General features: G+C 41.3%; 3 protein-coding genes across 4 annotated transcripts; 2 read left to right on the top strand and 1 right to left on the bottom strand.

Annotated features, from left to right (window-relative positions):
* Nucleotides 1-2667: 2667 nt before the first annotated feature.
* SLN (sarcolipin) lies at nucleotides 2668-3180 on the top strand (the record flags this gene model as incomplete). Its single annotated transcript, XM_079549273.1, has 1 exon — nucleotides 2668-3180. One exon carries the CDS (start codon nucleotides 2668-2670, stop codon nucleotides 2761-2763), a length of 96 nt encoding a protein of 31 aa, XP_079405399.1. The 3' UTR covers nucleotides 2764-3180.
* Nucleotides 3181-22014: 18834 nt separating this feature from the next.
* On the bottom strand, nucleotides 22015-46424 carry ELMOD1 (ELMO domain containing 1; the record flags this gene model as incomplete). Of its 2 annotated transcripts, XM_079549614.1 has the most annotated exons (11): nucleotides 22015-22187; nucleotides 24706-24839; nucleotides 26063-26113; nucleotides 28490-28513; nucleotides 28809-28877; nucleotides 30101-30234; nucleotides 33126-33255; nucleotides 36260-36357; nucleotides 37837-37865; nucleotides 38019-38164; nucleotides 46408-46424. In XM_079549614.1, the coding sequence occupies 11 exons, from the start codon at nucleotides 46422-46424 to the stop codon at nucleotides 22015-22017; spliced, it is 1005 nt and encodes a 334-aa protein (XP_079405740.1). The 2 variants fall into 2 exon arrangements, with proteins under 2 accessions (XP_079405740.1, XP_079405741.1); XM_079549615.1 differs by lacking the exon at nucleotides 28490-28513.
* Nucleotides 46425-74880: 28456 nt separating this feature from the next.
* Nucleotides 74881-123200, top strand: ALKBH8 (alkB homolog 8, tRNA methyltransferase; the record flags this gene model as incomplete). The annotated part of the gene is given in 13 exon segments (XM_079548605.1): nucleotides 74881-74998; nucleotides 75001-75206; nucleotides 78850-78993; nucleotides 81623-81863; nucleotides 82879-83010; nucleotides 83827-83922; nucleotides 85072-85176; nucleotides 87580-87650; nucleotides 107748-107854; nucleotides 112735-112889; nucleotides 113642-113907; nucleotides 121067-121216; nucleotides 122603-123200. Coding segments are annotated over 13 exon segments (2361 nt in total). The 3' UTR covers nucleotides 123173-123200.
* Between the last annotated feature and the right edge of the window lie 20979 nt (nucleotides 123201-144179).

The following is a 144179-nucleotide window of genomic DNA, read 5'->3' as shown; positions in this document are numbered from 1 at the left end:
TCAGAATCAGCAGATAACCTCCATCCTGCTTGCTAGATGATGGCACTGAGGGTGGGGAACTGATGTGCAGTCAGCTTTGCACACTTTGGCATGACCAGGACACTCCTGCTCGGCAGCATCAGACATTGGCCCCTCTATGGAGATACTTGAGCAAAAGCTCCAAGTGCTCATCCAAGTGGCAGCACAAAGTCAGCTCCCAGCTCAGCGTAGCTCACCCCGCTGAGATGTACTGGTTTAAAGGAAACAGATGGCCATTTACTGCTATTTCCTTTCATTCATGTCTATAACAGATTCTAGTTGCACTGTGGGCAAAGTTAAGGTAAAGGGTTAAGCTACCTAGGTTGCAGAGCAGAGTGCTTTCTGGGAGAAGACACTACAGGGCTGCAAAAACACTTCTGTGCATGTGGTGGCTAATGGGAGCACTGATAGCAACATGGAAAATCGCTGAGGGAAGAGCGTGCAAGTAGAATCACAGAATCATACAACAGTCTCAGTTGAAAAGGACCACAATGATCATTGAGTTTCAACCCCGTTATGTGCAGGGTCGCCAATCACCAGGCCAGTCTGCCCAGAGCCACATCCAGCCTGGCCTTGAACGCCTCCAGGGATGGGGCATCCACAACCTCCTTGGGCAGACTGGGACTCTTCAATGCAAAGGGTGATGCTTTCCAAACCTCCTTGTCTCAGAGTTTTCTACCCAGAAAATGCTCCTGGATTTTATGAGGCTGTGTTTAAACACAAAAAATATTTTGTTCCTTTTCACTTTCTTTTAAACACAGATGAACATGAGACCATAAGGATGGCATAGAGCTGTAAGCAGGAGACCAACAGCTGTGCTGTACTGAAGAAGTGAACTTGCAGCAGCTAGAAACAATCTTCAGAGCTGCTGAAATCAGCACACAAGCTTCTGCACATGGCTCTTCCTTGCCTTTTCTCCCCATGCTGGGTGAGAAGCCCCCCAGGGGCCACAAGAAATGTCCTGTAACATCCCATTGCCTCCCAAGGGCAGCCTGCTGTCCTGCTCCCAGCACAGCATGCTGTGAGGAGAGCTGAACTGAGTAAACCAGATCATAGACCCCACAGCTTAAACAGCCTTAACCAAGCCTTGCAGCCCAGCTTAGCCCTTCTAAAATATTTTGGGGGTGATGTCAGCACTGAGCTGCCAACACACTTGTTGCTCTCCTCCCTCAGACTACTTCAGTTCCCACAGCGGGACGGGGCACCAGACTGAGTGGGAGATAGGCAGAAGCCGAGAGAGAAATTGTATCTACAGTGTCTCAGAGCCCCCAAAGGAGAACCACTGGGCTCCATTCACCTTCATAAGGTAAAAAAACCCAACTCGGCTTACTTATTAGGTCAGATTTTCTCTTGCCCAGGGATATGGGAGGCTGGCAGAACAGCTTGGGAATGGAGGAATTTGTTAACTGCATGCAGTAGGCTTTTAATATTTAATCTGCAAACTCAAGCAGTTTCTATTTAAACCCTCTGCCTTCATTCTGGTACAGTACCAAGGCTTCTCCTGTTTGCACCATAGGTACAACAGTCCAATCTATCTTCTCTTCTCTTTGAAGATTTTGGTTGTGTGCTGAAATTCTTTGTTTGTCCAGAGCTTATGCCTCATTTGTCTAAAGGGTTTATTTTATTTACACGGCATGCAAATGGGATTGGTGCGTGGCATTCCTGATAAAGCATTCTCATTTCTCTGTATGAACTTATGAACATGAAAAATTCAAAACTTGCTGTGATAAAGTAAATAAAAGTGATAACCAACGGAAGAGCTTTTGAATATAACTTGAGTGGAATTGCTATAGACCTGTAGAAGTTTGAAAGTGCAGGGAAGTCAGAAGTTGCTTGTGAAAATCCCATTTCATCCACGGGATTACCTCACAGAATTTATGAAGTTCTTCAGAAAGGAAAATGCTAAACCTTAAGTTCTCCTTGCACTTGAAGTGGTACCATCAATAATTATCTCTTTTCCCTCTAACTTTTAGAGGAGAAGCTGAAATTCAATTTTTTCCAGCTGTAGTATTTCTGTGCAAAATTTTACTTGCATCAAGACTATTTAAGGAATGCTGGATAGGTATCTGGGATAAAAATGCAACACATTTATTAGCTTTATTAGCTTTAACAAATCCTAGGGATGTATTAGCTTTTTTTAACAGGAGAATGCTTTAAAACTCTTTTCTTTAAAATATGAGATATGCAAACAAACAGAGTCTAGAGGATGCTGAACAGAAGTATATTTATAGTTTACATCAACTTGAAGTAACCCATGGGATTGGGATTTATTTATTTGAAATGCTGACACAAAGCAGAGCAAAATTCCAGGGACTGCTCCCCCTTGGGACAACTGTTTTGGGGTGAGGCTGAGATTGTTTCTTGTCAAATGCTGGCAATCCAAGAAGGCGATAAGCTGCTGGAGATGGCCGCTGCTTTGTAGCACCCGCAGTGCAGACTAACTCCTAGGCACAAAACCCAGCATTTATTCATGCTGATGCAGATAGCTCTGCCGGACTTGCCTTTCTGTATCTGTTCCTCACTTATTTTCCTTTTCCCTTACAAGAGCCTGTGACCTGAAGGCTGAGCTCAAGGAAGCTCCCTGCTAAGCCCCTGCCGGCTTCCCCTTGCTCTGCCCGCTGACCTCTGCTCGCCCGAACATCCCCTAAAATGGAGCGATCCACACAAGAACTTTTCCTCAACTTCATGATTGTCCTCATCACTGTGCTGCTCATGTGGCTTCTGGTGAAGTCCTATCAGGAGTAAAGGACGGTCAGAAACTCTCAGAGCTGCTCTGGGTCTCTGTGGGCAGACACCAGTAACACCACCGCACATCTCTGTTATGAGCTTTCGGTCGATTCGGAATGCCGTGATCTTTTTTACTCTCTAGTCTCTGTTGCCTGTGTTCATGTTTGTAATGGGTCTGTGATGGTGTAATTATTTTATTCTGCACTGATCCAGCTGTAAAATGCAAGAACCTTAGGAAATGTTCAATGTGGCTGTAAGTGCTGTGCCCCTCTGCCCATGCGCCCGCTTCTTTGGTGTCAGGGCAGGGTATAATCCCTGCAGCATGCAGTGGGTCTGTCTGTTAGACAGCTTAAAAGGTACAGACTTGCTTAGCAGAAAGAAATGTGAAACCCCTGCTTTTGCTTGATCTTGTTTCACCTCAATAAAGAACATGTAAAATTGTTTTTTGTAGCTTTTCTGACTGCTGTTCACTGGAAGATCCACTGATAGCTGCAGCATGGTGCATCACACAGCTCTGGTGGTTTGGTTGTCTCTCTCCCCTGGAATTTTATTTGCACTTTATAAAAAATTGCTGTATAGTGACAATTGTGATCCTGCAGGTTAGCTGATGCTCAGCCACACAGGATGAGCTGATTCCAGCAACTTTTATGTCCAGTGTGATTTACCCCACCTGTGCTGTGGAGGTGGACTTCAAAGAGAACCTCTATCTCATAGATAATTACATTTTCTGAAGCTGGATTTTGAATGAGGATTCCCACAGTCCTATTTAGGACTGAGCTGTGCTTGTTGGAGCTGTGCCTGTGGAGAGGAGCTGATGCTGTGCTGCAAAGGAGTGAAACTAGATGATGTTTAAGGTCCCTTCCAACTCAGGCCACTCTGTGATTCTGTGATTTGAATCTTTTCTATCTGGACTACTCTACTCTACTCTACTCTACTCTACTCTACTTTGTGCTATTCTTTCTAGAAAGCACAGCCTTCCACAAGAACGTACCAGTAGGGGTGCCTACTACAGGGGTGCCTACAGCAGCCATGCTGCTGACACAGATCTCTTTGCTCTTTGCAGGATCCTGTATGAGGTGGAAAAAACTATGGGGCTGTGTTTAGAGCTACTGAAGTCTGCATCCTGGAGTTTTTAGGTGGAGCTGTAACTGCTGGGACAGCCTTAAGGACAGAGAGAACATGGTGTGTGACAGCACTGTTACATGTGTCTGGTGCTTAGAGACTGCTGGGAACTGCCCTATTGTCCTGGGTTATTTCGTCTATCCTGGTGTCTTCCCACCCCTCCAAGAAACCCTTGTGCTGTTGCAATGAGAAATTTCAACCGTTTTTTTCTCAAGGTTATGGCTAAGGGTGAGGTAACCTCCTCTCAGGAAATATTGAGAAAACTGAAACATAGAAATGAATTTGCAGTCTGTCTCTGCAACCCACCTCACACAAGTGCTGCAGTAATTTAACTAATTTACACAGTCTGTTTGTGTTCATAAGCTGTGGCACGCAGGAGTGGCTGGCAAAGGACACGGAAAGATCTATTTTTAAATATGGTGAATACTTGATAATTCATCATGAAAGACTCTCATCTTTCATAAGCTGTGACTCCTTACCCCTGCTGAATACTGAGTCTCCAGCCGGCATTGTCAGACCTTCCTTGTGAATTAAAAATAGACCTTTGGGTTCTCCCACGCATCACAGCTATCACCAGGGACATCGCTGCCACGTGGGAGGGCTGAGGCTTTTAAGCCGGTGCCAGAACATGAGAGCATTTCCCAAAGAGAGTGATGTTGTGAGCAAATCAGTGCACATTTGGTCTCGACACAAGCTAGCAGGGAAAAAATGGAGGTGTGGGTTTCTCAGCTGAGACAGAAATGGTTCGGGCAGCCACAACTCAGGGTGGCCCTGGGAGTTTTCAGATGGGAAGAAAGTATTTGAGAGTTTGGGGCACCCAAAACCTTTAGCCGTCAGCCTTTTCTGGAGTATTCATGCATCTGTCTTCAGCATGAGTAAGGGTAAACACCTTGCACTCAATGTTAGTGAGAATGAGAATACTGTCTAAGTCATTTTCTTTTCAGACATGGGTAATTTTTAGTAGATTTCAAATAAAAGGTTGGGATATTTGCCTATATTGAATTATATCACTGTCCTAAAACTGACAGAAAAAGTTAATTCAGCTAACAGAACTAGGTGTCCTGATGTGACTGCATTGGTCTGTAGGTACATGAGCGGCAAAGAACATCATCTGAGTTATAGAATCATTAAGGTTGGAAAAGACCACTAAGATCATCTGGTCTTACTTTTCACCCCTCACCGTTATGTCCACTAAATCACATCCTTAAGGACCACATCTGCATAGTTCTTTAACGCCCCCATGGATGGTGACTGCACCACTTCCATGGGCAGCCTCTGCCAATGCCTCACCACTCTTTCGGAAAAGTTTTTCCTGATATCCAACCTACGCCTCCTCTGGCACTATTTGAGGCCACTCCCTCTTGTCCTAGAAATTCACACATACAGGCAAATTCCCCTGTTTGAGGGACCCAAATATAGATGTTGGGTATGACACTGGAGTCTCAAACCTTCTCTGGTATCTTTCTGTTTGCCAAAGACACCCTGGAGGAGTGGTGGCTCTCTGTGTTGACTGGTTTTTGTCACCAGCCCTTTGAAGTATAAGAGAGGTTGAGAACATCAGAGCAATTCTGCACTAATGGTGATTTGCCCTTACTTTATTGGAATCATTCTTTTATGCAAAACATACATTTAAGTTGTTCTTAAAAGTTGCACTCTGAGCAGTCTATTCCAGTGCTCATCCACCCCAACTGTTAAAAGGTGTTCCATTATGCTCAGATGAAACAGCAGAGGGGCAACCTGACAGAATGATGGCTGACATAGAAATGTGCATGAAGCAAAGGTGCGACACTGAATTCCTCCATGTATAATTGGCACCAGCTGCCATTATTACAGGGAAGTGATTGTCCCTCTCTACTCGGCTCTTGTGAGGCCCCATCTGGAGTACTGTGTCCAGGTGTGGAGCCCTCAGTACAAGAAAGACATGGAGATTTTGGAAAGGGTCCAGAGGAGGGCGACTAAGATGATCAGGGGGCTAGAGCACCTCCCCTATGAGGACAGGCTGAGGGAGTTGGGCTTGTTCAGCCTGGAGAAGAGAAGGCTGCGGGGCGACCTCATTGCAGCCTATCAATACCTGAAGGGAACCTACACCCAGGAGGGGAGTAAACTCTTCATAAGGGCTGACAATAGCAGGACTAGGGGAAATGGATCCAAGTTGAAGGAGGGAAGATTTAGGTTGGATGTTAGGGGGAAGTTCTTTACGAGGAGAGTGGTTAGGCCCTGGAACGGGCTGCCCAGGGAGGTTGTGGATGCCCCGTCCTTGGACGTGTTCAAGGCCAGGTTGGACGGGGTCCTGGGCAACCTGATCTAAATGTGTATGTTTGGTGGCCCTGCTAGGCAGGGGGGTTGGAACTACATGATCCTTGAGGTCCCTTCCAACCCGGGTGATTCTGTGATTCTGTGATTCTGTGATTATCAAGCAGTGTTATTGTGCTTTTTGTATTTGTTGTAGTTTCCATTGAAGTAAATAGTAGGCACTACTTTTGGAGCAAACTACATAGACACTGATAGGAAACTCCTGAGCTTTCTCATCTCCAGCTTGAGTTGTCCCAGCTCTGTCAGCCTTCTTTTGCAGCAGCTACTCCAAGCCCTGATCACCTTCATGGTCCTTTCTGCTGCACTCTCTCCAGGATGGAGTACTTGTACTGAGAAGCACAGCACTTGGAATAGCACACTGCAGGTGCAAGGGCTCACTGCTTGCTCATGGTCAACGTGGTGTCCATCAGCAGACCCAGGGCATTCTCCACAGAGCTGCTTTCCAGCTGGGCGGCCCCAACTTGTCCTCATGCATGGGGTTACTCCTCCACAGGACTTGGCATTTTCCTGTATTGAGCTTCATGTGGCTTCTGCCAGCCCATTTCTCCAACTGGTCCAAATCCCTATGAATGACAGCACACCCATCTGGTGTGTCAGCCACTCCTGCCAGTTTTGTGTGATTACTTCACATCTTTTTGTACATAAATTATTTACATACATCTATATACTATAAATTATAACTATTTTTAGCTGAAGACTTCCTTCTCTTGTTTATGGCCTCTCACAATTTAGAATTATGCACCATGAAAAGTATTTATTATGCAAGTTCTCATTTATATGTGCAAGCATTTGGGCAGTATATATAACATATATACACAGATAGAAGGATTTGACCTGCTCTAAGATTTACATAGCGTGCATAGCCATGAACTCAGCACAGTACTTCTTCCTGGAGAGCTCTCAGAAAGTGTCACTGTACTGACACTGTTTTCCCTCCTACCCCATGTCACGGAGTTGACCAGATCAATCTATGTCCGTGACAGGGGCGACAGGCCTCTGCCCTCCCCCCCTCACCCCAGTCCCACAAAAATGGGAAGGAAGGAAGGGAGGAAAAGAGCAGCGGCAACAATCTATGGAGGAAAACTTATTTTACTATAATATTGGAATACAAGATAACACAATATATACAATTTAATTGAAATTGAGATTAATAAATCAGACAAGATGAGAGAGAGAGAGAGTTCCCGGGATCGAGTCAAACCTGAAAAGCTTGGAACGGCTAGGAAAGCACCTCCAGCACCCACTGCAAGGCAGCAAGAGAGCGCCCCCCCCCACCCGGAAGGGCCAGATCCCGTGACTGCTGTAATGTACAGGGGTAGGTACCTGGGACTGGGGCAGTGACACTTTAATGCCCCGTACACTACATGATGTTTTGATGTGGAATACTGAAACCCAAAAACAAAAAACAAAAACAAAAAAACATAGAACCATGACACCCCACCTTTGTTAGAAGGCACTGCAGGAACTACCAAATTCAAGCAAAACTGCCTGTGCTTGAACCTGAACAAGGTACCTTATTATTCTGGTATCTAAACACAGATTAATTAACCTCATCCAGACCCAGAGGTTCGGTAGTGGCCTTTCCATTCACTTTCTGGTCTTGGGACCAGACCTTAGCTATCTAATTTTAGATGTTCAGACTGCAGAAATTTGGCTATGGTCCTGGTAATTCAGAATTGCTAAGCACTCAGCACTTCACTCTGCAGAAATCAAATACATGGAATGTGCAATGTACTCTTGGGAAAAATCAGACTGCTAGTTTGGGTGCCTGGATAACAACCTAAGAACCAATTATTAGGCACCAAGTTTCACAATTTTGCCCAGATATTTAAAGACTGTTCAATGGGATTTATAAAAATGCTTTTATAAAAAATGACTTCAGTCAAAATAATTTTCTGTGTTGTTGCTTTTTTTTCTTTTCTCTTTTGTTTTCAAGAATAGTGTTTTTATCAAGGAAAATTAAAATTCCAGAAAAAAAAATTAAAAGTTTGGCAGTTGTTCTCTGTCAGTGAAACCAGTTGGCCTTTCTATGATTCTGAAACCACTCCGTGACTCTGGAGTACATCACACTCTATTACCCTTGCTGTACAAGTTATAAAGAGGAATTTCATTGCCCAGATCATAAGACTTACCTCCATCCTAGTTGTAAAGACGGCTAGTTTCAAGCAATGCCATACTTGAAAACCAGTGGTGTTCATTTTGCTTCTGGATTATGCCGTGGCTGCCCACTTTCCTCTCTGTTCCCCAGACTCCAAGTCAGGGAATGTCTGTCCTGGGAGAGATAACCAGCAATTCTAACAGAGCATCCACCACAGGTGTTGCATGTCCAAGTGGATTGACTGCAAATCATTGTTTTCTTGCTGATACTTTTAGTTTGCACTTTCACTCAAAATTCAGTTGTCCATGGAAAAATTTTCACACTGTGTTTGTGTGTGTGTATGTGTGTAGAGTGCTCAGTAGACGACAGAAAACAAGGGATGGAGAAGGAAGGGCAAAAAGAAGATCCTCAGCTACGTGAAGACACCATTCCTTTGCATACATAGAATTTTTCTCTGGACCAAACCAAGAAAATATTACGCATAAATAACTTCCTTGCTACATAGCAAGTCCAGCACTGTTCTATTTATACAACTGCTTTTGGCAGTGTCCCAAAGGCAATAGGCGCCTTTGCAATTCAAGAACTTTGCACAGTAATTATCTGTATTTTACTGGTGCAGCGAGCTAGGAAGGATCAAGACACTGACAGCTGATCACAGTTTGGGATTCCATCACTAGGGCTTCTAAATCATTCTTCACCTACACAGCTGAACTAGCCTCCCTCTTGTGCGTAGGCTTGCATCTCATGGGGCAGAGCTGGAAAAGCCTTTGGCATCCTTCCCAGGGCTGTATACAGATGCTGCTCGAGCCAATCAACTCTGACCTCTTAGCTTAACAGTTCAGCTGTCAGCTTCTAAAGAGAGATGACAGTATTTTCAAGCAGGCTCCATTGTGCTTATCAGCTAATGCTAATCTCTGCTTGCACTTGGCTGTTTGGTGAGGGAGTGTAAGAAAGCATATACTTAGAATGAGCGTTGACAGTCAGTTTGTGTTGATGTGCTTTCTGTATTGCACCAATATTCTGACAGATCTTTACTGCAGTGGTTGGGTGACGGTGATGAGTAATAATTATTTGGCTTTGGCAGCCATTGTTAGCTAAATCACAGAATTGTAGAATCACCACGATTGGAAAAGATCTTCAAGATCACCCATTCCAGCCATCCACTCATCACCGTTATTTTCCCACTAAACCATGTCCCTCAGTACAACATCTAAATGTTTCTTGAACAGCTCCAGGAGGGATGGTGACTCCACCACACCCTTGGGCAGCCAGTTCCAGTGCCTGATCACTCTTTTGGAGAATAAATTTTTCCTAACATCCAACCTGAACCTCCTCTGGTGCAAGTTGAGGCCATTCCCTCCAGTCCTATTACTAGATACACCTGTATGAATTTACATCCTGCTCCTTGGACCACACTGTCCTGAAGGACCTAAAGGGCAGAGATGTGACTTTTTGGAAAATGCCTCTAAGATCATCAAGAACAGCCATCACCGAACACTGCAAATCAACAACTAAACTACGTCCCTTAGTGCCACATCCACACATCACTTAAATACCTCCAGGGATGGTGACACCACCACCTCCCTGGCAGCCAGTCCTATTGCCTGGATATGCTTTCGATGAAGAAATTCTTCCTAATATCCAACCTAAATCTTTCCCAGTGCAACCTGAGACTGTTCATCCATTGATTTTGCATACATGCCCCTTTGTGTCCCCAGGAGAGCAGAAAGCTCTGTGTCTCTCCTCCAAATGACTGTTTTTCTCATCTCTAAAGTACTTCTCTCTGCCCAGAATCCAGGCAGTGGCTTTTATCTTTGAGCCTCATGGCAGTGGCACACACTTTTGGCACATTGCTGTGACTAGGTGCATGCTACAAGGTATCTAGTGGGAATGACATAATTTTTTCAGTCAGAACTGAGGAACAGGCTGAGCAATAAATAATCTAGGATGGATTTTGCATGTACCTCTTTTCCCTGCAGTATTTGGCAATTTTACTATTCAACTTCTTGCCCATAGAAATCTGCTAGCATATCTGAAAGCAGAGGACATAATTTTTAAAATATTTGCAGCATAGCTTTGCTGCTGACTACCAGTTAGAGCAGGATTAGCCCAAGTCTGTCAAGTAGGATATGTAAGGTCAGCTCCCTCCCGCTGCTGTCCATTTTTCTGGTAGATTTTTGTGGAGCTGAGCCTGGTTACATCAGATGACCTAGGAGATATTCAAGATCAAGCTGGACCAGACTCTGGACAGCCTGATTGATCTGTAGGTGTCCCTGTTCACTGCAGGGGGGTTGGACTAGATGGCCTTTGGCAGTCCCTTCCAACTCAAGTGAGTCTGTGATTCTAACTTCAAATGTAGTCCAATATTATCTCTGAATGTGTTTTTGTTTTTTAATGGTTTAAAACTAAGTGAAATCAGAAGCTGACAAGCACTGAAAACTCTAAGCCTTAGGTTTTTCTGCCTAGGATTCTTCCCTACTTAATTGTATGTCTGTGTATATCAGCTGCACCTGTGGACCAGTATAAAGATTAAATTGAAACTATTCAATAAGATATAGTGAACTTTATGTCATGATGAGGCTAAATAAATTTTCCCATGAGAACATAAAGCAGGAACCTGTTGCATAACAGTCACACTCCCTTTACAGTCTTTCTGAGTTGAGGCTGTACTCAGCTGAGCACAGAAAATACTGAAGACTCCCCTACAGGCTTGGAGAAAACTTGTTGGCATAAAAAGCAAGACACAAAGCTATGCTGCTCATCTTCTAGATGCAAAGTCATGGAAAGTTTTTGTTACTGATCCCCACACAGAGTAGAGAAATGTCATGCTGGGCTCTAATTTATGCTCTATTTTTTTTAAACAACAGAAGTTATTTCTTGGGCAGTCAGACTTCACAATTATGGACAGCACACAAGACCAGGATAAAAATTCTACTTTTGAAAAATGGCAATGTGATAATGACCACAGTCCATGAGTGAAATGTTCTTATGGGAGTGGAAAGGCTAGAAGAATTAGCAAAATCTGAAATAAAAAAATAAAAATCAGGAAATAATTGCTAGTAAGGTACCACTGTTCAAAACACAGAAATTACATCCAGATTGGAAAACAATTAAAAAGAAATCAGAGAAATTAAATACTGAATCATGAGGAGGGCAAGGAAAAGATGTTGAGTAACAACAGGGAGAGACAGCAGAAACAGAAAAGCTGCCACAGAGACTGCAGGGTCTGCAAACAACAGATACAGAACAGGAATGCTCAGGGAATACAGGTTTACTACAGGAAAGGTATATTAATTATCTGCAGCAGTGCTCACTGTGGAAAGGCTTAAGAGGGTTTCCACACTAGAACTTATCTGCAGATGATGAGTTGGAGAACTGGTCTCAGATGAAGAGCCAGACGTCAACAGAATGAACCGTCATATATCACAAAGAGCAGATGATGTTCAGCCAGTGATTTTTGAGGAACTCAGATATGAAATTGCCTGTCTAGTTTATTTGGAGTGTAATTTATTGCTCATGAGACTGGTACCAGAGGAATAGAAGGTGACATATGCAATATCAGTTTTTAAGAGGACTGCAAAAGAGAGCTGGGGATTTACAGACCTGGAAGTTTCATTTCCATATTGGCCAACCAACCAAAAAAGCAAAAAAAGAAAAAAAAAACCAAAAAGAAAACCCTCACCCACAGAGTGTATAGAATTCATAGGTATATGAGTGAAAAAGAAAATGAGCAAGGCTTCCCCAGAGGGAAACTGTACTTTCTGTATCTATTACAACTTTGAAAGAGTCAGTGAACGTGTCAGTAGGAGTGAACTGATCACTACGCTTAAGAAAACCTAAACTTTCCTGAGGTAGAAGGAAAAGTTCTCCCTTTAACTGATTGAAAGGCAGAAAGAAAGTGGGAATGAACCATGAAATTGCCAAGCAGAGAGAGGTCCAGAAGAGACTGAAATGTTTAGCATATTTACAGGAATAGGAGATAAACACGAAGATTGCAATATTTGCTGGTGGCACAAATTTCACATTAAAGAGTTATAGTGTTGTTTCAATGCCAAATGATAAGTAAAAAAATGGTAGATAGCATTCAAGATTGACAAATGTGAAATAGGCCACACAAGGAGAAAATGCCTTCAGCACACAAAGTAATGAGCACGGCAGATACTGGTGCACAGGAAGGATCCAGGACTCACTGCAAAGAGCTCCCTGGTCAGTGTTGGAAAAACTGCAGAGAGGAAAAATAATAACAATAAAAAACATTGTGACAACTTCATTGTGAAACAAATGAAGCAGATGAGGTTTTCTTGGCTTGGAAACAAAGATGACTGAAGGAAGAATAAGAATAATGGCAAATAAGGCCATATGGGCTGGCTATTCATGCTTTCTCAGTCCGTCAAATAAATATAAAATAAAGAAAGGCATTCCAATGAACAAAACTGAACTGTAAAACTCATAAGTACAAGATGTTCTGAAAGAAAACAGTACAGATACGTTTTAAAATGTTTAGACAAACTTCTGGAAGAAAAAAATAGTGTCAAGAGCCATTAAATATGAGGATAGACTTGCTGGCTCCACAGGAATGTTAAGTCATAGACTGTAAACACTGAGAAGGTATTTTGAAGATCTATTGCTTCAAGTTTACCTGTCATCAGTGCACCATGGATCTGGCTGAAGGGACTGTGCTTACTCAGCCAGGAAAAGAAAAGGCTGCAGGAAGATGTCATTGTGGCCTCCCAGTATTTAAAGAGAGTTTATAAGCAGGAGGGAAAACAACTTTTTTCAAGGTTAGATTGTAATAGGACCAGGGAGAATGGTTTTAAATGAAAGGCAGGGATATTTAGATTGGATGTTGGGGAAGATTTTTACTGAGAGAGTGGGTGAAATGCTGGAATGGATTGCCCAGAGAGGCTGGGAATGCCCCATCTCTGGAGATTTTTAAGGCCAGATTGGATGCCCTGGACAACTTGATCCAGTACTTGATCTAGAAGTTGGCAACCCTACCTGTGGTAGGCAAATTGGAACTTGATGATCCTTGAGATCCATTCCAACCCAAGCCATTCTATGATTCTATGATTCTATGATTCTATGATTCTATGGTTCTATGGTTCTATGATTCTATGATTCTGTGTGGGCTCCCTATGGCAGCAGGGCAGGACCTGGAAGCCGGGGCCCTTCCCACACCCCAGCCAAGGAGCAGAGCAGGCTAGGGGCAGCCAATGGAAGTCTCAGCACAGGGCAGTGGAAACCTCACTGGGGATGGGACCAGGCCAAACAAAAGTAAATTGTTAAGACATAACAGCCTTTGAATACACATAACAGCAGCAAAGGAGAAAGCAATAAAATGTTTTCCATGCAAAACAAACAAACAAACAAACAATGGGCTTGAATGTTAGCAAAGAAGATTTACATGCAGTTTTTTGACTGATATAGGGTAGGATACAGTGCTACACTGTTGAGAGATGTGAAGCTACCAATATAAAAATATGCTGTCAGAGTTTTGAAGAATTGGTTGGTCAAACCAGACCAGAAATAGAGCTGTCCTAGCTTGGAAAAAGATGCTGTCTCTGTGCCACCAAAGTAAGTAACAAAAGCTTCATTCGGTGCTTAAAGGGTCACAACCCCCAAACAGCTCAATGAAACAAGAATGTATTTTAAAATGGAGAAGAATGTTGATAGAAATTTGCTGCAATTTGCCTTCATGACAACAGTGCATAGGTGAACAGGTCAGTCTGCACTTTACTCAGTGGAACTTAGAAAGTATTTCTGTGACTTGGAGCAGTGTTTCTCTGCGTGGAAAATGTCTGTTTCGGGTAAGACAGATGTGACGGAAGTTCGTTTCCTCCAGGCTGATGCAATCTATTTGGGCCCCCTCAGGCCTTGGAGCATGGAAGTCTTTCTCCACAGTGGGTAGAACATGATAGATTGAATGAAAATCTCCACGTGTCGTTACAAACACCTTAAGGGGAACAGCCTCGGTGTGATTGCCACAGTCTGATTTTCACTAGAAACTCAAGCATAAATAGTAATTTCTATTGTCCCAGCAATCAGCGTGCAGGAAGGGGCTGAAACAAGAGTGCAGACGGGAGAAAGGCGGGCTGCTGTCAGAGGCGGCGATTCCTTGCGCTGCTCACCGGCCGGCAGCACTGAGCAGCAGCGCCGCCCCACGCCGCGGCCGGTGGCGCTGTCCAGGGTGCTGAAACGACGCTCCGCCCGCCTGCGTGGTAGCGCGGCCTTGGATGGATGGAGCAGGTAAGGACGTGGGTCACAGAAACAAGGAAAAAGACAAAATTCTTCGAAGGCATTGGCAAGGTGGTTACTTCATCATCGTTAGAAACTGACAAACGTACCGGATATTAAACAGAGGAAGTTGTGTCCTCTGCCTGGAGGATCTCAATTCTTAATTTGGTGCGTTGCTTAACGCTCAGATTTCAAATATTGCAGAATGATGGCATGACAGCATTAAACAGGGCCAGGCAATGTATTCCATGTGTTATATATACCGAGTAACATAAACTTCAGCCATGTTAGAGAAGTAGCTGTTAGAGTAGATAAATTAAGATGCTAAACATCCTTCCCAAATGTTTTACTCACCAACTACAAAACATGGTACTTGGCTCTCAAACGAGGTCTCAGTTACTATCGTTGTTTTGAAATGGCTTTCTGATGGCTGAAACAGAGAAGGAGAAACTGAGGATTCAGCACTCTCCCACATTCTAATGGAATAACATTCATTGTTTTCCATTGCAGCTCATCTTTCCCTGTGTGATAAATAGATACTGTTTGACATTTTACTGGGATTCTGTGAAACTGAACTCTTTCTGAAGTGCAGAGCGTTACTTGTCCTGGTTGGAATAAGGTTATTTGGAATCATTCATACAATAGAAGCTTGTTGAAATATGTTATGTGGTCTTACAAAAGAAAAAAATAAAAGGGGGGGGAGGGGGAGGCATTTTCTAAAACGATTTTTTTTTTCCTATGGAAATTTTTGTGACAGGCAATTCAATATGAAAAAAAAATCAATTGATTACAGCTGATTTGATTCTAGGAGCAGTGAGCTGCTGTATGCTGGAATTAACCTCTGGCAGAATACTTCTATTCTACAGATATAGGAGTCCCAGTGCACATGCAGGTAACACATCAATCCTAGTTTCCATGCGGTATGGGTATTTCAGACTCTCCATTTTTAGTTGAGAACATGATCTTGTAAAAAAGAAAGAAAGAAAGAAAGAAAGCTATGTTCTTGTCAGCCTCTCTGAATTTTAGGCATTTGACATTATTTTTATAGTGTTGATCGCATTTTCAGTAGCATCACAGATGACCTAATTCAAATAATGTTGGCTGAACTGCCTCCTACAATGCTCTGACCCAAAGGCAGTTCTTCTCTGGGAGGAAGGGAGTCTCTAACTCCCATCACTCAAATGTCTATGAGCTGTCACTGCTACACCTGAAAAATAATGGAATAGTTAATTATCATTAACTAGAAGTTAATTATCATTATGCATAAGGCTCATAGGCAGTGATTATACACATCCAAAATAAATTTAAGAGAATCACAAAAGATACTGCTGCTAGACAGAGTTGTTTAATTTTCATGTATAAGTGCAAATTAAGAATATAGAATAAAACACTGAAGTGCCAGTATTTATCTCTATTAGTTGCTGTTCAGGCATCTCCAAAATGATTTGAATTGCTGCGGGTTCCCAAATGCACTGCATAACTTCACTGTAGCTTTTGGATCTCTACTGGAGTTAGTTTTGTACTCCAAAAGCACTGGTATTTCTACATGATGACAGAGTCACTGCCTGGTTTTTCAAATAGACTCCCAGGACATGAACGCTTAGTTTAGTTTTTAACACAAGTGCACTCACATCACTGATCAAGGGAGACTTTCTGACCCACTCAGTAGGTAGTTGATGTTCATAGCTCTTTCAGACCTGCCTTTTCATCCAGTAAATGAAAGGAGGACACTCTGCTGGGACTATAACTCATTGCTGAGACCTGGGGTGCCCTATTTTTGCTGTTGCTGATTTTACTGCTTCTGGCCAGATTTGTACATTTACACTGCACAGCAGGCAGGTACAACTTCAACTGAGGCTGGCCTCAGTAATGAAATAAAATAATATAGATAAGATCCATTCCTTGAGTCAGAAGAAGCTGATTCTCCATGGAAAGATCCAGTTGAGAGTCAGACTGTGCTTTAGCGGTGGAACAATCCCATGTACCTTAGTACATAGTATAATGTTTTTGTATGTATGTATGTATATAAAATGTAATTACTAGTAAACTAGTAGCAGAGCTGGAGACCTGCTTTCCTAAGACAGCCATATGCTCATGCCTCTTTCCAACAGCTGTCATGTAAGAGGCAAAACAGTTGGAGGCAGCAGCCTTGAGATGGCCAAATTAAGAGCAACCTTCCCATTCCTGGTGTCACAGCAGCACCCTGTGAGCTGGCAGAATGCAAGGAGAGGGTTTACTAAATGGGCTAGTGCCTGTACAGACCCCTGCTCCCAGAGTTCTATTCCCACTCCTTTTTGGCCCCAAAGGTAGAGGGAGGAACACTCATATCTTCCACAAAATGGCTGTCTGCCTAAAGTATGCAACAGAGGGTGAAAGGAAGAGAAATTGAAGGGTCAGTGGGCCAGACACATGGAAACCAAAGAGAAGTGTTTATGCACTGGCTTAAATTCAAACTAATAAGCCAATGTGAATGGAAAACTGGAAGAAAGTGAAGAGGCAGAGGATGGATGGATTATCACAACTGCCTAAAGAAATATGTGAGACTATCCAGAACCAAATCAGCATCCTGGGCACCATCAGAAGAGGGGTGGCCAGCAGGGACAGGGAGGTGATTGTTGCTCTCTACTCTTCCCTCATGAAGCCCCATCTGGAGTGCTGTGTCCAGGTCTGGGGCCCCCAGTACAAGAAAGACGGAGAGCTGTCCTAATTTATAGCATGTTACACAACCACGCTCTGCTGCCCACTGGTTTGGTATTTCACAATCATCTGTGTGTGCCATCTTTGTGGTTACCCTTGCAACTGGGGAAAGGAGTCCATGGGCACACAGCTGTATCCCATTCTCCAGCTCCTTTTGTTTCACTCTGCGCTGCAGAGCCGGCAGCTGTGCTCGTAGGTGCTAACCCAATGCTCTCCTGTCTTGCTCACCCTTGTTTCACACCAGAAGCATATTGGGGCACAGAACTCCTTTAGCCACAGGGTTTTACAGTCTTTTAGTACAGTAGAGCACAAGTCTAAAAACACAGCACCACAGAAAATAAATCCTCTGCCATTCCCCACGGTTCATTATGATCTAAGCTGCTGTACCCGGTTCTTGCTCAGAGGCTTTATAGCTAAATCTTCTTTTCTAATTATAGCTCTATATAGAGAAGAACAGTTTCCTTTACTAGAATAAGTAATGACCTGATTTCTCTGCATGCTGTTCACAGGGGAACGTACAAAGCTAATTCTACTATATTTCTACATGATCATGTTGGAAGACTCCTGTCTAATCTTTGGCAAGTCTCATAGAAAACCTGCACTGCTGCAAACCAAGGAAAACAATGAATAATTCATTTTCTTATCTTTTTCAGGATTGTTTTCTGCAAAAAATCTATTTTAATAATGCATGTGATTTTTAGTTGCACCATGCTATCAGCGCAAATGTACAGAGAAGAGACATTTTGTTTTTCTCAGCATAACCTGGAAAATTAGTGCAAAATTTCAGCTTATACTGGACAAAAATCCAGGTGAGGAATGAGAGGTGAAAGTTGAGCTGGTTGCAAGCTACAGAGACTGTAGGACAGTTATCTGGAAATTAAAGATCACGAGAGCCATTCTCAGAGAACTCTTCCTACAATGCTCAGATGGTGATATGTTGATCACATCAAGCACATCAAGAGCCAACTGTAGGGCAGAGAAAAGTATACATAGAGTTCCCATATATCCCCCAAGCATCTGACGAACAGATGAAGTTAGCACTGATAAAACTGCATGTGATTACAGTTACAGTCTGTAACTGACTCCTACCTCAGTCAGATCTGTCCAGGTGGCAAAGTTGCAGACTGAGGTTCCCTCTAGAGCTCACACTCCAATTGGCAGTGGGCAATACCCCTCTCATGGGATGACCCTGCACTGCTGAACGCACATGTGCACAGATCAAAACCTCAGGTAAATTATGACAAAAATGAACAGGTCAGCAAACAGCAAAGGATGCTAAAAGCTAACCAGAGCCCATGAAGGGCAGAAATAAGAAGGAACCGATGATACAAGTGTATGAAGGAAACCTTCACTATGCTCCCACCAATTCTTTGGCTCAGTAGTAGCAGACCTCGTTCATTAACCCAAGCATCAGCATTCTGTTCATGTACATTCTCCTGATCCATCTAAAAACACTTATTTCAACTAGAACTGTGCTGACAATTCTCTATTTGAAGCAGAGAGCCTCAGCCAACACTGCCATGTAGAGAACACAGCGCAGGCCATAAAGCTACCATAAAGGTACAGAAGTTTGTAAGTATTACTCTTCTATAAATGAAGATTAATTCCCTTTATACTACAGCAAATTTTCCAGACCAGATTCAGGAGACAGACCGAAGAAACATTTCTCCAAGAATGAATGGACTTTCTCTGTTGCAATAAATAGTGTATAGAGATATATACAGCCACCAGCATTTGAACAAATACCTTTCAAATGAGATGGTAAGAACCTGGGCAAAAAGTTCTTCTTTCTCCAGAGGAAGAAAAAAGCTACAAGCCAAAGAGCTGAACGAAGGCAGGACAGCATGTGCTCTCCTCCCTGCGGTGACCATGAGCCTTGTGAGCAGCCCCAACCTGAGGTCACAGCCCAGCCCCAGGGGTGGAGGAGCACAGAGCTTACTAACTACAAATCAGAGCCCACCTACCTTCTCCAAGGAGCCCTGGCAAGAAGGTAAACTCACATTAGGTAGGATAAGGCAAAAATCATGGGATAAACCATACACAGTGTGGTGTCACCAGTGATGCTATTTTCATCTTCCCACCCAAAGCTAGACATGTTCTGCATAATACTGGTATGTTATCTCATCTTGTTATTAAGTGAGTGAGCAGCTTAGACTTCACATCATTTTAAGCCATTTTGCTTGGTACAAACCTGACTGCACTCCCGCACTGCAGAGGTAGGTAGGTCAGAAAGCTTTGGTCAACACTGATGTAATTACAGCATGGCTCTGCCTTTTTAATGTACTCATGCTGCATGACAAGGCCAATGCAAACAATTTGCCTGGTAAAACCGCCTAAGAAACTTGTTCAAATTACCCGGCATAAATTTTTCCTGTTCTAAATTAAACTCCCCAGATCTGTTCCCTGCAGTGAGTGCAAACACTGTGTGCTTTCTTGAAACAACATTGTAAACTTTCATTTCTTTACCATTTCTTCCAATTTTCTCTCTCAGCAAAAACAGCAATCAGTTCCTCACAGGTCACAGTTCAGAGATGTACCAATGGTACAACAAATTGTAACTTCTAAAATAAACATTTTGGTTTCCACTGTAGGTTTTAAGTTTCATCCTGGGGCACTGCCACATTGGCAGCCACAGGGGCACTCATAACCGCAGGTCTGACAAGGGCATGGAGAGCCAGGATGTCACAGCACACAGCTGATGTAAGAGTAGGCAGCAAAATGAGCTCCATAGGCACCAGCATGCAGGGGCTCAACGGGAGAAGGAACTTCACACATAGCTTCATTAAACCCATCTCCCTGAAAGACAGGAAAGAAATCACCCACAGCAGCTACATTATAGTGACACAATCTGACATGGGGCCGGATAACATTTGCTGATTTTATTTGAAGTTGACACTTTGGGACAATTTGGAAGGGCACAGCAATTGAGAAGATCACACCAGTGAGAAGGTGGCAGGGACCTTCACATCAGCTCCATTAACTCCCATGCAGAAGATTAAAAATAAACCAGTGCAGACTAATTAATGTGCTGCAGAAGGAAGAGGAGTATGAGAGCCAGGGAAGGAAAGAAGGTGAGAGGCTAAGATTTGAAACAATGAAAACTGTTGCAAGAAAACATTAGAGGCTTCAAGAGTCATAAAAAAGTCATCAATATTTGATGCACTGTTATCATAGATTATTTACAAGTTCAACACATTTTTTATTCGTTATATTTTCATTCAAAATATGCAGCAGCTAATATCTTCAGTACTGTATTTCTGAAGTCATCAGAGAACACCAGTTATTGCAACACCTATAGAATTCTGTTGATCATCTCTGCAAAGAATGCAAATTCTTAGCTCTGCAGAGAAGTCCCAATTCCCACCTCACATTTGAGCTAAGAAATGGGAGCTTAAATACAAAGCTTATTTATTTCGTGATGCCTAACACCATAACTAGAAATGCTATAACAAACTGAATCCTTCACACCATAACTAGAAATGCTGTAACAAACCCGACCCAGGTAAATTTACATCACTCTTCAGACTAAGAAAATACCACAGAGCTGTCATAACCCTTCTATCCACTAGTCCATATCTGCAAAATAAAACCCGTAGTGCTTCCATTTAGAATGACATATGATTTATTCATATAATTCACAAGTAGTTGGACACTACTGCAAGTTTAATCTCCATATGCAAGTGATTTACACAAACATAATACTAAAATTGCTTGCTTAGAAGGTAAAAAATACCATGGGTATGAAATGCCATGGTAGATGTTGTTCAATATACTACACATTCTTAGTGTCAGACACTTTCACTCATTTCTGATTTTAGAAAAAATGCAGCTTGCCATTTCTTGTTTTTTAAGTAGTCTGGGAAACTCAGGTGGGTTTTCTCTAAACCTTCGAGTCAATTAATTTTCCCAGTCCTTATGAACTGAATTGACAACCAAAGCTACAGTTTGAATAGTTCAAAAAAAATATTGTTTTCTGCTCCTCTGAATTCACCGCACACAACGTAATCAAATCACATCACCTTCCAACATGTGACAAAGAATACCAAGCCCTGTACAGCCCAAAGGAACTTGCAGGAATTTAAGCTGTGCTTCAGCACAGTGGTGTTGGTGCTGACAATCTGACAGTACATTTTTTGGCCCCTACCAGTATCCAGTAGCTGTGAGTGATTGCACTTCTCCGGGAGTACATTAGCATCACCAGAACATTTGGTATTCATGCAGCTGTGGAGCCTGATTGTAATTCTGCATAAACTTCTTACTGAAACTTGTATCTAGTAAGCCTCATTAATTCTGCATTAAGCATATATGGCTGCATGGAGAAAATTTGACTTTAATGTGTTTGTCTACATCAGATTAAGTTACACATATTATCTCCTAGACAAGGTCCAAACATATATTTTGCTTGAAATGCCAGCAGTTATCTTAAAACATACCAAGAAGTTAAAAAGCTTTCACAATACAAGATCCAGCCACATATTCCACATATACAAAACACAGCTAGAGAAATACTATTCAATTTTTTGATGTTGAATTATGAGGAAAGTCTAAAAAAATAGAAAAACTCTGATACCCAGACATCAGTTCAGAATGTAACACTGCATAATGCCGCAATATGAGCACCCATTTAAAATGAGAAATCCCCCAAGAGAAGCATAAGGGGATCAAGTACTTGTGACAAAAATAGATGAATACTGCACCAAAAACATGCATACAATTGCCATGGTCATTCAGTATGCTAGTGATGGTCTGAACAGTGATCTAACACAAGAGTGAAAGAGTGTTTCCAAATAAAATCACGTGAGTAACTACATATTGATTAAACTTTCTGATGCAGCAAAGTGAGGGCACAGAGCCATCTCGGGGTTCTGGAGCTGTTTCAAGATTCGCTTGTGAAATTTCTCTCTGATGCGGTTGAACTCCATTATATCCAGTGGATCCTCTTCAATCCAAAATTTGTGGAATTCATGCATTAAGTAGCCTACAAAAGAATAATTAAAAAAATATAAGAGAAATGCAGTATTTTAAATCACATGAAATTAAAAGAGAACTGGAAATTCATAATTACGATGTGCACAAAGAATTCTGATCATCAAGGTCTGGCACCTCACAGAACTATGCGGGGATAAGACTAAATCCACCTGTAAGACTGCTGCAACATAAGGCACGTACATGACTTATGGCTTGTGAAAGTAGAAGAACTGGCAGAGTTTGCTGCCATGGCACTGGCTCTGCACATGCTGGACACTTAATATAACAGCTGGAAATTCATTTCAGGAAAACGTCTGATCATATGCTTAGCAAGGCTATTTGATGTAAGAATATTCCTCCTTAATTTCAGGAAGATTTTTTAGAAAGCTGACTTAGAAGCAAGCTCAAGTTTGATGAATATCGGCAGAACTTCCAATAGTTAACAGAACTCATTAAGCATCTTGACATATGTATGATGATGAGCTGTTAACTTCATTCAACCATGTTAAATAACACAAAATAAAACATTAAACTAATGAGTAGGGGAAGATGATAATGATTACATTCTTGGTTCTATGATTATATGAGCCATCAAGGATATGTAAGCTCTCATTCCAATAAAGTGAAACATGCAGGTTATGCCTGTCCAGAAGTGATGTCATTTGTTGCACAAGAGGCTTAGTTGCTTTTATCCAGTTCTTTCCATTGCATTACAATCAGCCACAAATACACAAACATATTTCTAACTTAAATTTCACTGTATGTTTGCAAAGTTTCTCATTATGAATTTAAGAAACTCCATTCAAAAGGCATCTTAAACTTGTAGAATCACAAAGTTGGAAAAAACCTCTAAGATCATCATAGTCCAACTGACAACTCATTACCACCATGCCCACATCTTTGGATCTATATATTTCAGCAGCCAGAGGCTGTTTCATTCCAAGAGATTATTCTTTCAAAGTAAAGCTCAGTTAAAGCCCCTTAAAAAAAAAAAAAAATCACTATATAAAATGTAAAACATTAGATCTTCATCTCCCAAACTCTCAATTTCCAAAAGGTACCTTCTGTACTTTGGCTGACCACGCTGCTGAGCTATACAGTTCTGTGCACTGCTTATACTTTACTGCCCAGATGCTTGTGTAAGTTTTATCCTACTTAATCCATGTGCATGAGCTGCAGAAGGAGGAGCTGCCACAAGCAGCTCTCCCTGTGGTGCTGCTGCGATGGAATGGCAATGCTGGTCCCTGCAGTGGATACACTGGTCCTGGGGATCAGACCTGTGCCTGGCCAGCAGATCAGTCCCACCTTCAGCCAAGACTTCGATACTAACAGCAAGACACACTGGTGGCAGTAAAAAAAAGTTCTCTTATACTAATTGAAGTGTCATGGGGAAGAAAACAAACAAACAAACAAACAAATGCAAAAAAATTGAACACAGAACTATACGTGTGATCTGAAGATACAGGATCAAAACCAATCATATTAGATATATCCATTCACAAGGCTATGGGCAGGTTAGGGACTTGGTAAAAAGACAGAGTAACTATCCCAATGGAAAAAAAAATCTGAAAGTGCACAAGTGGATATTTAGGTACTCATCTGTTCTTTATTTATCGAGCTGACCATCACCAAAGACAGACGTGTAACCACTAAACTGCCCAAGTTCCTACCAGCCATTGTGCTTAGGACAGTAACCCAGAAACCATCACAAAAGAGTATCCCTGCTACGGTACCTGCCTATGTATGATTTTGGATGAGCAAGTCTTACTAAACAGCAACCTTGAATGCCTATATTATTTAATAAAAGATGCACAGTCACTAATATTTACTAGTTATCTAGTTAAGCAATGACTATTATAGCAGGAAAACAAAACAAAATGCTATGAAGTCAACTTGCAAAGCTGCTTGTTTGGTTTTTTTTTTTAATTTTGGTTGCTGCTTTCCATTGCTTTTTTCCTGAATAAATAGGGAAATCAGTGCATCTTGTCTTCTCGATATTAGTTCCTTCATTACACTTTGAAAAACAGAAATGTGGTGCTTGCTGTTGCAGCCTTCTGGCAAAGATGCACAATAGGTCTGTGCTATAAAAGGAATGCTTGAATACAAGGGAGAAGGCTGGAAAAACAATCCTGAGGATGGACAAGCCTACTGAAGGGTGCAGGGAAACATTTGTATGTAAATGAAAATATCTAAGATGGATTTATGGGGAAAGTATCTTTAGAAGCTCTTTAAAAGCTTGAGTTCTTTTTTCTTATTATATTTAAAATCAATTTAAGCATGTAGGGTCACAAGTTCAAGCACTTTATGTTTTATTATTTTTTTTTGCACTTTGTTTTACTCCCTGGTTCGGTGGTGGCACGTGTTGCAACTGAGTACTGCATCACAAAGACAGGACAGCAAGACCAGTATGACAGTATCTGTAAATAAATCTGTGTCAGCAGATTTAGTACACTCTGCTATCTGCAAGGGTAGATAAAATAACAGTAATAGGAACACAGATCAAGGAGCTGTCCCATCTCCCCACTTACAGAAGGTCTGCTGAAAGTGAGTGAGTGTCGGTGCCTCTGGAGCAACGTTGTAGAAATGGGTCTTCAGAGCTCCGCTCACAAGCAGGTTATAGGCAAGGTCTGTTATGTTAATGCCCACAATAGCAAACGAGTAGCTGTAAAAATAACCAAGCATTTGTTGAGAGCTTGTTTTCTTTCCACAGGCTGTAAGAAACTCTGACACTGACTCTGCAGATGGTGTGATACTGAAGTGTATTAATTCTCAAACTCATCAGCTTCCAGCTGAGGTGAAAAACTGGAAAAAACATTTATCCTATCTATTTTGTGCCCTCTAATGGCAGTGTTTCCTTAGTGAAACATATAGTCACAGTGAAAACAGGAGTTTCACCACTGTGCCAGCATTTTCAGTGGAGCAGCACATGTTAATTCCCATGGAATAAATAGACAACCCAGGAGTCCCTGATCTTGTTTCTGACATGAGGTGAGCACTCCACATGGTGGCTGTGCCTGCAAGGTGACCTAATGTTCACTATTTTAACCTCTTGGCCCAACTGGAAACGCACAGCTGGGAACATCAGGGTTAGACAACTGGTTCTATAATGATACTCATAAGGCTAAAAAGCCCATGAGAGAAACCCAGCTGAGTCATTCCCATTTCTTCCAAACAGAGAACTAGATACACAGGCAAAATCCTAAATCAGGGCATGCTGGGAAGAGAATTAAAATATCTGACCTATGAAGCAAAACTCTGTCCTGCTAAGAGATCAGCAAGAAAAGTAATTTACAAATTAGCAGGTTTTTTTTTTTCATTTGTAAACCTGCTGTCTAAAGAACTCAATATTTCTGGCAATGACCATTTCCCAAAGAAAGAAAACAAAGGAAACTTATTTAGTTTTATATGTTCCAGGAGTAAAAAAAGTAAATCTGTAAGTTAGCTGCAATGTAAGGCCTAATGGGAAATTCCACAGAACAGTGAAATACAGGCATTAAAATAAGGTATTATAGATTCTCCGATACACTCATAATTATACTTTCTTGAAAGCAGATTAGAGCCTGTCTCTGACAGAGAGGAGAGAGACGTGATCATATTATGTTCTAAGAAGAATTAAACAGACATTTATAACTGCACTATTCATAGCACGCAGAAAAAGCTTTCTCTTTGCGACAAGATTTTGCCCACGCCTAAGTCGTACTTCAAAGTAGGTTTATCCAGCAATCTTTGATCAAAATCAAGATGTGGTTAAGACAATGCATATTAGCATGCGTGCTAGAAATTCCTTAAGAAAATAGCCCAGACAACTCCCTGTTCCTTTCAAATACACAGCATCAGTGTTAACAGTTTAAAGTTGCCACAGACACAGAAGACTTATAAACTTACCCAATTGCCTTATCAAACTTTTTCTTCTCCCATTCAACTTTGCTGAACTGGCTGGAAAAAAAATCAAACAAAATTTTATTTGATATTACCAGGAAGTGCTAGTAGACAAATATTTCCTTTCCATTTATTTGCTATTGTAAAATTAAACAAACACAGACTGTATTTTATTCCTGTAGATACTGCTAATTTAACTCCATTTCTGACTGAATGGATTGGTACAGGGAGACAATGAAATGGGTAGCTTGCTTTATGGCATCACTGATATCTTTTGTCATCATTACAAAATATGTGACACCAACACCTCTCTTAGTAAAAGCCAATTATTTTCTATACTGACCACAGAGAAGACCCACATCAATTAAGTCTGGGCTATGCAAAAGTAAAAAAAATAGAAGAAAATGAGTTGATTTTAGCTTTACATATTCTCAAAGATGCACATGAAGATCATTACAGGAGAAGTGATCCACTTGAAGGCAAACAAAAACTTTATTGGAAGAATATTTCTCACGTCTGTCCAAGCTGGAAGCCACACAACAGCCAAGTGCAAGGGACTGTGTTTCTTGTTATTTAATGCAATAGTTAGGGAACCACTTTTAATTAAATTTATTTTAAACAAAGCTATATGATGCAGCTACCAAGAACTGACTTTTTACTGACCAGGCTTTTCCTGTGTCTATATAATAAGTTGAGCAGAAACCAGCACACATATCACAGCTACAAGCAGGCAAGGGACTGACCCTCACCAGCAGATTAAGATTTAGAGTCTAGGGAGTCTAGGCATAGTAAAGTAACACAGATCTTCCAGGCTTTAGACTGCACATTGTAGATAACTGTGTGAAAGTGCCATTCTTGGACTATACTTGAACTACAGTAAGTTTATATTACACTAAAATCAATGCCCCGGATTTCACTCAAATGTAGTGCTAAAGAGATATTTCCTTTAAGTATTAAAGATTCAGAGAGGTTCACACCTATCCTGATCTGTTACCAAGTGATATAAGTTGGAACAAAACTTTGCATCCTAAGTGGCTTGGTGCATAAGTACACACCAATGCATACTTACTCTCAACAAACGTAGCCATTTTTGTAGGTTGTGGCATAACATCAATAAAAAACCCCAAGCAAACGTTTAACAAAGGCAGCACACTTAGGAGGTGCACAAGCAGTGCAGTTCAACAAAAATAGAAACTACATTGATCATTATCACGTCAGAAATCAGCACTGCTGCTAAGCAACCACACCAGGAGAACACCACAGGCACCATGAGCTGCATCCATCTTCTAGTGAATGCTCTTTCAAGGGATAAGAACTGCACATGCTCACACAGCACTGCAAGCCTTGGCAATCACACATGTAAATGAAGAACATAGGATTTCCAGCCCAGCACTGAACACTTATCACTTGTGCAGCATTGCTCTATTTCCAATGTAAGTCTTATGTTTAGTTAAACAAAGTTTTGGCTATTTTCTATGATGCTGTTTAAGCATCATGGCAATCTCTGTCCATCAGCACACATTAACAAAGCATCCATGCAGCACAATACATAAAGGGCAGACCAAACCTGGGGGGTGCTTATAGTGAGAGAGTGAATGCCAATATATAAAAAGACGGCCCAGACAAACCGAATGTGAGGATTTAAATCAAAGCTCAGAGTCTATTGTGCTTTTATTCCATCTGACCCTACAAGTGCTTTTTGTCACAGAATTACCATTAGGGACTTCACTACAAAATACTGAGTTAAAAAGTTTTACAAGATTCACATGTGCACATGCTATACGGGTATCTATCACTACTTGTTACAGGTAGAAGGAAAAAAAAATATTCTGAGACAACTGATTTCTGTTGCACTGGCTAAGAGGCATCAATTCCCCTAGTCCTGATGGAATAATCTTACTCACAGTGCAAACTTTTTGTCATCTGAAGGCACCTGATCTTTCAGAAGTCAAGATATTAAACTAGGCAGCTTAGAGCAATCACTACCTAAGGCAGTCAAAGTATGTGAATATAAGTAAGAGGAGAATGTAATGAGTTATTTCAGCTGTGTTAGCAAACTCTTGGCATAGACTACTTTTGATTACCAAGTCAGTCACAGCTGGCATAAGCGTATTTGGACTGCCTACAATTTCCTACCCCCCTTAAAATTCACCTAAAATTTGTTGGTTAAATTTGGTACTAAATATGTCTAAAACAGAGTTCTCCAGCTATATCAAGGAAGGCTGGTTTCATTCTTTATATATTAGCATGCTCAGAGGGTCCCAGAGTTGCACAGTCATATACATGAATTAACACCGTGGCATTTGGAGAAAGGGAATGGGATTCTCTTGGTTTTGTAAGAAAGGTTTTCAGTTCATAAACACAGCAGTGCAGTATGGTTTGAGCTTATTTACATGTAGTCTCATAAAACTAAGAGAAAAGAAAAAAAAATACCTTATTTCCTTCTTAGTGACTTCCCTTCATTATGAAAAGACAAAACAAAACAAAGCAAAAACAAAAACAACAAAGGTAAATAAAAATATAAAACCACTTGAAACTAGAAATTAAGTGAAAACATTTAACAGTAGGTTTCACTATTTTGAAGATTTCAGTATACAAGTGTGCCTCTTGAATTTGATCAGCTTTCAGGATCAGCACTTGAAAACAGATAGCACATGCCAATACCCCACCAAGGGAACACACAGCACCCTTCCCAGGCCAATAGCCAGCACAATATTCTCTCAAGTTACTCTTTGCTTGCCTCATGCATTACCTGTATTTAGGATGAAGAGAATCAGAAAGAACTTGTTGGGCTACCTCAGTGTCCCATTCAGCAAAATACCTGCGGATGTATATGATTAGGGTAAATTGTTAACAAAGACAGCAAAAGAAATCTTAGGAATCTAGCTATCCACACACACCAGCCCCAGCTCTTTTAAGTGTCACTACATGCAGTATATATACAGTAGCATCTAACAACTGGAATTCATTAAACTCAGATCCACAAAAAGAAAGATAAAAGCAGGCTCAAATGACAAGTGCAATTCCACAAGCTGCTGGTGAGCATGGGTTAGCAGACTCCTCTTTCTGCCTGCCCTACATAAGATCTGTTGCTTACTGCTAGCATACATTGGCTGCTGAGCTCAAGATAAAGCAGATCAGACTTCTTGATCTGGTAGATTCATTAAGCGAGGCAAAAGTCATCACAGGAGTCTATGAAATTAAATACGTGGAAGGATTCCTGTCCAGTGGGAGCTCAAATCCAGATTCAAGAGTTCATATCCTTCACTAATCTTGGACAGAGAATGACACAACAAGTTGGTGATTTTTTCTGTCTTTTGTTATGTAAAAGCAGGAAGTATTTTTTTTCCCTCTCATAGGGAGGGATAAAACATTCGCTAAAATTAAGTTATGTAACTACTTGCAGTAGATATACTGGATGAAGGAAATAACAGAACCTGATTGATTCCTAAATTGCCAGCCCCAGATGTTAGCAAACAGCTGGCCTGTGCAAGGCAGAAGGAAATAGTTGTGTGAATTTGTTGCTTGATTTTGGGTACAGAAAGAAATTATAGAAGTAGTGCAACTACAGTAGTCTGCCATCAGTGGCTGCATTTCAAGTGTTTTACCTAAGAATTCAGCATGGAATTCCAAAACTAGAAAGCTGAGCAGTAACATAACCTTCTTATCCACCCACTTCCAGGTCATTTTGCCTACAGAGATGTAGATATTGTTAAAAACATACTTTACAGTTACTCTCTTGTGGGAAGAGAGTGTTAAGTTACTGTTTCACAGAGAAACTAAAAAGGGTTTAAAAAAATATATATAAGTCTTAGCAAATGGTGTAACCTTGTTGAATGAGGAATACTGTAAGAAATGAGAGCCATTCAAGAAGAGAAAACTCTCTCCCTAAAAACTGAGACAGAAAATATTCTTTCAAGTTTTTGATATGGAATCCCTAATGCTTTTAGAAGTTATTTCTTCGGACTTGCTAAAAAGTCAGCACATAATGCTGCTTGTCACAGCTTCTGACACACAAATATATCTATAAAGGAGCATACTTACACCAAGTTATATAAGCCCAGGAGACCCATCCCTCTAAAGTCTGTTTTAGGATCATCACCTTGGAAACCAATTTCACACCACTGCTTCGAAATCCGAGCTTTCAGTGGTGAATTGGGCTTCAAGCACTTCCATAACTAGAAAGATCACAGGTAGAATATAATTACACCTCCACGTATCAGTATGACTTCTTACGCTCTTAAAAGCAAGGTAAGTTTCACATAATTGTACTGCCATTCCAGCAACCAGACCATAAGAACAAATGAAATTTCTGGGTATGAGGAAAGCCAGGGGAAAAAAAAGATAAATAAACAAAATCTCCAAAATCTCAAATATCGTGGTTGTTTGAGCCCTACAAAGACCTTCTGACCTGAACATCTCACGCAAGGGCTCGCTTTGTTCATGCTTTGTGCTTCAAACTAGAGCCTATCTCCCTAAGCACTGAGATGGGAATGGGCTGGAACTTGGCTGTAAATCATTGGCAGAGAGACAAGCAATCAGCCCTCTGGTCCCTGAGGCTCTGCAGCAATCTTATCCCCAGTGTCTTTTGCAAGTCTCCAGAAGGGTTATAAATCGAGAGTGCTGACTTGGCTACCACAGCGTTAAAGAGCAGATCAGAAAACATAAAAACAAAAATCCATATAGGAATAGCACATTCCACCTTCATATTTAACTGAGGGGTGAATCATTCATTGATCTCACATAAAGATTAAATTATAGAAAAAGCAAAAAATGATTTAAGAAGTCAGATCCTCAGCTGGAAAAAAAAACACTTAGCTCCAGCACTTAAATATCATGTTGCTAGGCACCTAAAAGCAGCCTAAATAGACCTGCCTGACAAATGCATAACTTTCTGCAGATCTTATGTGCTGTATCACAAATCCATGCTTTCTGAAGTGTGTTGAGAAATAAGTGCTCTCCATAAACCATAGCTGGTGAGTAGGGCCTCAAGACACAGTCAGATGAAGCCTCTCCAAGAAAAACAGCAGTATGCACATTTCCAGATAATCCACTCTGAATCTGTATTAATTTTAGCAATTCAAACTGAATTTTAAATTAAATACCGTTAGAAGGTTAAAACTTCTAATGATTTTAGTTTGCAATGATTATCTAAAGCATCATGTGTTGTTTAAATTGTGTTTGACATCTTCCTTGTTCACTCCCTGACACTTCACTCACTGACACTAAATGTAGTATTATTTATTAGTTCAATCACATTAACTTAATTTTCCTCTCATTCATAAATTGCCCTCTTGGTAAGCATGAATAAATAATAGACATTAGGATCTCAAATTACCCATTGCAGAGATCACTCAGCATAATACCTAGAAGCAAAGAAAACCAACTGGCTTATTCTTCCCCAGTGTGAGCTGAAAGCTCAATTACACCCTTGGACATATTTTTGTTTGACATGACAATTCACAATAGCAAAAAGCCTGCTGTAAAGAAGTGCTGTTGCACAGGTTACACTGGAGATGTGGAGTTACTGGTACTTTTTCAACACCTAGAATTTTACAGCGTAAGGTATACTGTTTAGCTTCCCCTCCACCAAATGCTCAGGTTCTGTTACGCTTTTATTCCATTTTTAATGCCATGTGACTAGACATTACAGCTGCTATTTTCATAGACATCTAAGAAACATGTCCCCAAAGACCAGGTGACTAGGAAAAAAGAACCAGATCCCAGTGCTCCTCACCTGTGATCCCCTCATACCCACTTCTTACTCTCTAAGCAGTGTAGGTGCACAACAAATTTAAGAATGCCTTCTTGGAACCAAAGACCTTCACATTAGACCTTTAGCCAGGAACCTGGTATTATCAAAGACCAAGATTGTAGATTGGCACCAGGATCTCCAATCTCCCATACGTGAGCTTCCTCACTGATAAGTCTGCGTGGCCTTCCAATTGAAGTCCTCTGCAGCCCCAGAAAATTACACTTTTGATTGCACAGCAGCAGAAGTCTATCTGTCCTATTCTGCCTTTGTGGCTAAAATTGGTTCCAGATAGACTCCTTCCAGGCCAGACTTCCACCTCCCAGCAAGGAGCTAACCCTTAAAAATAGCTTTTCAGACACCTACAGGAATTCTATGACCATTTGAGAAGTATGTAGGATGCCCAGTGGGATTTTCTGTAAGTATCTGGAAGCCCAAGTTCAGTACAGTGACATTCCCAGAAGTTTTCACTATAACTTGTATAAGCCACTAGGTGACAAACTGTAGTATGAAAGACAATAGCATCAGCACTTGTTGCTAAAAACAAAAATTTGAGTTGGGAGCAGAACCAAAAACAACTTGTCTCAAGTTTCCAGTATTTTTGTTTAAGTAACAAAACCATACTACCTTATCTTTTTTTTTTTAAACCTCTGAAAATTCTCTCCTCGGTTGCTTTACAATCTAAGAGGTCTATAGCTGTCTTCCTGCTTACAGTTTCAAGATCACCTTCCTCAAAACACATTTATTTTTATGCAATGTTTTCTTTCAATCATGAATTAAAACTCCACTGGGATAGCTTTAATAATTGTTCATGTATTATACTGACGAATGGTCTATTTTCTATTTCTATTGGTAAATAGCAATTTACCAACACATTTAGTATCACCAATACACAAGTGTTATCTTCAAGAATTCAGGAAGCCAAGGAGAAGTGTTTATTCTGGTTATAAGATGTAAAAATATCCTTCTCATCTTGAAGAAAGTTGTATGTAAGTAGGGCATACTGCTGTTTTTCTAGAACTTACAGCACAGAGCTGTTACCTGCAGTAAGAGCTGCATATTCATTACCTAGATATAATCCAGCCAACTGACATGTGTTCATCAACAAGGAATAAGCTGCTCGCTTGGAAGGTACCCAGACTATTTGTATGTGTTGGTGTTACACGCAGAATGTGCTACACCCAGTATGCTTTGCAGACTGATCTTGAAGTGGGTACACAATGCAGGAAGAAGATAAAACATTGAGAGGTTTATAGACCAGCCCTTTGGAGGTGGGATGAGTAAAGGATGCTCTATCAATGTCTCTTAAGTACCTACCTTCAAAAGCATTTCCTCATGTTGCAGATTCTCTGAATCATACGGCTCTCGGCGCAGCTTTTCAACCTCTACAATCAGATTTCTGTACCCAACGATCTGCAGCAGGCAGGCCTGAAGAGATACTCCCAGCCTGAGGGTAGAAGGAGACACAGTTCAGTTCACTCGTGTCACAGCACTACAGCATACATACCTGTTTAAAGCATGTGTAATATTACATCAACAAATTAATAATCCAACATTTTAATTACTGCGGGAGATTTGCAAGAGATGAATATTACATTAAACAAGGTTTTATGAAATGCATGGTCTTATTTTGCACACTGCTTTGATTTAAAAAATGACTGACTTTTAAACTGAAATGGTGAATTTTCACATACAGAAGTCTCATAACAATACACAGCAGCTTTCAACATCTGTTACAAGCACATCACTGAATCTTTCCCCTTGTTCAAATGGCAGCTTCCCAAACAATGCCCTGAGACCAGGGAAGTGAATTTAGAAAGGACAGGGGGGAACTCAGCAAAAAGCTAAAAATAAGCATTTTATTTCCACGTCACAAGAGCCCACATAAAAAAGCTAAAAACCTGAAGTAACACAGTTGAAAGATCTGTCTATAGGCAGATGTTTTTTTCCTTTTCGTCTCTTGTTAAGAGTCACATTAATGGCTCTTTTTTTCTATTTTTGTAATGTTCATCAACTTGATGCATCATAAAAACTAAAAGAAGAAAGAAAGAAGCCAACATGACTCCTAAGGCTTTAAATTACAATTTACCTAGTTTTAGGTTAAAGTTTTACTGTAAAATGCAAATTACACGGTATAACACAGCCATGGTTATAAGAATATTTGATCATGCACAGGAATAAGGTATTTTTTTTTTTTAGTTGAACTGGGCTGCACTAATGGTAGATATGTATTAAGCCGTACAGGTTCTTCATTTGTCCTGTCTGGTGCACTGAAACATTTTGTTTATTCCTTAATACTATCAAGAGTTCTGAGCAGAAGGATTTTCACTGCTTATCTTTTGAGATTAATACACAGAATAAGGGATGTCATCATTAGGCCATTTCTCCTGCTGCAACTGCATGCTGTTTGTGCCTGTAACCCTTTTGGAATAATCTAAGCAGCATTTCCCCCCTTTGATGTTTGGTTTTCACATGCTTCACTTGCTATTCCCTACCATTTTGTAGAAAGGCTGCATTTCAAAGGAAGATAAAAAGCCTGATAGAATTGCCAGAGTGCATCGCTAAGCCACAGCCACCGTGTTTTTAACTACAAAATAACCAAATAGCATGGACTGCCACCTGGTTACTCAGCTAACTTGCTCCCACCATGAAATATATTTGCTTATTTCAAAGGTATTGGTAAACGGGACCACCTTCTTCTCAGATCACAGCCACCCATGGCCTGCAAGAACAGCTCAGTGCAAACATTCCTGGGATGGTAGCTCTGCTCTGCAAAGATGCTGCATGAACAAAAATGACTGCACACAGATTTACAGAAACACGTAGTATGACACATGTCCCCTTGTCCTTACCTGAGGAGATGTTATGTCTCTGCCATGCAAGGGAAGGTCAGAGCTTCTGAACAAGACAGTTTGGATGCAGGTTTTGCGATATTTGAGAATAGACAAACCAATGGATTTTTCTTAATCCTGCCTAAAGACATACCTGACCTGCTCCTGCTGAAATTTCTCCAGAAGAGTTTAATATAACCTAAGTGCGTCACACATGAAAGTTTACTCCAGATTATTAAAGTTTAGCTAAACTTCAATTAATTAACATTAAGGAGCAATTTAGTGGCAGGGTTTGCTTCAGTAAACGTGGCACCACCTTACACACCCCAGACCAATATTCCTCACTGCTTGGAAAAGGTCTCTGCAAATTAAAGGAGGATGCCAAGGAAGGGAGCATGGGTATGAAAGACTCAGCCCTATACAACGCTAAATGCACAGTTTATAGCTTAAAAACAATTCAGCATTTGTTCCGTGCTAAGCATATGAACAATACCTTGATTAAATTAAAAATACTAAGGTTTTCTTTCCCTTATATTAGGACCAAATCATTCAAATGTAGTCAAGGGCCTGAACAAGTACAAGACATTTAAACTCTTTCTCTCCCTCTCTTCTAGAAGACAACTTCTCCTCAGAAGCCAAAGGCAATGCCATAGGGATAGCCAGATGATTGCTGGTGTCACATGAAATAATATTTTAAATAGTTCCATGTTTCTTCTTGGCATTATTCCACCCTGTTACTCAAAGGTACAATAATGGAAAGAGAATACTTCACTTAGCCCAACTGCTAATGCTACAGCTAACAAAGTCCACAGGTCAGGCTCTGAGCTGTGCACATTTGCATTTACATGTAGGCTTTCCTTGTGTGCTACTGTCATTAATTTTTCACTGCTGTTTCATTTTTTCTGATTTTTTTTTCTGAATTTCAGCTGTGAAACACTGAAATATTGAGCTGAGGCACCCTCCTCCTTTTCCCACTTAAAAATAGAGTATTTGTGACAATACCACTACTTTGTAAGCCAAGCTATGGAATTACCATATGCAAAAAAATCCCAAAGGCTTGGACAGTTAGTGATCAACTCCCTAAAATATTGTGAGATTAGAACTGGAAATTTCAGCAGTCAATCTGGGACAGCAAGGGTTAGCCAGACATTAATGGTTCCAACCAACAGCATTAAAAAAAAGTGCGTACTGTTAAAGATTGCGTTTGAATAACTCAAAGCAGTTTTAAAACTCCAGAAATGATATACTGGCTTACTGGTTATGACAGACCAATTTCTTCCCTATAGCTTTGCTAAGAAGCTATCACTGTCATTTCCATGACCACTTGCATTGGCAGTATTTTATCCCTGGGGAAGTGGCCCCCATAAATCAATGTATCAACAATATACTAAGACAATATGATTCAGGAAGCAGATACTCAGGACTTTCCTATTACAGTCTCCATAAAAGGGTATTCATTTTTTCATTGTTTTTTTTGACAGCAAAGCTTTACACCAAAAAACAAGATTTATCTTCAAGTTGTGTACCAAAATAGCTAGGAAGAACTAGTTCTCTATGGACCTGGGTACTGAAAAGAAATCAATAATTCCCATTTGTTTCGTAAGAAAGTCATGAACTTACTGTGGATTTATATCTGGATTAATCTTTTTCAGCTCCATGATGTCATCTATAGTTTTTTCAATAGCATCAGGGTGAACACTTACTGAAGTTTGCAGCCGCTAAAAAGAAGTTTTAAGGATATATATTGAACAATAGCTTCCACAGGAATCAATATGTTAGCAATAGCAAACTTGATACCCAACAGCTTCTAGATTAACAGCCCAGAAGGGTCAACTCTACACACACACACACACACACACACACACACACACTCCTAGCCCTACTGACTAGATGCAGAGCACTGTCCTCACAATTGTCCATGCCCATGCAGCCAGTCTAGTACACGTCTGCAGGAGATGCCAGAGAAGACAATTTGCATGGAGTCTCCCGATTGAACGGCAGCTTCAGACCACCAACCTAGCTACCTAGCTCTACTGGGATTGCTAGCCTTCATTCAGTAACAAAAATATATCTTTCATTCCTCTTGCATATCATTGCCTTGCAAATGACTCATGAAATTCAGTATTTCAAAGAAATCATCAAGCCTTCCAAAAATTGAGAGCTTGAGATTTGTGGTGATCTGTCTCAGAATTACACAACTGGAGTTGCCTAGATGCAGTCTTACAAGATTCTGCCTTTCTGATTAGGCAAATATATATTTAGTGCAACTGCGGCCAATGTGACACTGTTTTTGCTAACTCTGAGGTAATTTTTTACCAACACTGGTTCTCAACATGTAGGAGGAATGAATGAACTTAATGCACATACAAATGCTTTGTTTCAGATTAGTGAGAAGCACAGTGTTACAGTGAAAGGATGAAGTGGAAGAGTCTTTCCCATCAGTGTATTTAAAAAGAATGAACAAAGTTTTCATGATTATCTTGGCACTGCTGCCTTCAACTTCTCTTACTCCTGCTTTAAAGGCAAATAAACTGAGGCATAAAGCATGTAAGTAACTGACTGCAGACTACATAAACTCTAGGGCAGGATGAATTTATAAGGAGGAGTGGAACCAACTTTTTACACGGGCTGATAGCAATAAGATATGGGGAAATGATTTTAAACTAAATTTAGATTAGATGTCAGGAAGAAAAATTTAATTCAGAGGGTGGTGAGGCAGCAGCACTGGCAGCCCAGAGAGCTGTGGATGCCCCATCCCTGGAGGCATTCAAGGCCAGGTTGGATGGAGCCCTGGGGAGCCTCAGCTGGTGGATGGCAACCAGCATGGCAGGGGGCTGGAACTGGATATCTTTAAGGTTCTTTCCAACACGAGCCATTCTATCATTTTCACAATTCTATCATGAGGAAATCACCTAAGAAACCCTCAATTACAGAACACCACTCTTGTCTCCACCGTGGCCTGTTGCTCACTTGATTCCACTAGTGCCACACTGTGACTGTCCCTACAGCATATGGCACTCTCCAGCTTTGTAAGGCCACCTGCCATGGTGGTCACAGCTCTCTCCTCAGTTGGAGGTGTTTTTAATGTGAGATTATATAAAAACCTATAGTGATTTTTATATGGTAAGCAAACAGCCAACTGAACAAAACTGGGCAGGACACAATAGGAAAAGTGAATTATCAGATCTTTCACTCACCTTACTTTTTGAACCTTTCAGTGATGCCTCTGTAAGAGAACAGTAATTGAAAACATTGCATCAGACAATTTTAAATGAATCCAGTAAAAATGTAGCTTGTTATTGTTTTTTAAACAAAGTCATACTATTTTTAGCACATGCAGAAAGGTACAAAGGCTTGAAGAATTAATTAATTCAGTTACCTATTTTCATAGTTCTGGCAGCTCCAGGCTTGGTATTGTAACAGATCCTTTGCAATTCACATCGTCCCGTTAGTTTCCTGACCACAAACTTCAGGCAGCGCCACAAGCACTTGCAGTAGAAGTACAGGCATACCTGGATAAACATTCTGTCAGGGGAAAAAAAAAAGTCTGAAAATAAGTCTAGAGCAGAGCCTTGTTTAAACAAGGTCACCACAGAGTCTGAACGGCCTTCCTGACCCCTAAAACATCCATTGCCTACAAGCAGCTTTAAACCATAACCTGTATTGACACTATAAACATTTATCTTGATGACTGTTTAAGGACAAGAGTTTTCCTGAGGCCTCTTATGGTCTGAATTATCCTGTGACCCTATGAAGTCAGGAAATAAACAAATACATGAGAAATGCTCTATTTTCAAGTTGTGTGGTTGTTTTTGACTTTTTTTTTTTTAAAGCATTGCAGCTGCTATCATGCCCACACACCACAGGCTATTGCAGTTATATAAACCCACCCCAAAAACAATTTTCATGGGCTACAATTGGCAGGCATAATTTGGCTTTCTAATAAGAAAGCGCTACCGCTATGAAGGCCTGGCCTCTGCCATGTTACCCAAGTGTCTAACCCTCTTGAAAGCACCATGACATGAGATGTGGCACAAATCACTGTATCCTTGAGGTCAAAAGCTCATCCAAGAAAAGGCAAATTGCCAAGACCTGACAATGAAAACACTGGCATCTGGGCTGGTCTTGGACATCCCCCTCTAAGTAGCTCATGCTTGAACAGAGTGTTGGATCAGGTCGTGTCCAGAGGTCCCTTCCAATTGCAGTCACTCCGTACCTATATCCTATGAAAGCATCCATACAACTTTAATAAGCTAGCTTGCTGTTGTATGGTCAGAAATTATTTGATCCTTTATATTGTAAGTGCATTCATCATGAGCCTATTATCTGTTCCACACAGTTTTGACACTTTCAAAGGAAATTTATCTGTTTAAAAGACAAATTACTATCTTTTACAGGGGAGTCATTGGTTATTCTGAAAATACTAAATTCCAGATACTTAAATCAGTACAGATTTAATAAAGCTGAAAGAGCTCCGTCGTTTCACAGCACAATCTGAAGGGCATGCTGCAGAAGGACATTCAGGAAAGGGAAGATAAATTAACTCATGTTAAAAGTCCACACAGGAGTTTAATCTGCTTTATGCTCACTTTAGCTTAATCTCCTTTGAAGAGGGATTAAACTAAAGGGAACTAAAACCATTTTATGTCTAAATGGAGGGCATTCACACAAGTATTTAGCATGCTTTAAAAACATCCACTTTATCTTCACACTTTTAGTTAATTCACTTAACACTCCTAAATGCCTATGTATAGGAAAACCCCTTGTCTTTATGCAGCAGAGGCTTCCTGTTGCATAAAGATAGGAAGTGAAACTCAAAGAAAGACTCCCAGCTGGAATCAAGTTTTGGGCCAGTTAAAAAAGTTTCAGCTGCTGACCTGGAAATATTTGGGTCCTCCCATCCCGACATGAGCCAGAACACACTGTTGTGAGACACACTGTTGCACGGGAGGCAATCAATGCAGTATTAAGAACAAGAATAGCTATCAGAAGATAAGTCCATCATTTGTCAAATAGTCAGAAATGTAAGACATTAAAAGAGTAAGTCTCATACAGAGTCAACTGATACCTTCAGCTGCAACATCTCATAGTGACCATAATTTCACACTATGCATTTCAGTTCTTCAAGTAGATGTCTGGTATCAAAGAGTTGACTTAACGCCTGTCCTCCCACACCAAGAATCAAAACACAACATGTATAGCCATCCCTCAGCCTTCTCAGCACGACCCAGCTCTGTGCTCAGGCTAAAGGTCTAGAGAAATGCATGCAATAATCAACATCCACCTTCATATGGAAGGTGGAGAACGTCAAAGTTCTGGGCTTTCATCAAACATCTGTAGCAGAGATTAAGCTACTCATTCTCCTTTTAGTCTTGTTTGCTTTCAATCCCTTACCCAGAGACCTCATTTATATGGAAAGGAGGAAAGGTTTGCTTAACTTCATGCAACAGCCCACATGAGATTTCCTTCTAATGAAGGAAATGAATCCCATTAAAAATCCAAATCAAAACAAAACTCCTGTAAGAAAGTTCATGTCTGCACTTAATTACCTCTAGGGCAGAAACATCACAACTCACTTTATTGTTCAGAACTTTCTTTCTTATCATATTGTGTGATGTGGATAAATTCCCAATGGAAAGAAAAACAGAATGTGTTAGGCGCATTTGAATTACAGTTTTGATTATATGTTGCTGCCTTTATATTCAATGGCATATTAACAAATCAAAGGAAAAATTCTAAATGGGATGAGCTGTGATATTTCATGGTTCCAATCACATTTAGAACTGAAATTTTGCTTTGGCTATGGTCTGAACAAAAATTAGCTACATAAAAATGTATCTACTACAGAAAGTCACTACGACGCACAAACACTGCGTGTGATTCACTAAAACATACTTAGCAGCTATAGCAAATAAAGCAGACAAACACCAGTTTTGACTTATAGTCACTTATAGAATAAAGTTTGCCTTTGAAGATACCTTCATTTCTCTACTACTCATCCATCTCAAGATTACAACAGCTGAAATCTTCTGTTTATACCATGAACAGCATAAAAAGTAACACAAGCTTGTTTTCAAGGAGCTGTTCTTTACAAAGCAGAACTCTTGCTGGCAGAAGTCCTGTAATAAAGCACACTTGTGAATGAGTTAACTTTTATTTTGTCTGCTTTGCACTTCAGTAAAGCAGAAGCACTGTGGTAGCTATAATAGAAGACACAGAATACTACAAAGAACCCTCACAGAAGTCTTGCCTTAACCACATGTCGGACTACTGTGGTGCATTAACTTGTTTGTTTTAGAGCAATTCTAGACCTTCTCTCCACTGAATCTCAGTGTTTTTTTGGCTTTTTTCCCCTGCTTGGCCTTGAAGGTTTTCTTGGCATGGAAAACAGCGTGCTTCCCTACCAGTCTGTGTAGTTATTCACAGTTTTCAGAAGGGTTTGCACAACTATGCTTCAGTTCCTGAAGTGAACTTCAAGTGCAGGAGCATTACAGAAAGGGAGACATTCTTAAGAGACTTTACCCTTTCTCATCCTGACCTGAGCTCCTCCTCCTCCCATACTGCATACAACAATACAGGTCTACAGTTTGTGTTTATACATGAAAAGTACCTTAGAAGAGTTCACATTAATGTTCTCTCAGGTAAAATTGAAAAACTGTGTGATAACACGCTAATGCACACAGGCCTAAAGAACAGACAGTTCCTGTGTTGAGAATACCATACGAGAGGAAAGACAACTGTCCCACAAGAAGTCAGATGAAACATTCCTAGTCATTGATACCAGTCACTTGGAGGTCAGAAGCTTCCTGTTAGCTCCTGAGAAATCACAATGCAGCTTGGCATAACTCTGCCAGATTGGCACTCAAAAGGCATCACTGAACTCTGATGTCAATACAGAGGAAAAGTATACTGGACTTTAGGAATGAATATGCATTTCCTTGCATGCCTGGAAGAGACTTATGAAGTGCTATCCAATGCTTAAAGCCACCATCACAACAGTCTAAATAACAAGCGTTCATAATCAGTGCTCCACTGACACAAGTGGAAATAGACAAGAGTTTCTGTGAAACATTTCTGAAATGGATAAACACATTCTATTTTACCAGTTCCAATTCTGTGTAATTTCCCTTCCTTTCCAACACCTTCACTGGTAGTTTCAGAACTTTAGTATTTTCAGAGCTAGTAACAAACTGAATAAATACCCTGGGTAAAATGAAAATGTAACTAAAGCTGGGAAACTACAAAATCACAGGGGTTAGAAGGGACCTCTGGAGATCACCTAGTCCAATCCCCTGCTAAAGCCAGTTCCCTACAGTAGATTGGACAGGAAAGCACCCAGGAGGGTTTTGAGTATCTGCAGGGAAGGACAACCTCTCTGGGCAGCCTGTTCCAGTGCTCTGTCACCCTCACAGTAAAGAAATTCTTCCTCATGTTCAGACTTCTTGTCTTAGCTTGTGCCCATTGTACCTTGTTCTGTCACTGGGCACAACACCAAATCCTGTTCTAGGTTCTATGGATAGGAAAAGTACCTATGCAATTATTTTTCCTGAAAAATAGTTTGGTGAAGAAAGCGTTGCACAACAGGATGAAGACTTGAGAAGAAGACAAACTGTTTAGCTGTGCATGGACAAGATGAACCAATAAGTGATTAAGCAAATGATACAGCACTGTGAGAATTTGACCATCTTTTGGCTTATTTGCGCAACCAAAACTGGGTACAGAAGCTCAACCAAGGAGTAATTACCAGTCATCATTTCTGTCATACACAAGCATGCTATTAACTAAAAGAAATTTACGTTCTGTACTTTTTCAGATTTGACAACTGAAACTCATTTCCCCATTTAGAGATGAAAGCAAGTCACCATAGGAACAAGAGAACATATAAAAGTAGTTTTTTAACAGCAGCTTTCCACACTCTCTTCTCTTGCTTTCTACTGGCTTTATTTTCATTTCATCTGATGGAACTCCAAAAAAAACAGAACTTGTTCTTAAAATTGCTGGTGCTCATTGACTCTTTTGCTGTCAGAAGTTTTTAGGATTTACTGACAGAAGCTAAAATGTCTGCCACAGGTGGTTCTCCAAGTTACACAATTGTAATGTAAGTTACGATCAAGGTGGAAGTGTGGAAGTGTCACCAAGGGACTCCTCAAAACTCTTTACAAAAACAAAAAGCGAAAAACAAAAAACATGGAAGGATTAAACATTTCTCTGAGGAAAAGTTCTATTATTTAATAAATAATATTTTAAACTTCAGGGATAATTCAGATAAGAGCAAGCTGCAAAAGAAAAGAAACACACAACAGCTGCTTTCGTTCAGACATAGCCTTGGACTAGAGGTATAAACACTGTCAGGAAGATAAGAGTCCTGCAGATTGCTGGTGAAAGCTCTTGGGTTTATAGTTATTCCAGTTACTGGAGTGTTGATGTAAAAAACGTTTTTCCCACTGGAAAGCAGCAGCTGTTGAAAAACAGTAAATGAAGAGGCAAAGACACTGCAGCTACTTTAAAGACACTGATGTCTAAAAATGACAATCTTAGAAAATATTCATAAAATATCCAGACGTCAAAACAGCTACCACTTGCATAAGTAAGCACATCCCCTTCTTGGCTTTGCAGATGTGCAATACAGTTCTGTGACAGACAGGAACATAGGAAGTATTTCAGAATGACTAATCAGAACGCATAAGCAACTGAATCAATTTATGACTCATTTTGAGTTTTTTGCATTTTAATTGTTCAAGCACATTAGGACTTCAGTTTATCAAAGACAGTCTTACTACATGGCACCAGAGGACACATTTTCCTCACATCTTTTTAATTAATGCCTCATTCAGCGTCTGAATTTGGAGTTCATCGATTATGAGCAATATTTCTAAGCTACTTTTAGACCATCAATTTCACTTTTCAGTTTAAGCAGTGATGGTGACTGCCAAAGAAGATAAGGAACTTCATAGTCAAGCCATTTTGAACCAGGTAAAGACTGCCTTTGAGAGGATATCTTAAAAACAAAACAAAACAAAACAAAACACCACAAAGAAAATCAAAACAAGCAATACACAACACAATCAAAGGTTCCCCCAAAAACAAAACCCTAAACTATCCAACCCACATCTTGAGTAAATATATGCATCAGAAGTAAAACAGTATGCCACAGTTTTTAAAGTGATGTTGTATACTTGTCTGACGTACAAAAATCAGTAGGAAAAGATTTATTACCTTTATGTAAAAGAGTTTACCCACGTCAATAGCATAAAGCAAACAATTTCTTACTGCCTTCCTTTAAATATAAGTGTTATTTGTACAAACTGAGCAATTGCAGTCTTGGTAGTGTAGCCAACATTCCCTTTCATGTGAGGCCCTTACAGCTTCATATTCTTGTGGATACGTAGGAAAGGGATCCTTCTCCTCTGCTCAGATTTGGTGAGACATCTGGAGTGCTGCATTCACAGCTGTACTTGCTTTACAAAAGACACAGATAAGGCCACATAGGAAAATTGAAGTTTCATAAACTATAGATACCATCAGCATCAACTAGTCCAATTCTTGCTCCATTTTGTGCACCAAGGAAAGCATTGTAACACTGAGCAGTCCTCACCAGCAGCACACTGCACTTGATCTTAACAAGCAGTTCAGGACAAAGTGACCTACATAGCAGCCGAGGGAGCTTGCTGATAGACAAAAACTACCAAATATCAAACAACATATGTTAACTTTTTTATTTCCCAGCTGATTTCCAAGCTGGAAGGCTAAATATCAACGTCTTGCACAGAAATCTGCCTGCAGATCTAAACTTAACTGCTTTATTCATTATCACAGAAGCCTGCAACTGTAGCAGTACTGTGCAACAGAACTTGCTGTTGCCAGTAAGCAGTCTTCTTGAAGAACAACCATAGTTTATTTCTTAACATCCTTGTATCTTCTTAATACATAAGAAATTTGAGCAGTATAACACTCATATCAGTCTAATGTTAAAGGATTCATCTCACATACAGAAAAATCCAGATTCTTGTAAGTAAACAGAATAGTTTTCCCATTTCAAGTGTTTTCTTGTTTGAGGTGCTGTGTTCTATCCCCCGTTAACCTCACCTTCTGTTCTACATTCAGAACACAGAGTGTTTCATAATTAAGTCCTATAACAATTAATTAAACAAGAAATTGCTTTTCATGACCTATGCCATGGCTAACTAAGAGAAGATAACAACATAAGACTTCTCAAAACTTTTAGAATTCACTTTAGAAATGCCATGAAAAAAAAGGAGTTGGTTTCTTCAGAAGCATCAGAGAAACATAAGTAATCAAAACAGCCTGAGTTCTCCTGCATGAAAAAACCCCTGCTGGGTCAGGACAACCAAAAGAGAGCAGAATGGGCAGTTTAAAGGAAAATATAATGTTCACAGAAGTCAGGAAAGAACTGCCAGCTTGGAGGTAATCAGCAGCTCAGCTTCTCATAAGGCAAGAACAAAATTACATTATGCTCCAAAGATACCAGGCCTTGGAGGGAACAAGCTGTAAATCCCTCAGTGACTTCATGTTGGAGGCTTCCATGCAGCCATAGGGTGGTAGAGGATTGTTTATTAATGATCATTGCCTAGATCGCATATGGCACAAATCTGTAACCTCAGGTTACGCTGCTTAAAATAAATAAATAATCAAATCTGTACAGAGAAAGAAAGGTAAAGTTACAGGAGTACTGAGACAGCAATCACTGGCAATATTCAAGAAGGAATGCTCCAGCATGGCTATAGACCATCAGGTCACTGAATCAGCATTCAGGACTGAGGACAATCCAGAATCCGCACTGTAGAGCTGCAGCGACCAACCCTCTCACCACCCTGATAAGGTCAAAAGGGAACACACTAATGCTTAACCTAATGGCTCACATTTCAGCTGTCTTTTGTGGGTGTTAGCAAATAAATAACCACTTTACACTTTCAACCTGAACACATTCTCCTTAGGTCTTTTTTGCAGCTGACTCAAAAAAAAACCTGAAGAAACAAAATCAAGCATCCCACAGAAATGCCTGGGGCAAGGCTGGCTTCACAACAGTCATTACAGATTATCAGACTGGAGGTTATGATGCTGATATCCATAGCGTGTACTATAAACAGTCTAAAAAGAAAGAAAAACATAGTGACAGATGCTCTATACAGAAGCATATGTTTCTGTCCTCTTGAGAAAGGTTTCTCCCACCCAGACAGAAAATGATTGCTTTGGTTTATACACAAATTAAGCTCTTGATATGTATCAACTTCTAGGAGCATTCAACTCTCTCCACTGAGTGCAGAACAAAGACAGCATGATATTTCTGTAGTGAAAGCCAGTGCTTGCAAGTCTCCTGTACCACTGCTAGTTTACAGAAAAACAATTGCAAGTCATACACAAGAGCAAATGGAGCAGAACCAGCTTCAAAAGTATTTGCGTATCTTCATCAAGCATCCTCCCTTCTGCAACTTCACAAATAGTTCTCCAAAATCCCAAGTTGCCAAAACCAGACACAATGAGCACCACAGGTACACTACTAGTATGGAGCAATCCAAACCCACATGACATTTCCCACATTGTTTCTATAAAGTGCTGAAGAGCAAAATTTAAATTAAAACAGCTTTAGTGAAATCTAGATGAACAGAAAGCAAATTTCATCTGAACTAGTTCAGATGATAGTTCACATTTTCCATATTGCTGATAACAGCTAAAACACTTGACTCGTGGCAGCATGGAAACAATTATTATCATCACTTAACACTTGAAAAAACATAAAGAACAGTTACCTCAGGAAGTGTTTCATGATGGTGGTTTGTGTTACAGAAGCTGTAATCAACTGATAATCACCAATAACCTCTTCTTTGCAGGTGATACCAGTGCTGTAGAAATAGAATTGTAAGAAATATCACATCAATAAAAACAAAAATTATAATTTGTCTCTTCAGTGTGAACACATATTTTGACCAGCACACAACTCATGTTTATTTTCTGAAAAATCAAGTCTTTGAATCAGAGCACAAAGAACATCCAGATTTTCCTTCAAGCTGTTTCAAACACCTGTGGGTTCACTGCAGCTTCCAAGTGGCAGTGTCAAGAGACATTCATCTCTCCCAGGTGTTAGAAGCCCTCTGCTCTACAGAATTTACAACAGTACTTGGAGACATTTAGCTTGTAAGCTAAAAGCTAGTAGAGGGTGTAGAATTAATTTTTAGAATCACAGAATCATCTAGGTTAAAAAAGATCTTCAAAGATCAATTCCAGTCATCAATCTGACCTAGCAAGTCCCATCATCCAACGTGAGAGATGTCAGGTGATTACCTTCTTCCCCAGGGTAAATTTCATACGTAACACATACGATGTCTTAAAATAGATACAGTTGACAAGGTTAACCATTCATTCTGAGCCCTGGTCTGTTACAGTTAGTATTCAACGCAATTACCTATTTTTTCAAGTGGAGAAGAAGAACAAGAAGAGTTGAAGTAAAATAAATTAATAAATAAATAATAACAACACAAGAAAAGCCAACCAGCCTATAAGTGTAACCTTGTCCATGCACTACAGCCTCTCCCCCATCACCTCTGTCACATTTAGGAAACCTGCAGTAAAGAATTACTTAAATAATGCTCATATGTGAAGAGATTCAGGCTTCCCCGGTTACTGTACTTTATTTATATCCTGTAAATGACAATAACACAATAACCCTTTTTTTTTTGTTTTGTTTTAATAATGCCAGAAAACAAAGGAGTGCAGTTCTGCACAGTTGGGAAAACTTCATCTAAGTTTTAAAGTTAATACATTTTCAAGTTTTGTATTAGTACAAAACACACATGCAGGCTTGGATGAAGGCTACGCTGTTAAGAAGTGATCTAAGAGAATTCTTCCTTAGCACTTCATGCAGCACACTGAAGAGAATCTGAAAGCCTTCAAAATCTGGTCTCTTTTGTCACATAATGGAAAGCTCTATGTCGAAAGAAACTTATATATATACACACACACACTTTTTTTTTTGCAGGATCTATCAGCATTGATGGGATAAAAGTTTTAGCCTACCTTGTTCTTATTTTCTCAACATTTCACAAGTTTTACACTATGCTATTGCCTGTTGACAGGAACAGAAGCAGTGTTTAAGTTCACAAAAACGCAGCTATCTTGTTGGATTACATCTCATACCACTCACTAAAAATATATAATCCCTGAACTATGAAATCTTCCTTCATTTATATTGTTTTTGACTTGCTGAATCATGTTGCTGTCCCCTGGATACAGCTGTAATTGGTGGTGGCTGCAGTGACACCTGCTTGCAAGGGCAGAGAGAAGCTGGCGTCAAGCTCCAGTTCTTCAATGATTGCAGTAGGCAGGCTCCTAGCACCTCCTGCTACAGCTTTTGATAGACCTTTGATGGCAGCAGGCACAGGGAGCACAGGAGACAGGCAAAAACTGGAGGGGATGTAACTTGCTCCCCTTCTCCAGTTTAATAATTTGCTGTTTAAAAGATACTGCTTGTGAAAGATTCTCACAGCTGAGTCTCAGCTTTTTAACATCAAAGGGCGGGTGAACAAAGGGAGCTTCAGCACAGCATTTGACCCATGAGGGCAGCCGTGTAAGGAAGATGCCAGAGGTGCCAGGAGTTGTCAGATCAACGCTTCCTTGAAGGGTGTGCGAGCCTCAGCCTCCAAGGTCAGCTCCTTCTTCTTCCTGATCAAGGTCCATGCTGACAACAAAGTGAGAGTAAAGCAGCAGGATCAAGGGGAAAAGAAATCGCTTGCCTGTACTCCAGGGCTGTCTCATCCAACTACATCATGGTGGGAGCTGCAAAGCACTCTCCCTTCAAGTACAGTTATCAGCTACAGCCAATTATAGATTTGATTTGAATGCTCATTAAAAATTAGACTTTTTCAAAAACTAGCTCTTAAGAAGCTAACACAGCTGTTCATAAACCTCTGCCTTCACTCAGGAAAGATATCAGTTGGAAAGAAAAATCATAACTGTCATAACAAGTATTAAAAGTGTTTGTTCTAAACCTTTTTAAAAACTCACCCCTAGATTTATTAAAAAAAAATTATTCTCCATTTAGTTAAAAGGAAAGGAAAAAAGTAACAAAAATGAATCATAGAATCATTAAGGTTGGAAAAACCACTAAGACCATCTGTCCAACCATCAACTCATCCCTACCATAGTCACTGAACACATCCCTCAGTGCCACATCTCCACATCACTTCAACACCTCCAGGGACGGTGACTCCCCCACCTCCCTGGGCAGCCTGTGCCAATGCCTCATAACTCTCTCTGAGAAGAAATTTTTCCTAATATCCAACCTGAACCTCCCCTGGCGCAACTTAAAGCCATTACCTCACGTCCTAGAGAAACTCTGGAAGTAAAGTCCTAATGTCACAAAAGCCCACATTAAAGCTCTTCAGAGTGGAGATTAACAGAAGTTCACCTTACTGAGTTCTACAGCCAGTCCCTGACAGCATGGACCCAGCCCACAGCCAGGTTAACACAGTGCTAAGAACAGCCTTCTTCACTGAAGCCCAAAGCCATCATGTTCCACCTGACACTAAGTAAGCTTTCAAGACCTGGAGGCAAGACTTTCAATGCAAACAAAATACACAGAGCCTACACTGATGCCTTATAAACACAGAATACCCCAAGCTGAAGGGGACCCACAAGCAACACTGAATCCAACTTCTGGCTCCATGCAGGACCACCCAAAATTCAAGTCCTATGTCATAGAATCATAGAATGGCCTGGGTTGAAAAGGACCTTAATGATCATTTAGTTTCAACCTATCTGCTATGTGCAGGGTTGCCAGCCACTAGACCAGGCTGCCCAGAGCCACATCCAGCCTGGCCTTGAATGCCTCCAGGGATGGAGCATCCACAGCCTCCTTGGGCAACCTGTTCGAATGTTTCACCACACTCTGAGTGAAAAACTTGCTCCTAATATCTAACCTAAACCTCCCCTGCCTCAGTTTAAAACCATTCCCCTTTGTCCTATCACTATCCACACTCATAAACAGCCATTCCACCTCCTGTTTGTATGCTCCCTTCAAATACTGGAAGGCTGCAGTGAGGTCTCCCCAGCTAAGAGCATTGTCCAAATGCTCCTTGAACTCTGGCAGGTGGAGTTCAGTAAAGATTTTGTGTGCACGTGAAGGAAACAATGTTTAAATTCTTTAAAAATATATGTTTCCACAATTCACGGCTGAGTAACTTCAATTATTCATAAATCTTGAGAGCCACAACTCCTAGTTTCTATAAACCTTTTTCCACTTAAAATGTAATAGATCCCTTTTAACTGAAAATGAAAAAAAAAAAAAAAAGAAAAAGGAAAACAGTATCTCAAGTAAAATTAATGGCTGGTCTATTTTACTCCCAAAGTTGTTACAACGTCTGAGTTAGTAAGAAAAAAAGCTATAGCTTTGGACTATATCTACACTGTTTTAGAGCATCTTTCCCTTCAGATTTCAGACAATTGTCTAAGTACAATTAGGTGAGCTTAGGGGGAGAAAAAGTACCTGTGATCAGGGGAAGGGATTTAACTCTCCTATCTCCTTAAGGAAAGGATACTAGAAGAGTTTCCTCAGTAGGTTGGATATATGAAGACAAGAAAGGTTTTTAAGTTCCACTTGTAGTAAAGGAAACATAGAAGAAAAACATTCTGCAAGTGAAAGTAACTGAATTAATGAACATTTGTGAGCTTGCAAAAAGAAACAGAATAATTAGCCAATTTACCCTTCACTGAGAAGTTCACGCAGGTTATGGATTTGGGGAGTTTTGACCAGTTTCTCAAAACGCAGATTCCTGCAGCAATACTTTTGTCATGAAGTCATATCTGAACATGGAGAGCAGGCGGGCACCCAGCGAGGACAGGCTGCTGGTCACTGCACCCACCCAGCGCTCCAGGGGCCACGCCGGCACTTTCACCCACAGCCTAAGAATAACATTCCTACTTTAAGCTATAGAGACTGACATTTGCTCACTGAGAAACCTGGAAGACAATTTCTTTCTTCTCTATTTGTAGATGGCCTTTAAGTTGTTGTTGTTGTTTTCCTTTAAATTCCAGTCAGACAGCTAGGCTAAGTCTAAACACAATCAGGTTTGATTTTGTTAGCTGTTTTACAAGATACTAGTACCCAATAAGCACCTGACACCAACAGCACACAGACCCACCACTGAAAACCACTTGGCAGAATGTATTAAGTTTGCACTTGCAACTTGCATTCTGAGGCTATAGGTGGGAAATGACATGGCAAGGACAGAGGTTTGGATCTCCTATGTGCTCAAGTTTCTCAGCAAGTTTCTCAGTACAGTTTCACTTACATCACTTATAAGAAATTAAACTCCTCCTCCCATAACATACACAAATACCTGTTTACTGTAAATGGTTTTATCCAGTTTAAAGAGACAGCAGTTTCCACTCCTAAAACTAGCAGCAAAACTTCTTGGCAGAGAACACAGCAAAACTATTTCAAGTTCTTTGTCAACATACAAATTCCTTACACAAGTCCAACTAACTAGTTGGACTCTTGTGGCTATTTACAACCTTCCAAGCAGCACAGCAAAACAAGCATCTATCTGAAAGGTTAACAGTGGCTGGGGGCTTAAGGAAGTCGAGAAAGACTTAAAAGTCCCATCTTGCTCTGAAGCTGAGGGGTTGCTCTGTCTGTCCTTAAGACAGCTACAAATTCAGTTGAGGGAAAAAAGAAAAGATGCGTTATTTTGAGTAAATCACCATATATGCAGAACAAAATATATTAAAAGGTAATCTTTACAGTGTTTGTTTTCCAAGTCAATGACCCACCTGGCATATTTCAAGTATTAAATATACTTGATAAACCTTCTAAATGAAGGTTTATATTCTAATTGCAAAGAAGGAATAGCTGTGCTGAAGACACACGTCATGAGAACAATTAAGATGAGCAGGCTGAATATATGACTTTGTTAATATGGATGTATAGATTACTGTTCATTCAAGTTTCCCTCCTAACAAAAAGAAAAAAAGAAAATTACATTGTTTGAAGTAGAAGGCAGTAATTGTACATGCATCTTAAGTGTAGGAAAAGGGACATTAATTTATTTTCAGCTTTAGTTGTTGTGGTTGCAGAAGATGCTCTTCTGAACCAAGTATCACCAATATGCCATCATATCATTGACTTTAGGCTGCAATTTTTGTTTCCAGCAGCATCATGAATTGCCACTTACCCATCACTGACCTCAAAAGCCTGCAATATTTATTTGTGAGAGACGTTTCAAGTCCTATGTCACCAAAAGTGTTTTGCCTTGGATATAACTCTTTTTTTTTTTTTTTTTGAGATGGAATTATTAATGCTTCTCTACCCCAAGCACCAACATGCAATGGCTAGAACTAGAAAGAGGACAAATATCCATGTCATGAAATGTTTCAGGTGGTCCTGGTGGCTAGCAAGCTTGCCAAGAGCCAGCAGTATGCAAAATAAGCTAACAGTGCTCATGGCTGCATGAAGAGAAGCACAGCCAGTGAATCAAAGAAAGGAACTGCCTTCCCCTACTTAGTGGTCACTGGACCACATTTAGGGACTGCATCTAACTTTGGGTGCCAACAAAACACAAAGGACACCAATGAACTGGAACAGGTTCAGCAGAGGCCACAGATGTTGGAGGAGAGGGCAAGGCCTTGAGCAGCCTGTTCTGACCTCAGAACTGAGCCTGCTGCAAACAGGAGGTTGGGCAGAGCTCTCTCCTAGCCTTTGATCCCCTGCTTCCGCCAGTACTTCTTAAGGGGAGATCTCAGGTATCTTGAGTTATGCCTGCTTGTAGATTACTTGGATAGGGTAGCATCAGGGTGCAGAAGTTTTTGCTGTCTTATTAGTTTGCGAGCTATCAACTTCTCACTAAAATCCTATATAAATTGCACTGTTTACTCTGAAATGTACCTAACAGCACTTTCCAACTTGCACTGATATTTGAAGGTGGAATAAAAGTTGCTTAAAAAATATATATATATATATATGTGCTCAAGAATGCATATATGTGCACATATGTGCTCAAGACATAAGTATGTTTAATTATATTATTTATATTGTAATATATATTATTTTAATACATAATTACATACAAGTATATATACTTATTATATAATATATATATTTAACAACCCAATAAAAACAGAGGATCTTTGCTAGTCTTAATTGCAGTGTGCTTATTTGAACAATGTTTGAAGGGAGCTTATAAACAGGAGGGGGAACGGCTGTTTACGAGGGTGGATAGTGCTAGGAAAAGGGGGAATGTTCTTAAGCTGAGACAGGGGAGGTTTAGGTCAGATATTAGGAGGAAGTTTTTCACTCAGAGGGCGGTGACACACTGGAACAGGTTGCCCAAGGAGGTTGTGGATGCCCCATCCCTGGAGGCATTCAAGGCCAGGCTGGATGTGGCTCTGGGCAGCCTGGTCTAGTGGCTGGCAACCCTGCACATAGCAGGGGGGCTGATGATCTAGACGATCTTTGAGATCCTTTTTAGATCAGGCCATTTTATGGTTCTATGATTAACCTTAAAAATTATAGTAAATACAGTGCATAGACTTCTCCAACTCACAACATGCCCTTGGAAACTGCTCCATTGCTGAAAAGTCTCCTGGGAACATGTCACCTCAGACTTCAGTTTCATGGAATTCAAATGCATTTTGTGTTTGCACTGAGGTGGCTTTACCCTACACCAGTCGATACAGACACTGGCAGGATCTACCTGAGCTGATGCCTGTTCTGTGTGAACTTAGTTTCCCAGAGGATTTTCATTTCTGTGTGCTCAAGACAAGGCTGTGTTCAACTACAAGCACTCTTTAGAAGAAAATCTTGGAACAAAATGTCACACTTGAGGAAGCTAATGAGCAAGACTTGAGTTCAGCCACACTGTCACAGGTAATAAGGTTTCCTCTCCAAATCTCTATCACACATTAGCATTTTACATTTCTGTATGTCACTAGGAGAACTAAGGCAAGGCTGGACATGAAGTCATACCCCACTGAATTTTACTCCTCTCTAAAAGATCCTTCAAGCCTGAGTACATTACAGTGCTTATTGAATTCAAAGGAGGAGCCTCAAGTAAAAGCTTCAAATCAGGATTGAGGAGGCAGGACAAACACAAAAAAGGCTCCCCCCAAACTGCTAGATAATGTTTTTGAAGTCTACAGTTCTACAATCTCACCAGCACCCAAGGCCATTGCTGCCTCTTTAAAATGCTAAATAATCTCACAGATTTGTGACAGAAACAAAGAAGCTTCAGGAGGGTTTTACAATGTCTGTAGGAGTCACTGAGAAGTAAATCTGCACTTGGATTCAAGGAAACTCACTTACCAAACCTCATATTTCAGGTTACTTCTAACACCACCCACTTAGGTCTATGCACTGAAATCTGTTAGTAGATAACAGTCACCTGGCAACTACTATAAATAAGCCACATTTTACCACAGATAACATCAAACCATAGCTCAACATCATAGCATCAAGCATCTCCAATTCATTGTTGATATCTGTCCCTGAAAACAAAGTCTTTTGTTCCATATCTGATTTTTTGAAAAAGAACTAGATCCTAGAAATTCAGCAAAGGAGGCATGCATGCATATACATATATTTTGTATGTGGAATTATGGCAATAATTACTTCTACCGATTTCAATTAGTTCTGCTCTATTATAACACTGAAAGATGTTGAGAGAAAAAGAAAATTAAGTCCCTTCAGGTCAGTAGTGAAAACTTCAGTGGGCACATTCTTTTTCTAATGTGAAGTAAAAAGTAGAAGTTCTCCACACCCCAAAATACTGCAGTCTTCCACAAATGCAACCAGATGCTTAAATACTTTAATTCCTTTATATGTTGTCTCCATCTTCAATGTTTCCATTCTTAATAAGCTTACCTTATTATTTTTTTGAGGAAAGTGTATTTGATCCAGAAGAGGACTGAGTAGGTAATATGTCAGCTAAAGATGAAAAGTGAAATGAAAACGAAGTCTCATGCTTGAGAAGAGCTTTCAATGTACAACAAATTGATTATTTATTTCTTTATCACTTCATGTCTTATAAAAAGGCATATTTTTTAGCCATTTCTCATGAACTTTCAACTTGGCCCTTGAGTTCACCCAATAGTGCAGCAGCCACATCCAGGTGGCTCAGGTCTGACTTTATAGATTACAGTGCCATGGTTCTGGCCTACTTGCTCTGTTTCCATACATACTGTAGAACAGCTTGTACTGTGAGGCAGCCTGTTCTAAATAAAATATTATACTTTGTAGCAACATTCCTTCAAGCTTAGAATAAATCATGTGAGACTAGATGCATAAAATCCAGGAGAGGCAACCTGATTAGCTCTCAGACTCATTACTGCAGAAGCTCCATGAAAGAAAGGAAAAAAACAACCAAACAAAAAGCAACACAATTCCAAGCCTCTCCTCCATCTTCCAAAATTAATACTTTCAACAGGGAATAAGTTAGACCCTCTTGCCTTTCCCTCTCCATTTCTACCTCATTACCTAGATTAGTGAGGGTATAAAGTAAAGAGTAAAAATGAAGTATGGGCTTGCTTTCAAAATTAACTGAAGCTTAGATTTGCCAGATTTTTTATCAGTTCCCAGTAAACAAAAGCTATGTGGAAAAACATCCTTACAATGGCTAACTCTTTCTCTGTTCTTTCCCCAGCATTTCCAGTGTTATTTTTACTTGGAAAAGGTAGAATAAATACAGCCATCAGATTAATACAACTACCCATCAAGTATCAGCCTGAAATCATGCATAACCACAGACTTTCATACTTAAGCAGCTAAATTACAAAAAAAAAAAAAACAAAACCAGAAAGACAGCAGAGATGTTAGGTTGTAGGTCAGACAGCGCTTTCAGGCTAGAGTAACACAAGGCAGCAGAATTACCCTGGAATTGGGTGAGAGCCATACAATTCATTCTGGTCTATCAGAAAATTGCTCCATTTGATACCCATTTTTCCTATCACTGCACTCAGATTATTTTGACATACCAGTGACAACTTTCATATAGAGCTCTCCAAGGTAGGCAGGCAAGAGAAAGCATGTATGAATTTATGCCTGCGCTTCTATGAGTTTATAAGCAGTTTTCCCTAAAAGAGGATTTGAGAGTAACCACTTCCCCTGAAGCAAGTCAGTAGATAATGTCAGGAAGTAACTGTGAAGTATTTGACCATCCTATGACAAGTGTTACGCTCCAACCATTAGCTGCCCAAATTAGTGCAATCTGCAGAGGAACCACAGTAAATGAGCAACATACTTAATCCACAGTAAAGATGACTGCAAATCCCACTGTGGCTTTTTTTTTCCCCACAAGCTTCATGCCCTACTATTTCATCCAAGAGGGTAGGAAACCGGGACACTTCCAAGTACAACACCTTGCTAGAAGCTCTGGGTCTTCTGGGCAGCAAGCATATTACTGGTGGAGGATAGATTTCTCTGGTTTTACTGATGTCTGGAGCATTCATAGAAGTGGTAGAAAGAATCTATTTGCTCACGGAAACTAGGAAGTTTTCTTAAGTTGCTGGTATAAATAGTGCAAACCCCATACTTTGGTTGGAGCCATTCTTAGGAAAAAAAGTGAAACGGTAACATGGTCAAAACTCACCTTAGGGGCATCTTTCTAAGTCTGTCATTCAAACAGGCTTATGCACTGGCAGTTACAAGTATCTTACTAAGTTTTACTTCCATTAACAAGGGTTGAAAACACTAAAATTGGTTACATTTAGACTCCTTTCATCCTTCTGTACCCTAAGGAAACTCTAATCAGCATCAAAATCAAGCTTTGCTTCTATCAGTGGTGGAGAATGGAAGCTATAATGGAGTTTGGTGACAGAGACATTTGCAGCAAAAAGGGAAACAGTAACACAAACACCCTACTATGATGACCAAGAAAAAGGAAAAGATGCTGAAAACCTGCAAAAGAGAGACAGAATACTTTGAAGGTCAGTATAGCTATATTAGCTAGTAAGCAGAATGTATGAAGCACTTTCCTGCAGGGCTCAAGAAACATCCTCACATGCTCCTGTGGTAACTGTGGGAGGTGTCCTTTCTAAAAGAGTAGGAAGATGGTCAGTAGCAAAGAAAGGGGGAGGTATCATCGTTCCCTCCTTCCCTCTGCCTCTTCCTGTTCTGCCCTTTGCTTCATTTTAGGTGCTCACTTTCAGACAGAACAGGATGCTGACAAGAATTTGATGGCAGAAGAATGGAAAAGGGGATAAGACAACATAGGAAGATGAGCAAGAAGAAACATGAAGAACAGAGGAAACTGTTCTTGCAATGTTATTACTGAAGGGGAAGAACAAAGCAAAGCCAGGAAGAATGCAAACTAGGGCAGGATGATTGACAGCATTGCCGTAACACACTCCTTAACACAGTGCAACACTGAAAGTCTTCCTTCAACATCTCTTTTGACTTAGGGCACGTACTTTTTATAGTTCTGCCCTTTACCACAAAGGCAAAGCAGTAGTTAGAAATATAATTTGAAGAAAATAAGTAATACAAGTTTCTAAAACATTTTCAGGCTTATCTATAATAAATCAGTAATATGAGCTGATAAAATACCTGAGATGGTAACCTGTACGAAATAGCACAATGCACTGATGCAGATTTTCTCCAGGTTGTTTTTTTGTTGTTATTATTGTTTATTTTTTTTGAAGACTGAAATGTTGACTATGGTTTTCTTTTTATTTTCATGCTTCAAATCTACTCCCAAATTGCTTGGTTTGCATGTGATGTTAACTGAACATTTAGGATGCAGAAGAACAAAATCTTTGCTCATGCTGTGCAACTCAAGTTTCTCCTTCAATAAAAGAAATATCCCTAAGAATTTCAAACCATCCTAGTGGGAGGGAGGAAAGGGAATGAGAAGCTAAAACAGTCTATAGTATCAAAACTTAATGCTGAAACATCTTCCCTCTCTAAAGGAAATCTCAATCTAGCTGTTCTCAGGCTTCTTATTTGCATACAGCAGCCTAAGGACACAGCACTGATCTTCGGAAAGACCATCTCGCAAAACACTTGTACTGTCAGTGGCCAGGGCAAGCAAGGTTCACAGAACATGACTATCTAAGATCCTTGGATGTTCCATTCTGGTCTCCCCACCAAATAGATGGTCATAGACTTTATGATCTCTTAATCTGTGCCCAGAGTATATCCCATTTCCCTTATCTTTCTCTGAAAGTACCCTCGCTCCTCTCCCTTCTGCAAGTTGTACAGCAAGAACTCCTCTTTTCCTCCTTCAGTCCATCTGTTCTTGTCAGGCTGACTTAACACTAACAGCATGAAGGCCTAGCAAGCCCAAATTTAACAAATCCCATCTTCATGCTTCCTAGAGGCACAGCCTGTTTGATGGTATGCATTCAAGCCAATGTTGATATGGATGCGGCTCTGTGAAGGTAAAGTGGGAAAGAGAATAAAAGACTTGCTCTTATAACTGCCTATTAGAGCTATGGAAAGGGATGACAGTCTCCATGAACACAGGTTTTTTCATACTAAGGTGCCCACTACTATCAACTGTCTGCCTACCAAGTGCAGGTATTACCAATACAGTAATAAATTGTTGCTGTGTCATGGATAAGTCTCAATACCTGAAGCATTCTGGAAAAAAAAAAAAAAAGAAGATTTTGGGTTTTGTTGTTGTCATTTTTGCTTCATATTTCTTATATAAAGAGTACTAACAATCAGTGGCAAAATTTCATCATCAGCACAATGGCCACAGAAGCCCATACACAGTATGCTGACCCCAGCAGCATCACAGTTTTGGGGTCCAAGGAAACTTATCAGTTCATTTTTGGCAAACAGTCACGTAATATGTGGCAGAAAGAATACACTGTGGTCTAAGTCTTGTCTGATCAAACTTGTTGCTTTTTATAATGGTATAACTGCTTCAGTGGACAATGTAAGAGCCACTGATGTCAGCTATCTGCATTTCAGTGAGGTCTTTGACACAGTCCCCCATAACATCCTTCTCTTCAAGTAAATAAGATATGGATTTCACAGGTGGACTGTTCAAAGGAAGAGGAACTGGTTATAACATTGTACCCAGAGAGTGATGGTCAGTGGCTTAATGTCCAAATGGAGATTGGTGACAAGTGGTGTCCTTCAGGGGTCAGTACTGGGATTGGTGCTCTTCAACATCTTCATCAATGACATCAGCAGTGGGATCAAATGCACCCTTAGCAAGTTTGTGGATGACACAAAGCTATAGGATGCAGTCAAAATGTGCAAGGAACAAGATGCTATCCAGAGAGACCTAGACAGGCTTGAGGAGTGGGCCCAGGTGAATCTCATGAGGTTCAACAAATCCAAGTGAAAGGTCTTGAACATGGATCACAGCAATCCCTGCTATCAGTACAAGCTGTAAGGATGGAGCACAGCCCTGCCAAAAGGAGCTGGGGATACTGGCAGATGAAAAGCTAGACATGAGCCAGCACTGAGCCCTTGACTGCATCAAAGGAAGCGAGGCCAGCAGAGCAAGAGAGGTGATCCTGCCCCTCTGCTCTATGCTGGTGAGAGCTCACCTGGAGTACAGCATCCAGACATAGAGTCCTCACTGCAGGAGAGATGCGGACCTGTTGGAGTGCGTCCAGAGGACAGCCACAGAAATGATGCATGGGATGGAACATCTCCCTGTGAGGACAGGCTGAGAGAGCTGGGGCTGTGTACCTGGAATAGAGAAGGTTCCGATTGCAGCCATTTGTTTTCTCGAGGGTGGCCATACAAAAGAAGGGGACAGACTCTTTAGCTGGTTCTGCTTGATAGGACAAAGGGAAATAATTTCAAGCTAAAAGAGAGGAGAATTAGGCTGGAAATAAGGAACAAGTTTTTTACAACAAATGTGGTGAGGCACTGGAACAGGTTGCCCGGAGAAGTGGTGGATGCCCCGTTCTTGGAGATATTCAAGGTCAGGCTGGGGCAGGCTCTGAGCAGTCTTACAGAGCTGTAGGTGTCCCTGTTTGTGCCAGGTGAGTTGGACTAGATGACTTTTAAGGGTTCCTTCCAACTCCATACATAGAACAGCAGTTCTATGATTCCGCAAGTCCTACACTTGCAACATTGATAACCAGCTGTACTCAGGCTGTTTGTGTAAAGAATGCCTGTTTAGTACCTTCAGAAGATATCAGTTAACTGTGAATGAACTAGCAGCATGGTACAAAGAGATGAGGAGACAGAATCCTGCATGACTCATTTTCTTGGCAACGATATCTCTGAGCATCCATCTCTATGTAGGAAAATACATACCACATGAGCTACAGCTACATCAGCACTTAGCACAGACCAACAGAAATGGCTCTGCCAAGGGAAAAGAAACAACAGTGCCAATCATTTGAAATTGAAACTACATAGTGGAGAGCAGGAGAAAAAGGTGTTTGTTTTTAAACAAAGCACCTGATACTGACACTGGACAAGCTCCAGCCTTGTCTCTGGGACTGGCTGACTGGTAGCAGGCAGGATGCAGTAAGACAGTTCCCAGAGCATGTCCTCCCACTTATTTTCAGGTATTCCCAGACTAGCCCACAATACCAGCTAAAGAAGAAATTAAAAAAAAAAAAAAAGCAGAGAGAGCTGGAACATTTGCTTCCAAAAGCAGTCTGAGCTAAACCATTAGTATATGCATGTGTATTAAGAAGAAAAAAATGCATGTGAAGTAATGCTGGATGCAGTAACTGATATCAGAAAGGAGATAGCTCACAGGTACATGGTTTCCTATAGTGAAAGTGCTAGACTGTACCTCCCAAATCTTCTCTCACAAGCTGCCATTTCACCTGTTCAATCTACAAGTTTTTTTTTCAAATCCCATCTTTTCACTCTTGCATTTCTCCTATTCTCCATGCTCCTCTGTACATCTGTGACTGTAGCTGGCTGGAACATAACTGAGCACTCAGCCTAGGGACCTGCAGGCAGATTAGCACACATTAAAAACACCAAGCCCAGGCACTTGGTTACAGTCAGGTATGATATTCAGTACAAGTGCTGGAAACTAACTTGTGAAGGGCCTCTCAGCTGCAGCAGAAAGCTGAGAAGTGGTTGCTCACATCTTGTTGGAAGCGAGGGACAGCTCACTTGAGAATGAACTGCCAGGAGTGTTTTAAGCTCACCAAGCTGGTGTGGGGCTCTTAATTGGTTTTGTGCGTGGGTGGATGGGAACTGCTCACCTGATTACAGCTGAGTCTTGAAATCAACATCCTTTACAGGACGCTACATCATGGACGGGGAGTGCTCTGGAGCAGGACTCCTGGCTTCGTTTCTTTGGAGTTCAGTTCTCTTGTAGTGAGACTGCTGAGACCTGAACCAGCACAGGGACACAGGAGAAGGTCTCCAGAGGATGTGTCAGATACTCAGGCTGGCTGCAAACCAACCTGCTAGTGTAAACATATCCATAGCTTGTTTCAAGGCAAAATCAGACAGGTTAGCTTACCACCTTCAATGTCTGACTTCACCCTGAAAAGGAATGCTCAGGCAGCCCCATATATGATGTGAAATGACTCAGGAGGCTGCCTCCTGCAGCTCCTGCTATCTCACTTCTCTTTCCACAGCCTGACAGGAGCAAGCAGCATTTCCAGCTCAAGCTCAGGTGCTGCCACACATCTCCCAGCTCAGTGTTGGCACATGGCATGGAGCACAGCTCAGTGCTTGCAGATACAGAGGATGTTAAGCCTGAATCACAGTCTCAGTGCTGTGCTGCCGTGGCCATTCCCTGCATCTCTTCACGTAAGTTTTATTTTTTCGTTTCGTTTTTCTTCAGTTTATCCCCCTTTCCTGACTGGAATTTCACCAATTGTCTTCCTCCCCAGTATTCCAGCAAGACCTGCCTTCTTTAAAGATCAGAGTCTGCTTCCAAAGCCTGTATTCAAGAAAAGTAAATTCTCCCATGCAGTCTTCTGGCCTACATTATAGAGCCAAAGATTCCACAGGAATGTCATATAAAACAAGCTTTCCAATGAAGAAGAACAAGATGTTCATTAAAAAAAAAAAAAAAAGCCTCATGAGCCAGAGAACATTAAGCCATGCAAGATCAGATCTCCAGGCAGCCCTGGCTTGCTCTTGCAATTCACCGCTAACACTTCACATGGCCCCCTGGGAGAAATAAAGCTGCCCTGGCTCTGTTTACCACCCGTGCCTGTATGTACAACTGAACAGGTTTCACTAACATCGGTTACATTGAGGGACTGTAATTCCAGGTCAAGAGTGACAGAAAGATCACTGAACCAGAGGAGACCCTTGGGCTTACAAGAGCCCAGTGCAATTGCAGCCAATAATACAATGCTGTCCCACAGCTGTCCCTGAAATGTGGATATTTCAGTTATACACTCAGCCCTAGCAAGTTTCATAGCAAAAAGTACTGTATTATTCATCAGCAAGCCAGCAGGAAAGTTAACCAATGTGTTGTTAGCTCATTTCCTATTGTTTAGTGCTTTCCTGGAAGTATTTTCTACTGTTTTTCTGTCAGCATACATACAGTATCTGGTGCTGTCACATGATTTCATTCCTGAAGAACCATAGGCTTCCTGTCTCTAAGCATCTATTAGCCCTGCTGATAAGTCTAGTGCTACAGGAATGTGGGTTTGCACTTGTTTCAGCTGAAATACTGCTGAAAGCAATACACAAATTATGAGAACTGAACAAGGCAGGAGATATTTCTAGATGTAGCTCTACCTATTCAGTTTGGAAACGCAATGTTCCACATAACCAAAAAGTCAAAGAAAAGCAGGCTTTCCCCAAAAGCAGTAAGACGTCTGGATTTGTGTTCCTCAAAAACGTCAAATAAACTCGGGTACAAACAGACTGGTTTCAGGGTGAGGAGACGTTTGCATCACAAGCACACCGCTGCCTCAGCTCTTGGAGGCTCTCCCAGCACAAAATGATGCTCTTCAGAAACGCATAACTGTTTGAAGCGGGAGGTGAATCGCGCGTCAGCAGCGGTGCAGGGGATGATGCGGGTTTAGGGAAGCGATGCCATTTCTCCCATTTCACTTCGGGATACACTGGGCTGGCCGAGGGCGGGGACAGGGGGGAGATGAATGAAAAACCAGGTTTACTAAAGCGTGCGAGCCGCAGAATTAATTTATTTCCAACAGTTGCTAACATGGCTCCTTTGTTCCAAACGCCTTTGTCACAAATCCAGCTACCTGCCGAGCCGGAACGGGACAACGTCGCGTCCCCTTCCGACCCCCTCAGCCGCTCCGCTTTAACCCTTCTCACGGAAACGCAGGGAAAGCGGCAGCGGAGAGGACGGATCTGGCACAAAGCATCGGTCCCGGAGTTGAACTCGGGATCGCGCGGAACTTCTCCGCTCCATCACCACTCGGGGCGGGCGCAGCGCCAGCAGAACCCCGAGCCCCTGCGCTCCGCTCCCCGGGCCGCGGCGACGCCCAGCAGAGCGGCCTGCGGCGGGCACGGGGTCCTCCCGCGTCCCCGAGGGTCAAAACTTCGCTCCCTGCATCGGACCCGGGCCCGGCCGCCCCGCCCGCCGCCACCCCCGAAGCCGCCCGCGGGCCTCGGGCCGCGCCGCGCCGCCCACTCACCGCGCCGCTACAGCCCCATGGCGCGTCCCGGGCCGCCGTCGCCGGGCGGTGCGGCGCCGAGATCCGGGTCGCCCTGCTCCGCTCCTGCGGCGCCCGGAGAAGGTGAGGAGGAGGAGGAGGAGGCGGCGGAGGAAGGCGGGTGCCGGTGCCGCCTACCGGAGGGCGAGGGGGGGGAGCGCCCGCCGCCCAGCCGCAGCCTGAGGGCCGCCCGCACCGCGGCTGCGGCGGGGACCGAGCCCGCCCCGGGGAGGGGAAGGGGCCGGGAGGAAGCTGCCCGTCCCCGGCAGCCCGCTTCAAGGGCAGAGGCTGGCCCCCGGGCGCGTCGTACAGATCCAGGTTGAGATGCGGATGGCATTGAGGCAGCCCGGCCTCCCGCGGGGCAGCGCGCACCTCTCTCCCCTCCGGTCGCCCCCGGCCGCGCCGTACCTGCGTGTCCGCCGCTCCTATGGGAGGGCGGTGCCGTCCCGAGGCCGTGCGGAGGCAGCTGGCCCCGCTCCCGTATCCCAGCACACAGGTCCTTCCTCTCTAGCAGCGTACCTGGAGGACCTCAAAGTTGCGATCTGCTCATCGGGATCGCAGGCGTGCCGGGCTGCGAGGCTCTTCCCTCCAAGAGAAAACTGACCGCCGTCTGAGGCATCCGCAGACGCGTTTAAAGTTGCCCAGCGCCTTAACTACGGCCCGAGGCAGGCGGCCTGCCCACCCTCACCGCCACCCGCATCTGCCCAGATGTGCGCTGGGCTGGGGCAGGCTGGCAGGCCGCGTTCCCGTCCCCACAGTATTCAATAGTCATAGTTTTCGGATGTCCTTTGGAAATGCTAATTAACCTCTTTTTCAAAGTGTTTTCCGTGTCTAACCTGAAAATAGCTGTCTGCATGACTGTTAAAGGGACACAGTTTAATTTCCTCCAAGACTTTTTTTTTTCTTCCCCCAGTCATTTCAGTCGCATAATTAACTGTAACATTCAAGAAGCTCGGTGAAAACATGAAGGTCATAACGTTACGCATTTAATGATGGCTAGGAAATGCTGTCCATGCATCAGCACTGAAGGCAAAACAGGCTGCTGCTGACTCCTCCTGCACTGGAGGAATGCTGTCCCTCTTTCACCTCGCTGCTGATGGCTGCTGCCGTCCACAGAGCAGCTGCAAGGCAGGGCAAGCACAGCAGTCTGCCGCAGCCACGCTGCCCATTAGCAGCTGGGCAGCCCCACCAAATACTGGGCATCAGGCAGCAGCCCTCCTGCCTCACCTCTCACTTCAATTACAAACATCCACAGATTTCAAGCTTAATTCCATGCACGAACACAACTAGAAAACTGGTTCCTCTTCTTGGCTCCTGCATCATGGTGACAGTTCTATTTATTGTATTTCGATAAGCTGCTCTCCACTACAGAGCCTAACTTCCCCATTTCTGAACCTGTCAGAAACTGCTCTAGGTAAGAGAAGCCATGCTCAGGGGCTTCAGTAGTTGTTCAAATATGATTTCCAAAGTCTGCTAACAGCATCGTAAGGCACTCATAATTATCCAAGATGCATCATAAGCCAGATCCATACTAACCTTCCTTCCCAGATATCTTACTTTTGTCCATGTATGTAGAGGCACTTTAAACATAAGCTGGGAAGGGTCTATGTTTCAAGTCCCTTCCCACTGCAGCAAGGTAGGGGATTAGAAGAATGGCCTGGAACTTCCCAGGGCCTCCTGCCTGTTGACTGATACTAGATTGCAGTAACTGGCCATCCGGTGGTCATGCAATGCCATTTCAGCTCTGGAGGAATTCCTGCAAATCCCTTGATACTACATTGCAGTCTGATGTAACATCTTGAGATGGAATTTACCTGTACTATTTATGCTTCATGCTCATTATCAGGTCCTATGCAAAGTTAAAACTAAACAGCATTTTAAAGCTATCAGTAGCATGGATTAGAGAGCCCTCAGCTCTTCTGATTATCTGCAGTTAGAGAACCTTTTCCTACACCGTACTTCTATTTTAACAGCATAATTATCTTTTATTTGCCATAAATTGAATAAACTGTGCATTGCAGCAGAAGCACAGCCTGTATTTAGAAGTAGAGCATTAGTACATTTCAATGTACAAAAACATTAGAAAAAAACAGAAAGGGACCCCACTAGTTGAGCAATGTCACACTCTCAGCTATAGCAAATACTGCCTGCTGTGAGTAATAAAAACCAGCAAGGTCACCTGCATGATTAATTTAGACTGTTAAAGAATGTGACAGAAGTGACAAAAACAAACAAACAAAAACACTACAGACAGCAACCTACCTCAGATATTTGTGAAAAAATCAACAACTCCAGTCCCTCATTGTTTTGGATGGAAGTTCTTGCTGTACAGTTCACTGATAAGGATGAGATCAATAAAGAATACACACGCTGTGCCCTTGTGAAGGACCTGCCTGCCATGCTGTGACACCACGCAGCACTTTTCTCAGAAGTGCCACCCAAGCATTATTAAATGCACCACAAGGAGTTACTCTTCAGCAAATGCTTTCACAGTATTACTATGTGTTGTTTTCTTTTTGACAAGTAAGATTTTTCATTTTTGGGTAATACAGATGGCGGCTAAATATGTACTTATTTTGCTTAAAACAGGTGAAAGGATGCATTTTAACTAACTCCACAATAGTCTTAAAAATAGTAAGCAAAGATAAGAAAGAAAAACAACCCCCTATCTACACAAAGTTTTTTTTTTTTTTTACCTCATCTTCAGAAGCTCAAAGCCTAGATTTTACTAAGGATGAGACATGATCCTCTCAGCATAAATTAAAACTTTCTCAGGCTCTGTTTTCAGTCCTCCTCACCTGCCATGGCCTTCAGGGGCCCTTTTGCCAGCTGGGCAGTGCTGGGGTATGATGAACCACATCACTGCTGTTAGTCATGCTGATAGCGCTTTTCCTGGGAACTTTAGAACAACTGACAGTTTGTATATTTGTTTCACAGTGGTTGATCTTGCTCTATTAAGCTGGGTGTAATTTAAGGGACCACAGTACATTTGGCAATTGGTGACAGTGCTGTGTGTTTAGAAGAAAATTGCTGTAATGGAAGCATACTGCTAAGTATAATGATGCTTGTGATATCAAAGGAACAGTATTGGATTAAGTACTGCAGGACTGACTGTTGTGTTTCTTCATTACTTTGACTGAGCTGATCAAAGTTTCTGCTTGTAGGAAAAGCTCTGTATTACATAGGCTTTGCTTTCTCCTTATACCTTTTCTTGCTCGAAATCATGAAGTCTGATTTCAGTTTAAATGGCTGTGCTCTCACTCTGCATGAAAATACATCTCTTGTCAACTGAAAACCTGTGTTTTATATGAAGACCTCTGTAAGAAATGGCCAAATGCTAGTATGAGCAGAGGAGGCTTTCCAAAGCTGGTAGCAGCTGACAACAGAACACTCTAATTAGCAAGTCTGATGCTAATGCACTTGTCAAGATGTTCAGAGACGAATCAAGCTCAGATTACCTGAGGTGTAGAATGCCATCCAGCAAACACCCAGCAGTACCTTCTGGGAGGTGTCATGTGGTGAATGGGATGCTCACATAGAAGAGCAGATGGGAGGGCATTTGTCTGAGTCCAGCTTATTGCTGTTCGAAGCACGTGCACTTGGGGTGTGAGCTCTCTGCTAGATAAAAAGGTCAGTGAGGGTTGAGGGGAATCTGAACTCCAAGAGGCTGCTAGTGGGAGCAGGAATTCCAGGAGAGGCATGTTAGCTATTGAGCTCTAGGGAAAGGTGTCCATAGTAAACAGTTTTCTGTGCTATGTGTGCAAGACAGGTGTTCCCAGTCCAGTTATTGATCCTACATCATCATAGCCAGAAACTTTTAAATGTTTGCTTGAAGCTTTCTAGTTTACATTTAATAAATGAAAAGAAATATAAGAGATGTGAAAACAGGTCCTGTTGGAGATCTATGCAAACCTGTAAATGATTTGCTTATATTTGCTTATATCAAAGACTTGTTGCACTTTTCGAGCCTTTCATCTTAGGGTCCTCGTGCTAGTTGGGTTAGCATCTCTCTTTTACATCTGATAGTGATAGTGTACAATATGTGTTCAAGCATTTTGTTTTTACTCTGTGTATTCATCCACGCTGAGATTTACTGTGTGGGGCCTGCGGTTTGTAGTTCACTTCTCCCCATTCCAAGCACTGCCCAGGTAATGATCCTGAATTATGTGATGCAGTCAGAGATTCCTTTCTTTGATCTACACGTGCTGACTCCATTCCTAGGACAGTGTCCAGTGTAATTACCTGGAGACATCCTGCCCCCAGAATGCACTCTTACAAATGAGTTGCAGAACACTATGGAAATGTGTTATGAAGAACTATCCTGCTGAGGTAAAGAGAAGGATGGGATGAGAGAATATATTTCCAAACCTTAGCTTCTATAATTTTGTTGCTTAAGAAATCTGTTCCCCTTGATAAAATCTATTTTCTTCTAGTGAAATCATTGTGATACTTGGTATTTGTGTCAACATTCTGCTTTGAAATACTGAATGGCTGTGAATTATTTGTGTCTAGCTCAGGACAAGCATCAAATACAGAAAAGTCCTGAGACGTGTATTACGTGACTCTCATGCATTGATATTATAGCAATGAAAGCAGTCTGCACATAACCTTCATGATCATTTCTGAAACCTCTCTTCTCGTTATTTTATTTATTTACCGTGCCACAATTGGTTTCACTTGTATTTCTTTTACTGAAGATGCCATAAAACTTAACACAGGAGGCAATAACAAAAGCAAGTAGATGACGATAATATGGGAGATGAAGTATGTCAGGCTTACTCATACAGCCTTCTGAGAGATGACAGCTAAGTGCAGCAGCCAATATGTTCATTTAGTTTACCCATCTCTTGAACCAAAGAATTCTATCAGAAAGGTCTTCCTATGAATTAAAAGCATTTAATGTTAGAATGTTTAAATTTAACTAATTGTATTTGGTATTTCCATATAGAAGTATAAGAGAGAAAAAAATGATGTAGACAAGTATTTTGATTATTTTATTAAAATAAAAGTACTTGCTTTTTTATCTTAATAAAAATGAACAAACTTGAATACACTGATTTGTATCAGACTCTGTTCTAATATTATTCACTAAATCACATTATGCATACATAAAGAAGAAAGATTTATATTTATAATACATATATATTATATTTATATATATTCTTTGAAACAAATTTTGATCAAGGGAAAAAGAACATTCTTCATTCTTCTTTTCATGTATCCATTGCAACTCCTCAAATCAATAGTCTGACTGCATATGCTGCATTTCATTCAAGGATCACCAGGTGTTACACAAACAATGATTCATAAAGATTCACAGCCACTGACAAGTTATGTAAATATTTATTCAAACATCAAGCTGATTGGCAAATTGAGTCACAGAGAAGTGGTGTGATGAAAAACTTGCAACTTCTGTATTTTTTAGATGTGCTGAATATGTGTACAGATCCAGAGAAGTCACAAGAATCACAAGAATCACAAGAATCAGAAGCTTGGAAACGACCTATAAGATCATCCAGTCCAACCGTCTCCTCATCACCATTGCCACCAGTAGTACTAAACCATATCACGCAGCACGTCATCCAGACGTGTCTTGAACACTGCCAGGGACGGCAACTCCACCACCTCCCTGGGCAGCCATTCCAGTGCCTGACTACTCTCTGAGAGAAGAAGTTCTTCCCTATGTCCAACCTGAACCTCCTCTGATACAACTTGCGGCCATTGCCCCGTGTCCTGCTCGTTGCCTGGGAGAAGAGGCCAAATCCCTCTTCACCACAACCTCCCTTCAGGAAGTTGTAGAATGCAATGAGGTCTCCCCTGAGCCTCCTCTTCTCCAGACTGAACAATCCCAGCTCCCTCAGCCGCTCCTCATAAGGTTTGTGCTCCAGACCCCTCACCAGTTTTGTTGCCCTTCTCTGAACACGCTCCAGGATCTCAACATCTTTCCTGTAGTGAGGGGCCCAAAACTGAACACAGTACTCGAGATGCGGCCTCACCAGTGCTGAGTACAGGGGGATGATCACCTCCCTGCTCCTGCTGGCCACACTATTTCTGATGCAGGCCAGGATGCCGTTGGCCCTCTTGGCCACCTGAGCACACTGTCGGCTCATGTTCAGCCGAGCATCAACCAACACCCCCAGGTCCTTCTCTTCTTCACACTCATCCAGCCACTCATCCCCAAGCCTGTAACGCTGCTTGGGGTTGTTATGGCCAAAATAGAGGACCCGACACTTGGCCTTGTTGAACCTCATCCCATTAATGGGATCAGTCAATGAATGAATAAGTCAATGAATACTGGATTACAAGAGCAGCAAGTGGGGTGACATGAATAAATGGTCACGTTTCAAGATTTCAGCTTAAGTTGCTTTATGCATGGTTGCACAGCTATTCCTCCAAATAACATGAATCTATTGCATGAACAAGAGCTAATGAGACCTCTTAAGATGATGCCTGAAAGGGGCTGAAAGTACGGAGCCCCAGCCTAAGGAACACATGGCGATATTTTCTTCAGTCCCATTGGAGAACTGAGGATCTGCTTTATAACGAAAACACAGAAGACTGAGAAAACTTTTAATATTACTTATTTATATGTAAACAACACTATGCATTTAAAAATAAGCTTAGCAGATTGTTTCTGGACTACAAGTGCGATATGCTTAAAAATGCATTGACTGATGAAGTAGACAAATTCACTGCCTGATATTCCATAATTGTCCTTTCAGTACATCCATGCCCTGAAGGATAATTGTGGAAATGATTTCCAAGGAGATGCAGGAGAGCAGACTGCCTGCCTAGTACAGATATCAGGGAGGATCCCTGTGCAGGATTGCTTTCTGAACGCCTACCAAATCCTAACTGCTTGTGACAGAACTGGGTTTTGCCAGGTTAGTGTAAGATTTTGACTGTAGGGCCAGGAGAGAATAATATAATTCAACAAGCAATTCCAAAAAATAATGCTTCCTGTCTCATTGAGAGAAACAGCTGTAAAAGGCAAGAACATGGTTTTAAAGCTTAAATGAAAATATATGTTCAGTAATTTGGTGGGAGATCAATATTTTGTGTCATTCTTTCAGTACTGTACAGTACTGTTCTGTATGGTATTGTTCTGCACTTTCCAATGCCTTAGAAATTACACCAGATTAGCACAAGACCTAGACTGGCTGAACTGCACAGAAAGAGTCAGCTGAGCAATGGAGGCAGCATTTCCTATTTAGTATAGGGCTAACAGGGGACTAGGAATTTTTTTTTGAGAAATGTTCCCAGCAGTAATATATAGATTTAATAATCGCCAAGCCTGAAGTAGATGGTCCATGAATGTATAATGTTGTATTGCAATTGTACAACATCTTCAAATAAAAATGTGATGATAGAGGTGCATGGAGCCTGATGAGAAACTAACAGTGGCCTATTGCTTCAGACTGAAGACCCTTGTTCTAGATCAGCAGGAATACCATTACTACTCTTACAGCAGAGGAGATGAGGCTTTGGAAAGATTTAAAAACCTAAGTGTTTAGGACTGCTTGTGGTCAGAGAAAATCCAGAACATCAAAACTGAGGGTAAAACAAATGCCTGCAGGGTATGATTTGATCAGTATCGGTGCATGTGGAATCTTGGATGTCAGGTGCCCTTTGAGAGGTTTTACATGAGCAGAAAAAAGCTGTCAGCAGACAGCATTTAAATAGCTGTATTGGGAGATTTTAAGTGATCTTCATGTATATTATGCTTTCCAGTAGCTGTGCCTTGGGAATTTAAATCTCTTAGAGTCTTCCTTAATCAAATGAGAAAATTCTCTGTCAATATTTGTGTGCGCACATCAGGAACCTTGCGAGAGCTGGAGATCTGTAGTGGCAGTACCAGTAATTAAAGTTCTTCAGACCTGCAGTGTGCACATCAGAGATGCAGTCACTTCTGCCTTGTGCCTGAAAGTTCTGAAGAATGTTCTGAGGACATTCCAGGAAGGCATCAAATGTTTTAGTTTATTGCAGCCTCCAGGACTGTGCTCCCTGTTCTAGTGACACGTCTTTGGAGACGCAGCAGTGCAGGAACACTTTTGCAGCGTATCCAGCAGTGGAAATTAAAACAATTCCTCCCTCCCAAGTTTAACAAGACGTATGCTTATGTTCCATTAATGCAATCTTACTGCATAGCAGAAGTGCTAAATTCAATTAACCACTATCCAAACCTGAACATTCGCTGACCTTCTAAACAATCTGGATGATGAGATCTGTACTTGTACCAATACAGAGCTGAAAATCTTCCTGCTCAAAAACTCAGAAGATACAACTATCATTATGTCAAAGAAACTTGCTCCACAGTAGAATGGTACCTCATAGAGACTTTTGCTGGTAGTGAATGTATGGATAGCCACACATTTGTAACAAAAAAGCGTTGCCAAATTTTACAATGTTCTTGTGAGATTTATGCAGTTACATGTGTTTCTTAAAGTTCTGATTCTAAAGATTTCAGAAAAAAATCAGCTTTTATTAAAGGAAAAAATATATGTATTCCAAAGTCTCATGTTTCAGGAAAAAAACCTTACAGTGATGCAGAGACTGTAGCTAAAATCAGAAAGCATAGTAATGTTATTTGAAGTTTTGAATCTCCTGAGAATGAGTAATTTTTTTTACTAGTATTTGAAAATAAGGATAAGTTCTGCCTTCATGGTAATAACTGGCACAGCTCCCATTGATTTCACTGGGTCTAGAATTCTCCTTGTCTCTTTTCTAGGTCTTATACAATTGCTAAATAATTTCAAAAACTGGATTTTTGGGTTGTTTTTCTGTGTTTAGAAAGAAATACAAAATGTAGCATTGAACACTATAAACACAAAATCAAAATGGCATGCAGCACAGAGCCAGCCTTGCTATCTTCCTGAAAAATGTAAGCCTTTGGCATTGCAGAGGTTTGTTATGGAGAATTTTATTATTCTAAGTGGCAGCAGTGGCACATTTTGAATTTAGGTCAACAGATACTTGTCAAAGTCCCTAACTATTACACGAATGCTACCCTAGAACAATCCATCTGTGTCTTATCGCTGACTATCGTGCTCCTCTACATTACTGCTCTTGGGTGATTTTGAGGAGGATTTTGTGCTAAGAGGTTTCTTATTTCTGTAACGAACTGTTATCCTGAAACATATCCTATTTGTCATGATTCTTAAATAGCAGCATCTTAAATCAAGAGACTTAATACAACAAATCCTACTATTTTGCTGTGATTTCCTTTTAATTGGGTTTGAAAGTGATGGAAATCCAGTGTGATCACATTAGGCTACAGCATGGCTTGGGCTGCATTAGCATTTAAGGAAGTAAGATTGTCTTTCCACGTATGGATCAGTAACCTCTATTCTGTTGAAGGAAACAGAAGTGTTGTTATCTGTTTACTTACTATCATGTGAAGTGGATAGGGAATAGGCAAACAGCTAACAACATAGGGAATACTTTTAATCAGAGGCTGTAATCACATAAATGCAAATGCTTTTTGAATCCCTGTGAGATTTTTGTGGGTTACTCAGCGACAGTATCATTAACCATACAGAGATATATTTTAACATGTGGTCAATAAGCACAATGGTATCTGTAGGAGTCTGTGCTCATGTTAACTCTAGCATTAGAGCGGACTGCAAAATGCTTAGGGCTTAAACTGTAAGGGGAATAGAAGTTCTGATATGATCAAAATAAGCTTATATCAAAAACACAAAAACAAAACACGGCCAGTCTTTAATTTTTTTTTTTTTCCTTTTAATTGGTGGAATTTTCTTAGGTGTGAATGTTGTTTATGGAGGTAAAATCTCATTGTGTTTACAAGGGAAAAAATCATAGAATCATAGAATGAAAGAATGGCCTAGATTGAAAAGGACAGTCACGATCATCTAGTTTCAATCCCCCTGCCATGGGCACGGCCGTCAACCGCTAGACAAGGCTAGGTTATTCCAAGGTTATTCAAGGTTATTCCAATCTACATCCCAAATTCTTGACTCTATTAACCATAAAGAGAGATTTTAAGAAAAGAGGTACACAGTAATTCTTTTCTCCCCCAGAAAGCAATTTTGAAAAGAATAAGGCTGAATAAACCCAAATGATGGTGGGAGAATACAGGATGAGCTGCCAGAATCCCTTGGTTTGTTCTCTGAAATATAACAACCCACTAAGCCTATGTTATATTTCTCATCCACCATCAGTGCATGTGTCCCAGGGGGATAAAACACAACAGACAGCCAAGTACAGGAACTGGGAGCCCATGCATTCAGGGCTTTGAATCAGAATGTGGGCACTCAACAAAAACAACCTTTGGGCAGGTATTTTCCACTTGTCAGAACAAACTGGTAATGAAGTACAAACAGAATTAATTAAAATTATTCTTTTAGTAGATTTCAGGTTGCATGCTTTCTAGAGTTGTGAGCCTCAGAGAATATTCTGATAGAGAAGCAGCTGATGGCACTCTGAGGATTTTCTTTCCCCCATTCATTCTGGCTTACAAAAAGACATGATAATGCTAATATTTACAGTCTGTAAGAATTAACAAACTCCCTGCAGTACTATTACTAGGTAGGCATTTGACATGTTGCTTAATGAGTTGCATGGGGGAGATTCAGGTTGGACACTGAGAGGTGCTTCTTCTGAGAGAGTGATCGGGCACTGGAGCAGGCTCTCCAGGGAAGCAGTAGAGTTACCATCCCTAGAGGTGTTAAAAAAATGTATAGATGTGTTTTGGTGAGAAGTGTTGGTGGTGAGTTGGACTGAATGATCTTGGAGGTCTTTTCCAACCTTGGTGATTCTTTGATCCTATGAATATTCACATTGTATGTGTGAGAAGACTGAATCAGAAGAATTGTGCTGTCACAATGCTTTGTGTGCCCAGCATGGGTCAAAAATGGAAAGTGATGGAGGGCCACTGACAGGTGGAAGAAGGAAGAAGGATCCCCTTTCTGACCACAAACTATCTTCACAGGCTGGGATACATGACCTACCAGCCTCACATCCTTTGTGTGCTTGTACCTCCCGCACATTGGATAGCTGTGTTCCCAGGACAGGTCACGGTGAGTGCCCCAAAGGAGACAACTCTTTTTTCCTGGGTAAGCAGAGCCCCTCCTAACTGCATGGGAAGACTAATCCAGAGCATGGATCTGGGACAAAGTCACAGAGCTGGCTTCTGAGTGCATGTCTACAAGGCTCATTGGCTGCCCTGCATGCTACACACCGGGGAATCCCACATCTAATTTATCTTGAAAAAGGTTGACTATCCACAAAGGAGGCTGAGAGAGAGAAAATAAATCAGCCCGGTAGTTAAATAGAGAAAGGGGAAAAAAAGTATTTTTTAGATAGCAAGCTACAGTGAGAATGAGCCTGCCAAAAGTAGGTAACGCTGAACTTCAGTCTTGTGGCAGATTAAAAAAAAAAAAAGAGAGAATGAGAGCTGGGGTCACGGCTGTGGGCAGGAACGGGGGGGCAGCCCTGCCCTGCCCCGCTCTGCACAGACGTACGCGCCCTCTGTGAAGGAGCTGAGCCCGGTGCGCGGCCATGACGCTGCCCAGTCAGGGACGCGAGTCCCAACATCGCTTTGCTTCGGCTGCCGACTCAAGGAAGAATTTATTCACCAGGAGGAGGAGGATGAGCCTGTGCACTTCGGTGAGTCTGCCGGAGTGGCTGAGTGAGAAGGTGGCTGCCATTCCCTTCCCCCAGCACAGCCGCCCGGCTCCTCGGGTACAGCGATGAGGCGCTTGCCACAGCTCGGGAAAACCCGTCAAAGAACACCGAGCGCACCGGACCTCCTCGCCTTCCTCACCGCGCGGCTTCACGGCACTCGTTCGATAAAGAAGGGATCCCCACCCTGTATGGAGCCACCCGCGGGGCGGGGCGCCGCCATGACGGCGGGCGGAGCGGCGTGTGCCCGCCCCAAGATGGCGGCTCGCTGCCGGGTAGCGCGCGGCGGGAGAGCGGTGAGGCGGCTGTGTGCGGGGAGCTGGCTTTCTGCAGTAATGTTAGACCTGTTCAGGGGTTTGCTGTAACCCGAGCTAGCGTTGCTGGAGCTGTGTCGGTGTGTTTTTCTAATCCTTATGAAAGCCCGTGAGAGCAGCGCTGAGAGCTCCGTGCTCCATCTCCCCCTTTCGTGTTGGCCTCGTGTTGGCGGACGTGAGATGCCGCCAGATGCGTTTATTTACTTACTCGGATGCAAGTGAATGTGATTCCTGAAATTACAGCAGTCTTTGTTTTTGTGGCTGCAGAGCTGACTTCGGGTAGCAGCGTGTGTGAGGAGGCAGAGACCTCAGGCCCAGCTGGGAGAGGGGCCGGGCAGTGAGTGCCTTTGTTGAGGCAGCGGTCGGACCCGACTGTCCCTTGTGGTGGTGGTTAGCTCAGAGGTAGTGGAAGGATAGAAAGTAGTCCTCCAGCACTGATCTCTGTCGTTGCCGAAGTACTGAGGCACGACCTCTTTCTTTTTGCTTGGGGGATGTGGAGGTTTGTGGGGCCTTTTGTCCAAGGCCTGGCTGAGCTGCTTTCCCCTGGGGTCCAGTCACCCTGTTGAGGAGGTGTGGGCGCTGTGTGAGAGGCTGAGCTGTTTTTCCATCTGGTTCTGTTTTGCAGAGACCACCTGGTAGCGGTCTGACTGGTCTGGGAAATACAGATAGAATCATAGAATGGCTTACGTTGGAATGGACCTTAAAGATGGTCAAGCTCTGATCCCCTGCCATGGGCAGGATTGCCAACCACTAAATCAGGCTGCCCGGGCTCCACATCCTGGCCTCAAACAGGTAGCCTCCATACCTCTTCTGAACCAGATTTACATGTTTCCAAGGTGTATTTCTTACGCTTTTGTTGGAACAGTTTGAGACTGCTTATCCCTCCTAGTTAGAGAAGAATAGTGGAGATGTTGGCCTTCTATTACCTGGCTGTGGCAAAGAAGACTGGGCTGGTCAGAGTGTGATCTAGTCTGTCAGTTGGACAGCTCGTTCATGGATGAGCTTGCTGAACAAGTCTGCAAATCAGATGAATCCTGGGAAGGGTAGGCCATTCCTTGCACTTCAGGGAAGGTACTTACTGTAAACTTTTAATAGCTATTTTCATGAGACTTTTTTTTCTTTTTCTATCAGATACATTTGTATTTATTTACTTGTTTTCTTATCTTCTTCTCATGCCATTCTTCTTCCTGCCAGTGGCCAATAGCTCCAACAAAGAAATGATCAGGTTTGAAGTCTGTCTCAAAACTGGCAAAGAAATATCAGCAGCTTCTTGCCATACAACCTGCAATGTGTATTTCCCATAATATTCTTTTAGCTGTTTATGCAAGCAAAATGAATGGGTATTTTAGCTTTGCCCTGTATTTTGTGTTCTTTCTTCCCCAAGTAAGATGCAAACTTGTATTTTTTTTTTTTTAATCTAAGCAAGTGTGAGATTTCTTGGTCATTAAACTAAGGAAGGTTAAGTTGACTTCTGTGTGTGTTTAACCCTGATTGTAGCTAAGGTGAATACTCAGTGTTAAAGCTATTCTGAACTTTTTGCCTTTTGAAGCAAGTGTGATTTTTGTCAAGGAATGAACTGCCAATTGCATGCATGTTTTCCTTTGGGAAGGGAAAATGATTACTGAAGACAGCACCAAGGAGGTAGAGTATAAAATATGCAAAAAGCCCTTAGTAAGGGTTATTATTATGAAGAGAGATGGGAGACAATTGCTAAAAGATTCATAGTGAAAAATCTTAATCTTACAGGAAGGACTTTATAACCCATTGAGCTTTTCAGCTTCTGTGTGTTTCTGAAGTCATGGGAAATAATTTCAGTGGTCTCCTCCTTTTTTCTGGTACTGTTCCATGTTAGAGGTTGGTCACCTTTTTCTGTATTATGTGTACGTTGCATATTTCTGGGTTGTGATTGAATTAGCTCTGAATAGAGACCCTAGGACCTGGTATGTTTTTCTTAGTGGTAGGATGGATCATTTATTAGTTTCTTTGTCGGGCTCAGATATATGAGCTTTACGTAGTCAGGATCCTATAAAAATTCAATACTGCTGCTTGGGCAAAAGGTCAGGCCTTGAACTGTTACAGCCAAGCATGTAACATGTCTGTCTTGATGGTGAGGTTCTGGAACAGTTTCAGGATAGAATCATTGATGCCTACTATGCCAGTAACTTGCTAGTTGCCAGAAATTGTTGTTGTCAGTTCATTTCTTTAACTATTGTTTTAATTTGAGTTGGGTTTGGGAGTGGAAGAGTAGGAGTAGTAGGAGGAACCAACAAATGGTGAGGAGGGAGGCAGAAGACTTGAGTCTTCATGAGCTGTGCTTATTTTGTTCCTTTTTGAAGTCTGTTATTACCACTAGCTGCTGTTGTCATTCCAATCCCCTTTAAAGAATTTCCCTTCAGTGCAGACAGTAGTTGTGCATTTTGATGTGCTGCAGCAGTGGCACGAAATTTATATTTACAGCTCCTATGCGACTCTGTAAGATTTTAATAATAATTTTATTTGCATATTTGCATTTGTTTAGAAGAAAATGTTTACTAAGGCATTCAAACCCAACCTGCATCAAGTATTAATATGAAACTATTTTTTTTTTTTTTTTACCTTCACCATTTTCCTGTGATACACTGGAACATAACTGTCTGCTTATCGTGATAATATGTGCAGTACCAGGAACCAACTATGCTGTCTTGCAAGCTGGAAGACATGCAAATAGGTGATAGTCTGTGAATGCAGCTGACATTTAAATAAGTAAATATAACAGTGATTGATATAACGTTTTTTTCTTAAAAACAAACTGAAAAAAACAATAAAATTCTCAATGTTTTTTGAGGTGAAGTGAGAATGAGAAAAAGAAAGAGGGTAAGCTCAGCTGGGTGTAGGAATGTGCTGTGGTCTGGGTGGCAAAAGATGCAACAAAACCTGGAGCAGCCCAGCGAGTGGGTTATACTTCAGAAGCACATTGGCAGGTAAATGATGCTCTGCTGCCCTTAAATTTAGTTGTTAATTGACAAACACCATTTTGAGATGTACAAGTGTATGAGGTGTGGAGCATCCTAGTTGCTGGTCTTCTAACATCTAAGTGTTGGATATGTTGGTTTGGTTTTTTTTTTTTTTTTTTGCTCTCAAAACCAGCTATTTTTTCTGTATATCAGTCGTTTGAAAGTGGCAGTTGTGAAAAAGGAGGCAAAATGGAAACATTTTGTCTCCAGCTTGAGCATTTGCTGAGGCACTGACCAGCTTAGAAGCTAAGATATTACAAATCTCTTGGCAGTTTCATGTGTGTATTTTTACTTGACCTGCTTAGGAGATAATATGTAAAGAGAAGAATGCAATAACTGAAATTATGGTGTGGAAACAGGAGGGGCAGGCAGCAGAGAAACCAGAATTGGATCTAGAGATACTGTGAATAAAAGAATAAAGAGGAAAAGGAACTGGACAATGTGACAGTCTTTTATAAAGACTTATTTTGTGGAAGATTCTCTTGATAAAAGAGCTAAATAACAGTACTTCCAGGATGGGGGAAATTGTGCTACTGACTGAGGAATAGCGCAGTTTGTGAACTCTTGTGTCATCCTGCAGTAGTTCGTAAAGTCTGGAATTATCAGAATTCTCATTACTATCCTGAAGATGACTTAAAAGACAGTAACATCTGCCACATCTGTATAACAGACTGAAGCGTTACGTTTTTCGGGTAAACACTTACTAGGTGTCGTTACTTCTGCTTCCCAGGTCACAGGCATGGAAACTGGCGAGAACATTGAAGAGCATTTGAAAGTCCACAAAATGAAGAAGAAGATACTGAGGAAGCAGGTCAGAGCCCAGCATACGCTGATGAGACACGAGGGCACTGAGTGCATCTCCCATGCTACACAGGTGATTGACAGTTCTGGTTTTGGTGGTAGGAGAAAATACTGCTTACCTGTGTTCTGCCCTCATGTACGTGTTGGTTAAAATGTGATTCTTTTAAAAGCACTTACTGAGATTGAGGGTTTTCTGTGCTATTTGCTTTCAAAGCAGAACTGTACTTCATCAGTTTAATACTGGTGGAGAGACTGTGACAGCTTTTGGATATATATACATATATATGTATATATTTAAATCTTAAACGGTAGCTCCCTGAGCTGGGGAAAGCAGCAGAGCATGAAAAATGTTACCTTTTTGAAGGAGATAGAGAAACAGGAGAAAGGCCTGTGTCATCACTTATTTTCCCTTTCTCTTTGGCCCTTAGCTTTTGTATCTTTCTTCCTGATATACTTCTTTATCAAGTATAACTTGTCTCATCTGTTAACTCCCTGTTAAAAAGCATGTATACCTTAGCAATTTTTTCCTCATTTTCTTCACCTTACTTGTTTTAGGCTCTGATTATGTAGGAGTTGAACTAATTGACTGATTTGTAGCTGTTAAAAAGGGGAGAACATTCGCTTCCCTCACACAAAAGGAATGAGAGAGGGGGTAGTTCTACTTTTTTGCAACAGTCACTGAACTTTACTGTGTTAATTTATTCCCCAGCCTACCAGAAAATTGCCCAGCTTTTTGATCTGTTAGTTTTCTGCTTCCATAGAGTTACAGCAAATCAGGCACCTTGCAAATACTGGTGTAGCAAAACGTGCATGGCGAGATCTTTCAGATAGAGGAGAAATTAAAGTGTCTTACTTTGTTCTGTGGGTTGTGGGGAGTTGCTAACTTGACTTGAAGCACACTGTACTATTGTATCATTTACTGTAGCTGTGTTCATCTTGATCTCTCTAGTTCTTCCCATTCTGATACATAAGTATCTGTTAAGTCTTTATGCCTCTTTATGCTTTGTTACTCGTTTGTAACAAAATTGGGCTTAGTTTTCACTCAAATTTCACACCTTATGGGCATATCCTAAAATGACCCAGTGATCGTGGAGATTTTGAAAGCTCTTTGGAGTAGGGCTGTGTTCTTCTTGTTTTGCGTGGAGATGAGTACATGATCCAGTATTTTATTCCTCTTGTCACTGCCCCAGACATCAAATCATCTTTCTAATGTATCCAGTGAGTAGTTTTCAATTTCACTAAGTTCCTCATGGATGACAGAATGTTTTAGTAAAAGACATATGAAACAAATTAATAGCACTAGTGATAAACTTGAGAATACAGAAATTGCTTTTAGTCCTTGTGTAAGAGTTTGATTATACTGAAATTGCTCATTCATGAGAATGTGAACAGTTGCTGTAAGTGCTGCTGTTGTGTAGAGAAAGTCTGTGTAGGCAGTGTGCCTTCAGCCAGTGAAAGCACTGCTATCAGTCTCCTCGTTTCCTCTGTACACCTGTGCTTCCCATTAGTAAGATTCTAGAAAATGTTTGATCACCTTTGAAAGATGTGATCAGTATGCACAGTAGGATGTAGTTTTAAAAGTTAACAGAGCCATCGCAATAGGCACAATCACAGCAGTGTCTCACGTGTTCACTTGTTGTAAAATATTTTTTAATAATCCCTCTGTTCAGTTTTAAACCTCGTTTTCAGTCTCTTAGGAAAGTGAAACACTGTCATTTGAAACTGTTGAACACTTTGCCAGCTGCTTTCAGAAGTCGTAGAGCTTTTGTAGCATTTAAGGAAAAGATAATCTGAAAGTGTTCTAGAAATGTATTGCATGTAGTCAATCTGAGTGAGTTGTTAGTAGTTTGGAGTCACCTGAGCTCTATCAAGACTTCTAGGTTGCATCCTCATTTAGCCTCAGAAGGAGTCTTAAACTTCCTTCAACCTCCATGGTTAGTTTGAATGTCTAGGCGTAGTATATGGTTGCCTAGAAGTCAAAAGAACTTACAAAGTTTTTTTAAAAGGATTTTTTTTGTTTGTAAAAGAGTCATTTGGAAAGTTCTATTTTTGTTTTGTTTCTGCATTCTCTGATAATTTTGTTCATAAATCACTATGAAAGCCCTGAGTAAAGCAATTAGTCATGGTGCTCAAAGTAATCTGTATTAATAAGGATGGGGGATAAATCCCTTTTGTTTATAAGAACAAGAGGGTGAATTCTCAGATGTGAGTACTGGAGGAGAACTCAATGCTTTGTTTATAGAAGCTGCTGTATGGTGAGATGGCAAGGAATATCTGTCTCTTTATGCTCAAAAAGACTTCTTAGCAAAGATTAGAAAGCCGTTCTTAACAACCAAAAAGAATCACAGTATCTGAAGATTGTGTTTGATTTTGAACAGTAGCAGGGCTCTGGGAAAATTCCGTTTTAGAAAACTCAAAAATGATGGCTGCCAGTGTCACTTTATTCACATGATACACTTCATGCAGATGCCAGTTTGAAGCTGAAGTGATGTTGTAACAGATTTTGCAAGCACTTCTCCCAGAATTTATACTGGATAGATGTTGCATTCGCCTCATGTATCAGGCTACGAAGATGTAGAATTTACAAGTAATAATTTTTTTCATTATAATATGAACTACACTCTTAGTAGTGCTTGTTTTGGATCAATCAATAATAATCAGTAATGGTAATTTTTATTTATTTATTATTTCTCTTCAATTAGAGCCTGGTTATTGCCAATGCTGGCCTGGGTAATGGGATGAGTAGACATCAACTGCACAGGATAGTAGAAAACTATGGAATGGTGGAAGCACTTCTAATGCCACCGAATAAACCATATTCATTTGTGAAATATGAGTCAACAGAAGATGCCAAGAAAGCCTTTGATGCCCTGAATGGAAAAGAAGTAACACTGGAAGACTCTGACCAAAACATTGTTTTGTATTGTAATTTTGTGGAAAAAGGTACTTATCTGTAAAATTCTTCCATAGCACTTCTCTTTGCTTTTTTTCTTCTTAGATTGTAAATGTAGCTAAATGCACGCTAGTCTAAGGAAGCAGAGAATGAAAGCCAGACTTTAAGATTCAGCACAGAAAATTACCTTTTGTCCTTGTGTTGCATGGTAAGATTGGCAGCCACTGAAGTAGTTTCAAGACCATTCATTGCTGCACATGAAGGTTGTCTGATTTGAGGAGCTAAGCTGTGACCCGGGTGACTTTGGGATTCGTTGGGTTGGACTTCATTGGGATGTTTGTTTGATGACAGTCTTGTGATCTCAGTGCCAGTATGGAAAATAAAATAATATTTCTGCTTGTTTCTTTTTTTCCTCAAACTTGGCTGACTGTAAGCTAGGACAAAAACTGCTTCTTTCTATATTGTTTTATAGTGTTTAGTGTAAGACTTCCTTGTGATGGTTTGTACACTGAATACAGCAGTATCCAATGAATAGCTTTAAAAATGCCCAACCAACTAGGACAGCAAGCTGAAGGCTCCTGCACTGCTAGCATTTCTGTTCTTCTAGATATTGTATTATGGTCCCCCATGTTTGGTTACAGAGTGCTTCCCTGGATGGCAAATATGTACTTTAAAAAAAAGAAATCGTATTTTTCTGTGGTTGTTGGAAGCAGGGATAAATCACTGAAGTTCTGGAGTCCTGAAACGATAGGGAAATTATATAATAATAATGTTGCAGTTATTTTAACAGGAGGATCACAGGTGGCTTTGTGTTTGACTAGTGTGGAGTCTTATGAAATTTAAACAGTAAAATTTAGAAAGTGCTTTCTGTGAGGCAAAATTTGGGCCTTAACATTTTTTGTTGTGTTAGAAAGGGATTCACCAAGTTAGTCCTTAGTGAAGGCTCCATTTAATCATTAAATCAAATGTTCCTGCAGCCATAATGTATTCCCATGTATAGTGAATATTCCCATAGGGATTATGTGGCTTCATTAAGACAATCTGCTCTTTTTCCATGCACTGCAGTTTGCTGGGAGAATTCTGTTCCTACAAGCTTGCCTCCAGACCTCAAAGTCATTGAAAATATTATTTCTCCAGAGGAAGAAAGGAAGATGCTGGAAAGTATTGACTGGAGAGGAGATGAAAATACTCAAAATGGTGGGCAAAATCAAAGAAATTTTGACCTTCCTTATGTTTATTCTGTTATTTTATGCAGTTTCTGGTTAGAGGAATTATGCACATTTGTAAATGTGTTGTTTGAAAACCTCCTGTATTTTTTCTTTATACTTTAGAAATGGGTCTTATATTGCATGTGATAAATCTGTGGGGGCAAGTGATTTGAATCAATGTGCTGAGACATTTATTTGAATAAGATTGCCACATCCAGAAACAAGTAGATTTTTTTTAATAGACAGCTTATGTCCTACTTAAAAGCCATTTCTTCTTTTAAATTAAAATGTCAGCAAAACACACTTTTTGTGTGCTTTTGTTCTTTCGTTTGAGTTCTGGGGGATTAAGATCTCTTAGCAAATTGGACTTGGAATCCAATTCAAGGTTTCTGTGTGAGTTTTGTTTCTTGAAATCATTGGTGCTGTTATGTTGACCTTTGTTGACTTGGTGACTGGTCAAAGTAAGGGATCTTGCTCTGTCCTTAGATTATCATTGGAGTGCTTGTCTGGAAGTTAAGCCAAGGTTAAAGATGCATTAGGTATGGGTCAATAAATGTGTACTTTTTGCTTATGTAAAAGCACAGTCTGTTTGACTTTAAACAGCAGCAAATGCAATGTCCTGGTGAGCTTTCAGAAAGTAATAAAGCACAAGTGTGTGCCATGTAGAAAAGGGTCACGTATGTTGTTTTAGCTGTTAATGAAGGAATGCTTAACAGAGATCAGCTGAGATGAGGGCACGCATGCAGCAATTTGCCTGAACTATTTATGTCATCTGATCTTACTTTGAATTTGTATCCTCTCATAGCCCAGAAGACTTTAAAGCATAGAAGAGTAAAACACTTTGGATATGAGTTTTGCTATGATAACAACGGTGTTGATAAAGACAAGCCTTTACCTGGAGGTGAGAACTTCCCCATTAAGTAATACTTTGCACTGACATTTGAACCGTTATGTAAAGCCTATAAGCCTCAGTCAGGTATGGGTGTGAGATTCTAATTAAAAGAGAGTTGAGATGCTAATAGAAGGAAAACCATTAGTGTATCTTAAGTATACTCTGAAGAGTGCTTTTGAGTGGGATTCATTCCAGATTGATGCGAGTGCTTGAAGCTTGTTCTCCAGTCACTTGCAGCCAGGAGTTGCTGTCCTTAGCTGAGGTCAAAACAAATAAGGTGTTCAGGATTGTCAAAGTCTTTTTTTAAAAGCTTTTGTTACATAAGATAAATGTTAGTGTTTAAATTGAATATTGCTTTGGGGTTGTGCTGTAAATTGCGATATATATTTATCTTGCGCTTGAAGCTTGCTGGAAACACACCAAGATTTTTCTTTGGATAGAAAGCTATTTTGACAAAGTTTGAATAATTCTTATTTCAAGTTAAGAGCAGTGTTAACAAAGTGAGTCAGCTTATGGTCTTATGCTTTAAAATAGTAAAATATAGGGCTAAGCTCTTAGAGAACGTGAAGCTTTTTAAGGTTATGCATGGGTGCTGTGGTAGATGTAGCTTTCAGCGGCTGGATTCTGGTTACACTGTGGTTCTAGCAGTGCAACTATATATTGTCATAAAAGCATTGCTACTTGAACTTTTTCTGGTCGTAGAATTAGTGAGGGAGGAACATAAATGGAAACAATTTATTTGGGGAGAACAAAAATAAAGATAAATAGATTTGTGAAAGGGCTGCCGTTATCATGCCTGTGGGTGTTACTCCACAGGATATAAATGAAATCTTTGGTTGAAACAGTAAACTAAAGATTCATTCCTCTTTTCAAAACCAGCTTGACTAGGGGAGATTTATTTGTTGATATTTAATCTAATTCATTAGCAGGTTTTTAGGGGATGAATCTTTTAGTGAGCTTTCTTCACATCTTCTGATCTTCTGCATAATAATTTTGCTTCTCATCTTGCAACTTCCTTTTTATAGGGGATGGTGGAAGTTTTGCCCTTGATTTGATATTCTGTAATTTAAAGGCAGCGATAATGCAGCATACCTTTGTAAATGGAAAGGATAAGAATGTAAAAAGTTGTCTTGCTTACAGCTTTGTTTCTGTAAACAGGTCTTCCTGAAATTTGTATGCCGTTCTTAGAGAAATGCTTGAAGCAAGGATATATCAAACATAAGCCTGATCAGCTGACTGTAAATCAGTATGAACCTGGACAAGGTAGAGTTATCTTTTAAAAAATGTTGAGCTGTTTAGCTTAACTGAAATAAAGAAGAGAATAGCTTCTGTTGGGACAGTATTTAGGCAGTTGCTTAATGCATTTCCTATGTGACCAGAAATACGTTTAATCGAAGGTAATGTTTTCACACTGGTTTCTGAACCCTATTTAGAAATATGAATTTGGTATCATTGATACAGATGTTGATGGTGTTCCAAAGAGCAAGTTTATAATATGGGAACTCAGTATAAAAGGTTACAGGAATAAATAATGGTGTTTGGTTTTGCACTCAAGTTTAGTTTTTCATTTGCTTCCAGAGCCTCTCCTTGCACCCTGTACTGTGCATACAGCCTCCAGAAAACATCTCCTGCTGTTTGTATGTGTGGTATAATGTTAGTATGTGTGATATAGAGGCTCTTTAATATGCTGCAAGAAGAATTCTCTTATCTTACAAATAAGAAATCACCCTTTCTGTAGTCTTTTGCACTGTGAAGATAAATTTGCTTCTAATCATGCCTCTGGGGAATAAATCGTATGCTGTGCTTTTTCCTAAGGTCAGTCATCAAGGCTGGCTATCTAGCTTCCTTTCTACAATGGCTATCTAATTTGTCCTTAGAAAAAAGGGACAGCAACTTTTCTTTCAGATTCAATGTCTGACAGCTAATTTGGTGTCCGCCAAACAGGGGCCTGAAAATCTGATGCCATTTATTTACAATCTGTTAAATTGATACAGTTGTGTACTTCTGGTTAGGACTTGAGATTAGGTGAATTGATTTCTATCAAGAATAGAGACAGTGTTTTAAAATAAAAACAAAAGAAAAGAAAATACCCTTTCTTAAGTGCAAATTGCTAGGGTACAAGTGAACATAGAGTGCAGCCAGGTACCTTCAGTATCTGTGTTATGAGCCACATCACTGAGTGTTCAAATTGAGATTTTAAAAAGTGACTGGTAACTTTGAGCAAAGCTGGAGGGGCCATATGTAAGACACCCAAAATGAATTCCTTTGAGGCCGCTTTCTTCAGAACCCTGATAGCATTCAAAGTTGGAGATTTATATTTGTTGTTATGTTACCGTCCATTTTTGAATGCTTAGGTGACAGTGTTGCAATGTGCTGCATATGTGGTGTGCGGACAGCAGGTAGGGCAGAGTGGTCTTTGTTGAACTGCTGAGGTGATGCTGAAATGAACGGTCAGGGTTCTCTTGTTGCACAGTGAATTGTGCTGATGTCAGTGTGCATCTGAAGACAGAGCTGCAGTGCTTCACACTGAAGCAAAGTTACAAGCCAACACCGAAAGATACTGGTCAGACTTGAAAAGCAGGGATGAGTTGTTGTTTATTTTTATCAGTGTAGAAGTTGGCCTCATAAAACATTTGTATTGCCTTTACTGAGAATAATGGCATTCACCATACTTGCATCTGAAAGTAAAATGTGGCATACTCATAAGGAAGGATATTTTATAAAGCTGACTGACTCTGTTAGGAAAGAATGTTTTCAATCAAGATATTTGGTTGTGTCCAAAGTGAATGTCAGTAGAGTTTTTAATGAGTGAGTCAAACTGTGTTTTCTTAAACCAAGTAGGAATCACTTGTTATCTGTCTGATGAAAGAAGGTGCAGTTGCAGTTCTGTCTGCAGGCTTTGCTCCTCTGCTGGCTGCAGTTCCCCACCTTGTGGTGAGATCTTGTTGAGGCTTGCACAATGCTTTTTCAGCACTTTTGTGTTAAAACATGGCTCAGGCTCCAAGGAATGCCAGTTTCTTTATTTGAAAAAGGAAGAGATTGCTGTCTGTAAATTCTCAAATGTGCACGATTGCTCTTACATACTAATCCCTGGGTAGTACATCTATTGAGGTAACCCTAGCAATGGTGTGTAGATTTCTCCTGGGAACTGCGAAGCAGGGGGTCAGGATTTGACTCTGATAGTATCTGTTTTTCAAAGTAGGTCCTAATTCTGAAGCTGAAACTTTTGCACAGTCATTCACCTAGTGATACAAGGAGAATTTGGGCTTCCTTCTAGGGGAAGAGTCTGTGGGAGAAATACAGTAGGCGATCTAAGGCCCAAAGACACCCAGTATATTATAACAGTTTAAAGCTGAGAAGAGAACATGATGATTTCAGGTGCTTGCTGCAGCAAGGAAAATATTAGGAGTCTTTAGAGGTTGAGCGAGGCCTTTGGGTGCTCTGAACTGTCTTTGAGATGTTTCCACTGATTAGAGGAGAGACTTCAGTTAACTGTACATCTAATCTGGGCGTGTAAATCAGATGAACTGATCCTGCCCTGAATTGTTTTGGAAGGCAAGTCCCACCTTTATGGTAAGTTTTGTTGTTCAGCCGTATATCCTGTCATGTAAGGGCATCCATACAGGTACCTTTCTGTTAATATAATGATGTTTTTTATGTGTGCAGGAATTCCTCCTCATATTGATACACATTCTGCGTTTGAGGATGAAATAATCTCTCTCAGCTTAGGATCTGAGGTAAACATAATGTTTGTATATACTTTGTTTTATTGGGAAGTATCATTTTTCTGTTGTTTAATACATTTTTAGTTTTCCATGATGTCTGTTCACACTCATTTGAGTTCGATCTCAGGCATGCAAGGTACTGTGATGTGCTAATTAATTAAACAACCACGATGACATACCAGCAGTAACTCATACCGTGTTTTAAAATTTTAGCATCCATTTCTCCATTGACCTTCCTTCATTCTGTATTAATCTTGGGAAGTAGAGAATCATAGGATCCTTAGAGTTGGAAGGGACCTCTGAAGGCTATCTAGTCCAACTACCTTGCAATTAACAGGGGAGTTAATATGACCTCTGTTTGTTTCTACTTCCATTTTTTTTCTTCTCATCCCCTGCTCCCTCTAGGTTGCAGTGTTTTACATACAGTACCAGTAAGCTAAGGTAGATGTGTTACTTGTAGAGGAGCCACTAAGAGCCTGAATCCTGCTGAGCCAGTCACAGTGCAGGCAGAGGTAGACTCTGATCCTGTGAGCTTTCAGTATATGCAGGTAAGGAGTAGGAAGGGAAATAGAAGAACAGTGAAATACCACAAATCCATGGAATGTATTAAGAACAGGATTGAGAACAGACCGTGTATCATCTCTTTTAATTAGTGTTCTTACTTATACTCTTTAAATTAATCTGCCACACCTGTCCCCATCCCGTTTTACATTTTTTTGTTGTAAAGCTGCCAACCCTGTGTGAGGATAATCTAATCTGCTGCTACATTCTGTCAGTGTTGTGGAAAGGACGTAGGCTTGTGAATTTGTGTGTGTGTAAGGTTGTGTCTGTATACACAGACAGTATTCTCATGTTGAAAAACAACAACTTTGATTATTGTTGATTATTATTGATTTGCCCTACTCTTTAGGCAGAGAGACAGTCATGGCTGACTGTTTTGAGCACTGAGTCTCTAATCTGGGCTCTGATGTTGACTTCCTCTTTTCTTATTGAGAGTTTTCTAGTGGACGTGGAGCTTGTGGGACTAGGGATGAGTCTAAGGAAGAACAGCCCAGGAATGTGGGGCAGTGGCACCTCTGTGTTGGTTGTCTGAAAGGAGGATGTCAGTGATGCCAGTCCTGTCATTCATATCATTAATGTATTTGTTCATCTAAGCCACAGTAACATCCAAAACTTCAAAAGTTACAGTAGGAATACCTGGAATTAGTTGTGATGATTTAATAAACAACGTCAGTAGAGTTTTCACTTCTTGTGTTTTGTCATCTGCCAATTTAGACATGCCTTTCCCATGCTGCCTCTGTGCTTAGCCTTGTTTCTGATCTGTTCAACTGCAGTATTATCTTTAACAGTGTCAGTACCTTTGTGCTAGGCAGCACATAAGAACATCCATTCCTTTCATGCTATTTCTCTAGGGAAAAAGCTGTAATTGAACTTCTGTGTGTTTTATCAATCCTAATCTTATTTTTTTAATACATACTGAATATTCAGAGCAGTGCAGCAACAGCAGATGGTCCCACCTTGCACCTTCCTATGTTGATTTTGTAATTAAAAATGTTTCTTCAGTCTTCTTTATTAAAACTACATTGATGTTGCAGTTATTTCTCATCCTTTTCTGACTCAGCCTGCAGCCCCTCACTTTCTTACCTCTTTCATTTCAATTAAAAAAATGGCTTGGATGCTCTGTTACTTCATTGGTGAGACACCATGGTTATACTACAGCACACCTTTGTGGTAGTCTTAAACACACAGCCAAAAGCACAGTGATTTTAATCACCTGAGAAAAGCAAGCTTTTCTAGGACCAGGACTGCCTGAAGGATTATGGTGCTGTTAAAAAAAATAAAAATAAATGGAATGTATGTATTTCAGTCAGGGCAACAGCTTGACTTTGACCATTTATAGACATTTCAGACATTGGCATTGGACACAGCCTGTTTGATAGTTCCCAAGTTTCAGCCCCTTTTCCTGATGGGCTATAAATGCTCTATTCACATTCAAGCAATCAAAGCACATACAGTGAGGTAAAGCAAGCCAGTGGCACATAAAATGCTTCGTTATTTGATGCCTTTGCTTTCTGGTACTCTTATAACATTTTCCATTTCTTTAATGTATTTTTGTGCACTAAACTACTTCTCATCTGGTTTTTAAAATATAGTTAGCAGATGCAATAATACATGCTTTAGTTTTATTTTAGGAATTTACTTATAGGCCCATCTTTATTCCCATTGCATATGACAAAATTTTTACACTCTGATAATAAATAATTAGGCCCATATGGCAGCAAATTCTTGTACTTGCCTATTCTCTCTACTCTCTCTGGTGTGACTTAATCTTTTTTTTTCTTTAGCTGAATAAATTGGGCTACAACATCATGGGGGGAAAAAAAGCATGATAGTCATATGTCTTGTGAAGGGACCTCTTGAGGGTGACCAAAGCCTTTCTCAAACAGGTCAACAAAGCAAGATGTCAAAGAGTGTATCCAATTGTGTTTTGCATACCTTCTGCTGGGCAATCTGTTCCAGTGTTTGACCTCCATCCCAGTAAAACAACTTACATGTGCTCAGATGGAATTTCATAGGTTTTAAATTGTGCCCATTCTCTCATTTTCTATCAGTGAAAAGTCTGGACCCCTCTTCATACCCTCCCATCAGGTATTTATGTGCATGGATAAGTTCCCCCAAGACTTCTCCAAGCTGAACAATCCTAGTTCTTCCAGCTTTTCCTCATATGAAATCATCTTCTCAATCATCTTCATGGCCCTGCACCGCACTAGCTCCAGTGATTCATATCTGTCTAGTAGAGGGGAGCCTAATCCATTCCTAGTACTCCACAATACTCCAGATGCATCTTCATCAGTGTCTAGTTAAAGGTTCACTTCTCATGAACTGCTGGTAGTTATGCAACCCAGGAGACTGTTGGCCCTTTCTGCCACAAGAGTGGATTGCTGATTCACAGTAAAGTTGTTGTCCTCCAAGACCCAAGTGTTGTTTTTGGCGAAGTTGCTTTCTAGCTGATCAGCCTCCAGCATGTAATGATGTCTGAGGTTGTTTCTAACAATATGCAGGACGTTTGTTGAACTTTGGGGTTCCTGTCTACCCAGTCATCCAGCCTATCCAGGTCCTTCTCAATAGCAGCCCTGATATATTGGTCAGTTTTGTATTATCCTTAAACTTGCAGGGGGGTAACTTTTTTTCCATTGCCCAGATAATTAATGGAGGCATTAAACACCAGGCACAGAATCAAGCCTGGGTTACAGCACTAGTGGTGTCTTCTACTGCCCTCTGTTGTTGCTGCCATCATCAGTGATACCTCCTTGTGTAAAACATTGTAGAAATTCAGTCTTTTAGTCTTTTCCTGGGGAGTATGGCTTTCTCCAGTAAGAAAGCACTTAATACTATCTTGTTAGAGAGATTCTTGCAAGCATTATTTGTTTCTGTAAAATTAATTTGTGTTGAAGAAGGAGTAGGTATTCATGCGTAGAATATATACTTCTTAAAATAGGAATAATCTTGAATAAATCTTGAATAAGGCGCAATTGTTCTCAGCTCTTCTTTTTTTTTTTTTTTTTTTTTTTTTTTTGCATCAGATAACCTACAGCAAAGTTATGTTATGTGAAAGGAGGCAGAAATGTAGGTGTGAGGTTGTTTCCCATCTCCTTCGTTTGTAACAACTTTCTCTATCAAGTGGCTCAATTTTATTCTGGTTGCTGCAATATGTTGTTTTAAGGAATTTACAAGATGGGTTAAACTTGATTTGAAGGAAAAAGTCTCCCTTTGGAATTCTTTCTAACTTTTAAAAACTTCTAAACAGTCTGAAGACGAAGCAGTGAGATGTGATGCATCTTGTCCTCTAGTGTTCCAGGGAAGGTGACAATGTCAGGACAGGCTAATCACTTCTTTTTTTTTTTTTTTTTTTTTTTTTTTTTTTTTTTTAACCCATTTCTTTGACGTTCATGGGAAACTCCAGAAGGTCCCGTGGGCTTCTAATTACATTTCCTGCACCATCGCATTCACCCTTTCCTTATATGAGCTGATACATTATAAGTTTTAATGATACCAATTTTTATGTTATGGGACTGAATACAGTTTTCTTGAATTCAGACATTGCCATAGTCGAAATGAAAGGCAATGGTGTAAAATCAGTTCAGAGTGATTTTATTAAGTTTTAACAGTAAAGCGTGTGTCTTTGGTCCAGGAATTTGGACAGAGTGCTGCAAAGCAAGGAGATAGTCTTTTCTGTTAAAAATTTTCTGAGTTGATTTGAGGTAGGTGTTATTTTCAGTGTCTCCATTTGGTGTCTCTAAAGGTACATAATTTTACAATATTTCATCTTAGGAGCCTGGCCAATTTTGCAGCTGGAAAAATCCTAGTGAAAGCCTGTGTCAAATTTCCTTTAGCACACTTGAAGAAAGTGTTTGATCAACATTGAGATTTTTTTTTTCCCACTTTTCCTAATTTGCCATTTAACATACTGTCATGTAAGCATTGATTCATTAGATTTTTGGAAATACAGAGGTAACGTTTCTATGATGAGCTATGTGTTACTATGAGAGTATGCAATCCAGAAAGAAATTCTCCCTTCCTGACAGCAGATCTTGCCCCCAGTAAATGTGATACATCACAGTCTTCTTTCCTGTCAGCTCTGCCTCGTTCTGTCAGAAACTACTGAGGGACACCCTCTGTCCCCATGCCAGAAGGTGAAATGCCATCATAATCTTATCCAAAGATGTGTTTGTTACATTGGCACCATGCTTTAACTTTGGTATCCTGTTCTGTTTTCCTAATTCCTATCCCCGACGTAAAAGTCCCAGGCTTGTCTCTTTTCCCTTAGTCAAGGAAGAAAAGCAGAAACTGCCTTACTCTGCTTCCGTTCCCTGTGCCTCTCCCTGGCAGAGAGCTGGTATAAAGACACAGAACTGCTCTGATGCCCTGGTGAGGCCCTCAGCCTAACTTCTATGAAAGGGAAACCTCACAGTTTTGAGTTGAACTTGTGGCTCAGGGTTAAACAGTGAGGTTGAGAGTGTGGATCATCCTTGACTTGTCTTTATCTGAACGTGCGTTCATCATGCCGTAGCCTGCAGATATTAAGGCCTTTGATCTATAAAGAAAAGTTGTGGTTCTTTTAAGTCTTGACAGCAGAGCAACATTACAAAGAAATACTCCACTAGACTTTTTGAAATGGTTTTTAAGCACTGGTAGTCATAGAACTGATAGAAGGAGGTACCCTGCTATTACTCTTCTCTCAGGCAGGGAAATTGACTTTTTATTTCTGCCCTTTTGCCTTCTAATTTGTTAATCTGTATATAATCTGTCTTGGTTAACAAACAGCTGATAAAGCAGTTCCTGCTTTATCAGCTAATAAGCTGCTTGAGAGATTTTATCAGAACCCTTTAGAAAATGTAGATTATAGTCAGCCATTGGCAGTTAGCAGCCATTTCATTTCTTGCACGAGGCCAGTTTTTGTAATTATATATTAAGGTCAGTTGTTTTTACCACTTAAAGTAAATACATCAGTCTTCATGGATGTGTTGCTGCTGCCTGTGTTTATATTACAAAATATATGCAGGATATATTTACATCCTGCACTTCTCTTCCTGTCTGTGCTGTACCGCAGTGTACCGTTATTTGAACTTGAATTGGATATAAGAAGCATCAAAAGCAAGGGGAGAGTCTGCAGCCCTTCTTGGGATTTTCTGTAATGGTCTTGCTGTATTTTCAGGGATAGGTGAATATTCAGTAAATATGCTACTCTGAACTTTTCTGTTCTGGATGTCGCCTCACCCTTTTCATTAGGTTTCTGCTCACAGATATCAACACATCCTGCTGATGTTTCCACCTGCTCAGTTACTTTAAGTAAGGCTCTTGAAAGCTCAATTTTCATGTACTTTTTTCAGAAAAAGGCTGTGCTTAGCCCCACTCTCCTGTGATATTGGTGGTTTATAGGCTTATTCCTATTTTGGCTGAGGTAACAACAGCAAGATACCCCGTGTGCAGCTAATGCAGACAAGCATTTGTTTCTTGAGTATTTAGGAATCTGCTAAATGTGGATTGCACTGAGGTGGTACAAGAAGAGCACTCAGACACAATTACTCCAAGACAGTGATTTTCTCATTATTTCTCTAGAGGCTGTATGATAGTCATTTGCAGTGAAACAAGATAACAGTGTGCAGATGACCCTTCCCCTTGGCTTCATCAGAGGAACAAAATTGAAACTAAGCTATGAGAGAATCTTGCATTTCTGTAGAGCTGTTCCTCAGCATGCAAGACCTACTCATAAATTAAATAAAATCCTGTGTCAGGCTGGAGGAGGAGCAGCTCTGGTTTCTTTCATGTGGTCCATTATTTTGGTTGCTGAGAGAGGAAGGCAGGCCTGCAACTCCTCCTGGTTCCTACCACTTTGCTTTCTTCTCACCCATGTAGTTGCTCTTTCCAGCATGCTACATTTTCTTTGAGTCATTGCTGTTGAGATGGGAATGTGGGAAGAATGTTCCTGTCCTGCTCTCCTCTTAGAAGCTGCATCGGCATTGTAGCCAACACGAACGTGAAAAACGGAGAAACAAAAGAAACTGCAGTTAGAATGAAATAATTTGAAAATGAAATCCACTCAATATTGCATGGAAAAAAGCATAATTATGCTATGAGAAATGTCCTGTAGTTCCACTGAATTTTCACACAACAAAATCCTATTGTAATTGAAATATTCAGAAATGTTTGAAGTATGCAACAGGGCTTGTGATTTTTCTGTCTGCAGTCCTAGTTGTTAAATAATGAAGGAAGACTTCTGTGTAATTATTTTATCAACTGATATTTTAACACCTGTTATCTCTAAGCTACTTCCTTCTCTGTGGTGTGCTTATTTTGAATGGAGGCAGCATCGTTTCATTCCCAGCTCTCAGACACATGACTGGCTTTACAGTGATGCACAGTTAGATTGAATTTTTCAATTGATTCAAATGGTGCTGCTAAAAACTGTCTTGCAGTTCCACAGATCTTTTTCAGACTTCTCATTGATTTACATATCTTACAAAGTATGAAGTTAGCTAAAAATCTTGGGGGGAAAAAAAAGATTTGATTGCAGCTCCTGATATGCTTTACAAACTAAAATCTATTTTTTGCTCTTGCTGCGCTTCACTCCTCCCATGTACCCAGTGCTATAACACATGAACTAACCTGCAGTGGTGGGATAGGTCAGCTATTTAAATATGAAATTACTGTTAATTCCCGCGGAAAAAATGTAATCGTTTTAATAGAAATAATACACTATTTAAATTTGCATTCCAATTAGTATTTTTGCAGCTGAATTTATTTTTGAATCAAGTTTTAGGTTGTCATTCTTGGAATCCTGTTTTGCTATATTTGCCTTTAGAAGCCCTTTTATTGCTGTTTTGTCTAGAATTACTTTTATTTATATCCTGATTTCAGCTGGGACAGAGCTGGTTTTCTTCATAGTATGGTGGGATCTGCCTTTTTGGCTTTAGGAGAAAAACAGTTTTGATAGCATAGTGATGTTTTTGCTGAGCCAGAAGTGTTTCAGCTTCTTATACTGTCCTTCCAGCAAGCAGGCATGGGGGCACAAGGAGTGGAAGGAGATAAAACCAGGGCAGCTGACCTAATCTGGCCAAAGGGATGTTCCATTCCATATGGGGTCACGGGAGGAAAAAACTATAAAACTGAGGGGAGTTAACTGGGGGCTGCTGCTGCTTGGGATCTGCCTGAGCATTGGTCAGCAAGTGGTGAGCAGTTACTTTTGTACCTCACTTGTTTTGTAACTGTGCACATGTATTCTCATCCTTTTCTGTCTTAGTAAATAGCTTTATCTCAACCTACAAGTTCTACCTTCTGTTTTTTTCCCCAGTTCTTTTCTCCTTCCCACTGGGGATGGGAAGATGAGTGAAAGGCTGTGTGATGTTCAGCTATCTGCTGAGTTAAACCATGTTTTTGTATAAGGTTTTTACTTTCTTCAAGAGACTTATTAGTGGAAGTCATTCCTATACCTCATGTTATTTTAAGAAGGTCAGTGCTTGGAAATGGAATCCTGGTGTCTGCCACAAATTAACAATGAACATACAGAACTCTAGGGCATTAAAAAGTCATTATCTTTAGCTGTTACGTTCAGCAGTACTTCAGCTCTGGAACTCAATAAAGAAAACTAATTTAATTAGCCAGTGATGTCATCTTTATTGTTGCAGGAGCCTATTTAATGACTCTGCCAAGTTTCATGTAGAAACAGCAAGTAGTAATATCAGTCACAAGTAGTACATAACCAAGGAAACAAAGTTAACGTGTTAAGCTCCTGCTGTGGTGTATTTATTGTCTCTCTTGGACATTGATAACATCAGAAAGCGTAGCAAATGGTGTCTAATCTGTCTGCCCTTATGCTATCTTTACAAAGCTGAGCATCTTGCATAGCTGTGTTTAGCATCTCTTCAGCTATGTGTAGTATTTTGGGAACAGTTTCTCCACAGATCTTCTATTTTAGTGGAATTGACTCTGAAAAGTTTCACTGAGGAACTACAATTTAGGACATTTAAAGGTGTGCTGCAGCCAAAGCTATCAAACTTGATGATAATGTACTTGACAGAAAGATTCTGAATCAAAGCAGGGAGAGCTGTGCTCTTAGGTAGGCAGAAAGTGGGCAGTGCAGAGGGGATGCAGGGAAAGCACTGTCTGTTTGCTGGGACTGCAGTGGTAGGAGTGAAGCAAGGCTGATGACACAGGTGAAGGCAGGGACAACTGAATGTTCCACAGTTCCTTGTGCCTTGTGGTGCTATTGCTCTTCCTCCTTTACAGCCTGCATCTTTCTGCAGTGCAAGTGCATGTAAGCTATTATAACAGATGCATGGCCGGATGCTGATGCCCTGGTAGAGCCCTTGTATGTAACTTTCAGCTGCAGTATGTGAACACGATTGCTGAGCAGATGGAGAGTGTAAGGAAAAATAAATAAAATGTTACTTGTGGTGAAAATTAGCAGTGCTGTAATGCCATCTATCTGAAATGTGCTTTTCTTCTATTTATTTTACCTACTTTAAAATCATGTGTATGTTTCAAATGCGTGGTGCTTTTATAGTAGAATCACAGAATGGCTTGGGGTTGCAAGGGGCCTCAAATATGACCTAGTTCCAACCCCCTGCCGTGAGCAGAGTTGCCACCCACTAAATCGAGCACTGGATCAAGGCTGACCAGAGCTCCATCCAACCTGGCCTTGAGCACTTCCAGGGAAGGGGCACCCACAGCTCACTGGGCAGCTGTGCCAGTGCCTCACTGCCCTCCGAGAAAGAGTTTCTTCCTTAAACTTATTCTAAGTCTACTGTCTTCTAGTTTAAAGCCATTACCCCTTGTCGTATTGCTACACACCCTGGTAAAATAATCTGTGATCTTTCTTGTAGGCCTCCTTTAAGAACTGGAAGGTCTCAATAACGTCTCCTTGAATCTTCTTCCCATCTCTTTTGTGGAAGAAAACGCAGCAATTGTGTGAATTTATAAAGCAAATTTTTGTTGTTAAGTTATTTTAAAGAAGCCTTTCATTAACATGCTATGTTTTGAATTGTGCTTTATGACCCTAATGAAACATCATTTACCAAGAAAATAAGTTTCATTATGTTTTTTCAACTCTCTGCTTTTGTCTAATGGATGACTTGTATTGTAATACGTACGTATTATTATATTTATGGCTTCGTATGTATTTAAGCCATTTCTGTAAATTCATGTCCAGATCCTTGTGCTTTAGTAGATTTCAGTTCTACAGTGAAAACAGAGAAGATTAAGAAACAGGCCATATGGTGGCTTCTGTAGCAATGTATTGAAAACTGTGTCTTATCAACTCTTGTTGAGGTATGATGCAATAATTAGTTTGGAAAGGAAGGATTTGGATATCTTGTGTTCTGGCAATTCTTTGTTATGATCATGTCTGAGACAGTTGTTAGATGGATTCGTGGGAAAATCTAGCTGACTTTCTGTCTCAGGGTGAGTAGATTCACCATTTCATCCTGCTGAATTAGAGAAATTTGGCACCAGACTACTTACGTAACTACTTACTCAATACATAGTGGGCAGGATTATGGTAATAATAGTGCAGGAAGAAGTTTTTATTAAGGCATGGCAGTTTTAGATTTGAGTCATCTACTGAATCTACACTGTTAATTGCTGTATTTAATAATGTGTTGTCAGTGGCATTTGGTCCAGGATTAAGACACTTAAAATTTAGTGTTTGCAAGCAGGTGTGTACGTGTGCACTTCATGCTTGAGCTCCACTGTTATCAATGGGGATTATGCCTGTCCACCCTAGGAAATGATTCAGTTTATGCTATTGAGGGTCTGATTTCGTGGGTTTCATTGCCCCTGTGGGATTTTGAACGTAAGCATTAAAAACTATGGACAAATGTAGTTGTCTTCATCTTGAACTGAATCCCAACCTATTATTTACTCAGTGGTGCTTCCTGTAACATGACATTACAAGCAAAATCCTCAGACGTGCAGTTGAGAGTAGTCTGATGAACAGCCCTGAAGATTTTGGAGAGTAAGGGAAGATGATTTTCAGTTGTAGAGGATGATGAATATGCAGTATGTTTTGTCCATACTGCGAAAATCCTGAACCTGTAAGGATTTGGACTGTCATATGATGCCTATTGAGTCCACACTAGTACGATGTATGAGTACTACTCTGAATTTAAATGTTAAGTCTTTCCTAGAAGTGACTCCCTCATGGCTGTAGGCATTTCCCACGTTTGGCAGTATTTTTTTTTTTTACACAGCCGAAGACTGATTATTATTTCTGTTATGTGGAGACCCTGTTCACAGTTCCTCACACTCTTCTGCTCCAGAAAACTTGCAGTTCAGGATTATAGTGACAGCATGATAAGTATACAGGTGGGATTGCATGGGAGCAAGATTAGGTATGAAGAGTTCTGCTACGTGTATTTGTAACCTTAGTAACGTGGAAATGTCTCATTACAACATGTTTCCGTGGGATTATAAGTAATCACATATATATTTTCTAATTGATAATTTTTTGGAGCCCTTTAATCCTTTCTTTTCTGAGATAATGATAGTGTCTATTGAGATCTTTCAGGTTTTGGTACATGTTGGAAATATCCAAATAATTTTCAAGGACGGTTTCTCTGACAAAGCAGATTTTATTTGCAATTGCAATGGTGGGCCTCCTGCAAGCAGGGGAGTGCCGAGAAAACAACTGTTACATCTTTTATCCCCTATTGCCCAACGCTGAGCCCTTTCTCCCCTGACTCCTCATTGGCTGAGTACTGCAGGTTCACACTCTTTCACGATGCTTCACTAATCATATGAACACCAAGTAGACACAAATCTTTGCTTCTCAAACACACATGTCAATTGACTTCTAACATTTTGGTCAGAACACATTTTGACATTGGATGTCAGTTTTACAACATAAACATAGACATAGTCTCTTAATAGTTTAATTACTCCCCTAACATTTGTGCCCCTTCACACTGGGTCATTGTTCTGGTCATTCATCTGTCCTCGCATAGAGATAAGCTCAGAGAGAGGATAGATGGGAGTATCTTGGAGCCTGTCAATAGCATGCTAACATTCCCACAAAGTGAGACAGTTCTGCTTTGTGTAAAGGTCCTGACTCCTTGAAAGTTTGTTAAATGTATTTTATTTCTGTTAGTCTAACGAGCAGCCTTCCAATATGTTTCCTAGTTCAGAATACTATACTCATATTGTTTAGAACATTCAAAATCTTTGCAGCTTGGTGAGAAAGTAATTAGGTAATTTAGTAATTATGTTTCTAAAATATGTTACTAATATGTATGGTATTGTTACTTTCTACATCAGGTATTTCTGAGGATATGTTACAGCTTAATTCTTTAGATCAATTGCCCTTTTCAATGTTCAATGCAGAAACAACACTTTCATTTCCCACATACGCATGGAGAATATTACAGATGTGCCAAGGCTGTGTGTATGCAGACGTGTACATTAGAGTCCTGTGTCATCATACTTGGATGTGACATTGCATTCATTCATTACACAACAGCTGTGTTGAAAGGATTTCTTCAGTGGTTCCTTGGCAGATGTTTGGTACAGTATTAAACATGTAAATAAGGAGTACGTGCTTTCAGGACATGGCATAATACATAAAGCACAGGTCTGGGGAGATCTAGTTGAAGACACAAAACTGCTTTCTTGTGTCATATTGGCATTATATCTTAAACAGATTGAGCCCCCTAGAAACCACCAGGATCAGGGCTTTGGCTTTTTGGTATGAGTGCTCTTGTTCTCTCTCACTCCACTGCACTCCACTGTAGGAAAAGCAATATACATCTTCCAATATCAGGGAAAGAAAATGAGAAATGTTTTATATTTGGGATGTGCTCTGCCCTTGTGTAGGTGGGTGCTGATCCCTGTATGTCTGTGCAGTACCAATGTAGATGTGAAGATGTGAGGGAAGGCATATGACTAAAAGAAATGGAAAGTATTTCAAAAAAAGTCAATAGAAGAAATGAAATGAAGGTTAACAACTTCTTGCTTTTTGTGGCTCAGATGAATTCAAGCTAAGAGCTAGGGAAGCGATTTATTGAAGACTGTGAGCTTGACCAAGTTCTTGTCTCAGGATTCATAAAAGGACGTCACAGTCACATGCTGGATTGGATAGCAGAAAGAATGATTTTAACTTGTGTTGGGAAAGAAATGGGGATAACTATTCTTTTTTCTGTTGGTACTGGAAGTTTCTTATGTGGAATCATAATATCCAGCATTGGATTGTAACACAGGTAGTCATCTGGAGGCATGTGAGCACCATAGGCAATGTCCTGACAGATTAAAAAAAAAAAAACCAAAAAACAAACAAACAAAAAAAACCACAAAAAAGCCAACTTTCGGAATTAGTGAGAACTAGCATATTTGATAGGTAGTTTAATAAGCAAGATTAAACAGTAATCATGGATTTATGAAGATGCTTTTCATAGAATCACCAAGGCTGGAAAAGACCTCCAAGATCATCCAGTCCAACTGTTTGCCTACCACCAGTATTTCCCTCCTAAGCCATGTTTCTTAGTACAACATCTAAACATTTCTTGAATACATCCAGGGATGGTGACTCAGCCACCTAGCTGGGCAGCCAATTCGCTCACTCTTTTGGAGAAGAAATTTTTCCTAATATCCAACCTGAATCTCACTTGGCACAACTTGAGGCCATTCCCTCTAGTCCTACCACTGGTTATGTGAGAGAAGAGGCTTGATCCCTTATGTTCTTTTGGAACAGGGAAGGAGTCAGTTTGAGAAGATGTATGAGGGAAGCGTAAAATGCTTTAACAGCAGGAAAGGGCCTTTGAGTAGGAACAGCAGCAGATGCGACACAGCCAGAAGTACCACGAGCATACAGCCTCTGCTGGGGCCTGGTAGAGCAGCTAACCCACTGGACACTTTGGGGGACTGGTTCCAGCTGGTGGGGTGGCAGGACAGGGTGCCACAGTGGGACCCACACCTGGAGTGCCTGTCTGTGATCTTGGTGGGGATTTTGTCACTGCCTGCTGTAGGGAACCTGCTTTGGCAGGGGGGTTGGACTCGATGATCTCTGGAGGTCCCTTCCAACCCCTACAATTCTGTGATTCTGTGGGGAGCCCCGTAAGCAAAAGGTCTGGGAGCCCACATGGCCTCAGGGAAGGTGGTGTGCATGTAAGTGAATATAGTGGGGGAGTAGAGCTTTGGGGGATTAGTTATGAAGGCTCTTTTGAAATGTCTGTGTTTATTAACACGTTGTTGGCCTCCCGTGTTGTTGTTTGACTGTTATTTTGGTACTACTGTTCAAAATATAGTAACTTGCTGGTTGCTTCATATTTACATGTTAATAAATCAGTAAGCTAGTTCGATTTTGATTTAACCACAAGATTTGAACAGTTTTTTCTGCTACTGTCATACTCATATGATTGTGACACCTTCTTGCCAGCTATTTTGTGCCATTTTGGATATATGCCTGAGTTCTTCCAGTATGTTTCCAGAAGGTGGGGCAAATATATTATACTTCTGTTACACATTAAGGAAACTGAGTTCCTCAAATGATCAGGCTTTTTGGCTAAGAATAAAGGAGCATGCTTAGCTGTATTTGAAGGCTATCACATGAATCTGAGCTATTGATTGTCCACCATATTTCATTGCTGGTTTGCTCCCTGCTCACTCTTAGATCAGCTAAGTCTTTCCAAGACCTCGTCAAAATACGGTTTTGGCATTAGTTCATCTGAGGACTGTCCACAGAAGGCAGGGTGGATAAAGCTATGTTTGATCCCTGTCAACGGATGCACTTCACACCCTACTTTCTCTCACTTGTGCTGTCTCCTAGGGAAAATGTTACATTCCCTTTTTTGTGCTATAAAATTCCAACCTGGTTAGTTGTAACACAGTTCTCTTAATGCTTCATGGTCATACGTCAGGGCCTAACTCTAAACAAGGTGGATGTGAGACAGTGTGGATCATTTGGTCTCCATTCTGGGAATTGTTTCTAACTATCTTTTACTTAGAAATATAGGTGTGCCCAAAGTGTCTAAAATTCAGCCCAGTGGCAATGACTGGTGATGGGATAAAGAAGTTAATGGAGTATTTCAGCTCTCCTTATCTGTGTAATAGTGGGTGAAAAACTTCTAATAGCTTGTAGTTAGTGAGCCTCAAGAGATCCATCCCTAGGTACAAAGGGAGAGTGGTATATGTTCCAGCTAGCTGTGACAAGGCCTGTAGAGAGGTGGAATAGCCTGTATCCAACAGAATTAACATGGAAATTGCAAGTTTTCTTCTTTGCGAGCACTACCTGGGCTTGTAAGCAGAATACCGGCAACAAGAGATTTTTGATGGTGGAGTTAATAAAATCATAAAACAGTTTGGATTGGAAAGGGCCATTAAAGATCATAGTGCAACCCTCCTGAGGTGCATTTCTCAATAGAACAGGTTGCCATCCAACCCGACCTCAAGCACCCAGGGAGTGGACATACATAGTAGCTAGGGGCAGCAGTGGTATCCTGCTCAGTGGATACAATCTTCTTCTATTTATCAGGAAACTTACTAGCAAGACAGGACCTCAGAGAGAAAATGAATGAAGTACTCTCAGTTTTTTGAAGTAATGAAGGTCTAGGATATGTATACTTAAAATTAAGAGGAAGAAATACATAGCCATAGAGTGGCTTTAATTGGAAGGAACTTTAAAGTTCACCCAGTTCCAATCACCTGCCATGGGCTGATTGTCACCCACCGCATCAGACCACCCAGGGCCCCATCCAACCTGGCCTCGAGCACTTCCAGGAGTGGGGCATCCACAGCTTTCTGGGCAACTGTGCCAGGGCCTCACTGCCCTCTGAGTAAAGAATTTTCTCCTACTATCTTATCTAAATCTTCTGTATTCTAGTTTGAAATGTCCTCCTTTGTCCTATCGTTATCAGACCATGTAGAAAGTTGGTCTCCATCCTGTTTAAAAGATAATTTTAAGTACTTTGAAGATGCTGAACTCAGAATATACAGCAAGATAGTAATGCGTTACATGGATAGAAGATTGAATACAATTTTTTAAGAAAAAAAAATTATTAAACATCTAAGTAAGATCAGTGTAGTGTCTAAATAGATAAGCAAGCTTAATGCAAGATGGTATGCTTTGGCTCAAATCTGATGGATGAGGTCTGGTGCATTGTTGGAGACCTTTGAGGTAAGTAGCATTGGAGTATTTCATGGTAGTCATCGTTATTGTACTCGTTTTCTAGAGTAGGGCTAGAGACCATGATGTAGGATATAAACATCAGGTTACTAAGATAAATATCCCAAGACATGGACTGTCTGGGGAAGTTAATTCACTCTCTTCTCCTAAATGTTCAGAATATTCCCAAATTTTGGATGCTAATATAGTTTTTGCAATGAAAGGCACTCTGAAGGGTAATATTGATGGCTTCAGATCCACGGTGGCCAGCAGCCCCTCATCTTCACATAGAGCCCCAGTGTTGTTCAGTCTGTGTGTGTGGACTTAAAGGCAAACAGCTGACTCTGCAGTAGGCATTCCTCAGCTGTTTTACATGTGGGGTAACTGCTATGTAAGCTGTTAATGTGACTTTTCTCTCTGAAAAGTGAGTAAATAATGTCAGAGACTTGAAATGCATTCCGGATTGTAACTTGTTTCAAGTCTACTTTTTTGAGTTTTAGAGTATGTTTCTTCTAAGGCAGTCTTTTATCATCAGATATAAACTGCATTAGCGATGAAGCTTAGAAAAACACTGCTACAGCTTGTTCCACAATGTAGCAGTGAAATCCTTACTGACATTGTCTTTGTAGCCCCATTGCATTATTTCCATTGTGCCTTTGGATCATTACTTATTTGATAGAACAGTCATTCACCTCCCTCCTGCACTTCCCTGAGGTACAGTACTTCTGCAATGAAAGGCAGTACAGACTTCTCATTCCCATAGGAGTCAAGAGCACGCTTTCTTTTCTTACGTTTTTATGCTGAATTCTTTTCCATTCTTTTTTTGCATTTAGCTATATTTTATGCCAGAGGAGCAATGTTTATGATGTGGATGTCACTTTGCTTTGTTGTTCAGCCCCTCTTGAAAGCTGTTTACTGTGTCACATGCTCCCTTGCTCCCTTGTCACTAGGCATCATGACAAGATATTTAAATCTATGAGTAGGTGTTATTTGCTGTTTGTGTTTCTTTCAAGTGTTTGGTATGTATAGAGAGAGACTTCTTTAACAGTACAAAGAAAAAAGGTAAAAGTTGTGTGAGATCAAAGCACCAACTATTTTTATTTTTGAATCCTGGGTGATGCACTGTGAGCTAGATGGAAATTTGATCTTTATTGACTCTGCCACCTAAGAGAAAAAGAGACAATAAGTTTTTAGGAAAAAAAAAAAAAAAGTAATTGGAAATAACTGCTGTGGAGCAGAGCTGTCATGAAGTGGATTGATTCAGCAGTGGCAGCTGCTTTATTGATTGTGAATCCTCAGTAAATTAAAAAGTGGACTGAATGCGTTAATCTTTTATGTGTGTGTGGCAGTGACAATTTAGAATGTCCAGCCAGGATAAAGATATAGGAGTGGGGGAATATTATCTACTTCAGTCAGTAACAGGCTTTTCAGAGATAAGAACAGAGTTTTTCAAATACCCATCTGGGTTAAATGTTCTCTACTGTACCACGGACAAAAAAATGAAGAAGTACTTTTACTCAGTTTTTAAGCCTTTGGGTGCAGGTATTCTAGATAAAGAAATAAAATATTAATGTAGGAATCACATTAATTTTATTCAGATGTACACAGTAGATTCCTTAAATTTAATTATTTGTCTGAACTGCAGTGTCTAATTTATTATTAGTAGGAAACAGCAAAATCTTAATATTGTCCAGCTATCTGTCTGCTTCATAAGCAAAAGTCAGTTTTGGATTTGGATTTTTGATTCTTCCCATTACTGCTAATTATTTAATGTCATTACTCATTTGCAAGTAAATTAATCCTTTATTTATATTTTGTCCCAAATCATCGCTGCTTGTTATAAGGGTGGCATTTGTTTAGAATGGGAGCAGCCACACAGTGTGAGATAAGAACACAAACTTTTCTTCTACAGAAAAGTAAGGAGCAGGGACAGAGCTGGACTCTCTGCTGGTGAGGACTGGGCTTGCCAGATACTGTGTACGTATGTAACTTCCTGTTTTTCAGCCTTAAATTCTGCACCAACAGAAATTCGTTTCACCTATTCTTGTTGGCTTATCATAGCCAATGTTGAACCAAGAGCATGCACTGTCTTCTTTTATTATCTGCTTTTCTGCCACTTCTGCCTGAAAATTCAGTTGCGAGGGACTATTGTTTTTGCCTGTCATTTCCAGTGTGTTCTCTGTTACAGGACACCCTGAACCTCTGCTGCTTTGGATGCACAGTACTCTGCAGAGGCACTGTGGGAGCTTTTCAGCTGGTAGGGGAAGAGAAATTGGAGGAAATGAGCAGCACAGAGTTGGAAGAAATATTTGCTGCTTCTTTAAGCAGAGTCTCCAACTTGGCGTGTGGAGATATGAAGGAGGCCAAGGTTTCCTCCCATATGCTGGAGAGAGATGAGAACTGGAAGTGTAGGAGACCTCACAGAGCTGGGAATCAAATCCTAGAGAAAAGTATTGTTCCTGAATGTTATCTGCAAGAAGTGGGCTTTGTTGCTGCTGCTGACCTAGAAAGAGGAACACAGGGCCTTCAGGAAGGAATTTGGACAGTCTCAATTTCAGTTTGTTCTTCCCCATTTCTGAAGAACTTAGTTTCTTACCTCTCACACCTGTCCCTCAACAACAGTGGGACAAAGAGGCAGAAGAGCCTGAGATATCATTTCATGAATTTAATCCAGCCACTTTGCTCATCAACTCTTTTCTTACTTTTCCTTTGCTTACTGTTCTTGTTTAGTCATCCTCTGGTTTCTTTACCTTGCAGACAGCTGCTGCTTCTCACAGAAGCTTGTGCTTAGCCATGTTTTATGGCATGGGTTCCCTATCAGATCTATGGAGCCACTGTTTCTTCTCCTTCCTCACCTTATGCTTCTTTGACAATACCTGGAATAAGTTACAACATGCAAAAAAGAGGAGTACATTATGAAATGGCTGCAGTTCATTTATTTATGTAACCACCTGAGTGTTTCATAATCGTTAATTGGATGGAGCTCATAAGTAGGCTGTATTCCTGTTCTCCCCTATAGCTCTTTCCTCTTGTGTCCCATTGTTTTTTCACGTTCATTTCCTTCCTTAAATTCAGGTAGATCAGTAAGAGCTTTAGTTAGATTTAGAGTTAGGTAGATGGTACTACAGCATTTTTTTTCCTGAAGACACAAATGCCATTGTATTTTCCTCCACTGCACGCAGCAATAAGTAGTAAATCCTGCAAAAGGTCTCACTTGTTCCGTCTGTCTGGTGGGTTTTGTTGGGTTTTTTTGTTTGTTTTTGTGCTGAATGAAGATCATTGCACCATTGTTTTCTGTGTTAAATGCATCTGTATGCAGAAGCAGAATTGCTTAATTTGTTTTGATCTGGTAAGGGTAGTAAGTCTGCTTTTAAATCACGTGCTTAGCAAGTAGGTTGCAATCAGGTGCTGCCACTGCCATGGTGCTCGTTTTCCATTGTAGCTGGAACCACAACTTGAATGATTTTTGATCACTTTTCTTTCTTTCTTTTTTTTTTTTTTTCCTTGCTATGTCTTCCTTAAGCCCTTTGGCTTGCTGAAAGAACCTGATCCTTATTTTCTACAGAAAGAATTTCTCTTATTTGGGAGATGTAAAAGGATAACATTTGTAGCCCAAGCAGAATGTAGCACTGCCATCTGGGCTGTGAAATTGAATTGAAGCTGAAAGCATTACCTCAGTACATTGCTGTGGTTAGAGGCCAGGTGGCAAATGAGAAAAGGCTGCTCTGGTAGTTGGCGTGTGAGTCAGGATCTTGGGAGACTCCTTGTGCTGCAAACCTCTAAGAATCTGGATGGGTTAGAAATGATTTATCTCTCCTAATACTGGTTACCTAAACATTATGCATCTACTCTGAGTTAATTGTCTCAGCTCACTGCTGTGAGTGGATAGGCATTTCATCCACATCAGGTAACTGCGTTATAGAGGAGGATGAATCACCTTGTGGAGATGCTTGTCTCTCTCTTGGTAAATCTCACAACAAGGCAGTAGTTGAATGCCTTAGCCCAGCTGCCTAACTAGGAGGTGCTTGAGTTATAGCAAACGATCCCTCTTTATGTAGTTGCATTTAGTTGAGTGAGAATCGTTCCTTCCTATATCACAGGTACATAGATTTAACAGTGCTCCCATGTTCTTGTGAAGGAAGCTATTACTGCAGAAACAAAATAAACTATTTTGGTATTTAAATTATTTATAATATTAAAATAAGTGTGTATATATATATGAATGTATTTATATATGCAGGTTTTGTGGTTGTCTCAGATTTTTGAACACACTGCTGAAAGGAAGAGATATCAAGAATGCAGTATAGAGACAAAGGCTTTTGCTTTCCCAGGAAATACGCAGCTGTTTTGTGACAATATCTTTGTTATCACACAGAGGTAGGACTTGAGAATGCCTAGCTAATATGCGATGCTCTGTAAGTCATGCTCATTGGTGGCTGGTGTTTTTTTTTTCCTTTTAGATTGTGATGGATTTCAAACACCCTGATGGCCACACAGTGGCAGTTATGCTGCCTCGACGCAGCTTGTTGGTGATGACTGGTGAATCCAGATACTTGTGGACACATGGGTATGTGTAAGAGCCCCTGTCTACTCATAATGAAGGAGAATGTATGTTGTTTATTTGCTTTGTCAACAGTATTCTGTATTGAAAATTACTCTCAAAGAAATCAATGAGGTTTTGAGATAATTAGACAAATTTCCTCCTTGTCCAGGTGCTACTCAGATTACATTGGAAAATCAGGGATTTTAGGAAGCTAGTTGTCAATCCCTGAGCTGCAGCTCTCACAAGTTGTTTCACTCAGAAGTCCCTTGCACTTTTCACAGTGTGAAAGTCCTCTAAGGTGGCAAGGAATTATTGCACTGGAATTAGCTTCATTTCTTTATCCTCTTTTCAGCCCACAGTTTTTCCTGCTGAATCACTGTTACAGTTGGAAAAAATATCGTGGTGTTAGAATTGGAAAGAATATTGTGGAGAAATGAAAAGTAACAAACAGAGAAGGAATGCTCATCTGCATTTGAAGATTCAGGCTTGCGATGAAAGACTCCACAAAGGAGGGATCTCCAGAAAGGAATCCTTCCCCAGTGGCAGTCAGTCCTTAAATGGGATCTAGGATGGGTGGAGCCTGCCTCCTTCCGGTCACACAGCTGAGTTGCTTTCACCTGTGCTCCCACAGCTGACCCAGTCCTTTCCTCAGTGGTTCAGACCATGACTCGACAGCTCCCATACAGTCACATATGCCAAAACCTTTGAAGAAGGGTTGGTTTAGGAGGGTGACTTCTCCTGCATAGAAGGCTTTAGTGTCACAAAGGGGAATGAGTTTTCCTGGGCTTCTTCCTGTTGCTTTAGGACCATGTCAACTACTGATAAGACTGCTTTGTAGTGAACAGGTTTGGGATCCTGGAAAAGAGAATTCTTGAAACGTTTCTTGAGGCTTTGCTTATTGTACAGTTTAAATCAGATTTTTGAATCATGCACCACAGGGAAGTCCTTACAAAGGAGTGCTAATGTCAAAAGGCTAAAAACTTGGCAAGGTTTGAGTGACAGTAGTTTACTTCAGAAGAATATGTAAATCCTCCTATTGCACAGAAATGCCCCCAGTAAATGTTTTTTCCATTGTTCAACCCAAAGAATCATTGATTACAGCAGTAAATTGGAGAGACTAATTACATTTTGTAAATAAAAGACCAAATCCTATTATTGACAAATTGTCTGCCTTCTAATTTTACTGGTTATTTTCTATAGTGAAGAAGAGTGAATGTGAACTCCCCAATGGCCTGCACGTTGTTCATTTTTGTAGAGCACTTACACCACCTGTGTAGTTGCTCATTACATTAAATAACTGTAAAAAGCAGCTGGTATTCCTGATGTGCATCATACAGGGCAGTGAAGTCCTTTGTTTTTTAGTGTACAAGACTAGAGATGGATCTCAGCATCATAAGCTTCTTACTCAATTCTGTCAAATAGCATCTGCCTTTTCTGGGAGGGTTATCTACAACTCTGAAAACAGTGTTCAGTTTTCACATAAGGGACCTTGCTGGCCTGGAGTGGCGCAGGGGAACAATCAGGTTGGCTCCATCTGTGTGTCCCATTGGCCATGGTGTAGGGCAGGCTGAGGCCACGTGGGGACATCAGCCAGGGGTCCAGGCCTGGATCAGCAGGGCTATGGCATGCACAGACAGCTGGCACACCCAGGCTGTGGGTTGGGCATGGCGCAGCTGGACAGCCTCCACTTAAAAGCAGCTTCTGGGGGAAGGAGAGTCAGCCCTCGTTGAGATTTCTGGCTTGCTTCACAAGATCTTTCCCCAAGACCACTAGCTCTGCTCTTCCCAAGCTGGCCCTGCACCCAGGCAGCCAAACCTGTGGGAGAGGGAGAGATAATGCACACATTCCACTTGCAGTGATTGCCAGCCCGTTTGGTTTGGGGTGGTATACCTGCCTATTAAGAACTAGACTGAGACCAGTGCTTAATTCACTTTTACCTTCAATGATGATTGTGTTTTGAAAACCAAGGATGCAAGCTATGTTTGTAATGAAGATCTCCAGTCTTTTTACTCACGTATTCCCACCCCCTCTCCTTGTTTGCTTTTCCTAAAAATAGCTTTTCTGTATGGTAAATGTTTTCAGAAGCAGTAGTTGGTCATAGTCAACTAGGGTAAATTAGTATTGGGATCTCAGTATTTCAGAGTAGGAAATACTTATTTGTCTTCCTTTTTCCAATTAAATTCTTTATTTTTAAGTACCTGTAGTTGCAACATCAGGTATTTTTCAGATCACATCTTCACTGTTGTACCTTGTTGATAAATGGACATCTTCTGAAACTAAGGAGAACAGAGATAACAGTAGGATTGCAGAGCTTGCCAGTAAAGAGCAAGCTTGTCTTGATGCTAGCAAAATGTGCCATTGCAATCAGTAAGATTGATCAACCAGCAAGGAAGTGTAGTTACTTCACTTGCATCAGAATGGTTTTAAGATCATTTCTAATGTCTTTTATCTATTCCTCAGATGTCAAATTAAAGAGCAAAAGGTTTGTTTTTGGAATAATTCTGGAAATACTTCTGTTGTGTACATTTGGATGCAAAAAGAAATAGGGACTTCACTTTAACCCTGTTAACAAAGTGCTCATGAAAAGCATTTTCATTCTAACCTTTCTGATAACGTGTATCTGAAAGAAACATAAGGTTAAGAAATCATCAGGTAGACCAGAGGATGTGTGCTTTTTATGTCTCGTAGGTGAAAGTAGAACTAGTTTTAATTATGTAACTAGTATTAATTATTGTGACAGCATCAGGAACGGTGTTTTTCCATCAAAAAATTAAACAACTCTGTCCAACGAAAATGATAGTATTTTATTTCTGACATTGAGAGTCTAATTCTTAGAACACTAGATAAAAGGCTGAGCTTACTTGTAGCATGGACAAAAGGAGAATCATGTAGGTTGAAAGGAACCTGGAAAAAGGCTGTCTGAAAATATTAGCTCCTAGTATGCACAGCTTACTGCTGCAAGTACAAATATGAGTTTATGTGAACAGTAAAGCCAGTAAAAAATCTGCAAACTTTGGGCTTGAAGTTCAGCTGTCAGTGGAATCTCGACTATCATTAACTGATTATTTCATCATAGTTTCATTAGCTGGACAGGGCAATTCTTTATTAGATCCCATCCTTCCCATGGCTGCCTTTAGGGGTGATTTCTATACCTGAGGCTGCTCTGTCTTCTTTGTGCAAGAACTACACAGACAATCAATGTGCTGCTTTAAGACCTTCAAGCAGGAGGGACCTGCAGTCTTTCTCTATGATTGGATTAAAGACCAACTTCCCTGACAAAAGGGATGACAAATAACAGGTGCTGGCGTGGCTGCTTTCTCATCATTCAGATCGTTCTTTTGCTTGCTTAATACAGGCCCTGATCAGCAGTTTTGTGTAACCCGCAGAAAAGTTCCACTATGAGTAAGGATTGTGACTGTTGGCTCTGCTTTATTAAAAGATGCAAGAGACTTTTTTCCCCTCCCTTTTAGTTCAACCTATGAGGGTTAGAGTCACGGAATCTTTTCTTACAGGTTAAACTCAGCTAACCAATATAGAAGTCACTTTTATAGTGAGAGTTTGTCCTGCTGGGAATCAAGTACTTTGAAGTCAGCAGCTCCAAAGAGGCTTCACTGAGGCGAGTGTTCCTTAGAGATGGCTTTTTTTCTTTTCCTTGAGGAAATTTCTGCATTAGTCTCCTTGAGAACTGAGCTCAGGAAATGTTTCAGTGTGACAGTAACAGCTTTGAAGTGCTAAACTATTTCCCTGAAGAGTTTGTATTTTGTTCCAAAAGTATCTACTTTGTCCCATGTGCAAGTGATGGGAAACCACATGTGGCTGCAGCTGCACCTCTTCTCTTGTATTGATTTTGCCATTTTATTTTCACATTTTCTTCTTGTCAACTTTGGGAGAGATCCACTCTGAAGTGATTCAGAATTTTTGGTACATTTTGTAATGTTAATATCTTCATAAAATTATTAGATATTATAAATATTTATATAAATATTTTATGTATTATAACCATAATATTATAATAATATATAATACAATATAATAATATATAACACAATATATTAATAATATATTAATATATAATACAATAGTATAATATAATATTATATACATTATTATATATTATATTATGTATTATTATAATATATAATTATGATACAATATATAAAATAATAATACATAATATATAATATATATAATATAGTAATATATTATTATTATATTATTATAAATTATAATAATTTATTATATTATATATATTTTTATTTATATAAATATTATAAAAGTTTTTTTGTTTTCCCTTAGTGTCTGTGGCAAATCCAGAAGTAGCTGAAGAAACTCAGTTCCCACTTTGCTCGATTGCTAGTTTTTGGTCAAGAAAGAAAAAATGCATCTTGCTACTCCATGAGCGTTTTTGCAGATCTCCGATGTGCTCCAGACTTTGCATCTGCTCTAGTCAATAAACAGAAAAACAATTATGTTGTAAAGCAGAGTTCATTGAAGAGGCTTTTTTTGTAACAAGAAACTTCAATCTGCAAGTTTAGAGCTAGTCAATACTATTCTTTTAAATCTGTAGCCACCATTTTTAGGAATGTATTTCATCTTTAAGAAGTGTATTTCAGATTAAGTCCTAACAAAATAATCACATTTACTGAGGGAAAGAAAGGAAGGGAAAGAAAATGTTATTCCTTTCAGTTAAATAACACGTTAATTAACATCATTAGTTTATGTGTCAGTACCTCTTTTCTCCTTTAAAACATCATAAGCTGGAAACAAAAGCAGTAGTACATTAAATAGTCTGTTGTAATCGCACTTGTCGGTGTTTAAGAATTGCTGTCTTATAAAGATGAATGGTTGTTTTTTTTTCTGATGCAAATTAAATCAATCTTTGATTTTATGTGACTTTGTTTTAGGATTACACCCAGAAAATATGATGTCATTCAAGCATCTGAACTTGGACAGAAAGTTGGAACAATCACTGCTGATGTTAGAGATTTAACTCTGAAACGAAGGGAAACAAGGACATCGTTTACATTTAGGAAAGTGAGGAGAAGCCCTTGCAATTGCAGTAAGTGTCTTGAGTTGCTTTTCCAGTCAAAATTGTTACTTCTGTATCATCAGTATGTAAGCATGTTTTGAACAAAGTAGTTGGCCCTGTTAGTTAGTTTTGGCAGTCCTAGTAGCTATTTGTAAATAGTTTGTGGTTAGCTGTACTGTATGGTTTGAATTGATTGCATCTGCACGGCTGCTGGAGTTTCTCAGGGTAGCAAGACATTTGTGTAACACCAGAGTCAGGCAATTAATCTGGAATCCTGGATTTTACTGGCACCTGGAATAATCAACTATAATAGAAGTAGCTACTATTCGTTAGGTTCTTATCAGTTCTGGTTATTTTTCATTGGAGGAAAACTGTAGTTTTGTGAAAATAAGTATGTGAGGGAAGGAAAAGCAATCAAATCTGCAATGATAGAGCCATGCTTATCTGCAGTGATGGAGCCTTAGGACAGTGCAGATGATAGTTGATAGATGGCTCAATAGTTACATGGAACTGAAATCCGTTTGTGTCCTGCTAGCAGACCTGTCTTGATCACTTATAGACAGCCTCTGTCTGACCACGTGGCCAGATTGATTGTTATAAAATCATCAAATACATTTGCAGTTTGATCCATGTTGCAGTTTTTGAAAGATGAAGGAGGGAATGAAGCATTTATTGCATTTCAATATTTTACTTCTTGTTTTCTTTTACTTAAAATGTTTATTCAGTATAGGATGACTTTGCTAACATTTTTTTCTTGTTTGTGTGTCTGTTGCTGCATCTAGTTTACCCATCTGTCTGTGACAGCCAGAAAGGACAGCAAAGACAAGCAGAACCATCATTTCCACACAGTGAGATGGAGGCCTCAGAGCTGGAGCAGGAATATGTACACAAGGTGTATGAAGAGATTGCCACACACTTCAGTAGTACCAGGCACAGCCCGTGGCCCCGGGTTGTTGAGTTTCTCAGGTCGCTGCCAGAAGGGTCAATAGTTGCTGATGTTGGTTGTGGTAATGGGAAATATCTAGGCATCAACAGGGATTTGTACATGGTAAGTAGTAGCTACTGTCATTTGTTTTCATCAGTACCAGTTTTTATTGTCTTGCAGTTGTGGCATGTTGGAGCTTCAGTTGTGGGAAAAGTGCCAAGGGCAGGGAGCTGTTGCCTGACTGAAGATCAGTTACCAATTATGTTAGGCTTCCACATCCATTTGCTATGTGTAGTAGCCTTTTTCTCAAAGCCACTTTTGCTTTGCAAGTTAGACTATATTAATAAAAAGGGAGTAATGGGTGCATTGGATTGAATAATTGTCATGGATCCTTTTGCCTTTTTTGCTAGTGCTGTAGAGTGAGACTATTAGAAGGGAAAGTAGAGCAGTTTGAATTTTTCCAACAGGTGTGTGACTTGGCTGGTGAGTGGGAAATGTAGGGGTTGCAGAAATCACCACGGACTGTGCTTCTTTGTACACATCCTCTGCAGTTCCATCTGGACTGCTGGCGCAGCTTATTTGTGAGCGATAGTGTCTGGCTTTCCAATCTGAATCTGTGCATAGGCCACATGAATATGCCAACGAAATTCCTGCTGGAATCTCTACTTCAGCTCAGATTGGGAACCTTTCGCACTGCTTTTCCTTGCTTTTCTCAAGTCCTGATGACACTGTTCGTGTGTTATCATCATCTTACCTGTCTCGCAATCTGTGACTCAGCCCACTTTTGCTTGTCTCCCTTCCTATTATGGGGACATAAAGAACATACAAATACAAAGCAAAATATTTCATTTTCTTATTGCAAATATTTCAAAGACTTTTTTGCAACATCAAACTTTTTATTCTTTTTCCCAAAATAAATATTTGAGAGGTGTGTGTTATGCTCTCCTCTGTTCCAGAATTGTCTGATTCTTTTGTGTTTGTTCTATGAAGCACTTCGAATTTTTCAAGCCTGATGGATCTCTTGTTAGTCAAAGCATTCATTATTAATAATAAAAGTCAGACTTGTTTGTATGTTACAACAGAGAAACAGAAGTTTCTGTCCTGCTATTTTTATATGGCTATAAAACGTAAGTTGTTATTTACAGCCCTGTCTGTATTTGTAGTACATTAATTTCCATTACTCACTTATAAGCTAGGAAAAAAACAACTGATTTATAAGCAGGCATGTTTGTGCCTGACTGCTGTAGGCTGAAAATAATTGTTAATGTTCAATACATTTCAGTCTTTCACTCCTGGCTGCAAGAAAATTCAGTAAACTTAACTAGAGAACTTAACTAGAAAAAACTTTTCCAGGGCCTCATGTAGGTTATTCAGTCCTAGAATTAATTTGGTAAATTGTTGTTGTATATGTTGTATGTCAGTGATAGGCTTTTCACAGAATCACAGAATGGCCGGGGTTGGAAGGGACCTCAAGGATCAAGAATCTCCAGCCCCCCTGCCACATGCAGGGCCACCAACCTCCCCATTTAATACTAGACCAGGCTGCCCAGGGCCCCATCCAACCTGGCCTTGAACACCTCCAGGGACGGGGCATCCACAGCCTCTCTGGGCAGCCTGTTCCAGCACCTCACCACTCTCTCTGTAAAGAATTTTCCCCTGACATCCAACCTCAATCTTCCCTCCTTCAACTTAAAACCATTTCCCCTTATCCTGCTGTTATCTACCCTTTCAAAGAGTTGATTCCCCTCCTGTTTGTAGGCTCCCTTTAGGTACTGAAAAGCTGCAATGAGGTCACCCTGCAGCCTTCTTTTCTCCAGGTTGAACAAGCCCAGCTCCCTCAGCCTGTCTTCGTAGGGGAGGTGCTCCAGTCCCCTGATCATCTTTGTGGCTCTCCTCTGGACCCTCTCCAACAGCTCCCTGTCTTTCTTGTATTGGGGACTCCAGTCCTGGACACAGTACTCCAGATGGGGCCTCACAAGAGCAGAGTAGAGGGGGGCAATCACCTCCCTGTCCCTGCTGGCCACCCCTCTCCTGATGGAGCCCAGGACACCATTTGCTCAGAAATACTCAGAATACTGAAAACCAGATAGAGGGACCTGAGGACAAGTAATGTGCTGCAGAGGTTAGTCTACATTTATAGACAGCATTCGAGGTGTAGCTGTAATGGTAGGTCAAAGTTAAGGTACCTCCTTATACTATAAGCTCTGTCCAAAAATATCTTAACCATGCACCATACTGTCATTTTTACTTCAGGTTCTTTAGATGAGATGTGATGAGTCCAGCTACATTCAAGGAAAATGACAGTTCTGTAATGGCTGCATTATTGTGACACAGATAAAAACGGCAACTTTGTAACAAACAGAAATTCAGGTTAAGAATGTCCAAGAGAGATAGAATCCATTCTGATGGAGGTAGGGAAAGACTGGAGAAAGAATCTGAGACCAGTTGTCTGAGATCACTTTTCTTTCTCTGTCACTCTCAGCTTTTCTTTTATTGTTGAAAAGAATGCAAAAGAGAAATGTCTGTAGGGTTGGGTGGGTTTTTTTATGCAATCCCCTTCCCATCCAACTTCATTTGGAGGAATCGCTTTGGCAGTTTATATTTCAGTGTTCTCAAGCTCAACATCCATATCTATAAACAGGACTTTTATTCTATAGAATGCAATATTTCAGTCTTTCCCACACACAAGCACCACAAGGGTTTCATTCCAGAGCCTGTTGACAGCATTCCAGTGTATCTTATCCATTTTTATGAGCTGTAGCTCTGTCTTTACAGTTTCCAGTGTCTGGGCTGGTGTGATGATGTGCAAATCCCTATAGGAGCATCCCTGCGTGGGGCTGAGGTGTGACTGAAGGACACTGAACGTTTCAGTTCAGTCAGAAGGACATTTCAGTTTTTTGGTTCCCACTTGTAATTGAATGGACAAACTGGTAAGAAATCTAGTAACAACTGAAAAAAGCATTGGGTAGATATTTTTCTTTGTGTTTAAAGAAGTGACTCTACTCACCAGAATAGTTATGCTAGGATGAAAAATGGTGGCAATACAGGAGCCCTAATGGTTTGTTTTAATACAGACATTCATATCCTTTTTTTTTTTTTTTTTCTTTTTTTTTTTTTTTTTTCCTCTCTTCTCTGCATTGCTGTCCTGAACTGAGATCAGCTGGAGCTATATTTTGTCAGGGTTTGGGAAGGAGGAATGGTGAAGATCTGAATTAATGTTGCATAAAATATATACTGGATCCATGTTGCTTGAGAGCAGGTTCCTAATGGACTTAGCAGTAAGTCAAAACAGGAGGGATAAAACCAGCTGGCGAAGGTTTACCTGGAGCCAGATCACAGGATATTTTAGTAATTGAAGGGTGAGGCAGAGGAGCCTTTCTTACTCTTTTATTCCCAATGAGTAGGAATCGTTAAAATGGTGGGGGATCTGGGTCTGAAGAGACCTCAGAAGGCACCCTGACTGTATGGAATGGAGAGGGAAAACACTACGTGAAAAGAGTACTGAAGGCCAGGCAGACCAACTGGAGCAGGGAGATTTGTCTTGCAGTGTCTGTGCTGGTATCTTTTTTTCTTCATGTGTGCATGTGTGCTGGAATGTAATTGGGTTCCTTGAGGCTCTGACGTTAATTATAGCTGCAGTGATTCTCTAGGGAGCCATATCATTCCATTCGGTGGTTGGATTTCAGAATTAGATGTACTTTTTTTCATCACTTTCTAATGTGCTGCATCGGTCAGGTTTACAGATACTTAAATGAGCTAATTCAGCCAGCTGGAGTTTAGTAATAATGAGATAACTTAGGGAGAAAATATGTAACAGTGGGCAACACTGACCTGTCTTTACTTATCTTTATTTAAGCCTGCAAGATTTGCAGTACCATTACAAAGCATGTGATTTGTCTGGTGCTCTTTTCCCCTAATGAACAGTTCCATACCACTGCATCAAGTAGATTTACAAAATTTAGTTTAACTACTCCTGGATGAGATGGCAGAGGTGAAGATCAGGGTGGGATCTGTGCTTGTGTTATCTCATTCCAGGGAACCCAATACTGAGCTCCTGGAAATTCATACAAGTCACAAGTTTTACTTTTCTTTCTCTCTTTCCTTTTCCCTTTCATCTTAGTCTTTTTTGATACTTCTTTCATTTATCTGAAGGTTTGCTGATACACATTTCCTGGCTTAAAAACAGGAATTGGATGCAGGTAATGTTTATTCAGATATAATGAAAATTAGTGCCTGAAATCCCTTCTTCTGGGGAGATGCTAAAAGATTCAAAACAACGTGGTGAGAGGTGGACTGGCTAAGAGGTGGATTCAGCTGAACAGTCAGCTGTGCTGTGTGAGATAAATCAGAAATTGGGTGGCTGAAGCAATGAGTTGGATTTGGAAAACTCAGCGAATAGTGTATTTAAAGATAGAGAGGGCTCAAGAAATAGGAAGAAATGTGAAACCTTAAAAATATATAAAGCTCAGCTCACCAAGGAGTGTTGTAGGTTAAGATCCTCTCCATTTTGGACACTGAGCTAATTCCTCTACCTTTCTACGTTGTTCTAGAAGAGAAATCATACTGTACCCTATGCTAAGCATCAGCAATGTGAACTGGTGAAAATTAAAGCATTATAGTTCTATTTTGAGATTTTATAATGGTTTGATTACATGTTTGATTGGAGAGAGAAAAAGTAAAACTATTTAAAAACATTTCTGTGAACTGTTTTCTGTAAATGCAGCATCATCACATCAAAGCTTCACTCACGCTTCAGAATTAGAAATCAGGTAACAGAATTGGGAAAAGTTGAGTTTGAGGTTTCTGTCTCTTGCTGAAAATGTATTCTTAGAGACATCAACCCTGTTCTGAAATATGCTTTATATGTTCATAAAAATCATAGATGGTCTTGGTCTCCACATGTGAGCTGGCACTGCACCACTGAAATTAGCTGCTTGCTGCCAGCTTATTGTTTTCTCAGAGGCTGAAACCAGTAGATAACTGGTTTTGAATGAATGTGTGTTTCTTGTAAGCTACAAAATGTGGAAATACAGTGATTATAATTCTTTTAAAATATCGTGCAAAGATAATTCCAGTAAGGATGCGATATTTGCTTAGCTCCAGCACCAGGCAGATTTGGGATGACTCCCCACGCTCAGCGTTTCTGCATATATATGCAGCACCTATTACAGTGTTTATATCAAAACCAACATAGAGGTGTGCCTCATCTATCTCAGAGCAGCTGTGCATTCACATCCATCCATTTCAAGGTCTCAATTTTCCTTGCAAAATGGAATCTTTTTGCTTTGGATGTTGATTCACTTCAAGTATGACATTACAAGTAAGCCTGACTTCGTAATTATTTGATATAATTTAGATGCAAATGAGGAATTCACATTCTAGCAGTGGTGCCTTTGTTCTTGTTTGCAGTTCGCTGAATTCCATTAACAAACAGTGCAGCCCTTTTCAAGGTCATTTTTGGAGGGGAGGATTAAATTTCACTGTCCAACCTGTTTTTGCTATAGAAGTGTGGGGCCCAAGCAATTATTTCTGGGAAAGCTTATGGAAGTTGCAAGTACTCGTCTTCCTCCTTTTTCAGCCAGCATCAAATTAGGTCCTTTGGCTTTAATAAATACTGCATTCTGATGTCTCAATTGCAGAAGTAGTGGAGGGCACTGGTAATGAGGCATGGAATCTCCAGCATTCATTCATTCCATGATGAGAGTAATTTAAAGACACTTCAGTTGGTATCCAGTGTGAAATGATGGGATTTGTGTTTACTTCCAAGTAAACAAGAATTCCCTCTTTTGTTCACTCTCTGCTTCAGTAAACCCTAAGGAGAGGCCAAGAAATAAATGAGAAGAAGGTGCTACTGGGATTGATCTTTTCAGGTCTGTTTAGAGCTAATTGTCAGAACAATATGTACGTACACGTGGAGCTGGTTTTGTGGCAAGTTATCTTGGCTTCTCAGTTTGGCACTTTCAGAACAATTTAATTGGATCAAAAGTTAGGATCCAAAGTCTCTACAAGGAAGCTTTCAGGAAATCTGGAACAGAATCCTGGCTTTCTTCAAAGCTATGATGGTAGATGGAAAGCTAAAAGAATTTTAACTAACACAATTGGGAGATGTCATGGAAAATATGTTTATTTTTATCAATTGCTCCAAAAGAGGTTTTTAATTTTGGCAATACTGTCATCTCTGCTGAGCTGATGAATTAGAGCAGTCTGCTATACTTCTTGCATCGGGGATGGTTTAATATTCTTTCTGCGTGGAATAAGATAAATGCTGTCAGCAATAATTACTTAGGGATCTGACTCTGCTCTTGGTTATCTGTTTGTTGCTGATCATTGAAAACAAAAATAAATTTAATGTTCTCATGCAGGCTGAGTTTGATATATGACTTTGTAACAGGATTTTGGTTTGAATATTGTGTGTGCTCGGCAGACATAAAAATGAGGGTGGTGTATGCATCACTGCTTTTATCCTTATAGAAGGGTCTTAATCAGTTTGAATGTATTGTTTCTTTGCAAGTGTGTAAAACACCCTTTTTTCTAGATGCTTTTTCTTACAGTCTTTGACTTGGATACTGGGTAGAGGGAAGAAGGAACTGCTGATGAAGAGTTTCAAAATGGTTTTTGGAGATCATTTCATTTGGGCTGGACAGGAACCTGGAAAACTGTGTTGTGCTGAATATGAAAGCTTAACCTGCTGTGCATTTTGGTGCTGAGGTCGAAAAGGACTGTACCTAAGCACTTGCTTACCTGAACTGCAATGACGAAAGGCGCGTGGTTGGTGAAGCTGTGTGACGTAGTGCAGAGTCACCACTTTGGCATTTATACTTGTAGATTCAGCATTTTTTAGTTCGTTATTTGTCTGCTTAAAATGTCCTTGTGTTATGGTGGCAGCTGGAAGGATCTGAAAATACTGGGGTTGGGTTTGGTCATCTCTTTGCTTGTTATTTTCTCGTCTCAAGATACCATCAGAGCCAGCTTTGAAAAATGCTGAGAGCTGTTCTGTCTTATCTTGGTTCAAAACTGAGCTGCTGTGATGAGCAAGCAGCCAATCTGCTATATTTCACTTTTAAGTAAACACTTTTTCTTGTTGTTGATATCTGGGACTCATATATTTCTCTTACTTAAGGCTATTTTTTGTGCTTGCTCTTGGTTTTGTTTTGAACTAGAATGTGTTACCTTGATAGGAGGCTGTGATGACTCTATTACTGGAAACATCAAGTGAAAATCATTTTTCACTCTTGTGATTATCCTTCTTACGAGAAGCTTAATGGAACACTTTCTGTTACAGATCGGCTGTGATCGCAGCAAAAACCTTGTGGATATTTGTGGAGAAAAAGGTTCCCAGGCTTTTGTCTGTGATGCCCTATCAGTGCCAATCCGGAGTGGTTCTTGTGATGCCTGCATCTCTATTGCTGTCATCCACCATTTCTCAACAGCAGTAAGTCACCCATTTCTGTGCTCCACTGTGCTCTTGCATTGCTCTGCAGAGCTACTAATATTTGAAACAAAACTAAGAAAAGCAGCAAAACAATTCAGTAGATTGGGATCACAGAAACAAAGCAGAACAATATGAAGTGAAGATCAAACGTGTGTGTTTGCTATTAAGCAGTTGTCAGAGCAGAACTAAGCTGTTGGACTGACGCTACCTCTGAGGCATTCTCTTCACATTCTCCTCCTCCCCCTCAGGTACACTTGCTCCTCCTGGCACTTTCTAGGTGTTTCTGTTTCCTTTTGTTCTGCCTACAATTAGTGACTCCAGAGAAAGTGGGCTTTGCTTTGGGATTCAGGAGATGTGTTATTTCCAGGTTCCGATATTGAACGGATTTCATGGTTTTAGTTCTGTGGATTCATTCTGAAGAGAATGGGGACACTGCTCATTTGCTCCCTTATTTCTGTGCTTTCTAAGCTTCAGGCAGGAGCTGTGCAGCTGTAACAGGCTTCTAGGCCACGAAACCATAATACCATAGTGTCATCTTACAGAAGTGAAGTGAATGTTTCCAAATGCAGTATAAAAAATAGGAAGCAGACTTATTTTGGAGAAGTCTGACATATCTTAATTGAGGTAATTAGAGGACCTGTGTTGAAGCTGTGAATTTAACTCCTTTAACTACAAACTCTATATTTAAATCTAGAATTTTAGATCATTGTAGAATCACAGAATGGCCCGGGTTGGAAGGGACCTCAGGGATCATAAAGCTCCAACCCTCCCACCACATGCAGGGCCACCAACCTCCCCATTTAATACTAGACCAGGCTGCCCAGGGCCCCATCCAACCTGGCCTTGAACACCTCCAGGGACGGGGCATCCACAGCCTCTCTGGGCAGCCTGTTCCAGCACCTCACCACTCTCTCTGTAAAGAATTTTCCCCTGACATCCAACCTCAATCTTCCCTCCTTCAACTTAAAACCATTTCCCCTTATCCTGCTGTTATCTACCCTTTCAAAGAGTTGAAGATCTCAATCATCTATATTGATGGACTGTCATTTCCAACTGGGCTGACATGTCCAGGAAAACCTGGTCAGCACAGCACCATTTTCAAAAGGCAAGAGAACTGTGTTCATGAAAACGGCTTACTTTGTGCATAGCAGCCTATATTGTGAGTTATTTCGTAGAATCATAGAATGGCCTGGCTTGAAAAGGACCACAGTGATCATCTAGAGTACGGCATTGTGGGCTCATACATAGTAAGCAGAAATGGATATTGTCCAGTGTAAAAAATTTCTCTGGTCTTTATTGTATGTTTTGGACGTGCTGCCAGTTCCGTTCTCCTGTCTTTTCTGTTTATCTGCATACCAGCTTCCCACTTCTGCTTTTTCCTTATAGGAAAGAAGGCTGGCAGCTATCCGTGAACTAGCCCGGCTTCTAAAGCCTGGTGGAATGGCACTCATTTATGTGTGGGCAATGGAGCAAGAATACAAAAACCAGAAGTCTAAATATCTTAAGGAAAAGCATGGCAGCAAAAACAAGGAGGAGGCAAGCAATACTGGCATGTCCCAGAGACTGCCTGATGATCAAAAGCCTGATAGCAGCAGCCAAGGCTCAGCATGTTCTGCCCGACTCCTTGATGACTCAGAGGACAAAGGCTGTGCTGCAAAGCAAGTAGTGGACTCCAGGCTGCCTGTTCACACCAACCGGACCTCCTTTCACTCTCAGGATATGCTGGTTCCCTGGCATTTGAAAGGTGGCATCAAAAAGAAAGGGGCAAATGTTGATGAAGTATCATTTCCAGCTGTCTGTAAGGAGTCGCAAGAACTCAGTCCTGTTTTCCACCGCTATTACCACGTGTTCCGTGAAGGGGAACTGGAAGCAGCATGCAGATCCTTGGACTGTGTGAGGATTCTGAAGAATTACTATGATCAGGGAAATTGGTGTGTGGTTCTAGAAAAGCTGTAGACCACAGTACTTCCTCGATTGCCTTTCTTTTTTGTGGAAGTATTTTTGATGCAGACTATTAGCTCTTCTAAAATATCAGAATAAAAGATTGTTTATTAAGAGTAATGAACACTGTGTGCATGTGTTAACAAAATAATGACCAAACTCAGATAGATAAACACTCAGCAAGGAGTGAGCTACAGGGAAAAGGATTCAGTGGGTAAAATACTGGCTGCAGAAGTCAGCAGGACCACAATTGAGTTTTAAAAACTAAGGGCCTGGTTTTCCATTCTGTTACAGCATTTTGTGCCGATGGAGCTGTAGTGGTGTCTGCACACTACCAGCTAATTGGAGTGGAGCTCTGAGCTGATCATTGTGACCAGGAAACGTAAAACTGTAGTATAAAGCTTAAGGCAGACAGGAGGGAATGAATGGCGTGTGAAGCAGTTTGGCTGCAGAGGCAAATCATTGCTGTGACTGACTCCTGTGACTGACTGTTTCTCAAGTGTTGCACCAGGAGTGGTTGGGGCATCAATTAAGTTAAGGAAAGGGAGATTCTTGGTTTAATTGTTTTTTGAGGCATTACCTGGGCTTGTCCCTTGCACTGATTTCTTGTACTTGAGCCACACGGAGGCAGAGGCACATCTGAGGCAAATGAGCCCTGGGAATGTCTGGGAGTTTGTTTGCATGTATTGAGCACACATCACATAGCTGTAAGCGTTGGACCGATGTGTTTGCAGATTGACCGGTGAGCTTATGCAGGAGGAACCTTCCTTGCTCCTTGATAACCTGTGTGGTCAGCTTCTGTGTAGGAGTGGTGTGCGAAGGTCCTGGCGTCATCAGGCGAGATGTGCTTCTGGAAAGTGAAGACCTTCCGTGGCAGGAGCATGGGCGTTACAGGGTGTTACAACATGGTATGTGTCTCAGCAGAGCCACAGGGGGCTGAGCTCAGACCCTTGTACCCTGCAAGCTTCAGCTGCTGGTGTCTTTGGAGCAGAGCTAGCCTGGCTCCCAGACTGAGGGACAGCCACAGCTGAGTGTCTGTGCACTGACTGACTGCCATTTCAGGTCACCGTGGATTCTGTTCATTCAAGAGGAAGTAGGAAGCTGTTGAGAAACACAGAGATGCAGCACTGATGGACGTAGTGGGCGTGGTGAGGATGGGTTAATGGTTGGACTTGGTGATCTTAGTAGTCTATTCCAACCTTAATGATTGTAGGATTCTGTCATGAGGATGTCTGGCTTGGGAAGATCTGACAAGTTAAACTTGCTGTGTGTAATCTCACCACAGCTGGTTTTCCTGAAGTTCCTACTGCAGCGCTGCATAGAGAACAGGATTCTGCTTGCCTGTGAGGGCTGTGAGCTGTGGTCCTGGCTGCAGAGGCATTAGAAGAGTTGAAATGATTCTGATATTCTCCAAGGCTTGGAAACGTTACGAAATATTTCTTTGATTAAAACCAGATGGACTCTTTAGATGCTCAGAGAGGACACAAATACTGAAGGAGAAAATGACGCAGGAGGACAGCAGGTAGATGTTAACAAAATGCATTGCAGAGGTTTACTGAGGAGCTTATTACAGAACAGAACTAATGCCACTGCTGACGCCCTTTGCAGTACTCACTCACCAGGAGTGAGTGCTTTTCTAGGAGAAAGATCTCCTAGAAGTGAAAAGAGCTGTTTCACAGTGCGATGGCTTTCATAATAACTATGATCCAGTTTAGGCCTTATTTAAATAACAAATGTGTTTAAATGGTTGTTCATTTACAGTCTAACAAACAAGAGGAAGGCAGAGCCCCACGTTGGTATGACCTGTACATCTTCTGCAGCAGTCCTCCTCCAGGGCACAGCATCCTCAAGGCGCATCCAGCAGGTGGAGATTCCTGCCTGTGCCAGCAAACCTCTCATGTTGTGACCAGAGGTGGCAGTCTGTGCTGGTGGTCACTGTCCCTATTGCTCCCAGTCTCCAGTTCCAAGGACCCCTAAGCCTCTTCACCTGCTCCTGTGTCAGACCCAGCTGATCCCAGCTTCTCTTAACTTCCAAGAGGTCATTTGAACTGTCCTGGTGCAACGCTGCTAGTGATAAAGCTCCCCTGGGCCTCAGAGAGGCCAGGTTTCACTGGAAATGCTCAGCATAGGCTGAGGCTTAGCGGAGCATTCTGTGCTCCATGGGGACCTCACTCTCTCTTCTGAGAGCGTATCGCACAGAATCACAGACTGGCCAGGGTTGGAAGGGACCTCAGGGATCACGTATCTCCAACCCCCTGCCACATGCAGGGCCACCAAACTCCACATTTAATACTAGACCAGGCTGCCCAGGGCCCCATCCAATGTGGCCTTGAACACCTCCAGGGACGGGGCATCCACAGCCTCTCTGGGCAGCCTGTTCCAGCACCTCACCACTCTCTCTGTAAAGAATTTCCCCCTGACATCCAACCTAAATCTTCCCTCTCTCAACTTAAAACCATTTCCCCTTGTCCTGAAGGACAAGGCCTTGGCAGAGGGAGCAGAAGGTAAGCTTTCATGCAGCTTCTCATGGCTGAAGGAATTCAGCACAGAGGAGAATTCAGTGGGAAGGGCAATTTCCCTGCTTTGGAACTTGATCCAATAACTTTACGTATGATGTAAGAATTCTTGATAGGTTTATGTCAGTCCTCTGTCAAATCATCGAAATCTATTCTGGCACTAATTTCTGGGGAAGCTTCCAAATGGCCATTCTGAGGCAACACTCAGGTCTTTATTGAACAGTGGAAGTCTCGGATGTGTTACTTTCCCTACCTCTCTTTCATCTTTTTCAGGAGGTTCATCAAGAGTCTGTTAATGGAGTCTCTGAATTTTGTTTTCAGTGAAAAGTTCTCTGTGTGGACAGAATGCTACTTCCTTGTGTAAGAAACTTAATTCAGAAGCTTTTAAACTTTCATTTTGGGTGAATTCCTTGTTTATAAAATAAAAATAAAAAGCTGACACAGAAAAATCCCAAGGCAAGCGATGCTTCAGCTGTCAGAATACCTACTTAGTCATTTTTTCCTTCCTTTTTCTCATGAAAGAGGCCTGAGGCAGTAGAGATTCTCCCAGCTGAAGGCTGTTCCATGGACCCCCACAGATCTGTCCTGATGGCTCTCATGGCAGGAGGTGATGGCATTTGACTCCCTCCAAAAGTTTTACCTGACACAATCTCTCTATTATTTTTCTCCAAGCATATTGATTACAACCAACGAGGTAATGAAATTGACGCAGAAATGGCTGTCTTAGCAAACAGCATTCCAGTTTCTTTCTTCCAGGAGAGCTATTGCATGGCAGCAAATGGTGAAGCCAAATGAGGACTTAGGGAGATGTAGACTTTGAAAGAACCTACGAGGCAGTCATAGAACCATAGAAGCATTTAGGTTAGGAAGGACCCTTAAAGACCACCTACTCCAACTCCCCTGCCGTGAACAGGGACACCTCTAGCTCCATCAGGTGCTCAGAGTCCTGTCTAGTCGCTCTTCAATCCTGCAGACAACAGTCTGCTCTCTGCAGACAAAGCAGTTAATCTGTACAAGAGACGTAGATATTTAGGTCAAGGTCTTTTCTCTCAATTTGTATTCTCAGAGTGGTTTTAGAGGTACAGAAGCGATGTGTCTGGAGCTGAGGGCAGTTCATTTTATCTGAGGAGTCTCAGACTTTCCAAAGGGGCAATGTCTTAGTGAGGGTTTGATAAACACAACGGTAGCCCCATGCTGATGCTGACAGAAGCTAGCAGCAGTTCCGTTGAAAATAAAGGTCCTCCTGAGCAGACAGCACTATTTATCCTGCATGGGCATGGAATCATAGAATGGCCTGGGTTGAAAACGGCCACAATGATCATCTAGTTTCAACTATGTGTCACCACCAGACCAGGCTGCCCAGAGCCACATCCAGCCTGGCCTTGAATGCCTCCAGGGATGGGGCATCCACAGCCTCCTTGGGCAACCTGTTCCAGTGCGTCACCACCCTCTGAGTGAAAAACTTCCACCTAGTATCTAACCTAAACCTCCCCATCTCAGCTTAAGACCATTATCCCTTGTCCTATCACTGTCCACCCTCATAAACAGCCGTTCCCCCTCCTGTTTATAAGCTCCCTTCAAGTACTGGAAGGCCACAATGAGGTCTCCTCGGAGCCTTCTCTTCTCCAAGCTAAACAAGCCCAGTTCCCTCAACCTTTCCTCATAGGAGAGGTGCTCCAGCCCTCTGATCATCTTAGTGGCCTCCTCTGGACCTGCTCCAGGAGCTCCATGTCCTTCCTGGGCTGTGCATCCCAGGTCTGACGCAGTGCTGCGGATGGGGCCTCACAAGAGCTGAGCGGGGGAGGACAAATCATCTCCCTCTTCCTGCTGGCCACCCCTAACGTATGATGGGTCCAGATGAGTGTCTTTAGACGGAATAGGGCCAGTTCTCTTCCCTATTTCCCTGTTGCTAGGAATGAAGATGTGACCGCCCTTGCTAACAGAACAACCTGCTATGGGTTACGTGTCCTTGGACCAGCTCTATTTTTCAGTCTGTCAGAGATGGCCAAGTGAAAGGCCTCAGAAAGCACTTTTGGACTCTGGAGTGGCAGTGAAATAAAGAATCTAGGAGAAAGAGCTGATCATATTTCAAAACTGGCAGAAGGAAAAGGCATGTGCATGAGGGGGCTGGGTGTTGCTTCGTTGTGATGTTTAAGCAATGTGAATGGCGGGAGACCTGAAGGAACGTGCATGGGGAGCTGTGCTCCTCTGAGCTCAGCGAGGTTGGTGCAGTGCCCCATGGTCGAGACTGCAGTGCTGGTACGTGTGCAGACTGAAATACAGAAACACGGTGATTATTCATGTGATGCTATGTCTCTGTTCTGTCTGATGGCTGAGAGGGATGTTTGCTCACTTTCTGGCTGTGCAGGGATAAAATAAACAGAAAGGGCAGGAGTGGGGGGATTCCCTGGAGATGAAGCAGGTCATAGAAAGGGCTGTTAGCTCAGTGGCCTGAGACTGAGAGGGAAAGACTTGTTGGAAGGATTTGTGCTTCTTTTACTGCAATATTTTAAAGGTTGAGCTCCTAGCCTAGCTGCCCAAGAGATGGCCAGAGAGCCAGTGGGGTGCTATCACTGGGAGTCATTTTATGTTTTGGGGAGGAGAGAACTTGCCAACCTGGTAAGGAAGAAGGGGACAGTGGGCCCAACAAGAACTTTTCCAGTTTAGCGAACACAAATGCAAAGTCTGGTTCCTGGTCCAGAACTGCCCTGTGTATTGCTACAGGTGAGGGACTGACTGGCTGTGTGGCACTTCTGCAGCAAAGAAACTGGGTTCCTGGTAGGCAACAAGCTGGGCGTGAATCAATCCTGAATATGGCTCAGATTGCTCATGCAATATCTTCCTTGGAGATTTTCAAAATTCACCTGGGCAGAGGCCCGAGCCCCTTGCTTTGACTTTGAAATATGCTTTGTTTTGAGCAGGAGGTTGGATTATGTGATATCCCAAGGTCCCATCCAACCCAACTTCTTCAACCGCAACACATCTCCAGCATTTCCTTGTTTTTTTCATTCACTGTTTGGGGAATGGCTCCTGTGGGCAGTTCCTCACTGCCTCTCTGCATTTCTGTTTCCTTGCTTCAGAATTATCCCACTGCTACTTGTTGCTGGCACTGACTGTTGGCTCCAGTAGTGAGGGGCTGAGTGGGAACAGCAGAACTTCTACGGACAGGAGTTTCTGTGTGGTTCCTGCCTTGAATCCATGCAAAGCTCATTCACTGCTCCGAGGGATGGGTGCTGGCAGTCTGGCACAGGAAGAAGGGCCAAATGGGGTTCTTCCAAAGTCAGGGGAGACCCTTAATGCTAAGAAGGATAGCAGTGTTCTCAGGCAAAGTACCACCAGAAGGTCAAGGGAGACAATCCTCAGCCTTCGCGAGGCACCTGGGGTGCAGGGTCCAATGCTGGGCCTCACAGCTACAAGGGAGACCTGAACATGCTGGAAAATGAAGGGACCGGAGCACCTCTCCTATGAGGAAAGGCTGAGAAAGCTGGGACTGCTCAGCCCAGAGGAGAGGAGGCTCAGAGGGATTCCATCAATGTCTGTAAGTACCTGAAGGGAGGGTGCAATGAGGACGGAGCTGGGCTCTGCTCAGTGGTGCCCAGTGCCAGGCCAGGAGGCAGTGGGCACAAGGTGGCACATGGGAGGTTCTCTCTGAACACCAGAAGCACTGTCACAGGATGGACAAACACTTCTCTCTTACCCTGCATTCCTGATCTGACTCTGAATTTTGTAAATTTTGTAAATTGTAAATTCACTGGCTAAGACCTGATATATTGTTTTGTTTCTGAAGAACTTCCAGCACTGCTGTCCCACCATAGGGAAGCTGCAATAAAAGCTCTTTCCCTTCATTTCATCCCTCCTGCCTGAGTCTGGTCTGTGTGCTCACTGATGGCCACTGGTTGCTGCTGCCTCTAATGACAAGCAGAGGTGATGTTTGACATGAAACCACCAGGACAGTGACAGGACTTGAAAATACAAGCAGTTTATAAAAAAGAATGGTGTGATGGTCCCCAGGCCTTCCCTGCTGATACTGGAACAAATGGAAAGGCAAAAAAAAACCTGCTGCTGCACAAGGTTGCAATAGGGCTATGCTGTCTGAATGTCACTAGCTTATGGGCCAGAAAAAGGAATAACTGCTATGTTTCAGGCTGTACTTTGCTCCTCCTCCCTTTCCAACCTGGACTGCAGTGACCCTGAGTGGGTTTCTGTGCCTGCAAACCATTCTGCACTATCCTGAGAAAGAAAAGAAAGATGGTAAAGAGAAACACTGGTAGAGAGGGTTTACAGAAAAAAAAATTTGGAAGGCAGACCAGAAGAGTAATTGTTTCTTATGCCATTAATGACATTCCAAGTGCTGGAAGAGTGTAAAAGAGCAAAATAGACCTGGATAGGAGGAATGGTGACAAATAGTGGAGAACAGTGTGGTTGAGTGCGCTACTAGGTGCTACTAGGCGTGTGCTATGGAGAGAATAGCCATAGAGAATACCTCAAAATTTGACCAGCAATGGAGCCAGTGAGCTGGAAAGATCAAAAACATCGCACTAAGTGCAATGGCACCTTGTCTTCATGCTTGAAAATTCAGAGATTGAAAAGAATGAAGGTTTTGGTCAGTGTGAAGAGCAATTGCTGAACACGTGTTAGCAGGCTCTTCTTGCCCAGTGTGACAAAAGAGGAGACAGAGGATGAAAAGAAGGTGGGGATGGAAGCCCTGAGACAGAAATCAAACCTGTGTAGCTGGGAAAGCAGAAGGTAGGAATAGCAAAACATTGCCAATGACTGATGAAGGGTGTTACAAAGTGCCTAAAGGTCAGACATAGGATCAGATAAAGAATACATTTGGAAGGGACCTCTGCAGCCATGTAGTGCAATTTCCTGTTCAAACCAGGCTTAATTCCAAAGTTAGAGCAAGGTGCTCTCAGGGCTTTGTCCAACCAACTTCAAAAACTTTTCAAAGATGAAAGTTCCACAACTTTCATAGGTGTTTGACCTTGATGTAGGCCAAAGATGCCATTAAAAACCTCTTCCATGGAAGCTTCTGTATTACCAATTCCTGAAGTAATCCAAGCAGCTCAGAGGAAACATGTCACTTTTTATCCTACAAAGCTAGTTTGGGCACTGTGAAAAATACCAGCAGGGAGGAACCATGTTTGATGCTACTTATTCTGTCCTCTTCTATTGGAGGGAGGTGCGTGGCTCTCTCAAATAGCCATGGAACGCTTGAGTTCTGAGTTTTCCTTTTGAAGGAGGAACCAGATTAATTTTTATGCCCCAGATCTTATTTGGGACTTGCTTTTGTCCTCATTGAAATAATCCCCCTTTAGTCACTTCTCTGATTTTCCTGACATTCAGTATTTGTTCTTTTGAGATACTGCTTTTCTTCATGCCTTAGGAAATAGTGATACTGGCTTTTGACTGAGAGAGTTGACTTCCATCGCATCTCTGTTGACAGTAGATATAAAATAACTAACTCGCATTCTTTAAAGAAATAAGGAAGTGGAGGAAGTGCTTTACTGTATTAAGAGATTGAAGAGGAGAGAAATTATGAGAATGAGTTATAGAGAAGAGCTTGTAGAATAGAAACTATAATGTAATACAGCATGACAGCAGAGAGCTGAGACTAAGAGCGATCACTTAAACGGTGCGATCCCAGTGGGAACAATTAAAGTAAATGTCTATCAGATATTAAATATAGGTTAGAAAAACAGCAATCAGTGTGAGTGATAGCAGGCTGCTGGTGTGCATACAGAATGAAGGAACTCCCAGAAAACAAAACAAAGACAGCCGTGTAGGTGAGTCTTTCCCGAGCAGAGCTCAGGCACGGTTCACATTAAGTAAGCAGCAATGAGCAACATCTGGGGAACCACGCGCCAGAAATCAGTGCCATAGCCGCCACTGCACATAGCAAGCGTTCTGAATTTTGCAAAGCGTTCCCATGACAAAGTATGGGAAATACTGGGTGGATGGGGAGCCATTCCAAGCACTTGCATGATGAGAGACTTAGAGGAATAGCATTCTCCATACACCAGAAAATTTTTGGATTTACTGGAGTACAGATGAAACTTACTCTCAGAATTTCAGTTCTGTTCATAGGAACAGTTTCCATTTGTGAAGGGTAAAGATCTGCATGGAAATATTGAAGATTAATAGTTTCTGTCTCCAGTGTGCTTTGTTTTGTGTATTCTTCTTGAAGCTACAATTAAGGACTTCTTGTCATTATCACTTTCTGTGTGTCACTATGTTTTTCTATAACTTACTGGGGAGAAAAGAAGGGAAGACATTTAATCCATCACTGCAAATCTCTTTTGTGTGTGCTAATGCACTTCATATGAAGTGATTACACTGACAACAGCAGCATTTGGACCCTAATTTATTATGCAAATAATAAATTTGCAACTTGGCTGGCAATAACTAATACATGTCCTCCTGGCACAGAATCAAAATTGCACTGCTTTGTTAAAACTGCTCCGAAAGGCCATACTTGACATCTCAAGTATCCCAAAATTAATCATTTTCCTTTTCTTGCCCGCTTCTGTCTGAGCTATTTGCTGCAGAGGTACCTGTTGGATGCAGACATCCTCTGCCTGATGTGCTCTTGTCCACAATCTGGGTACAGCTTTCCAGGCTGAGCTACCTCACCTAACCAGAGAAGACATTAGTGTTCATGCCTACGTCTCAGGTCACCGTCTAGACTCTCTGAATAATTATCAGAGGACAAATAGGGACTTTATGGTTTTATTTACCTGACTGATTTTATTTTGTACATAATATTCAATGTCACAGCTGTCATCAGTGACTTACGCAATTAAATCCTTCTCTCAGCCAAGACTGTGAGGTCGTTTTGCAGTTTCATCTTCACCCACATTCATTTTACCTTTGAGAATGCCACTTATGTTCTTCTGAAAACGTCTCCCCTTGCTCCCCTTGTGATGCTTTTCCTCCCTGAGTCTCCTGCATATCTGATCACTTTCTGCATGTCCTTGAGTGAGGCCTTCTTTCTTCCTTTTTGTAAACTTCATAAGCTCTGCTCTTGTTCATTTCTTTTTCTTATCATGACATTGTCTCATCCACAAATAACAATTTAATTATCACTGGTATGCAGATAACATAGAAATAGAACTCTTCATTCTGTTAATGTTTCTTTATGACATTAAAATCACAGTCTCCCCTTTGGATAGCTAGCAGACTGTGGCGGTGGCTAAAATAGTTTATTAGCCTCTCTCAACCTGCAGCCTTTCATGGCTGGTTTGCTGCAATATTTTTCTTTTTTTGGTCTCAGCAATGTAATGTTACTGCATTTTATCTGGTTAGATTCCTACAGCCACTCTGCTCTTGCACAAGTTATCATCTCAGCTTCGCGCTTTGTCTTCTCACACTGTGTTCCTCCGTTGACCCTTATATCTCATTTCTTAACAGCTTTCAAGGACTTTGGGATGTACTATGAATCACAGTGTTGAGTGAAAGATAAAGAAGGCCTTAACCCTGGAAGTGAAGAAATGCAGTGTATGTGATGCAAGAGGCCAGCTATGGCAGCTTTCTGCAGCTGGGACTCCCAGGAGCGCTTCTGTTTTTCCCAGAGCAGCAGGCCTGGTGTGTCTGTGTTACTCATGTAAATGCATTTGGTCACCGAACTGCAGGACTTGTTGATATACAGAGTAAGTTTGAGATCATACTAAAGTGGGAGTCACTGCCGATTCCCTTGAGGCTAGAATAGCCTTACAGAGAGATCTCAAAAAATTGGAGGGCCGAGCAATCACCAACCCCGTGAAGTTTAACAAGAACAAGTGCCAGGTGCCACACATGGGGCAGGGCAGCACTGCATCTATGCAGAGACTGGGGAATGAAAGGCTGGATGGAGAGCTGCTCTATGGAAAGCGATCTGAGGGTTCTGGTCATCAGCATGCTGAATGTGAGTCAGCAGTGTGGCCTGGAGCCCAAAGGGCCAACCATGCTCTGGGCTGCCCCAGGGCCAGCGCTGCCACCAGGAGCGGGGAGGGGCTGTGCCCTCTGTGCTGTGCCGCCTCACCTCCAGCACTGGGTGTGGGTTTGGGCCCTCAATAGAAGCAGAGCATAAAGTGATTAGGGAGAGCGAGTCCAAAGGAGGGCTATGAATGTGGTGACAGGTCTGGAGGGCGAGGGGTGTGAGGAGCTGATGTGCCTGAGTGTGCTCAGCGCAGAGCACAGCAGGCTGAGGGGAAGCCTGATGGAACAGGGCTGTGGGCATGGAACAGGGCTGTGGGCATGGAACAGGGCACTGGGCTGGAGTGCTGGAGCTGGGACTGTTTGAACAGAGCTCTCAGACATTGGGTTTGAGTTTTGGGTGGTGCTGTTTAAAGCCAGTGGTTGGACTTGATGATCATTGTGAGCTCCTTTCAACTTGGGATATTCCATGACTCTAAGCAAATAGTTGTGTTTAGATACCGTACAATTATTAGAAAATGCAATGATTTCAAACTATTTTGAAGGTAGCCTTGTTTAAATTTAATCTAACCTGTGATTTTTCCTAGCACTGTGTGAATTATTGTCCTAAATGAGTCTTTTTTTGCTGTCAAACCGCAGCTTTGGCTTTCAGGAACTCAGGGTAGCTCAGAGGAAGCTAGAGACAAGATGGATGGGTTTCTTGTCTCGTCTGCCTCTCCTTCCCCTTCACTTCCAGTAAATGAAATGCTCAATGCCTTTTATTTTAGGACTTAAAGCGCCCTGGGAGCAGGAGGAGTGTTGCCACCCTCAGTTCAGTAAGCTCTGGGTCAGGCTCTGCTGCAGCCAACAGGGCTGCACCTGCTGCTCCGACACAACGTCAGAAGAGTGGAGCTGTTTGTCAGCCCGAGCGCATCCAGAACTCATCATAGGCAGCCCCTCCCTATCAACTGCTCCACAGAAATGCACCTGAGAAATGACTGGATCAGGCACACGCAGTTGGTTATCCACAAACCTGTTACGATATGAAATCTGTTTACCCCTCCTTGGCTATGTCTATGCTTTACCACTACAAAACTGCAAGCCCAGTGACAGCAGTCATAGTTCTTATGATTTTGCAGAAACAAAGGCAAAAAAAATTCTGGTCACAAGCAAATAAGATAGAGAGATGTGTCATGGCAATATTAGTAAATAAATGTCTCCTTCAAATGCAGAAATACTCTGTGTTATCAGTCTTAACAGTTGGCAAGCTAATCTTTACTGTAGAACTATTACTTTATATCTAAAAAAATGAGAAGAATATCAGTATTCTATCACAGCAATCAACAATATCACATGACATTCATTCTTAACTCTTTAAATTAAAAGAAAAACTACTGGACAGAAGTGTAAGGCAGAGTAAATTAGAGCAAAATGCATATTTTTATAAATGATGCTGGGCTTCTTCACAGGATGTCTTGCTTAGAACCTAGATAAAAAATAAAATAGAAACTCCAAGTCCTAGACAGAATTTAGAAGTTAATGCTGAAAATAGTCTGCTGCTGAACAATTCTGTCTCCTCTGCTAGCTCATCTTTGATGCCTTCTGCAAAGCAGAAGATGGAGAAGTACATTTCTCATCACACTCCACTGCTCAAACACACATCACTCCTTAATGTCAGGCTTTTCATATCCTTGGATGAGTTCAAAATATAAACTTTCAACTAAAGAACTGCTAAAGCATTCATCTCAGGGAGACAGTCTTTTACAGTATGCTGCTGCTCTCTGCAGCAATCATTCAGGCTGCAGTCTGACAATCTCTCAGGATAATTACAGCAACTGCTGTACTGCTGCTATTGAAAGGCAAATCCCATCCCCAGGTTTCCATTTTCAAAACTCCCTAGCTTTTCACACTGCTGTGTTCTTTCACTTAAACAAGGCAAGGGTGAGAACAGTTTGTTCATTCCTTTTTTCCCCCTTGCCTCTTGCTCAGTTGCTCAAAGTGGTTTTCATGGTACATAGGCTTGATACACTTTTTTGTTCTCTAAATCTAGCAACACAACTCTGCGGTTTTCCCTTTCCTTTCCAAATCAATCCTGTGTGCATCCTTGTCTGAGGAGAACATGTTCGTGTGCGCTGTCCGTCTTTTCACCTTGATTAATGTTTATGTTTTTTCTCTCGCCTCCAAACTCGCCTGCATCAGATTTCTTAATATACCAGAACAAAAAAACAATCCTTTGACTCACAAAGCAACTAATGCCACATCTCAGTCCCTTGAAAACTCACATATTTTGCATTCAAATAGGCTTCTCAGATTATTTACTGTAGGACTTGATGCAGCCTTTTTCATTAGGGCCACAAAGATGGTGAAGGGCCTGGAGCATCTCTCCTATGAAGAAAGGCTGAGTGAACTGGGTCTGTTCAGTCTTGAGAAAAGAAGACTGAGAGGGGACCTGATCCAGGTCTATAAATATCTAAGGTGTGGGGGGCAGAATGGCGAGGCCGGACTCTTTTCAGTGGTGAGTGGAGACAGGACAAGGGGAAACGGCCGGAAACTGCAGCATAGGAAGTTCCGCACAAATGTGCGCAAGAACTTCTTTACAGTGAGGTGACGGAGCACTGGAACAGGCTGCCCAGGGAGGTGGTGGAGTCTCCTTCTCTGGAGATGTTCAAGACCTGCCTGGATGCCTACCTGTGCGACCTGCTGTAGGGAACCTGCTTTGGCAGGGGGGTTGGACTCGATGATCTCTGGAGGTCCCTTCCAACCCCTACAATTCTGTGATTCTGTGATTCTGTGATATATACATGTATGTTCTCTACTAACCACCTAATTTTATGGCTTTGTTTTAATCAAGCAGTGGCTTTCAAAAGGAAATCAGACATTCTGGAATTCTTGAGCTTCAATGAAAAGGCCACCTTGTCATCAGTTCTGCACTCCTCCGGGTTGCTCACAAGCCTTGAAGCTGGGCTGATCAAGTGCTGGATGTGTGCTTGAACTCCCTCTGTGTAAAGTATCCATACAGGAGGCATGACCAAAAATGTCCACAGAGCTTAAAGGAACTGATCTTAGAATTTAACGCTGAAGCTGTAAGTCTACATGAATCTTCAGACAATAACTTTTGCTTCCTGAAAAATAGAACCCTTTTAGGAATCTCAGGTTGTGTAGTTTTGACACAAAGCCCTTTAGTAAATATTTTCTGATAACAGCCTGATGCTGTTTTTAATCTGCTGTAAGAAGCAGACGATAGCTGTTTGTATCACGATCCTTTTCTTGAAGGTTTATGCCCTTCAATAAGTGTGGTTTCTCTGAGGAATGCTTCCTATCTTTTTTTTAAATTATTATTACTATAGTTATTCTAATGATTTCTGCTGTGTGCTCACTTCAGCTCTCACCTCACCCTACAATCCATATTCTAAGGAAGCATAATCAAAGGATCTTTCATTTAGAGTTCATCATCACCTCTCACCAGGGCAGCAGAATGAGAGGCTATATTTCATCTGGCCCTATTATTTGGTTCCTGGTCCTCCTTCAGATCATGTCCTCTCAAATTGCTGTGGAGTTAAATTACTGTGGAGACATTGGATACTGGCATTCACATTCAGAGCTCTAAGAATTACTTTTGAGCTCTTCAAGCAGTCCAATAACTTCTTTAATCAAAACAAAATGAGTAAGACTGTCCTCCAGTACCAAAGCTGTGTCTCTGTGTTACTGGGATATGAAACCAGCATTGTAGGGGATACATTAAAAGACATCTGGTTCTGGGAGGTAGTTTGGTTCAAGAATTGCAGTGGCACTTGGTGAGAGGGGACTGTCACCTGCAGCTTCTACTGCTGTGGGCCTAAAGGCAGTGCCTATGGCAAACATCTAAGGTGGATGCCAGAGAAAGCCTGATCACCATGGGAGGTTGCTGGCAGGAAGGGAACGGTCACTATTTCCTGGCTAAGTGCAGGCAGCACTGCTGGTAGTACCTACAGTCCGATGGGAGTGCAGGAGTCCTATCCTGGACTCCTCCTGGTTTCTAAGCTATGCAGACCAGGGGATAGCTAGTGCAGCGTTTTCCCCTCTGATTCCTCACAAAGTAACGCAGTCTCCTTCTCATCTAGATTAACTTCAGTCTGCAACAAAGAAACAAAATTTCTAAGGGAATCAGAGCATCACATTGCCCGTATTCGATGAAAATTAAATGAACAGAGATGGGCTGCACACCGAGATATCTATAGCTCATATCACCTTACTGTTCATTGCAAACACGTTCAGCAAAAGCAGTGATTTACCACAGCACTCATTAAAGCAGAGCCTTTCCTTCCATGAGTAGTTCTTGTGTCAGTGTATGGGAGGCACATACCAGGACATAAGATTGAAATTATTTCTATAGAAGATCTTTAACTTATCTTTCTGAAGCAACGCTACGAAGAAGATAGCAAAAAAAGCATGCTTGTTTATTTTTCACTTGAGTCTCAGGCTGTATGTGCCAAAGATGAAAACTAGAAGGTGATGTACAGTGAAACATATTCACACGGATTCCTTGTAATGAAGCAATGCTGATGAAGATCTGGCTTATCCATGTTCTTTGAGTTGGAAGGAATTAGTATTTACAGCTATTTCTGGGTCAAAGGCTGAGATGAGGGTTGGATATGAAACTATCCTTCCCTCTTATCCTTCCCTCTGTAAAATAAAGAAGAATGAAAATCAATTTCATGAATTGTGGGGTGAAAATTGGAGAGAAGCAAATTGTTCAAGCTGCTGCCAAAAGAGACAATTATGGACACCCTGTGGCAGTCTAATTTTATTCACAGGTATCCTTACGGCTCTGTAGTGCTTGGAGCCCTTTCCATGGAGCAAGACCTCAATGGTGAGAGCGCTTTTTTCAGTGAGAGTTCACCACCTCATTAGACAAGGACAGGCTCCTACACCCATCCATTATTTGATTCTCCATTGCAATGGAAGGAGAACACCCTCCTATGACACTCCACAACCTGAGAACAGCTGGGAACACCGCAGTGACTCCCTTCACTTTGCTGGGTGCTGCCCACACGAGCGCGCATTGAAATGAGCGGGAGAGGAGGACAGGCAGCCTTCAGGTCTTTGGGAGATGGCTGCTGATGGAAGACAGCAGGAGCAGCCAAAACAAAGGCTGTGGTTTCATAGTACACTATCTGTAATACCAGGTTAGGGTATCTCTGCTCTTGTAACTAAAGGGCTGACACAGCTGCCTGTCGGATTAGGCGACGGACTGGTTTATGTAAGTGGCCTGGCTTCAGAAAGCAAAGATATACTTTAATCTCACTTTAAAAACTGAATAAATCAGCCCAGTGCGTTGCACTGAAGCTTTGCACAAGACTGTGTTACTGTTGCATTGATCTGATGCATTTGGACTGATACCCTAAAGCCCCAAGGTGTTAATTTCTGCTCCAAACAGGTAATCTGAGTCAGTATTTCTGTCTGTGTCACTCTGGAAGCAGCTGGCTTGAAGCTCCCTGTCGTGTGCACTGTTGGATCTCTCCAACATGAGCAGGCTTAGAAAAGATCTTTCCATTTCCCCCAGAGAAACAATTTTTGAAAAGATCTGTTATCAGACTCAATAAAGAAAGGCCAGAACAGGTGTTATCACTGCTTTCTGCTTGCCAACTGATAAAAGCCTTTGTTTTCAAAGTCTCAAAAGATAAAAACAGCGTGTAAAATTCCCACAAGAAATGAACTGCACAAGTTATCATTTCACACGTGTAACAGTACAATTTGAACTTCTACGGCTTCCTCACAAAACATTTATTAGTCGCTGTCACTGGAGAATTTACCAGATGAACCATTCTCATTATTACAGTCGTGGAGCTGGGGTGGGGAAAGGGAAAACAGATGTAACCTCACGTCCCTGCTCTGCTAAACTGCAGTTGAAGAGATCACTTGTTTTCAACATAGCCGAGCAAATTAACAGAATAAGTAGCTTGGGGGCAGACCCCACAGGGTTTGCTATTGAAAAGGGAACAATGGGTGAATTATTCTCCAGTCCATCACAGATTCCTTGTTCATTTTCATGGTGAGCTGAACTCTGATTCCCAAGGCAGGCTGGCATGATTCTTGCCATCACAGGGCTCTTTTGCAGCTGCCAGGAATACTCTTTCTGATGGACAGAAGAAAGCTGTCAATTCAGGACCTGACTGCACAATTCAGGCAGCTAATGACCCGGGCATTGCTACTGCACTGATTTTTGGGCGGGCTGTTCTACCATTTTATGACACCGAGGTTAGACACGGTTACTTCAGTTTTCTGCTGAGGAAACATCATGAAATTTACGTGAAAGAAGTATGCATTTTCCCATAATTGTATCATTTTCTCTGTACTTTCTTAATGGTTCTATTTGGATTTTTTAGATGAGAAAATGAAATTTCCCATCCTAAGAATCAAATCTAAATGACTGCTCAGAAGACTAATGGCAACCAGATGGTTTCATTTTGACTTGAGTGTACCCTCTCTGTCCTCTCCCCAGCAATCTACTGGATGTTGTGCTTCTTTAGTATGAACATTTTAGAATGTATTGCTAAAACTGAAGTGAGAAACTGTCTCCTGTGACAAGCTGGACTTACCTATGTGCTTACAGCTTCCTCACCGCAGCAGAAAAATAGTTTCATGTTTTCAAAGTAAAGAATCTCTTTTCCCTAGTGAAGCACTGTCTTTTGCTTCAAGAAAACTGTAGAGGATCAATCTGAGAGAGGATTTTTTCCAGCCTTTTTCTTATAAAAATAAAATATCAGAGAGCTGAAGGCAAGTAGTGAAGGTTGTAGTGTGAAGGTTTATAACACAGGTCGGCTGGACAGTCATCAGCTTCTCCGAGGGAAAGCATAAAATGTGCCATTAAATGGGAAATAACAATTTACTCTGCAAGGTCAGTGCCTCCCTGTAGGAGTTCAGCAAGGATCAGTATCTCTGAAGCATTATTGTTTTACTAGTGTGGTTAATTTTGGCAGTGGGAATGAGGTGACCGAGCAGAGATGCCCTGCCAACCATTACAAGTGGTATATCAGGTTTCTCAAGGTTCACTGAAGATTTTTGAGCGCATTAAAGTATTCAGACATAGTAATATCTTGAACAAAATGATACTAAAGTTTCATTTTTTGCTCGCTTCCTCTGAAAAAATCCTTTTCTTAGACAAGGAGATGAAATAAGATTAAAGTATGTCAACCTTTTCCTAACGTCTGACCTCAGAATTAAAGTCAGCTCTCAAAAAAACCAGTTCCTTCAGCTTTTGAGATTCCAGAGTGCATTTGTATCAGATTGTCTCTTCTGAAATAGAACAATTTGAAACCTGGATTTAAATGAAAATTTACAGTACTATCTTATTAGTGAGGTGGAGGATTACAGATAACAAGAATAGCACCAAATACTGCAAAAGGTCAGACACTGCTTGGAGTTCTCTTTGTATCTTCCTGCTGTAGAAAACACTCCTTGTTCTCACTGTTGCTGCTGGAGGAAAAAATCGTCCACAGCTGTTGCAAACCAGCTTCTGTCAGCTCCCAGGCTTTCAGTGCAGGTATCCCTTCCAAGTACCTCCTGAACTGATTCAGTCAAAAGCAGTCAGATCAACTCACGGGCTATCAGTTCACCATCTAGTTCAATATAAATCAATTAAACAAATTTGTCTGGCTGCCTGGAGTGAATTAGGGAGCACCCACCTGACCTGCTCTTCTGGCTGCCTGGAGCCAGAGGTAAACGCGAACCAGTTTGTCAGCAAAAGGAGCACATCAAGATCAGAGAAGAGGCTTTCCTTACTGAGCCAAACAGGTGCTTTCAACCAGTGTGCATCACTGCAGATAGCTGTGGACTGAGCATGCATGGCATTTTTCAGCCCTGCTGGAACATCTTTTGTATCCATCTGTTTCCTCTGTAAGTGGCTCCCCAAAGGGGGTCCTTGCACTGCTTTGCCAAACTGCTTATGAAGCTCTATCAGTTATCATCCCCTACCTAGTGGTGATCTATGACAGTTTTTTTCTCGAGATGTTGTTAACTGTCATAGAATAAATCAAATGCAGCAAAAAGATGCAAATGTGATTTCCACATTTAATACCACCATGGATATGATGATTTAATTACTGTTATCACTTTGGAAACATATTGTCCAATGCAAATAGCTAACAAATTATCAGAACACTTTGCTCAGACCTTCACCTAAATAATGTCATTACTTGGCAACTCTGAATGTGTTCGGTGTCACACACGTTAATAATGCTCCGATCTCATCCCAAATAAATTATGTTTTGAATGATATAGCAGTCCTATCAAATACTGTTGGTCAACACCAATTTGTGAGTGCCTTTTAAAATTTTTAAATTTTTAATATGTATATTTTAATTTCCTTCCATGCACACCCTATCAGCTGCCAACCTGCCAGTTATAGAAGCCAAAATTAAGCCCAAATTAAAAAAGGTGCTGAATCACCTGCAAAAGGCAGACTCAGAGGCTAAAGGTCTTTGTGCAGAGTGTAGCTCAGGAGCACGGAAGAGCATCAGGCCACACTTTCCTCTTGGTGCAGATGAGTAGACCAGGGCTGACATAAGATTATTTCAGCCCAGCAGGAAGATAAGAATTCAGTCTACAGTTCAGTATTTCTTTACCATACTCTGTGTTTGTGGTCCTGTGTGTCAAGTGGCATAAGCATTAACTAAGTTATGCATGCCATGATGTGCTATTTGCTGTGACTCTTACTAGGCAGACTGTGAAAAGTCTTCTAGACGTTGGGTCAGAGAATCATAGAATCATAGAAAGGTTTGGGTTATAAAGGACCTCAAGGATCACCTAGTTCCAATCCCCCTGCTTGAACAGGGTTGACAAGCACTAAATCAGGTAGTAGGTCAGGTTGCCCAGGGCCCCATCCTACCTGGCCTTGAACACCTCCAGGGAATGAGCTTCTCTGCGCAGCCTGTTCCGGCACCTCACCACCCTGTCAGTGAAAAATTTCCTCCTGACATCTAATCTAAATTTTCCCTTTATAAGTTTAAAACCATTCTCCCTTGTCCTATCAATATTTACTCCTGTAAATATTGTATCCTGTAAAAAGTTGATTTTTCTCCTGCTTATAAATTCCTTAGTATTGGAATGCTACAAAGAGGGCTCTTCCCTTCTCCAGGCTGAACAAGCCCCACTCCCTCAGCCTGTGTTTGTAGGAGATGTGCTCCAGCCCTCTGATCATCCTTGTGGCCCTCCTCTAGACCCTCTCCAAAAACTTCACATCTTTCCTGAGCTGAAGGCTCCAGACCTGGATACAGTACTCTAGATGTGGCCTTACAAAGGCAGAATAAAGGGAGAAAATCACCTCCTTTGCCCTGCTGACCACCCTTCCTTTGATGCTGCCCAGGATACTGGTCTTCCAAACTGCAAGTGCACACTGCTGGCTCATGTCCAGGTTTTCATCTGCCAGTACCCACAAGTTCTGTGCAGCACTGCTCTCAGTGAGTTCTTCTCCCAGTCTGTATACAACTCTGTGATTGCCTTGGTCCAGTTGTGACACCCTACACTTGGCTTTGCTGAACCTCATTAGGTCCGTGTAGGTCCATTTTCTAAGCCTGTCCAGGTCTCTCTGAATGGTATCCCTTCCTCCTGTTGTGTCAACTAGCCACTCAGCTTGGTGTTGTCTGCAAATTCACTGAGGGTACATTTGATCCGACTGTCTATGTCACTGATATAGATGTCAAAGACTACCAATACCAAGACAGACCCCTGGGGGATTACCACTCACGATTGACGTTCACCTGGTTGTAGAGCCACTGAGCACAATCTTCTGGATGCAACCATCCAACCAACTCATTACCTACTGAACAGTCCAACCTTTGAAACCATCTCTCTCCATTTTAGAGATGAGGATGTGCTTTAGGACTGTGTCGAAGGCCTTGTACAAGTCCAGGTAGATGACATCACTTGCCCTTCCTTTCTCCACCAATGTGGTCACTCCATCATAAAAGGCTACCAGATTGGTCAGGCATGATCTACCTTTAGAGAATCCATTCTGGTTGTCTCAGATCACCTCCTCATCCCTCTTGTGCACGATCTTTCCAGGAACAGATGTGAGGCTCACCAGCCTGTAGTTCCCCCAGGTCCTTCTTCTGCCCTTTCTTATAAATGGGAGTGATGTCTCCCATATTCTGGTCCCTGGGGACTTCCCCTTACAGACACAACTTTGCAAATATGATGGAGAGTGACTTGGCAACCATATCAGCCAGTTTCTTCAGAACCTTTGGATGCATGACATTGGGCCCCACAGACTTGAACCAGACTGATGAGATGGTCACAAACTTGCTCTGCTCTTACACTGGGAGACATTTTGTTCATCCAGCCCCCATCTGGAGGTTCAGGGATGTGAGGTTCAGGGATGTGAGACGGCTGGATGACAGAGTTAGGGCAACTGCCATGAGATGGACAGCTGAGTGACGAGGTTGGGGAAACGGCTGCACGATGGAGTGATGGAGTCGGTGAAACCATCTCAAGATGGACAATCTAACGGCGGCGGGACCGCAAACCAGAGCTGGGTTCTGGATGGACTGAGGACCCACACGTGCCGCCGAACCCGGGCCCTCAGGATGTGCACCGGCCGCGTGATGGCTCGGCTGTGCCAGCGGGGCAACGGGTGC

Source organism: Tetrao urogallus (assembly GCF_951394365.1).
Source record: "Tetrao urogallus genome assembly, chromosome: 1".
Classification (NCBI taxonomy): Eukaryota; Metazoa; Chordata; class Aves; order Galliformes; family Phasianidae; genus Tetrao; species Tetrao urogallus.
The sequence above is the reverse complement of the archived record's forward strand: the minus strand, read 5'-3'. Positions and strand labels throughout refer to the sequence as shown.